At 42.7% G+C, this 131,850-nt stretch overlaps 1 protein-coding gene and 2 pseudogenes across 1 annotated transcript; 1 reads left to right on the forward strand and 2 right to left on the reverse strand.

Moving 5' to 3' along the window:
• Positions 1-63,717: 63,717 nt before the first annotated feature.
• On the reverse strand, positions 63,718-81,844 carry LOC129528189 (glutathione hydrolase 1 proenzyme-like; annotated as a pseudogene).
• Positions 81,845-81,862: 18 nt separating this feature from the next.
• LOC129528469 (immunoglobulin superfamily member 3-like) lies at positions 81,863-121,531 on the reverse strand. The gene is given in 11 exon segments (XM_055368864.2): positions 81,863-82,135; positions 82,352-82,423; positions 84,365-84,434; positions 89,818-90,228; positions 101,023-101,427; positions 104,694-105,095; positions 112,015-112,281; positions 112,284-112,403; positions 117,844-118,254; positions 120,132-120,509; positions 121,459-121,531. Coding segments are annotated over 11 exon segments (2,655 nt in total). The 3' UTR covers positions 81,863-82,089.
• LOC129528188 (N-lysine methyltransferase KMT5A-like) lies at positions 108,218-109,300 on the forward strand (annotated as a pseudogene).
• Positions 121,532-131,850: the final 10,319 nt, after the last annotated feature.

Raw genomic sequence — 131,850 nt, forward strand, 5'->3', positions numbered from 1 at the left:
TAAATAGTTACAATAACACAATTTTCCTGCACCTGTTGAGGATTTCCCCCCAAAAAAACGCAGAATGTGGGATGCACCTAAGGCATATGAAAGAGAGAGGGAAGAAGGAGTAAGAGAGAAATAGGAGGAAGGAAGGAAGGAAGGAAAGAAGTAAGGTAGGAAGGAAGGAAGGAAGGAAGGAAGGAAGGAAGGAAGGAAAGAAGGAAAGAAGGACGGAAGGAAGGAGAAAACACCCGGTGTTACTGAAACCCGAAAAATACTGGTTTCCCCCTGTGGGTAAGCCTACAATGTGGATGAATCTTGAAAATATTGTGCTAAAAGTGTTATGTCAGTCATAAAAGCTCACGTATTGTGCAATTCTGTTTATAGGAAATGTCCACAATATGGAAATCTATGCATATGGGGTTGATCGCTCTATGCAGTTGTTACCTAGGGCTGAGGGTCAGGGAGAGGGTTTGAGACAGAATGAGGAGTGACTAATGTCCACAGGGTTTTTCTCTGGTCGGGGGTGGTAAAACCTTCTAAAATGGATTGCGAATTAAAATTGAATGTGCACAAGCACAAATATACTAAAATCCACTCAATTCATGACTTTTAATGGGGCAATTTTATGTGGCACACTCTTCTGGAGACCACGGCAGACATAGTGAGAGAGAAAAAGGTGAGTAAATCTCTGAAACGGAGGCAGAAACAGAGAGAATGAGAAGCCCTGTGAATGGAAGGTAGAGAGAAAAGGGAAAATGGTCCTATCTACAAATGACAGCTGTGAAACTGGGGTTCACATCAGCAGTGTCACTGCCAGGAAGGAGGGTCATGTGAGCCATGTCACCGGTAGCGTGGCCCGCAGGGACGCCGACATGCTGGAGCGTCGTGCCAGCATGGGCTCTGGCAGCCACGTGGGCCAGCAGGAGGGTCCTGCTGCACAGCTGTGGGGTGAGGATAGACTGGGCGGTGATATCGGCCATTACAGGGGCCTCTTCTGCTGGCAAGAGTGTGACAGTAGCAAGTGGATGGACAGGCCTGTTTGTGAGGACGGAATGCAGGAGGGGCTCTTCTGCGGCTGGGTGTGGGGCCCTCCCCAGAAATGTGGAGACATGGCCAGGTAACTGCATCATGTTGGCTAGTAGATTGGCCAGGGCTTCGAACTGAAGGACAATAACGGGGAGTAGCTGTCAGGCCCTGGGAGTGTCTGAGTGTAAGTGGAGATGGGTTTGGGGTCCCTGAGGAAAGCGTGGGAGCCGTCCCTGTATAGATACAGGTCATTGGGAGGTAGCCTGGTGAGGCCTGTGAGTGTCCAGGGTTCCCCTGGGTGCCTGGGGCTGACTGTGGCAGAAATCTGGGGAAGGCTGGAGAGAAGCTGGGAGACACACGAGAGTCCCTGAAGGCAGGCGGTGAAGAGGTGAAAGAAATGGGGGAGGGTTGCAGTAAGGTCCGTGAGTTTGTAGGTGATACCTGGGTGTGGGAAGCTGACCCCAGGTGTAATGTGGAGATGGTTGGAGAGTAACTGAGAGAGACAGAAGAGTCCCTGAGGGCTGGGGGTGAGAACATGAGAGAGACTGGGGAGTAAGTCAGTGAAATTCGTGAGTTCGGTGGTGTGTCGTGGGTGCCTGGAACTGAGTCCAGCTGGAAAGCTGGAATCTAGAGAAGTTTTGAGAGTAGCTGAAAGAGACACAAGAGTCCCTGTGGGCTGAGGGCAAAGACCTGAGAGAGACCAGGGAGGACCTCCGTGAAGTCTGTGAGTCTGTAGGTGATTCCAGAGTGTGGGAGGCTGACTCCCTCTGAAATCTGGGCGTGGTGGTAGAGTAGCTGGGACAGACATGAGAGTCCCAGGGGGCTGGGGGTGAAGACATGAGAGAGACTGGGGAGTAACACAGTGAAACTGCTGAGTTTGTATGTAATTCCTGGGTGCCTGGAACGGACTCCTGCTGAAATGTGGGCGTGGTTGGAGAGTAGCTGGGACACACAGGAGAGTCCCTGAGGGCTGGAGGTGAAGACATGAGACAGACCGGGGAGTAACTCAGTGAAACTGGTGAGCTTGGTGGTGACTCCGGGGAGCCAGGAACTGACTCCAGCTGAAATGTGGGGGTGGTTGGAGAGTAGCTGGGACAGACAGGAGAGTCCCTGAGGGCTGCTGAAGACATGAGAGAGACTGGAGAGTAATTGAGTGAAATTGGTGAGTTTGGTGGTGACTCCGGGGTGCCTGGAACTGACTCCAGCTGAAATGTGGGCGTGGTTGGAGAGTAGCTGGGACAGACGGGAGAGTCCCTGATGGCTGGTGAAGACATGAGAGAGACTGGAGAGTAATTGAGTGAAATTGGTGTTTGGTGTTGATTCCGGGGTGCAAGGAACTGCTTCCAGCTGAAATGTGGGCGTGGTTGGAGAGTAGCTGGGACAGACCGGAGAGTCCCTGAGGGCTGGTGAAGACATGAGAGAGACTGGGGAGTAACGCAGTGAAATTGGTGAGTTTGGTGGTGATTTCTGGGTGCCTGCAACGGACTCCCGCTGAAATGTGGGCGTGGTTGGAGAGTAGCTGGGACAGATAGGAGAATCCCTGAGGGTTGGAGATAAAGACGTGCTAGAGACTGGGGAGTAACACAGTAAAAGTGGTGAGCTTGGTGGTGATCCCTAGGTTCCTGGATCTGACCCACGCTGAAATGTGGGCGTGGTTGGAGAGTAGCTGGGACAGACTGGAGGGTCCGTAACGGCTGGGGGTGAAGACGTGAGAGAGACTGGCGAGGATCTCACTGAGGTCTGTGAGTTTGTAGGTGTTTCTGGGGTGTGGGATACCGACGCCCGCTGAAATCTGGGCGTAGTTGGAGAGTAGCTGGGACAGACAGGAGAGTCATTGGTGGCTGGGGGTGAGCTGCTGGATGATGGCAGTAAGAACATATGGTATATTATTGATGAATGGGGTGACTGTGAGGAATCTCCCGAGGAGGACACGGGAAAACACAATGACATGAGTGATTGTCCTGCTTGGTCAGGAGAGGGAAATGTAAAGTTGTGGAATTCTCTCGATGACGGATGTGAGAGTGGTGAAGCCCTGCGGGATGATGTAGAGTACTTCCACATCCCTTGTGAGGAGCTGCCCCTTGGGTCTGAGTTCCTGGTAGGGGAGAGGTAGATGCTGGGTGAGGCAGGCATGAATCTTGAGGAGTCAGGGCTGGGGGACCGCTCATATTCTCCCGAGACCTGTGAGTCTCTGTGGGACTCCTGGGTGCATGGGGCTGACTCCCGCAGGAACCTGGGGATGGCTTGAGAGTAACTGGGAGCCACAGGAGAGTCCCTGAGGCCTGGGGGTGAAGAGATGAAAGACACAGGGGAGGAGCACCGTGAGGCTCGTGAGTTTGTAGGTGATTCCTGGGTGTGGGGGGCTGACTCCAGCTGAAATCTGGGGTTGTTTGGAGAGTAGCTGGGAGACCCAGGAGACTCCCCGAGAGCTTGGGGTGAGCTGCTGGGTGATGGCAGTAGGAACATGTGGTATATTACTGATGAACGTGGTGACTCTGAAGAATCCTCAGAGGAGGACATGGGAGAGCCCAATGCCTTCATTGATTGCCCATCACAGAGAGGACAGGGACATGGGAGATTGTGGGATACTGGTGATGACAGAGGTGAGTGTGGTGAAGCCCTAGGGGATGGTGAATGGTAGCTCCGGATCCCTGGTGAGGAGCTTCCTCTTAAGTCTGAGTTTCTGAGAGGGGAGAGGGAGAAGCTGGGTGAGGCTAGCATGGATCTTGGGGAGTCCGGGCTGGGGGACCGTTCATAAGAAGAGCCAGACAAGACCCTAGTGTTCTTAGGTGCAGACATGATTAGGAAACCTGCAGCTCCCAGAGACCCCTACTAATTTCCAAACCCGCAGAATGAAGGAGTGTGTGTGTGTGTGTGTGTGTGTGCGTGTGTGTGTGTGTTTGTGTGTGTGGGGTGTGAGGTATGTGCTCCTTAAGAAAATGGAAATAAACCAACCAATGAGACAGACAGACAGACAGACAGACAGACAGAGATTCACTTGCCCAAGTGTTCTGTCCTGTCCTCTGAATCCGCTTCCAAGTCACCAGACGCTGTGAGCTCCAAGTCCATGCAGAGTCCGCCAAACGCTCCGGCCGCTGCTCCGCTCTGCGAAGATCTGAGTACAGGCCAGCCAGGGTGGGTTTAAATAGCCTCGGGCACAACCTCGCAGCGGAAAGGGCGGAGCTTCACTCCTCCTTTCCATCAGTCACCCCCAACTTTCCCAGGCTACACCTCGTAGGAAACTGTTCTCCTGATTTGATTTCATGCGCCACCTTTGGGACAATCTGAGAGCTTACAAGTTTTCTTGACCAAAGGTATGATGAATTAAATGCACGGAAACACTGAAAACCAACTAGGGGTTCTGTGGTTCCCACGTGGTGGTTTTGACACCAGCAGCATCCTTGTCACCCTCAAACCCCGGAGATCCACAGATCTGTGTGGTAACAAGCCCTCCCCCTGACCCTGATGCATGGCAGTTGAAGAATTACCCGTGTAAGCGAAAAGACTTTGAAGAAGAGGTGGAGATAGGCGTTGTAGAAACATCCTTTTGCTCTGGAACCCCGTAGAGGCTTGGGAGCCAGTTGGGTGGAGCATTCGTTGGATGAGGGTGCTCGGGTTAGGAATATCAAGGTGTGGCTCCAGATAATTCCATCATCTAGTTAAGTTTCCAGTTATGCTAATCTGTTTTAAAATTCCGTTTGTGTAAATTCTTTCACTCAGACTGAGAATGGCAAAGCCTCAACCCCAATTTCCAGGGAGGGTTGAGAGCCTCAGGTGGGGTTGATGACCAATAGCCTATGGTTTAACCCATCATGCCTATAGAATGAGGTCTCCATAAAAACCCAAAAGGACTGGGTTTAGAGAGCTTCTGGATAACACTTCCTGGAAGGCAGTGCGCCCCTCCCCACATGCCGGGCCCAAAAGTTTTTTCTGAAGTTTTTGCAATATCCGCTAAAATACAGAAAATGGGAAATGTCATTGTTTCCCTGCGTGCTGTGAGCTCTTCCAGCAAATGAATGCAACTAAAACTGGGAGTGGTGGAAACCTGATTTACAGCCAGTTGCTGAGAAGCACAGGTAAAACAACGTAGGGCTTCCCATTGTTATTAGTGTGGGAGGCCAGTCTTGCGGGACTCGGCCCTTTGGAATCTAATGCTATGTCCCGGTAGATAGCGTCACCCTTGAACTCGAAGCCACACGTATGTTGAGAACAATTTTTCTGGTCATCCGCTGCATGTCTTCTTTACAATACGTAATCAAATTCTTTATCCTGACCTTATGGCACCTGGGTCGAGAACCATGATTTGAACCAAAAATTGGTCTGTCACTTTCGGAGTTTGAAACTTTGTTTTGCCGTTAGCGTTTTGCTATTGCTTTCTCGTTCTCTTTGCTTTCGTTTTGTTTCTAAGTTCTGGGATACATGGGCAGGGTGTGCAGATTTGTTACTAAGGTAAACGTGTGCCATGGTGGTTTGCTGCACCTGTCAACCCATCACCTAGGTATTAAGCCCAGCATGCAGTAGCTGTTTTTCTTAACGCTCTGCCTCCCGAAAGGCCCCAGTGTGTGTTGTTCCCCTTCCTGTGTCCATGTGATCCCATTTTTCGGCTCCCATTATAAGTGAGAATGTGGCGTTTGGTTTTCTGTTCCTGGATTAGTTTGCTGAGGATAATGACTTCACATCACCAGTGTCTTTGTTTTTTATTATAAAGAGTAGTATTTTATTGAATAAGATTTACTTCCAGAAAAATAAGCTTTAATCTACCGTGAATGCCAGACTCTACAGCAGAAAGCAATTTTCTCAGTTTTCCACACACAAAGGTTCCTACTAAGTGAAAAAAGCCACAGAATTTCATACACAAATGTACTATTCTGTCTCAAAACATCTCACATAAGCATGCACTGTACTAATACCATTAGATCAGCTCTTCAGTCAGGTTAAAGAAGTATCCCTCTAATAACCGATTTTTATAATGTTATCCACATCCACGCCCAATCAGTCTGCCATTGTTAATGGTGTACAGCATTATTGAAGACAATGGAATTGATGGAGCCCATATCCACCGACAAACCGTGACTTATGTTGGTTTGATTTATGATTTTTCAACGTTATGCTGGGTTTATTGGAATATTAGATGCGTTTCTGAGATACACTGTGTTTATGAGTATGCGACCCGATACTCCAGAAACAGGTGTATAAAGAAAAACAGGTGTACCTAATTAAAATATACTTAGTGACCTGGGATAAACCAATAGATGCTTACAACTGATGGAGAACCATGAAAGAGAGATAGCGGTAAATAATCACAATAACACAATTTTCCAGCACCTGTTGAGGATTCCCCAAAAGGACGCAGGACGTAGGATGCACCTAAGGCATATGGAAGAGAGAGGGCAGAAGGAATAAGAGAGAAATAGGAGGAAGGAAGGAAGGAAGGAAGGAAGGAAGGAAGGAAGGAAGGAAGGAAGGAAAGACGGAAGGAAGGAGAAAACACCCGGTGTTACTGAAACCACAAAATGCGGTTTCCCCCTGTGGGTAGGGCTGCAATGTGGATGAATCTTGAAAATATTGTGCTAAAAGTGTTATGTCAGTCATAAAAGCTCACGTATTGTGCAATTCCGTTTATAGGAGATGTCCACAATATGGAAATCTATGCATATGGGGTTGATCGCTCTATGCAGTTGTTACCTAGGGCTGAGGGTCAGGGAGAGGGTTTGAGACAGAATGAGGAGTGACTAATGTCCACAGGGTTTTTCTCTGGTCGGGGGTGGTAAAACCTTCTAAAATGGATTGCGAATTAAAGTTGAATGTGCACAAGCACAAATATACTAAAATCCACTCAATTCATGACTTTTAATGGGGCAATTTTATGTGGCACACTCTTCTGGAGACCACGGCAGACATAGTGAGAGAGAAAAAGGTGAGTAAATCTCTGAAACGGAGGCAGAAACAGAGAGAATGAGAAGCCCTGTGAATGGAAGGTAGAGAGAAAAGGGAAAATGGTCCTATCTACAAATGACAGCTGTGAAACTGGGGTTCACATCAGCAGTGTCACTGCCAGGAAGGAGGGTCATGTGAGCCATGTCACCGGTAGCGTGGCCCGCAGGGACGCCGACATGCTGGAGTGTCGTGCCAGCATGGGCTCTGGCAGCCACGTGGGCCAGCAGGAGGGTCCTGCTGCACAGCTGTGGGGTGAGGATAGACTGGGCGGTGATATCGGCCATTACAGGGGCCTCTTCTGCTGGCAAGAGTGTGACAGTAGCAAGTGGATGGACAGGCCTGTGTGTGAGGACGGAATGCAGGAGGGGCTCTTCTGCGGCTGGGTGTGGGGCCCTCCCCAGAAATGTGGAGACATGGCCAGGTAGCTGCATCATGTTGGCTAGTAGATTGGCCAGGGCTTCGAACTGAAGGACAATAACGGGGAGTAGCTGTCAGGCCCTGGGAGTGTCTGAGTGTAAGTGGAGATGGGTTTGGGGTCCCTGAGGAAAGCGTGGGAGCCGTCCCTGTATAGATACAGGTCATTGGGAGGTAGCCTGGTGAGGCCTGTGAGTGTCCAGGGTTCCCCTGGGTGCCTGGGGCTGACTGTGGCAGAAATCTGGGGAAGGCTGGAGAGAAGCTGGGAGACACACGAGAGTCCCTGAAGGCAGGCGGTGAAGAGGTGAAAGAAATGGGGGAGGGTTGCAGTAAGGTCCGTGAGTTTGTAGGTGATACCTGGGTGTGGGAAGCTGACCCCAGGTGTAATGTGGAGATGGTTGGAGAGTAACTGAGAGAGACAGAAGAGTCCCTGAGGGCTGGGGGTGAGAACATGAGAGAGACTGGGGAGTAAGTCAGTGAAATTCGTGAGTTCAGTGGTGTGTCGTGGGTGCCTGGAACTGAGTCCAGCTGGAAAGCTGGAATCTAGAGAAGTTTTGAGAGTAGCTGAAAGAGACACAAGAGTCCCTGTGGGCTGAGGGCAAAGACCTGAGAGGGACCAGGGAGGACCTCCGTGAAGTCTGTGAGTCTGTAGGTGATTCCAGAGTGTGGGAGGCTGACTCCCTCTGAAATCTGGGCGTGGTGGTAGAGTAGCTGGGACAGACATGAGAGTCCCAGGGGCCTGGGGGTGAAGACATGAGAGAGACTGGGGAGTAACACAGTGAAACTGCTGAGTTTGTATGTAATTCCTGGGTGCCTGGAACGGACTCCTGCTGAAATGTGGGCGTGGTTGGAGAGTAGCTGGGACACACAGGAGAGTCCCTGAGGGCTGGAGGTGAAGACATGAGACAGACCGGGGAGTAACTCAGTGAAACTGGTGAGTTTGGTGGTGACTCCGGGGAGCCAGGAACTGACTCCAGCTGAAATGTGGGGGGTGGTTGGAGAGTAGCTGGGACAGACAGGAGAGTCCCTGAGGGCTGCTGAAGACATGAGAGAGACTGGAGAGTAATTGAGTGAAATTGGTGAGTTTGGTGGTGACTCCGGGGTGGAAGGAACTGCTTCCAGCTGAAATCTGGGCGTAGTTGGAGAGTAGCTGCGACAGACAGTAGAGTCCCTGATGGCTGGTGAAGACATGAGAGAGACTGGAGAGTAATTGAGTGAAATTGGTGAGTTTGGTGGTGACTCCGGGGTGCCTGGAACTGACTCCAGCTGAAATGTGGGCGTGGTTGGAGAGTAGCTGGGACAGACGGGAGAGTCCCTGATGGCTGGTGAAGACATGAGAGAGACTGGAGAGTAATTGAGTGAAATTGGTGAGTTTGGTGTTGATTCCGGGGTGCAAGGAACTGCTTCCAGCTGAAATGTGGGCGTGGTTGGAGAGTAGCTGGGACAGACCGGAGAGTCCCTGAGGGCTGGTGAAGACATGAGAGAGACTGGGGAGTAACTCAGTGAAACTGGTGAGCTTGGTGGTGACTCCGGGGAGCCAGGAACTGACTCCAGCTGAAATGTGGGGGTGGTTGGAGAGTAGCTGGGACAGACAGGAGAGTCCCTGAGGGCTGCTGAAGACATGAGAGAGACTGGAGAGTAATTGAGTGAAATTGGTGAGTTTGGTGGTGACTCCGGGGTGCCTGGAACTGACTCCAGCTGAAATGTGGGCGTGGTTGGAGAGTAGCTGGGACAGACGGGAGAGTCCCTGATGGCTGGTGAAGACATGAGAGAGACTGGAGAGTAATTGAGTGAAATTGGTGAGTTTGGTGTTGATTCCGGGGTGCAAGGAACTGCTTCCAGCTGAAATGTGGGCGTGGTTGGAGAGTAGCTGGGACAGACCGGAGAGTCCCTGAGGGCTGGTGAAGACATGAGAGAGACTGGGGAGTAACGCAGTGAAATTGGTGAGTTTGGTGGTGATTTCTGGGTGCCTGCAACGGACTCCCGCTGAAATGTGGGCGTGGTTGGAGAGTAGCTGGGACAGCCTGGAGGGTCTGTAACGGCTGGGGGTGAAGACGTGAGAGAGACTGGCGAGGATCTCACTGAGGTCTGTGAGTTTGTAGGTGTTTCTGGGGTGTGGGATACCGACGCCCGCTGAAATCTGGGCGTAGTTGGAGAGTAGCTGGGACAGACAGGAGAGTCATTGGTGGCTGGGGGTGAGCTGCTGGATGATGGCAGTAAGAACATATGGTATATTATTGATGAATGGGGTGACTGTGAGGAATCTCCCGAGGAGGACACGGGAGAACACAATGACATGAGTGATTGTCCTGCTTGGTCAGGAAAGGGAAATGTAAAGCTGTGGAATTCTGTCGATGACGGATGTGATAGTGGTGAAGCCCTGCGGGATGATGTAGAGTACTTCCACATCCCTTGTGAGGAGCTGCCCCTTGGGTCTGAGTTCCTGGGAGGGGAGAGGTAGATGCTGGGTGAGGCAGGCATGAATCTTGAGGAGTCAGGGCTGGGGGACCGCTCATATTCTCCCGAGACCTGTGAGTCTCTGTGGGACTCCTGGGTGCATGGGGCTGACTCCCGCAGGAACCTGGGGATGGCTTGAGAGTAACTGGGAGCCACAGGAGAGTCCCTGAGGCCTGGGGGTGAAGAGATGAAAGACACAGGGGAGGAGCACCGTGAGGCTCGTGAGTTTGTAGGTGATTCCTGGGTGTGGGGGGCTGACTCCAGCTGAAATCTGGGGTTGTTTGGAGAGTAGCTGGGAGACCCAGGAGACTCCCCGAGAGCTTGGGGTGAGCTGCTGGGTGATGGCAGTAGGAACATGTGGTATATTACTGATGAACGTGGTGACTCTGAAGAATCCTCAGAGGAGGACACGGGAGAGCCCAATAGCTTCATTGATTGCCCATCACGGAGAGGACAGGGAAATGGGAGTTTGTGGGATACTGGCGATGACAGACGTGAGTGTGGTGGAGCCCTAGGGGATGGTGAATGTTAGCTCCGGATCCCTGGTGAGGAGCTTCCTCTTAAGTCTGAGTTTCTGGGAGGGAAGAGGGAGAAGCTGGGTGAGGCTAGCATGGATCTTGGGGAGTCCGGGCTGGGGGACCGTTCATAAGAAGAGCCAGACAAGACCCTAGTGTTCTTAGGTGCAGACATGATTAGGAAACCTGCAGCTCCCAGAGACCCCTACTAAGTTCCTAACCAGCAGAATGAAGGAGTGTGTGTGTGTGTGTGTGTGTGTGTGTGTGTGTGTGTGTGTGTACACCAAACATATATTATGTAGTGTACAGAAAATATCAAACTACAAAAGAATATATATTTTATACTGCATAGAAGATATCTAAGTACACCAAACATATATTATATACTATCCATAAAATATCAAAGTATACCTAATATATATTATATACTGTACATAAAATATCAAAGTACAACAAACATATATTATATAGTGTACATAAAATATCAAAGTACACCAAATATATATTATGCACTGTACATAAAATATCAAAGTACAGCAAATATATATTATATACTGTACATAAAATATCAAAGTACACCATATATAATATATACTGTACATAAAATATCAAAGTATAGCAAATATATTATATACTGTACATAAAATTTCAAAGTACACCAAATATATATTATACACTGTACGTAAAATGTCAAAGTACACCAAATATATATTATATACTGTACATAAAATATCAAAGTACACCAAACATATGTAATATACTGTACATAAAATATCAAATAACACCAAACGTATATTTTATAGAGAACATAAAATATCAAAGTGCACCAAATATATTTTATATACTGTACATAAAATATCAAAGTACACAAAATTTGTATCATATATTATACATAAAATATCAAACTACACCAAAGATGAATCATATATTGTACATAAAATATCAAAGTACAAAATGTATGTATCATATTCTGTACATAAAATATCAAAGCACACCAAATACTTATTATACACTGAACCTAAAATATGAAAGTACACCACATATGTGTCATACTGTACATAAAATATCAAAGTGCACCAAATATGTATCATATACCGTACATAAAATATCAAATTTCACCAAATATGTATCATGTACTGTACATAAAATATCAAAGTAAAGCAAATATGTATCATATACTGTACAAAAAATGTCAAAGGACACCAAATATGTATCATATAGTGTACATAAAATATAAAGGTACACCAAATATGTATCATATACTGTACATAAAATATCAAAATACACCAAATATGTATCACATACTGTAGATAAAATATCAAAATACACCACATATGTATCATATACTGTACATAAAATATCAAAGTACAGCAAACATGTATCATATACTGTACAAAAATATCAAAGTACACATAACGTGTATGAAATACTGCAGATAAAATATCAAAGTACACCAAATATATATTCTATACAGTACATAATATATCAAACTACATCAAATATATAGTCTATACTGTACATAAAATATCAAAGTACACCACATATATATTACATACTGTACATATAATATCAAATTACACAAAGTATATATTCTATACTGTACATAAAATATCAGTGTACCCAAAATATACATACTATACTGTACATAAAATTTCAAAGTACACAAAATATATATACTATACTGCACATAAAACATCAAAGTACCCATCCTATATATTATGTACTGTACATAAAAAATCAAAGTTCCCAAACTATGTATTTTGCACTGTACATAAATATCAAAGTACCCAAAATATATGTTATGTACTGTACATAAAATTTCGAAGTACACAATGTATATATTGTGTACTGTATATAAAATATCAAAGTACCCAAACTATATGTTATGAACTGTACATAAAACATCAAAGTACCCAAACTATATATTCAATACTGTACATAAAATATCAAACTATACCTAATATATATTCTATACTGTACATAAAGTATCAAAATACACCAAATATATATTTTATACTGTACATAAAATATCAAAGTTCACCAAATTTGTATTCTATACTGTACATAAAATGTCAAAGTACAACAAATATATATTCTATGCTGTACATAAAATATCAAAGTACAAGACATATATATTCTATACTGTACATAAAATATCAATGTACTCCAAATATATGTTCTATACTGTACATAAAATATCAAATTACACCAAATATATATTCTATACTATACATAAAATATAAAAGCACAGAAAGTATATATTCTATCCTGTACACAAAATATCACAGTACCCCAAATATGTATTTTATACTGCACAATAAATATCAAAATACCCCAAATATATATTCTATGCTGTACCTAAAATATCAAAGTACAACAAATATATTCTGTATGATGTAAATAAAATATCAAATTACACCAAATGTATATGCTATACTGTACAGAAAATATCAAAGTCCACCAAATATATATTCTATACTGTACATAAAATACAAATGTACACCAAATATATGTTCTATAATGTACATAAAATATCCAAGTACACGAAATATATATTCTATACCGTACATAAAATATCAATATAGGGTAAATATATATTCTATACTGTACATAATATATCTATTATATATGATGTATGACATATATTACATATGTTATATATTATATATAATTATATAATATTCTATAACATATGATTATACTGTATATTATATATAATATAACTTAATATATAATATATATTTTACCATAATATATTATATATAATATATCTTAATATATTATATATCACATATCATAATTTATTATATATTTTATTATATTACTGTACATAATGTAATATATTATATAATATTTAATGTAATATATATCATGTATATAATGTAATATATAATATATTCCTATATAATATATGATATGTTATATAACACATAATATATAATATACAATATACTGTGTAATTTATAATATCTAATATAGTGTCTATTATGAATAATATATTATATATTACATGTAATATATAATACATTATATATTATATGTAATACATAATACATTATAAATTATATGTAATATATAATACATTATATATTATACTATATATTACATATTACATAATATATCATATGTTATACATATGATATTCTGTATTATATATGTTATATAATTTATATTATATAATATATATTATATATAATATATATAAATATATGATATATAATTATATATAATTATATGCAATATATAATTTCTTATTATGTTATATATAATAATTATATATTTTACATGAATTATATTGTGTATAATAAAAATGTATCATTATATATTATATTATACGTAATATATTGTATATAATACAAGGATGCAGGATGTAAAAGGAAATTATATATATGTTATACATATTATATAAGTTATATATATTACATTATATATATTTATATATATATTCACACACATATATATATATTAGTTTTTTCCCTATTTCCATGATATAATGTATAATATGTTATATAATATATAACATCTAATACGTAATACATTATATGTTATATAATATCTAATATATTACGTATTATATATAATATGTTACATATTATATGTAATATATAATACATTATATATTATATCATATATTAAATATTATATATTATATACTGTGTTACATATGATATGCTATATTATACAACATATGATATATTATATAATATATATACTGTATATTATTATATTCTATATAAATATATACAACTGTATAATTATGTATATAATTATATATTTTGTTATATGTAAAAATTAGATATTATTACATGTATTATATTGTATATAATAATAACATATCATTATATTTTGTATTATACATAAGATATCGTATATAATATAAGGATGCAGGATGTAAAAGAAAATTATATATGTGATATATATTATATAAGTTATATATATTACATTATATAAATTATATATATATACAGACATATATATATATATGTTTTTGGGGTGCCCTATTTCCCATCTCATAACTTATTTTAAGAACTACAGCATAGTAAATTGTGGGCTTGGGATTCAGTTTTTGAAATAAAACACTGAGCCTTCAATGACCTTCCTGTACATGTGAAAGCACTCCTGACTGCCTGGCAGCAGTTGGACCTCACAATGTGGATTGTGCCTTCACCCTGGAATGTTTATGCCCTATCTCCGTGGTGATGGGATTAGGGATCTCCCACCCTTGGTCCTAAGTGCCACTGTCTGTGCTGAGTTTTTCAAAGCTCAGAGCAGATTGAAACTTTGTGGTTTCATTTTCCCTGATTTTGATTTTTCTCATGTGGAACCTGTGGTGCTGCATTCAAGGTATGTTCATACTGGCCTGTCAAATGCGAACTCTTCAAATCATTAGTTAGTGCTTTCCAAATATGTTTTTTAAAACATTATCCTCTGTATTTTCCATATGCAGTTATCAATATGTTTCATGGTTATGTTTTATTCCTCAATTTATATATTTGATTATTGTACCAAGCAGAGTACCTTTGAAATTTTTCTTCATTTAAAAAATATGTATCTTGGCTCAGGCCTCTAATTCCAGCACTTTGGGAGGCCAAGGCAAGAGGATCACAAGGTGAGGAGATCAAGACCATCCTGGCCAATACAGGGAAATCCTGTCTCTACTAACACTAAAAAAATTAGCCAGCCATGGTGGCAGCTGGAGTAGTCTCAGTATGGTGTAGTCCGAGCGACCTGGGAGGCTGAGGCAGGACAATCGCTTGAACCCGTGAGGCAGAGATTGCAGTGAATCCAGACAGTGCCACTGCACAACAGTCTGTGCAACAGAACAAGACTCTGTCTAAAAACAATTATATATATAATATGTATTATATATATGCATTATATATTATATAATATATTATATCTGCAATGTATAACATATAATATATCATATCTCATAATATACATAAAAATATAATGTCATATTATATATAATATGTGTTATATTTATTATATATTACATATAATATACAATATGTAATATATATTATATGTCACTATATATTACATATAATATATATTATTTATACTATAAGTAATATATATAATCTATATATTATATATTTTATCTAATATATAATATGTGTATTACATAATGATCAATAATTTATATTATATTTTATGACATGTATGTAATATATATAATCTCTTATATATTATATATAATGGATTATATATGATATATTAAATATATCATATATAAAATACATAATTTATACATTATACATATTATAAGTTAAACAAAATATAAAATATATTATATAATATTTAAATTATATACTATATGCTATGTAAATAATGTATTACAGGTAATATATAAACTCTGATAAATATAATATATGACATATATTATATAGCACATGATATATATAATATAATGTATGTTGTATATTATATCATATATGGTATATAATATGATATATGATATACATTATATAATATATGCTAATATATTATGTAATATATTATATATATTTTGTAACATATGCTATATATTATGTAATGTATGATATATATTTCATTGAACATTTCATATATATTATTGATAATACATGATATACTACATATAATATATGATATATAACATAATATATTATACGTATTGCATATAATGTATGATAAATGTAATATATGATGCATGTTATATATAATATAAGATATATAATACATGATATATACTATATGTGTTTTATGAAATATAATCTATATGTCATATATTATATATAATATATAAAATTCTGTTATATATGAGTTGCATGGTATATACTATGACATATATATTATATGATATGTGCTATAAATTATGTAATATATTATGTATTTTAATATCATATGCCATATATTATGTAATGTATGATATTTATTACATTGAATATATGATATATAGTATTGATAATATATGATATATAACATTCAGTATATGACATATAACAAATAACATATGATATATATTACATATAATGTGTGATATATATAACATATGACACATATTTTACATAATATATGATATATAACACATGATATATATTATATATGGTATATGATATATATTATATATGTTATATATTATATATTGTATATAATATTCTATTATATATGATTATATTACATATTATATATAAAATATCTTAATATATATTATATATTGCATCATAATATAGTATATGTAATATATCACAATATATTATATATTATGTTACATTATTATATGTAATGTAATATATTATATAACATTTAATCTCATATATGTCATATATAATATTATAATATACATTATAAGGCGATACAATATATAATATGGTAAATAATATATCGCATATAATATATAATACATTTTATGTTATATAATATCTAATATATTACATATTATGTATGATATGTTACATTTTATATGTAATATATAATACATTGTACATTATATCATATAGTAAATATTATATATTATATACTGTGTTATACATATGATATTCTATATTATATAACATATTATATATTATATAATATATTATATAACATATTATATATTATATAATATATTATATATACTATATGTTATTATATTATGTATAATTATGTATATAACTGTATAATTTTGTATATAATTATGTATTATGTTATATATAACAATTATATATTATTACATGTGTCATATTTTATATAATAATAACATATGATTATATTTTATATTATACATAAGATATTGTATATAATATAAGCATGCAGGATGTAAAAGAAAATTATATATATGTCATACATACTATATAAGTTATATATATTACATTATATAAATTATATATATATATACAGACATATATATATATATGTTTGGGGGTGCCCTCTTTCCCATCTCATAACTTATTTTAAGAAGTACATCATAGTAATGTGTGGGATTGGGATTCAGTTTTTGAAAGAAAATACTGAGCCCTCAATGACGATTCTGTACATGTGAAAGCACTCCTGACTGCCTGGCAGCAGTTGGACCTCACAATGTGGATTGTGCCTTCACCCTGGAATGTTTATGCCCTATTGCCGTGGTGATGGGATTAGGGATCTCCCGCCCTTGGTCCTAAGTGCCACTGTCTGTGCTGAGTTTTTCTAAGCTCAGAGCGGATAGAACCTTTGTGGTTTCATTTTCCCTGATTTTGATTTTTCTCATGTGGAACCTGTGTTGCTGCATTCAAGGTATGTTCATACTGGCCTGTCAAATGCAAACTCTTCAAATTATTAGTTAGTGCTTTCCAAATATGTTTTTCAAAACACTATCCTCTGTATTTTCCATATGCAGTTATCAATATGTTTCATGGTTATGTTTTATTCCTCAATTTATATACTTGATTATTGTACCAAGCAGAGTACCTTTGAAATTATTCTTCATTTAAAAAAGATGTATCTTGGTTCAGGCCTCTAATCCCAGCTCTTTGGGAGGCCAAGGCAAGAGGATCACAACATGAGGAGATCAAGACCATCCTGGCCAATACAGTGAAATCCTGTCTCTACTAAAACTAAAAATTCAGCCACGTATGGCGGCAGCTGGAGTAGTCCCAGTATGGTGTAGTCCCAGCTACCTGGGAGGCTGAGGCAGGACAATCGCTTGAACCCGTGAGTCAGAGATTGCAGTGAGCGAAGATGGTGCCAATGCATCCCAGTTTCTGAAACAGAACAAGACTCTGTCTAAAAACTATTATATATATAATATATATTATATATATGCATTACGTATTCTATAATATCTTATATCTGTAATATATAATATATAATATATAATATCTCATAATACACATAAAAATATCATGTCATATTACATATATTATATATTATATATATTATATATTACATATAATATATAATATATATTGTATGACATTATATATTACATATTATATATTATTTATATAATATATAACATATAATATATTATATATTTTATCTAATATATAATATGTGTATTGTATAATGATCTATAAAGTATATTATATTTTATGTCATATATATTTTCATATATATTATATTATATATTATTATATATTTCATATTAATAAGATATATATTATATATATTATACATATATTGTATATAATAGATTATAAGTATTATATATTAAATATATCACATATAAAATATATAAAATATACATTATATATATTATATGTATAACAAAATATATGATATATTATATAATATTTTAATTATAGATTATATGATGAGTAAATAATATATAATAGGTAATATATACTGACTATAAAAAATATAATATGTGACATATACTATATAACATAAGATATATATAATATAATGTATGATGTCTATTATATGATATATGGTATATAGTATGATATATGATATATATTATGTGATATATCATATATATTATGTAATATATGCTATATATCATATAATATATTATATATATTATACCATATGCTATATATTATATGATGTATGATATATTTTACCTTGAATATATGATATATATTATTGATAACATATGACATATAACATAATATATATGACAGATATTACATAAAATGTATGATATATGTAATATATTATACATATTATATATTACATGATATTTATATATCTTACAAAAAATATCAATGTACACAAAACATATATTGTATATTGTACATAACATATCAAATTACAGAAAATATATGTTATATAGTGTACATAAAATATCAAAGTACACAAAATAGGTATTATATAGTACATAAAATATCAAAGAAAAAATATATATTATATGTTGTACATAAAATATGAAAGTACAGAAAATATATGTTATATATTTTACATAAAATATCAAAGTACACAAACTGTATCTTATATATTGTATATAAAATTTCAAAGTACACAAACTATATCTTATATACAGTACATAAAATACCAAAGTACACACAATATTTCTGATACATTGTACACAAAATATGAAAGTACACAAACCATATCTTATATATAGTAAATGAAATATCAAAGTACACAAACTATATCTTATATATTGTACATAAAATATCAAATTAGGCAAACTATATCTTACATGTTGTGCATAAAATATCAAAGTAAACAAACTATATCTTTTATAGTGTACATAAAATATGACAGTACACAAACCATATCTTATATGTTGCACATAAAATTTCAAAGCACACAAGCTATATCTGATATATTGTACATAAAATATCAAAGTACAAAACTATAATTACTGTATTGTACATAAAACATCAAAGTACACAAAGTATATCTTATATACTGTACATAAAATAGCAAAGTACACAAAATATATCTTATATATTGTGCATAAAATAAAAAAGTACACAAAATACATCTTATATATTGTACATAAAATATCAAAGTACACAATATATATCTTATATATTCTACATAAAATACCAAAGTACACAAATTATATCGTATATATTGTACATAAAATATCAAACTACACAAAATGTATCTTATATATTGTACATAAAATATCAAACTACACAATATATATGATACATATCATATATAAGATAGAAAACATATTTATGATATATAAACTATCATATACAATATGTATAAAATAAAATGTGTGATATAGGTAATGTATGATACATATTATATATAATATGTGATATTTGTATATCGTACATAAAATATCAAGGTACACAACATTTTGTGAATTGTACATAAAATATAAAAGTATACAAAACATTTATTATATATTGTATATAAAATATCAAAGTACACAAAACATATGTATTGTACGTAAGATATCAAACTACACAAAACATACATTTTATATTGTACATAAAATATCAAAGTACATGAAAGATATATTATATATTGTACATAAAATATCAAAGTACACAAAAAGTATATTATATATTGTACATAAAATATCAAAGTACACAAAACATATATTATATATTGTACATAAAATATCAGACTACACAATATGTATATTTTATATTGTACATAAAATACGAATGTACAGAAAAAATAAATAATATATTGTTCATAAAATATTAAAGTACATAAAATATATATTATATATTGTACACAAAATATCAAAGTACACACTATACGTTTTATATATTGTACATAAAATATCAGACTACACAATATGTATATTTTATATTGTACATAAAATACGAATGTACAGAAAAAATAAATAATATATTGTTCATAAAATATTAAAGTACATAAAATATATATTATATATTGTACACAAAATATCAAAGTACACACTATACGTTTTATATATTGTACATAAAATATCAAAGTACACTATATATATATTATATATTGTACATAAATTATCAAAGTAGACAAAATAAATATTTTATATTTTATAAAAAATATCAAAGAACATACAATAGATATTATATACTGTATATAAAATATCAAAGTACACCAAATATATATTATGTACTGTACATAAATTATAAAAGCACAACAAATATATATTATATACTGCACATATAATAACAAATTACACTAAATACATATTATATACTGTACATAAAATATAAAATACACCAAATATATATTATACACTGTGCATAAAATGTGAAAATATACAAAATGTAAATAATATACTGTACATAAAATATCAAAGCACACCAAATATATATTTTATACTGTACATAAAATATCACAATACAAAAAGTATATTATATACTGTACATAAAATATCAAAATATCCCAAATATATGTTATATACTGTAGATAAAATATCAAAGGACACCAATTGTATATTATACACTGTACATAAAATGTCAAAATTCACCAAATATGTGTTACATACTGTATACAAAATATGACAGTACACTAAATATATATTATATACTGTAAATAAAATATCGCAGTACACCATATACATATTATATACCGTATATAAAATATAAAAATACCCAAAATATGTATTATATACCGTACATAAAATATCAAAAGACACCAAACATATAATACATACTGTACATAAAATGTCAAAGTTCAACAAATATGTATTATATACTGTACCTAAAATATCAAATTAAGCTAAATACATATTATATACTGTACATACACATTCAAAGCACAATAAATATATATTATATACTGTACATCAAATATGAAATTACACTAAATACATATTACGTACAGTACAAAAAATATAAAAGTACACCAAATATATATTATATACTGTACATAAAATATGAAAGTACACAAAATGTATATTATATACTGTAGATTAAATATCAAAGTACACAAAATATACATTACATACTGTGCATAAAATATCACAGTACACCAAACATATATTATATACTGTACATAAAATATCACAGTACACCAAATATATATTATATACTGAACATAAAATATCACAGTACACCAAAAACATATTATATACTGTACCTAAAATATCAAATTTCACTAAATATATATGATATACTGTATTTAAAATATAAAAGCACACCAAATATATATTATATACTGTACATAAAATATCAAATTACACTAAATACATATTATATACTGAACATAAAATATCAAATTTCACCAATATATACTATATACTGTACATAAAACATCAAAGTACACCAAATATATATTATATACTGTACATACAATATCATAGTACACCAAACTTACATTACATACTGCACATAAAATATCACATTTCACCGAATATATATTATATACTGTACTTAAATATCAAAATAAACCAAATATATACCATATACTGTCCATAAAATATCAAAAGACAACAAATATACATTATATACTTTGCATTAAATGTCAAAATTCACCAAATACATATTATATATCATACATAAAATATCAAATTACACTAAATACATATTATATACTGTACATAAAGTATAAAAGTACACAAAATATATATTATATACTGTACATAAAATATCAAAGTACACCAAATATATATTATATACTGTACATAAAATATAAAAACATACCAAATATATATTATATACTGCACATAAAATAACAAATTACACTAAATACATATTATATACAGTACATAAAATATAAAATAAACCAAATATATATTGTACACTGTACATAAAATGTAAATATACACAAAATATAAATTATATACTGTACATAAAGTATCAAAGCACACAAAATATATATTATATACTGTACATAAAATATCAAAGTAACCAAATATACATTATATACTGTACATAAAATATCACAGTACGCCAAATATATATTATATACTTTAGATAAAATATCACAATACACAAAATATATATTGTATACTGTTCTTAAAATATCAAAGGACAAACAATGTTTATTATACACTGTACATAAAATGTCAAAGTTCACCAAATATGTAGTATATACTGTACATAAAATATGACAGTACACCAAATGTATATTATATACTGTGCATAAAATATCACAGTACACCATATATATATATTATATACTGTACATAAAATTTAAAAATACCCAAAATATGTATTATATACTGTACATAAAATATCAAAGGACACCAAACGTATATTATACACAATATATAAAATGTCAAAGTTTAGCAAATATGTATTATATTCTGTACATAAAATATCAAATTAAGCTAAACATATGTTATATACTGTACATAAAGTATAAAGGTAAACCAAATATATATCATATACTGTACATAAAATGTAAAAATACACAAAACATATATTATATTCTGCACATAAAATATCACAGTACACCAAATATATGTTGTATTCTGCACATAAATAATCAAAGCACACCAAATATATATTATATAATGTACATAAAACATCATATTACACTAAATGTGTATTATATATTGTACATAAAATATAAAAGTACAGCAAATATATATTATATACTGTACTTAAAATATAAAACTATACAAAATATATACTATATACTGTACATAAAATATCAAAGTACACCAAATATATATTATATACTGTAAATAAAATAAGAAAGCACACCAAATATATATTATATACTGTACAAAAAATATCAAATTACACCAAATATACATTACATACTGTACATAAAATATCACAGTACACCAAATATATATTATATGCTCTACATAAAATATCACAGTACACCATATATATTATATACTGTATATAAAATATCAAAACACCCCAAATGTATAGTATATACTGTACATAAAATAACAAAGGACACCAAATGTATATTATACACTGTACCTAAAATGTCAAAGTTCACCAAACATGTATTATATACTGTACATAAAATGTCAAATTACACTAAATATATATTATATACTGTACATAAAATATGAAAGCACACCAAATATATATTATATACTGTACATAAAATGTAAAAATACCCCAAATATTTATTATATACTGTACATAATGTATAAAAGCACACAAAATATATATCATATGCTGGAAATGAAATATCAAATTACACTAAATACATATTATATACTGTACAAAAAATATAAAAGTACCCCAAATGTATATTATATACTGTACATAAAATATGAAAATACACAAAATATATGTTATATACTGTACATAAAATATCAAAGTATACAAAATATATGTTATATAATGTGCATAAAATATCACAGTACACCAAATATATATTATATACTGTAAATAAAATATCACAGTACACCAGATGTATATTATATACTGTATATAAAATATCAAAGCACACCAAATATATATTATATACCATAAAAAAAATCAAAGTACACCAAACATACATTATATAGTGTATAAAAAATATCACAGTACACCAAATACATATTATATACTGTATATAAAATATCACAGTACACCAAATATATGTTATATACTGTACATAAAATGTCATATTTCACCAAATATATATTATATACTGTACATTAAATATTAAATTTCACTAAATATATATTATATACTGTACACAAAATATAAAAGTACACCAAAAATATATTATATACAGTACATAAAATGTAAAAATACACAAAATATATATTACATACTGTACATAAAATATCAAATTACACCAAATATATATTATATACTGTACAAAAAATATAAAAGCACAGCAAATATATATTATATACTGTACATGAAATATCAAATTACATTAAATACGTATTATATACTGTACATAAAATATAAAAGTACCCCATATACATATTATATACTGTACATAAAATATGAAAATACAAAAATATGTATTATATACAGTACATAAAATATCAAATTACACCAAATATATATTATATACCTTACATAAAATATCAAAGCACACGAAACATATATTATATACTGTACATAAATTATCACAGTACACCAAATATATATTATATACTGTCCATAAAATATCAGAATACTCCAAATGTATATTATCTATGGTACATAAAATATCAAAGGCCACCTAATATTTATTATATACTATACTTAAAATATCAAAGGACAACAAATGTATATTATACACTGTGCATAAAATGTTAAAATTCTCCAAATATATATTATACACCGTACATAAAATATCAAATTACACTAAATATATATTATATACTTTACATAAAACATAAAAGAACACCAAATATATATTATATGCTGTACATAAAATGTGAAAATACACAAAATATGTATTATATACCGTACATAAAATGTAGAAGCATACCGAATATATATTATAGACTGTACATAAAATATCAAATTACACTAAATTCATATTATATAGTGTACATGAAATATAAAACTACAGCAAATATATATTATATACTGTACATAAAATATGAAAATACACAAGATATATATTACATACAGTACATAAAATATCAAAGTACACCAAATATATATTATACACTGTACATGAAATATCAAAGTACACCAAACATATTGTACAATGTACATAAAACATCACAGTACACCAAATATACATTATCTAGTGTACATAAAATATCACACTACACAAAATATATATTATATAGTGTATGTAAATATAAAATTACACCAAATATATATTATGTACTGTACATAAAATATCAAATTACAGCACATATATATTATATACCGTACATACTATATCAAAGTACACCAAATATATATGTTATGCTGTACATAAAATATCAAAGATCTCCAAATACGTATTATATTCTGTACGTAAAATATCAAAATAAATCAAATCTGTATTATATACTGCAAATAAAATACCAAATTACACCAATAATATATTATTTACTTCACATAAATTATCAAAGTACACCAAATATATATTATACACGGTACACAAAATATCAAAGTACACCAAATACATATTTTAATATACTGTACATGAAATATCAAATTACACCAAATAAATATTATATACTATACATAAAATATCAAAGTACACCAAATACATATTATATACTGTATATGAAATATCCAGTACACCAAATATATATTATACACTGTAAGTAAAATATCAAACTACACAAAATATACATTATATACTGTACCTAAAATATCAAATTGCACCAAATGTACATTTTATACTGTACATAAAATATCAAAGTACACAAAATATACATTTTGTACTCTACATAAAATATCAAAATAAAGCAAATATATATTATATACTGTACATAAAATATAAAAATACCACAAACATATAATTTATACTGTACATAAAATAATAAAGTACACCGTATATATTATATACTGTATATAAAATATCAAAGTACACCAAATATATTATACACTGTACATAAAATTTAAATTTACACCAAATATATATTATATACTATACAAAAATATCAAAGTAAAACAAATATATAATATACTGTACATAAAATAGTAAAGTACAACAAATATATATTGTAAACTGTGCATAAAATATAAAACTGCAACAATATATATTATATACTGTACATATATTTTCAAAGTACACCAAATAAACATTATATACTGTACATAAAATATCAAAGTACACAAAATATATATTATGTACTGTACATAAAATGTCAAAGTACATTAAATATATATTATATACTGAACATAAAATATCAAAGTACAACAAATAAATAATATAGTGTACATAAAGTATCGAAGGAAACCAATTATATATTATATACTGTACATAAAATAACAAAGTACACAAATTGTATATTATATACTGTAGATAAATTATCAAAGTACTCAAAATATATATTAAATACTGTACATGAAATGCGAAAGTACACCAAATATATATTATATAATGTAGATAAAATATCAAATTATACCAAATATATATAATTTACTGAACATAAAGTATCAAAGTACACGAAATGTATATTATGTACTATTTATAAATATCAAACTATACCTAATATATATTATATACTGTACAAAAATATCAAAGTACACCAAATATATATTATACAGTGTACATAAAGTATAAAATTACACAAAATATATATTATATAGTATACGTAAAATATCAAACTACACCACATGTATATTCAACACTGTACATAAAAAATCAAAGTACACTAAAACTACATTATATACTGTACATAAAATATCAAAGTACACCAAATGTATATTACATACTGTACATAATATATGAAAGTACAGCAAATATATATTATGTACTGTAGATAAAATATCAATGTACACCAAATATATATTATATACTTTACATAAAATATGAAAGTACAACAAATTTATATTATATACTGTACATAAAAAATCAAATTACACCATATATATTATATACTGTATATAAAATATCAAAGTACACCAAATGTATATTATATTCTGTACATAAAGAATCAAGGTACACCGAATATATATTATATACTGCACATAAAATATCAAAGTGCAGCAAATATATAATGTAGTGTACATAAACTATCAAAGTACACCAAATATACATTATATACTGTACATAAAATATCAAAGTACACGAAATATATATTATCTACTGTACATAAAATATCAAAGAGCACCAAATATATAATATAGTGTACATAAAGTATGAAATGACATCAAATATATATTATATACTGTACATAAAATATAAAAGTATAGCAAATATATATTGTATACTGTATATTAGATATGAAAATACACCATACATATTATATACTGCACTTAAAATATCAAAGTACACCAAATATATTTTATATACTGTACATAAAATATCAAAGTACACCAAATATATATTATATACTCTTCATAATATATCAAAGTACCCCAAATATATACTACATAGTGTACATAATATATGAAAGTATACCAAATGTATTTTATATAGGGTACATAAAATTTCAAACTACACCAAATACATATTACTAACTGTAGATGAATTATCAAAGCACACCAAACATATCTTTTATACTGTACATAAAATATCAAAGCACACCAAATGCATACACTGTACAAAAAATATCAATGTAAACAAAATAAATATTATATACTGTACTTAAAATATGAAAGTGCACCAATTACTTATTATATACTGTATATAAAATATCAAGGTACACAAATTTTATGTTTTTTACTGTACATGAAATATCAAACTACACCAGATATATATTATATACTGTACCTAAAATATGAAAGTACACCATATATATATTATATACTGTACATAATAAATGAAAGTAAACAAAATATATCTTATATACAGTACATAAAATAAGAAAGTACTCCAAATATATCTCATATACTGTACATAAAATATAAAATTTCACTAAATATATATTATCTACTGTACATAAATTATCAAAGTGCACCAAATATATATTATAAACTGTACATAAAACAGCAAAGTACACCACATATATATATTATACTGTATAAAAAATGTGAAAGTACACCAAATATACCTTATATACTGTACATAAAATATGGAAGTACACCAAATATATCTTATATACTGTACATAATATATGAAAGTACACAAAATATATCTTATATACTGTGCATGAAATATGAAATTACAACAAATATTTGTTATATACAGCACATATATTATCAAAGTACACCAAATATATATTATACACTGTACATAAGTTATGAAATTACCACAAATATATCATATATACTGTACATAAAATGTGAAAGTACACCAAATATATCTTATATACTGTACAAAAAATAACAAAGAACAACAAATATATATTAGACACTGTACATAAAACATCAATTTTCACCAAATATTGATTTTATACTGTACATAAAATGTCAAAGTATATCAAATATATATTATCTAGTGTATATAATATATCAAAGTACACCGAACACATATTAAATGCTGTACACAAAATATCAATTTACACCAAACTTATTTTATACTGTTCATAAAATATCAAAGTACACAAAATATGTATTGTATACTGTACATAAAATATGAAAGTACAACAGATATATATTATAAACTATACATAAAATATCAAAGAACACCAAATATACATTATATACTGTATATAAAATATCAAAGTACACCCAACAGATATTATATACTGTACGTAATATATCAAAGAACACCAAATATATACTAAATACTGTACATAAAATATCAAAGTACACAAAATATATATTTTATACTGTACATAAAATATCAAAGTACACCAAACTCATATTATACACTGTACATAAAATATCAGAGTACACCATATATATGTTACATAGTATACAAAAAATACAAAGTACACCAAAATTATATTATATACTCTATGTAAACTATAAAACTACTGCAAATATATTCTATACACTTCACCTAAAATATCAAAGTACACCAAATATATATTTTATACTTTAAATAAAATATCAAAGTACACCAAATATTCCATATCAAAGTACACCAAATAGGTATTATATACCGTACATAAAATATGAAATTACACAGAATACATATTATATACTGTACGTAAAATATCAAAGTACAACGAATATGTATTATGCAACGTACGTAAAATATCAAAGTACACCGAATACGTATTAAATACCGGACATAAAATATCAAAGTACACCGAATACGTATTATATACCATACATAAAATATCAAAGTACACTGAATACGTATTATATAGTGTTCATAAATCATCAAAGTATACCGATCACATATTATACACCATACATAAAATATCAAAGTACACAGAATACGTATTATATACCATACATAAAATATCAAAGTGCACCGTATACGTATTATATACTATACATAAAATGTCAAAGTACACTGAATACGTATTTCATACCATACGTAAAATATCAAAGTACCACAAATATGTAGTATATACTGTACATAATATATCAATGTACCACAAATATGTATTATATACTGTACATAATATATCAAAGTCCCACAATTATTTAGTTCATACTGTACATAAAATATCAAAGTACCCCAATATCTGTTATATACTGTCCATAAAATATCAAAGTACACCTAATATGTATTATATACCATACATAAAATATCAAAGTACACCAAATATGTAGTATATACCATATATAAAATATCAAAGTACACCAAATATGTAATATACTGTACATAAAATGTCACAGTACACAGAAAATGTATTATATACTGTTCATAAAATACCAAAGTACACCAAACACGTATTATATACCATACATAAAATATCAAAGTACACCGAATACGTATTATATACTGTACATAAAATATCAAAGTGCACCATATACGTATTATATACAGTACACAAAAGATCAAAGTACACCGAATATGTATTATATACCGTACTTAAAATATCAAAGTACACAGAATATGTATTATATACCGTACATAAAATAACAAACCCCACCGAATATGTAATATACTGTACATTAAACATCAAAGTGCACAGAACATCTATTATATACTGTACATAAAATATCAAAGTACACTGAATACGTATTATATACCATACATAAAATATCAGAGTACACCGATTACGTATTATATAACGTACATTAAATATGAAAGTACACAGAATACGTGTTGAATACAGTACATAAAATATCAAAGTACACCAAATACGTATTACATACCGTATATAAAATATCAAAGTTCACCGTATACGTATTATATACATACATAAAATATCAATCTACAACGAATAAGTATTATCTACCGGTCATAAAATATCAAAGTACACCAAATACGTATTATATACTGTATATAAAATATCAAAGTACACCGAATACGTATTATATACCGTAAATAAAATATCAAAGTACACCAAATACGTATTAAACACCACACATAAAATATCAAAGTACACTGAATATGTATTATATACCATACTTAAAATATAAAATTACACCGAATACGTATTATATACCATACATAAAATATCAAAGTGCACCGTATACGTATTATATACTGTACATAAAATGTCAAAGTACACTGAATACGTATTTCATACCGTACATAAAATATCAAAGTACCACAAATATGTAGTATATACTGTACATAATATATCAATTTACCACAAATATGTATTATATACTGTACATAATATATCAAAGTCCCACAAATATTTAGTACATACTGTACATAAAATATCAAAGTACCCCAATATCTGTTATATACTGTACATAAAATATCAAAGTACACCTAATATGTATTATATACCATACATAAAATATCAAAGTACACCAAATATGTAGTATATACCATATATAAAATATCAAAGTACACCAAATATGTAATATACTGTACATAAAATGTCACAGTACACAGAAAATGTATTATATACTGTTCATAAAATACCAAAGTACACCAAACACGTATTATATACCATACATAAAATATCAAAGTACACCGAATACGTATTATATACTGTACATAAAATATCAAAGTGCACCATATACGTATTATATACAGTACACAAAAGATCAAAGTACACCGAATATGTATTATATACCGTACTTAAAATATCAAAGTACACAGATTACGTATTATATAGCATACATAAAATAAAGCCCACCGAATATGTAATATACTGTACATAAAACATCAAAGTGCACAGAACATCTATTATATACTGTACATAAAATATCAAAGTACACTGAATACGTATTATATACCATACATAAAATATCAAAGTACACCGATTACGTATTATATGACGTACATTAAATATGAAAGTACACAGAATACGTGTTGAATACAGTACATAAAATATCAAAGTACACCAAATACGTATTACATACCGTATATAAAATATCAAAGTTCACCGTATACGTATTATATACATACATAAAATATCAATCTACAACGAATAAGTATTATCTACCGGTCATAAAATATCAAAGTACACCAAATACGTATTATATACTGTATATAAAATATCAAAGTACACCGAATACGTATTATATACCGTAAATAAAATATCAAAGTACACCAAATACGTATTAAACACCACACATAAAATATCAAAGTACACCGAATATGTATTATATACCATACTTAAAATATAAAATTACAACGAATACGTATTATATACCGTACATAAAATATCAAAGTACACCGAACACATATTATATACCATACATAAAATATCAAAATAAACCGACTACGTATTACATACTGTAGATAAAATATCAAATTTCACTGAATACGTATTATATACCATAAATAAAACATCAAAGTAAACCAAATATATATTATATACTGTACATAAAATATCAAAGTACACCAAATATAAATTATATACTGTGCATATAATATTAAAGTACACCAAATATATACTATATACTGTACATAAAATATCAAAGCACTTTGAATATGTATTATATTCTGTACATAAAATATCAAAGTACACCAAATATATATTATATACTGTACATAAAATATCAAAGAACACCAAATACTTACTTTATACTGTACATAAAATATCTAAGTACACCGAATATGTGTTATATTCTGTATATAAAATATCAGAATCACCGAATATGTATTATATACCGTACATAAAATATCAAAGTACACCGAATATGTATTATGTACCATACATAAAATATCAAATTACACCAACTACGTATTATATGCCGTGCATAAAATATCAAATTACACAAAATACTTATTAAATACCGCACATGAATTATCAAAATATACCAAATACATATTATATACCATACATAGCATATTAAAGCACACCGAATACGTATTATGCACCGTATATTATATATCAAACTACACCAAATACATATTATATACCGTATAAAAAATATCAAAGTACACCGAAGACGTATTATATGCCGTACATAAAATATCAAAATCACCGAATAGGAATCATATACCGTACATAAAATATCAAAGTACACCGAACGTGTAATATACTGTACATAAAATATCAAACTACACCAAATATACAATATATACAGTACATAAAATATGAGAATACACGGAATACGTATTATATACTATACGTAAAATATCAAAGTACACCGAATACGTTCTATATACCGTTTGCAAAATATCAAAATACACCCAATACGTATCATATACAGTACATGTAATATCAAAGTACACCCAATATGTACAATATATCGTAAATAAATATCAAAGTACACCGATTACGTATTATATACTGTGCATAAAATATCAAAGTACACTGAATAAGTATTATATAGCGTATATAAAATATCAAAGTACACCGAATACGTATTATATTCCGTACGTAAAATATCAAATTACACCGAACACGTTCTATATACCGTACATAAAATATCAAAGTACACCCAATAAGTATTATATACCGTACATAAAATGTCAAAGTACACTGAACATATATTATATACTGTACCTAAAATATGAAACTACACCAAATGCGTTATATATACCATACAAAAATTATCAAAGTACACCGTAAACGTATTATGTACCGTACATAAAATATCAAAGTACACCGAATACGTATTACATACCGAACATAAAATATCAAAGTACACAAAACACGTATTGTATACCATACATAAAATACAAAAGTACACAAAATATATATTATATACGGTACATAAAATGTCAAAGTAAACGGAATATATATTATATACGGTACATAAAATATCAAAAAGTACACCAAATTTGTGTACTATTCTGTACCTAAAATATTAAAGTACACCAAATATGTAATATATACTGTACATAAAATATCAAAGTACACCATATGTATATTATATACTGTACATAAAATATCAAAGTACACCAAATGTAAATTATATACTGCACATAAAATATCAAAGTACACCAAATATATATTATATACTGTACATAATATATCAAAGTACACCAATTATATATTATATACAGTACATAAAATAGCAAATTACACCATATATATCATATAATGTACATAAAATATTAAAGTACACAAAATATATTATATACTGTACATAAAATTTCAAAGTACAACAAATATATATTATATATTATACATAAAATATCAAATACAGAAAACATTTATTATATATTGCACATAAAATATCAAAGTACACAAAACATATATTATATATTGTACATAACATATCAAATTATAAATAATATATGTTATATATTGTACATAAAATATCAAAGTACCCAAAATAAATATTATATTGTACATAAAATACCAAAGTACAAAAAATATATTTTACTTATTTTACATAAAATATGAAAGTACACAAACTTTATCTTATATAGTTTACATAAAATATGAAAGTACACAAACTATCTTATATATTGTACATAAAATATCAAAGTACACGAACTATATTATATATATAATACATAAAATATCCAAGTACACCAAACATTTCTTATATATTGTACATAAAACATGAAAGTACACCAACCGTATCTAATATATTGTATATAAAATATGAAAGTAAACAAACTATATCTTATATATTGTACATAAAATATGAAAGAAAACAAACTATATCTTATATGTTGTACATAAAATATCAAAGTCCACAAACTATATCTTATATATTGTACATAATATGTGAAAGTACACAAACTATACCTTATATATTGTACATAAAATATCAAAGTACACCAAATATATATTCTATACTGTGTATTAAATATCAAATTACCCCAAATATATATTCTATACTGTGAATAAAATATCAAAGTACCAAAAATATATATTCTATACTGTACATAAAATATCAAAGTACCAAAAATGTATATTCTATATTATACATAAATTATCAAAGTACTAATAAATGTATTCTATAGTGTACATAAAATACCAAAGTACCCAAAATATATGTTATTTACTGTACATAAAGTATAAAGTACCCAAATATATATTGAACACTGTACATTAAACATCAAAGTGCCCAATATATATATACTATACTGTACATAAAATATCAAAGTACTCAAAATATATATTGTATACTGTACATTAAATATCAAAGTACCCTAAATATATATAATATACTGTACATAAAATTTCAAAGTACTCAAAATACATATACTATACTGTACATAATATATCAAAGTTCCCAAAATATATATTGTGTACTGTACATAAAATTTCAAAGTACCCTAATTATATATTATGTACTGTACATAATATACCAAAGTACCCACTCTATATGTTATGTACTACACATAAAATATCAAAGTACCCAAACTATATATTATGTAGTGTACATAAAACATCAAAAGTCTATACTATGTACTGAATATAAAATATCAAAGTACACAAATTATATATTATGTAATGAACATAAAATATCAAAGTACCCAAAATACATATTATGTAATGTACATGAAATATCAAAGCGCACAAACTATATATTCTATACTTTACATAATATATCAAAGTACCCTTACTATATATGCCATAGTCTACATAAAATATCAAAGTACCAACACTATATATTGTATAGTGTACATAAAATATCAAAGTATGCAAACTATATATTATGTACTGTATATTAAATATCAAAGTACACAAAATATATATTCTATGCTGTACATAAAATACCAAAGTACACCAAATATGTATTCTATACTCTACAAAAGATATCAAAGTATACCAAATATGTATTCCACACTGAACATAAAATATCAAACTACACCAAATATATATACTACACTGTAAATAAAATATCAATATACAACAAATATATATCATATACTGTACATAAAATATCAAATTACAGCTAATATATATTCTATAAGGTACATAAAATATCAAAGTACACCAAATATATATTCTATACTGTACATACAATATCAAAGTACAAAAAATATATATTCCATATTTTACATAAAATATCAAAGTACCCAAAATATGTATTCTATACTGTACATAAAATATCGAAGTACCCTAAATATATATTCATTACTGTACATAAAATATCAAAGTACCCAAAATATATATTGAATGCTGTACATAAAATATCAAAGTACTCAAATTATATATAGTATACTGTACATAAAATATCAAAGTATTCAAAATATTTATACTATACTGTACATAATAAATCAAAGTTCCCAAAATATATATTATGTACTGTACATAAAACATCAAATTACCCAATCTATATATTATGTACTGTACATAAAATATCAAAGTACCCACACTATATGTTATGTACTGTACATAAAATATCAAAGTATGCAAACAATATATTATGTACTGTACATAAAATATCAAAGTACACAAACTATATACTATGTAATGGATATAAAATATCAAAGTGCACAATCTATGTATCCTATACTGTACATAAAATATCAAAGTGCACAAACTACATATTCTATACTGTACATAAAACATCAGAGTATCCAAACTATATATTGTATATGGTACATAAAATATCAAAGTACACCAAATATATACTCTATACTGTACATAAAAAATCAAAGTACACCAAATATATATTCCACACTGTACATTAAATATCAAATGACACCAAATATATATTCTATACCGTGCAAAAAATATCAAAGTACAACAAATATATATTCCATACTGTACATAAAATATCAGTTTACTCCAAATGTATATTCTATACTGTACATAAAATATCAAAGTACACCAAATATATATTCTATACTGTACATAAAACTTCAAAGTACACCAAATATATATTCTATATTGTACACAAAATATCAAAGTACACCAAATATATATTCTATACTGTATATAAAATATCAAAGTACAGCAAATATATATTATATACTGTACATAGAATATCAAAATACCCCAAATATGTATTATATACTTTACATAAAATATCAAAGAACCCCAAATATGTATTATATACTGTACATAAAATATCAAAGTACCACTAATATGTATTACATACTGTACATAAAATATCAAAGTACCCCAAATATATATTATATACTGTACATAAAATATCAAAGTACACCAAATATGTATTATATACTTTACTTAAAATATGAAAGTACACCAAATATATCTTATATACTGTACATGTACTATGGAACTTCTCCAAATATTTATTGCATACTACACGTAAAATATCAAAGTACAACAAATATATATTATATACTGTAAATAAAATATCAATTTACAGCTAATATTTATTTAATAATGTACATACAATATCAAAGTACACCAAATATATATTATATACCATAGTTAAATATCAAAGTACACCACCTACATATTATATACTGTAGATAAAATATCAAAGAACACCCAATATGTATAATATACTGTACATAAAATATGAAATTAAACCAAATATATATAGTGTACATAAATTATCATAGTACACCAAACATATTTTTTATACTGTGCATATAATGTCAGAGTACACTAAACATATATTATATACTGCACCTAAAATAACAAAGTACACAAAATTTATATTACATAACGTACATAAAATAGCAAAGTACACCATAAATATATTATATACTGTACATAAAATATCAAAGTACCCCAAATATGTATTATGTACAGTACTTAAAATAACAATGTACCCCAAATATGTATTATATACTGTACATAAAATATCAAAGTTCCCCAAATATGTATTATATACTGTTCATAAAATATCAAAGTACACTGAATATGTATTATATACCGTACATAAAATATCAAAGTACACAAAATACGTATTACATACCATCCATAAAATATCAAAGAACACAGAATACGTATTATATACCGTACATTAAATATCAAAGAACACCGAATATGTATTATATTACGTATATAAAATATGAAAATACACTGAAAACGTATTATATACATACATAAAATATCAAAATACACCGAATGCGTATTATATACCATACATAAAATATCAAAATACACCGAATACATATTATATACCATACATAAAATATCAAACAACACTGCATACATATCATATACCTTACATAAAATATCAAACTACACTGAACACTTATTATATACCGTACATAAAATATCAAAGTACACGTAACACATATTATATATCGTACATTAAATATCTAAGTTCACGGAATACGTATTATATACCTTACATAAAATTTCTAAGTACACCGAATACGTATTATATACTGTACATAAAATATCAAAGTACACCGAACATGTATTATATACTCTACATAAACTATTAAAGTACAACGAATACCTATTATATGCTGTACATAAAATATCAAAGTACACTGAATACTTGTTATATACCGTATATAAAATATCAAACTTCACTGAATATGCATTATATACCGTATATAAAATATCAAAGAACACTGCATACGTATCATATAGCGTATATAAAATATCAAACTACACTGAACACGTATTATATACCGTACATAAAATATCAAACTACACGGAACACATATTATACACGGTACATGAAATATCAAAGTACATGGAATACGTATTATATACCGTACATAAAATTTCAAAGAACACTGAATAGGTATTATATTCTGTAAATAAAATGTCAAAGAACACCAAATACGTATTATATACTGTACATAAACAATTAAAGTACAACGAATACCTATTATATGCTGTACATAAAATATCAAAGTACACTGAATACATATTATATACCGTACATGAAATATCAAACTGCAACACATATATATTATATACTGTGCATAAAATATCAAAGTACACCAAGTATGTATTACATAATGTACATAAAATATCAAAGTACACCAAATGTATATTATATATGGTACATAAAATATCAAAGTTCACCAAATATGTATTATATACTGTAGATAAAATATCAAAGTACACCAAATAAGTATTATATACCGTACGTAAAATATGGAATTACACCAAATACATATTATATACTGTACATAAAATATCAAAATACACCAAATACATATTATATACCATACATAAATTATTAAAGTACACCGAATGTGTATTATATACCATACATTCTATTTCAAAATACACAAAATACACATTATATGGCGTACATAAAATATCAAGGTACATCGAATATGTATTATATACCGTACATAAAATATCAGAATGCACCGAATATGTATTATATAAAGTACATAAAATATGAAAGTACACCGAATATGTAATAGACTGTACATAAAATGTCAAAATACACAGAATATATATTATAAACTGTACATAAAATATGAAAGTACACCAAATACGTTTTATATACTGTACATAAAATATCAAAGTACACCGAGTACGTTTTATATACAGTACATAATATATCAAAGTACACCATATACGTAGTATATACCTTACATAAAATATGAAAGTACACCGAATAAGTATTATATACCGCACATAAAATATCAAATTACACCGAATACGTGTTACATACTGTACGTAAAATATCAAACTAAACCGAATATGTATTATATACCGAACCTAAAATATCAAACTACACCGAATACGTATTATGTACCGTACGTAAAATATGAAAGTACAGCAAATACGTATTACATACCGTACTAAAAATATCAAAGTACAATGAATACGTAGTATATACCATACATCATGTATCATCTACACCGAATACGTATTATATACCATATATAAAATATCAAATTACACCGAAAACTTCTTATATACCATATGTAAAATATCAAAGTAAACCGAATACATATTATATAACATACATAAAATATCAAAGTAAACCAAATACATATTGTATACTGTACATTAAATATCAAAGTACACCAAATACGTATTATATACCGTACATAAAATATCAAAGTACACCGAATGCATATTATATATGGTACATAAAATATCAAATTTCCCCGAATACGTATGACATACTGTACATAAAATATCAAAGTACCTGAAATATGTATTATATACTGTAGAAATAATATCAAAGTATCCCAAATATGTACTATACACTGTATAAAATATAAGGGTACCTAAATGTGTATTATATACTGTACATTAAATATCAAATTACCCCAAATATGTATAATATACTGTACATAAAATATCAAATTACACCGAATACATATTATATACAGTACACAAAATATCAAAATACTCCAAACACGTATTATATACCGTACATAAAAAATCAAAGTACACCATATGTGCATTACCTACTTTACTTAAAAAACCAAAGTACACCAAATATAAATTATATACTGTACATTAAATATCAAAGTACACAGAAGACTTATTATATACGGTACATAAAATATCAAAGTACACCGAATATGTATTACGTACCATACATAAAATATCAAGGTACACCGAATACGTATTATACACCATATATAAAATATCAAAGTACACCATATATATAATATGCTGTATATAAAATGTCAAAATACACAAAATATATATTATATACTGTACATAAAGTATTAAAGTACACAAAATGTGTATCATATACTGTACATAAAATATCAAAGTACACCAGATATGAATCATATACTGTACATAATATAGCAAAGTACACCAGATATGTGTCATATAATGTACATAAAATATCAAAGTACACCATATATGAATCATATACTGTACAAAAAATATCAAAGTACACCAAAGGTATGTTCTACAATGTATATAAAATATCAACCGTATATAAAATATCGAAGTAGACGGATTATATATAATATACTGAACATAAAATACCAAAGTACACCGAATATGTATTTTATACTGTACATTAAATATCAAAGTACACTGAATATGTATTATATACTGTACATAAGATATCAAAGTACACCAAATATGTATTATATACTGTACATAAAATATGAAATTACACCAAATATGTATTACATTCCGTACATAAAATATCAATGTACACCAAATTTGTATCATATACTGTATATAAAATACCAAATTCCACCAAATATGTATCATATACAATACAATAAATATCAAAGTACACCAAAATTTGTATTATATACTATACAAAAAATATCAAACTATCCCAAATATGTATTACCTTTCGTACATAAAATATCAAAGTACCCCAAATATGTATTATATACTGTACATAAAATATCAAAGTACACCAGATATGTATCATATACTGGACATAAAATATCAAAATACACCAAATATATATTTTATACTGTAGATAAAATACCAAAGTACACCAAGTTTGTATCATATACTGTACATAAAATATCAAAGTACACCAAACTTGTATCATATACTTTACATAAAATATAAAATTACACAAAATATGTATCATTTTCTCTGCATACAACCTCAAAGTACACCAAATATGAAACGTACACTGTACATAAAATAGCAAAGTACACCAAATATGTATCATTTACTGTACAAAAAATATCAAAGTACACAAAATATTTATCATGTACTGTGCATAAAATATCAAGGTACAACCAAATGTATCATATACGGTATATAAAATTTCAAAGCACACCTAACGTGTATCATATACTGTATATAAAATATCAAAGCAAACCAAATATGCATCATATACAGTACATAAAATATAAAAACACACCAAATATATCTCATATACTGTACATAAAATATCAAAGCACAGCAAATATATATCATGTATTCTACACAAAATATCAAAGCACACCAAATATATATCATATACTGTTCATAAAACATGAAAGCACACCAAATATATGTTATATACTCTACATAAAATATCAAAGCACACAAAATATATATTATATTCTATACATAAAATATGAAAGTACACGCAATATGTACGATAAGCTGTAGATAAAATATCAAAATGCACAAAAGTTGTATCATATACTGTACATAAAATATCAAAGTACACAAAACATATATTATATACTGCACATAAATTATCAAAGTACTCAAAATATATATCATATACTGAATATGTAATATCAAATTACAGATGATATGTATCATATACTATACCTAAAATATCAAATTACACCAGATATCAATCATGTACTGTATATAAAATATCAAAGCACACCAAATATGTATTATATACTGTTCCTAATATATCAAAGTACAAAAAACTTATATACTCTAAATAAAATATCAAAATACCCCAAATATGTATTATATACTGTACATAAAATATCAAAGTATACCAAACAGACATTATATACTCTACAAAAAATATCAAAGTACAGCAAATATATATTATATACTGAACATAAAATATCAAAGTACACCAATTATATATTATATACTGTACATAAAATATTAAAGTACACCAAATATTTATTATATACTGTACATAAACTATTAAAGTACACAAAATATATATTATATTCTGTACATAAAATGTCAAAGTACACCAAACTTATATTATGTACTGTACATAAAATATCAGTGTTCACCATATATGTATTATATGCCATACCTAAAATACCACAGTACACAAGATATATATTTTATTGTGTACATAAAATATCAAAGTACACCAAATATGTATCGTATACTGTACATAAAATACAAAAGTACAACAAATATGTATCATATACTGTACATAAAGTGTTGAAGTCTTTTGCCCATTTTTAAAAAGTTGTCTGATTTTTAGTTTGTTGTTGTAGATGTTTGAATATATCTTAAATATATTTAAAATATATTCTAAATTTTAGTCTCTTACAAGATAAATGATTTGCAAATATTTCCCCCTTTGTGTAGAACTTTAGATTCACAAACTTCATTAATTTGTAAGAAATCCTCAGCAGTTGACCCCAAACAGATAAGACTGAAGCAGTATTTTAGGAATAGTTGAAAGTATGATCACCACAAAACATAAGCGTAATCAAATCCTGCAAGCTACATGTAAGGCACAATGACAAATAAGGCAGCAAAGGGCCATCTGGTGATTAGTTCACCACACTTGTTGCAACTGTTTGTGCTGAAGAATTAAAACATACCAGCATTCAACCCATGTCTCCTCTCTTGAAGTAAACTGTCGTATGTTGGCTGGCCTGAACAAGTGTAGATATTCTCCATCCTCAATTAATATGCATGCATGACAAAGAAAAGGAGGCCTGGATGAAAAAATATTGTGTGATTAATAATTATGCTTTAATTAATTTTAAAGGATATAATTTCAGTACTTCTAATTCTCCCATCAGCAGTTATAACAAAGGATTAGTGAATAAATACCATAGACTGTTTTGCCTAGAATTGAATCCAATCTGTCTATTAAACTTTGCTTTTATTCAAGTGCAAAATGCTAAAACACATAATAACTACAGTGACAGCCACTGTGGATCCTCAGAGGTAAAATTAGTCTTGGGACATAAATCCTGCAAGCTAATATTGTTTTTACAGGGTTTAGAAAACCATTTAACTGGGTTTCAAACCTCACAGTGTGAGCAGTGGGACTCTCATCAAACTATAGCATGTGCTTCAGTACCATTTGTAGACTGACTCATTCCCATTGCCTTAAGTTGCCATCAGCAAAATGCCAGGGACTCTATTTCTTGCTCCTTAGCTCCTCGTTCCTGCCTGTCTTTCCGCGAGGGAAGATTTTCTGGCAGGAGCTCAAGCTGTGCTTTTAATGAAACACATCCACACACACTGTCCTGTTGTCCACATTAAGCAGAGCTCCCTGAATAACTCATGAACAAAAGCATCTATGACTAACTGTTGCTGTGTGTCCTCCTAGCCTCTGAGGAGTCTCTAGTTCACAAGGACAGAGGAGATGGAGAGAGGCCAGTCAATGCGAGGGTAAGGTTGCCTTGCTTTCTCTGAAATAGAAATGTTCCTTTCTTGGTGTCTTTCTTTTTCAACTGACTTTACATGTGAAAAAATGACAATGTCCATGACAGGTATTAAATGCAGTTTTCTGAGGGGGAGGAAGAAGTGACTCTTAGCAACTGATATGTAATCCAAAATGGCATTTAGCTATGACGGCTTCAGGTTGTAGACTGTATCCTTGGGATCCTTGTCCTTGGAAGCAATGTCTACTCCTTGGATTCAGTATTTTGCACTTGCCAACCTACGTGGACCTGAGAGATACACCATCCAGAAGCTGATGTCTTTTCCAGTGTGTATCCTACCCTTGTCTTGGAGGCCTTGAAGTTGACTACACTTTCTGATCAAGTTTTCAGTATTCATTGAGAGAAACAGAGCCTTGTGCAAATAATGCACAACAAGACATACCCCTCAAAAAGTTTTGTTTCTGTATTCCAGGTGGTGCAGGTGGCCCCTCTGAGGCGTGAATCTAGTAAGTATTCTGGGATCACTTGCCAAGAAAACAATCTGGATGCCAAGAAACCTGTGGCATCCTTGCCTGGTTTCAATGTGAAGAGCCACCCAGATCCTGGGATTGTGATAGGAATAAGTATAGGGGAAGTGTTTTTTTAAAACATGAATTCCCCAGGGAAAAATTATGGCCAAATTTTGAGGAAGCAGCTGTGCTCCCTTTTGGGTGGTGCTGAGTTGGGTGCTTGAGGATTGGTGGTGTCTTGTGTGAGGCTGCATCGTGTGGTGTGAATGTGTGTGTTTCTGTACAGGTGAGGCTGTGTGTTTTCTCAGGAGAGATTTCCCACTTATACAACCCAATCACCAGTGTCCACTTCTAACAATAAAATCCACCCCCGCTCTACTCTCTCTGTACAGTGACTCCTCCACCCTCACCAGAGCCATCCCCGGGTCTGCCTTATTATCCCGACTGCTCAGGTGGAGAACCTGAAGGGCCATGGGAGTGGCCCCAGCTCCTGAGGTCCTGAATGAAAAAGTGAAAACACGAACCCAGGAGTGTGGGCCAGTGCTGACACTGACATGCACTTAGTCATGGGGTGTTCACCACCACACAGGGAGTCCAGCATTCATGTATAAACCCAAAAGCAACGAGCCCAAAAGGCCCCAGACACTGCCCATCATCATAAAGTGGCCTCCGTGGTCACACAACCCAGGGCAGTTATAGGCTCATCTCCCCACGGACAGGCATAGTCATCAGTGTGTCAAAAGCACAAAGATCCCCAGGTGTTTGGCTCAGCTCACAGATCTTTTTTTTTTTTTTTTTTAACTTTTAAGTTCAGGAGTACATGTGCAGGATGTGCAGGTTTGCTACATATAGAAATGTGTGTCATGAGAGTTTGTTGTACAGATTATTGCATCACCCATACATTGGCCTAATATCAGTTATTTTTCCTGATCCTCCCCCTCCTCCCACCTCCCACCCTCCAGTAGGCCCCACGCACACAAATTCTAAGAGGAGTGGGGGACCACAAAGGCCAGTGTGGCCCACTTCAGTTGTGAAGTTAATTTGCTCAGCAACTGGCCAAAGTCTATAAGGATGGGTGATGTATTTTAGTAGATTTAGTAATACTATCTTCCCAAGCCCTAAAATGCTCAAATCCTGCCAGCCAAAAATGGTGAGGAGGGACAGATAGAAACTCTGTGTAGCACTTGGTTATCAGCCTGGCTTCCATCCCTTAGTGGCAACTCTCTTGTATATGTGGGTTAAAGACCCTCAGCATCAAGCCAAGCCTCCTCCATGAGGAGCCATCTCACTATTGACTGGCTAGTGCTGGGTATGGCCACCAGCCCAACTGAAACAAAATGTTGCCTTAAAACAAGTGTAAATCTCATACAACAGGCAAATGCAGAAGCAGTGTGGTCTCACAAGTTGTAAAGAGGACAGTCGCAATTTTGCTGGACTTCAACCTGGGTAGAAGACATGAGGGAACTCTGTCACTGAATCACGGCAGAGTTCAAGGCCACTTGTAGACTATTTCGTGTTACAGAAGGTGGCCTTTAGCTACTAAGCAAAGGCCTCAGTTTCTCATTTCTTTCCTGTTCATCTTCTTGGTCATCCTTCTTCCGCAAGGGAAACGAGCCCAAGCAAAAGGCAGTTTCAATATTAATTTGACCGAGGTTTTGTGCAGTTTATTATCATCCAGGTAATCAGGTGCAACCCAGTCTGCCTAGCAGCCCCCCTATCTCTGCTCTGTGTTTTCATTTAATAAACATTTTGGTCTACTTACTATGTGCTACATTTTCTCGAGACCAAGTAAATGAGAATCTTTATGTTGGCAGCTAAGTTAGATTTAACATAACTGACAAAAATTAAAATTTCTGATTTCTTGTAAAAATATTTTGTATGTGTGAATGCATACTGAATGTAAAGTGGATAAAAAAATCACACTTGCACTCATGGAAGGCTTTTCATGAATTTGTCAATTTCTAGTTTTTATATTTCCCCACTTCACCGGATAATGCATACCTGAACCTGGAAACTGATTCCGACTGCAGAAAGTGTTCTGAGACATATCCCTTAGCTTCACTAGTGCAGGTCCACCTGGGAGTATGTCCCAGCATCAGCTTGGCCCATGCTGTGATAAGCCAACTCCATGCACCACACCAAGCAACCCCCTGGGTGATTCACAGTCTCCACCACCAGGGAACTGACCTTTATTCTGTGTTCTTCAAGCTCCCCATGGGGACACCGTCCACGACATCACGAACGAGGACACCGTCCACGACACCGCCAACGAGGACACCTTCCACGGCACCACCGACGAGGTCGCCATCCACGGCACCGCTGACAAGGACGCCGTCCATGGCACCGCCAACGAGGATGCCGTCCAGGGCACCCCCAACGACGCCATCCACGGCATCACCGACGAGGACGCCGTCCAGGGCATCGCCGACGAGGACGCCATCCACGTCATCACTGACTGGGACGCCATCCAGGGATTCACTGACTGGGACGCCATCCAGGGCCTCGATGACTGGGACACCGTACAGGGCCTCGCTGACTGGGACGCCGTCCACGGCTTCGCTGACGGGGACGCCATCAAGGGCATCGCTGACGGGGATGCCACCCAGGGCATCGCTGAAGGGGACGTCATCCATGGCATCGCTGACGGTGTCACTGTCCAGGGCATCGCTGACGAGGACGCCGTCCAGGGCATCGCTGACGAGGATGCAGTCCAGCTCATCGCTGACGAGGACCCCATCCGTGGCATCACTAAAGAGGATGCCGCCCAGGGCTTTGCAAACAAGGACGCCGCCCAGGGCATTGCTAACGAGGACGCCGCCCAGGGCATCGCTAACGAGGAGGCCGTCCACGGCATCCCTAACGATGCCGCCATTCAGGGCATTGCTAACGAGGACGCCGTCCAGGGCGTCGCTAACGACGATGCCGTCCAGGGCGTCGCTAACGAAGATGGATTCCACAGCATCAATAACGAGGACGCCGTCCAGGGCATCGCCAACTGGGACACCGTCCACGGCTTCGCTGACAAGGTCGTCTTCCATGGCATCGCCGATGGGGACGCCGCCCAGGGCATCGCCAACTGGGATGCTGTCGAGGACATCGCTAATGAAGATGGATTCCACGGCATCAATAACGAGGACGCCGTCCAGGGCATCGACAATGAGGATGCCGTCCAGGGCATTGCCACCTGGGACACCATCCAGGGCATCGCCAACGAGGACGCCGTCCAGGGCATCGCCAACTGGGACGCCATCCAGGGCATTGCCAACTGGGACGCCATCCACGGCTTCGCCAACGGGGTCACCTTCCATGGCATCGCCGACGGGGTCGCCGCCCAGCGCATCGCCGACTGGGAAGACACCCAGGGCATCGCCGACTGGGATGCTGCCCAGGGCATCGCCTACGGGGATGCCACCCCCGGCATCGCCGACGGGGTCGCCGCCCCCGGCATCGCCGACGGGGACGCCGCCCAGGGCATCGCCGACGGGGTCGCCGCCCAGGGCATCGCCGACGGGGATGCCGCCCAGGGCATCGCCGACGGGGACGCCACCAAGGGCATGGGCAACGAGGTTGCCGTCCACGGCATCGCTAACGAGGACGCCGTCCACGGCATCGCTAATGAGGACGCCCTCCACGGCGTCGCTAACGAGAAAATCAAATGTTAACCAGCAGTGACCTGCTTCAACACCATCATCGGAAGTCAGAAGTTGAACTCTTTTTTGATGTTTAAAGCCTGCATAATATTCGCTGTATTATTATTCAGCATATTACTATTTCCTTCATGATGGAAATTTGGTTTATCCCAATTTTCTATTCTATCAAAACACCACTACATAGAAAATCCCCATGCACATATTTCTCCTAATTGTGGAAATATTTTACATAAAAGACTCTAGACATGGGATGAAATTCCCAGGTTACTGGAATTTTAAAATAGATAGGTACTTCCAAATTGACCTCTTAAAAATTATATGAATTTGTAAGCTTCCAACAGTTATGGAGTTACCCCTTTTGAGAAATCTGTGCTAAAAGGACCCAAACAATGCTGATGACAATGATCAGGATAATAAGTATGCTGGGAAGACAACAAAATGATTTAGATCTTAGACAAGTCATTCTAGGTGTCTCCACTGTTTCAGTTCTTGCATTCGTTCATTCTAGTGCTTTTTCATTTTACCAAATAAAATAGCTCCTTGATGTCATATGAATCCACGCTATGCTTAATGAGTATTGGTTAGTAAAATGCCTATAACTAGTAATCTTCATCTGTGCAATTAAATATTAATTCATAAAGCACTTCAAATGTAAACAATAATTAGTAAATGAAAAGTACATAATACCTCGATTAGAAAAAAATCACTCCATTAAAAAGACATTATTTGTGTGATAAAAGAGTTTGCCATTTTTGTATTTTTCTACAAGGTTAAAGAAAACTAAGTCAACTTATACAAGTGAATTTTAAAAGACTTTAGGGTGGGTGTGGTGGCTCACACCTGTAATCCCAACACATTGGGAGGCCGAGGAGGGCAGATCACCTGAGGTCAGGAGTTCGAAACCAGCCTGACCAACATGGTGAAATCTCATTTCTACTAAAAATACAAAAAAATTAGCCCAGTGTGGTGGCACATGCCTATAATCTCAGCTACTTGGGAGGCTGAGACAGGAGAATAGTTTGAACCTTGGAGGCGGAGGTTGCAGTGAACCAGGATTGCACCATTGCACTCCAGCTTGGGCAACAAGAGCGAAACTCCATCTCAAAAATAAATAAATAAATAAATAAATAAATAAATAAAAGCCTTTAACCCAGAATGCAGAGTAAATTGGCCAAAAATGCTAACCTATGCATTTCAATACTATAGGAGTTGCGTAGGTAGAAATAATTAGATGAAATACTTCTGGTATTTCACCTTCCCACCTCACACAAGCCAGTGGTTTTCTGTGAATAACAAAAACATCAGAATTTACTTGCCTATCCATAAGAGGTTACCACTTCTGTGTGTTCCCCTGAAACAAGTGGTGGCTGGGTGAGAAGGTGGACAGCACTAGGGTAGGAGATGGGGGCTCCAGTATCGTGGGCGAGCTTCCTAAACCTCTGCAACTTTCAGCCCGTAAATGGGATGAGCCATCAGAATTTTTAGCACAATGCCCAGAACAAAGTAAGGATTCGACAAATGACGCCTCTCTCCACATTGTTCTGTCATCAGCCACCGCATCCTGTACCTCCAAGCCCACTGGGCTCTGGCTGTTTCCATCACATGGAGAATGACTCAGAGCCTGACCTCCAGCCACCCTCCTGGCCTTTCTGCTTCTCACTCTGCCACTGGCTCCTCATGGACCAGCCTGGGTGTCCTCAGATATACTGCAAACTTCACTGTGGGAGTCACGCATCCCTCACTGCTCCTTCACCAGGGAGCCATGGGGCTTTCCTCCTCAGGAGGACTCTGCAAGCAGCTGGGTGAAGGGCCCTCCCATCTCTCATCCTTCCTTAACTTTTGTCACAGTTCTCCTTCCTTCCACTCAGTGCTGCGCACACTGATTAATCCTCCATCTTCCCCAAAAGACAGGAACAGCATGAGCAGTAGAGAGTAGATTCCAATGATAGAAAAAATAGTCAGTGATTTCTCATTTCCATTGATCATCAATGAAGAAAATGTATCCTGAAGGTCATGTACCTCCTATGGGACTGCTGCATCCTCAGCCTCCTGAATTTCAGCCCAGCACCTTCCTCCCCAGCACAGCAACAGGTCAGCCCTTACCAGCATCCCTCTCTTATTGCCTTTGTGCACAGCCAGCACCAGGGCCGGGGGAGGCCTTGGGATTGTCCCTCCCCAACAATCTGTGAAACAATCCTTTATGTCACCAACAAAGCACAGCCTTATGCATTGGTGATCAGTCCCTCCCAACACCTCTGTCACTGTAAAGCTGGCAGGCAACCCTCCAAGGTTGGCCTTCCCAAGCACTGCACCTCTAGGTGACAGAGCACGTCCTTACCTTGAGGCCTGGGCTCCCAGTCTATCCTGTCCAATGAGCGAGCTGTGGAGAAGGGGGGATTCCGGGTTAAGGGGAGACTAGCAGGGCTCCTGCTTTTATGTTGCCCTGTTGGGAAGGCTATTAAACACAAAGTGCTAAGCAGTGGGGATAGAACATGTTTTCATTATTTAAACCAATACATTCCACAGATGGAATAATAAGAAATGCTACAACCAAGCTAACTGAATCCAACAGCATATCAAAAAGATAATCCACCATGATTCAAGTGGGTTTCATACTAGGGATGCAGGAATGGTTTAACATAGGCAAGTCAATAAATGTGATACGTCACATAAATAAAACTAAAAACAAAAATCACATGATAATCTGAATAGATGCAGAAAAAGCCTTTGACAAAATCCAGCATTTCTTTATGATTAAAACTGTTCATCAATATCAGCATAGAATGGACATAATAAAAGCTATCTATGACAAACCCACAGCCAACATTTTCCTGAATGGGGGAGAGTTGAAAGCATTCCCCCTGAGGACGGGAACAAGACAAAGATGCCCACGTTCACCACTTCTTAACACAGTGCTGTTCACTACAGCATTGGTTATAAGAGCAAGACTGGAAACAGAACGAATGGATACCCATAGCGGGGTGCTTAAGTAATTTTGGGAATAGTCATAGGGTGCAGTAATTTATAGCTCTGAAACAATACAATGGATTTACATTTGAAATGTGGAATGATAACTAAGGTGCATTGCCCAGTGATATATGCAGAGGCGCAGAGGACTTTGTGTAAACACGATCACACATCAGCATGCATTCCAGGTGCATGTTTCTATTTGCACATAGATTGCAGGGATGATAGGCAAACAAAAATGTTGACTTGGTGTTTGGAAGTTCAGAGTGGAAGGGAAACTTCCTTCCTAACCTTTTATGATATTTAGAGTTTCTAAATGTGAATACGTAATACATTTAGAAATCTTAGTTAATAAGAAAAGCCTCTGTTCCTGGCCTCTTGCTGGCACATGTCAGGTGGAAATGGGGCTGTCATGCTAATGTGTGCAAACAGAAAAATCCAAGAATGGGAGTCTGCTTTTTTCATCATACAAATAATTGTTAATAGAAACAGTATGATAATTGCTCATTGATATACCATGCATATTCTATTAGATAATAATAAATTTCTGAAATTTGAACTATACTTACACATGGAAATTGAAATATATGGATGAAACATTGTGGCTTATATAGGCAATTGTTTTATTGGCATTTTACAAACATCATCATTCCTCATGGCACGGGTCTATGTGATATGAAGTAGCTTGTTATGCTTGGGAAAGGCAGTGATGACCACAAGAATGACTTCAAGTACTAAAGTACAACGGAGATTTCAACAATGTTTTGTTTAATATTTAAATATTTCATTGTGCTCCCAGGCTTTTTCTCACCCTAATAGCTCTCATCCATATCATGTGGGTCCCATTAATACAGATACCTCCGAATGTACCACTCTTCCATTATATCCAGTCAATTGCTGGTTACCTTGGGCCTACAACTGGGGGAGGGCAGGGGCTGCTGGCCACCTCCTCATCTACAGTAAGAGTCAATGAGCAGTTAAGTGGATACTGAAAACCATTTATCCTGCTGGCGTGAGAAATAAATGGTTTCTTTCAACAGCGTAGTAAAATGCATCTTTTCCAAACTATTTATATGACTCAAGGCCCATCTCAATTTCAGATGTGGTTAGCCTCAATTCCTGATTCTCACGAAGGTGTGCAATGTCATCCACGGCCCAGTGCAGAGGAACACAGGTGCTGCCGTCAGACTGCCAGGGTCCGATCCCGCCTCCTCACTCACCCCAGGAGATCCCTTTAAGCCGGGAGTCAACAGTGAGGATGGAAACATGAGTGCTTTTTAAAGTCCTGAAAGTTCAGAGGCCGACTGTCAATTTCTCCTCTACCCCTGGGCACACACCAGGAGAACTCTGTCTCCAGGTTGAAGGAAGTGCCTGTGAGAGAGTTGTGTCCCTCAGATTCTGTTCACCACAGGTGACACTCGATGCAACCCCAAACCTTTTGTGCACAATCCCAAGGGGTGCTGACTAATCCAACCCAAAGGCTGTGATGTTTGGCAGAAGCAGAAAAGAAAAGGCCAGGTGTTCTGGGAAAGACCACCTTCAAATAACACATCACCCTCATGGCCCAGAGAGACAGTTCTAACTATTATGCCAATAAACCTGGAAAAGACCAAATACAGTATGACACATATTTCCTGTTTCGTTTTGATTTCATGCCCCCTCCCTTAACCTCCCAAGCAGCATGGATACCCCGAAGGCCCCTGGGAACTCTCTCCCATTGGATCTTACGTGGAAAGTAGTTACCTACCTACAAATCCCCATCATCGGATATGCTCTCCACAATCAAATCTTTAGAAACACAAACACCAGGATAAGTCATTAGAGAGAGCCCCACCCATTCCTCCCACCCCAGCTGAAGCCATGGTGCTTCGAACAGGATCCCCTGGTGTTTCACCATCTTGGCCAGGCTGGTCTCGGGCTCCTGACCTCATGAACCACCTGCCTCAGCCTCCTAAAGTGTTGGGATTACAGGCCTAAGGCACCATGCTCAGCCATATTTATTTATTTAATTATTTAGAGACAAAGTCTTGTTCTGTCACCAAGGCTGGAGTGCAGTGGCGCCATCTCAGCTCACTGCAGCTTCCACCTCCGAGGTTTAAGCGATTCTCATGCCTCAGCCTCCTGAGTAACTAGGACTACAGATACTCACCACCACGCAGGTATTTTTTTTTTCTATTTTTTTGTAGAGACACGGTTTCACCATGTTGGCCAGGCTGGTCTCAAACTCCTGACCTTAGGTGATCGGACAGCCTCGTTCTCTCTAAGTACTGGAATTACAGGCATGAGCCCCTTGCCCGGCCTCTCACTACATTTAAGTGACGCCATGGCTCATGCCTGTAATCCTAGCACTTTGGGAGGCCAAGGCAGGTGGATCACCTGAGGTCAGGAGTTCGACATGAGCCTGGCCAACGTGGGGAAACCCCGTCTCTAGTAAAAATACAAAAATTAGTCAGGCGTGGTGGTACAAGCCTGTAGGCCCAGCTACTTGGAAGACTGAGGCAGGAGAATCACTTTAACCAGGAGGCAGAGGTTGCAGTGAGCCAATATCATGCCACTGCACTCCAGCTTGAGTGACAGAGACACTGTCTCAAAAAAAAAAAGAAAAAAAAAAAGAAAGAAATATGATGCCGGGGCATCTCGGCCTCAATACCTGCGTGAGCACAGTCATGTCCAGGCCAGGGCTGCTGGTCGAGGTCCAGCCCCATCTCTTCCAGCAGAAAGGGAGTAAGCTTGCGGGGTGGCTGGGGGACAAGATCCCAGGATCTCGGCCTCTGCTCATGGATCAGCTCTGAGACCCCGAGTGAGCTGGGGGTGCTCTGTGCGCTTTGGTTTCCCCAGCTGTCAAGTAAAGGGATTGGATGAGGAAGTCTTGTCAAGGTGGAACGATCTCACATTTGGGGCAGCAGTGAATGATCCCAGTCCCTGGGCCATGCCAGTGGCCTGGCCTCAGCTGAACACAGCCCCAACACTCTGGAATGGGGATGAGGGGGCAGTCAGCTCTTGCTCCTAGTAAGAGAGATGCAACAGGGCTCTGTGGCTGAGCTGGGTGCCTTGCCTCACACCTGTAATCCCAACCTTTGAGAGACTGAGGCAGGAGGATTGCTCAAGACTGGGAATTTTGAGAGTAGTCTGGACAACATAGCCCGACCCCATGTCTACAAAATAATAATAAAACACACAGCTATAGTCCAAGCTACTTGGCAGGCTGAGGCAGGAGGGTCCCTTGAGTCCAGGAATTGGAGGCTGCATTGAGCTATAATCACACCACTGCACTCCAGCTTGGGTGACAAAGTGAGACCCTGTCTCTAAAAGAAAAAGAAATTGGCCTGTGAGCATGGGTTTGATTTTGAAACAGGACCCGGAGGGTAGGGTAAACGTGTGGGTAAATCTAAATGAATGTTATTGGTATAAAATGACAGTAGTATAGAAAATGATATCTTGTGGGGTTTAAAATAAGTAAAACATACTGAAATATGTATGGGTACAGTTATATATCTGGGATTTGCACTGAAATAATGTGGGGTAGAGGGAAGCAGGAAAGAGTATACATGAAATTAGCTTGGCCATAAGATTGTTGTTGAAATTGAATGGATACGTGGGGCTTCATTACACAATTCTCTTTACTCTTACATAGCTCTACACTCTCAACATAAATAAGAATAAAAACACAAAAAACACACAGGTACATCTATGCACACACACATATTTAAAATACACAAAAATATTAGCATATAAGTCACTGGGGGTAAATTTAGTTCCTGTTCCAAGGTTCTTGTACTGACTAGGAAGAGGATAGAAGTACTAACTCATAGGCTGGGCGCGGTGGCTCACGCCTGTAATCCCAACACTTTAGGATGCCGAGGTAGGCAGATCTGTTAAGGTCAAGAGTTCAAGACCAGCCTGGCCAACATGGTGAAACCCTGTCTCTACTAAAAAAGAATACAAAAATTGGCCGGGCATAGTGGTGCACACCTGTGGTCCCAGCTACTCAGGTGACTAAGGCAGGAGAATTGCTTGAACCCAAGAAGTGGAGGTTGCAGTGAACCAAGATTGCTTCACTGCACTCCAGCCTGGGCAGCAGAGGAAGACTCTCTCTATCTCAACAACAACAACAAAAAGTACTAGCTCATGTTAGACTTCGATAAGTGAAGGATGCATGTTGTAAGCTCTAAAATAATCCAGTCATCTTTTAAAATAACTCTAAGACTGCACAGTTATGAAACTAATAGAGAAGGAGGAAATTAAATAATAAAAATAATAAATCCAAAACAAGATGTGAGAGGAGATAAGAAGAAATAGAATAGGCATGGAAAACAAATTGGTGGTGGGTTTCAACTCAAATAAATCATTAGTTACATTTAAAAGGACAATAAAAATTAAAATAATTGAAAATAAAGTAAAACCCAACTAATGCCTTTTATATAAGGATACAGAGAGGTGGAAAATAATGAAAAATATGTCATGCATGCACTAACCAAGAAAGCTGTATAACTTTTTTTTTTTTTTTGGAGATAGAGCCTCACTCTGTCTCCCAGGCTGGAGTGCAGTGATGTGATCTTGGCTTACAGCAATCTCTCCCTTCTAGGCTCAAGCGATTCTCCCACCTCAGCATCCCAAGTAGCTGGGACTACAAGTGTGCCAACTTAGAATTATATTAGCCACACCCAGCTAATTTTCATATTTTTTTGTAGAGGCAGGGTCTCGCCATGTTGCCCAGGTTGGTCTTGAACTCCTGGGCTTCAGTGATCCACCCACCTCGAACTCCAACAAAGTGCCAAGATTACAGCCATGAGCCACCATGCCCAGCATAACTATTTTTAATGAAGTAGACTTTAAGAAGAAAAGTATTATTAGAGGTAAGAGACACATCACGGAAAAGAAGAATTTACTGGAAGCCAGGAGCAGTGGCTCATGCCTGTAATTCCAGCACTTTGTGAGGCCAAGGCGGTGGATCACCTGAGGTTGGGAGTTCAAGACCAGCCTGACCAACATGGAGAAGCCCTGTCTCTACTAAAAATACAAAAATTAGCCAAGCATGGTGGCACATGCCTGCAATCCCAGCTACTCAGGAGGCTGAGGGAGGAGAATTGCTTGGACCCAGGAAGTGGAGGTTGCGGTGAGCTGAGATTGTGCCATTGCATTCCAGCCTGGGCAACAAGAGCAAAACTCTGTCTCAAAAAAAAAAAAGTTACTAGCTAGTTTCAGTAATTCTTAACATCCAGGAAACTGGATGTGAAAGCTTTTCAGAGAAACTAAACCAATAGATTATACATAGAGAGAGATTTATTTAGGAATTGGCTCACATGATTGTGGGGACTAGCAAGTTTAAAATCTGTAGGGCAAGCCAGCAGGCTATAAATTCAGGTAAGAGTTGATCTCGAAGTCTGGAACCTCACATCTGTAGAGCAGTCAGGAGGCCAGAAACTCAGGCAGGGTTTGTGTGTTACAGTCTTGAAGCAGAATTCCTGCTTCTCTGGGAAACCTGTTTTTGTTCTTAAGGCCTTCAACTGATTGGAGGTGGCCCACCCATATTATGGTGGGTAATCTGTTTTACTTAAAGCCAATTGACTGTCAGTATTAACCACATCTATGAAATAACCTCCCAGCAAGATATTGACAAGTATTTGACCAAACAACGGGGCACCATAGCTTAGCCAAGTTGACACATAAATTAACCATCAGGAACGAGTAGAATATCCAAAAAACAACATACTAGGGGTATTATATCTTATATAGCTATTATAATTATATAAAACATATAATTATAGAATGAAGATATTAAGATAACCATTAGAACAAAAATATAAACTTTTCTTTCTTTTTTTTTTTTTTTTGAGACCAAGTCTTGCTCTGTCATCCAGGCTGGAGTGCAGTGGTGCAATCTTGGCTTACTGCAAACTTTGTCTCCTGGGTTCAAGTGATTCTCCTGTCTCAGCCTCCCAAGTAGCTGGGATTACAGGCACCCGCTACCATGCCCAGCTAATTTTTGTATTTTTAGTAGAGACTTGTTTTCACCATGTTGCCCATGCTGGTCTCCAACTCCTGACCTCAAGTGAGCCACCCCCTCGGCCTCCCAAAGTGCTGGGATTACAGGTGTGAGGCACCACACCCAGCCAAAAATCACCTTTTTCACAAGGATCAAAGCAGTCATTATGCTGGAGATGACAGACCTCACTGTCACCATGCTCCTTTTGTATGTCTACTAGGCACGGTGCTGGGTCCACACTCACAGAAAGCTTAGGAGCTCGCACCCAGGGGTTCCGGCTATAGCAGAATCCTAAGAATAAAACCTGGTGCTGAAAGAGTAGGAGATGAGGCCGGGCGCCATGACTCACTCCTGTAATGCCAGCACTTTGGGAGGCCAAGGCGGGCTAATCAAGAGATAGAGACCATCTGGCCAACATGGTGAAACCCCGTCTCTACTAAAAATACAAAAGTTAGCTGGGCATGGTGGCTGGCACCTGTAGTCCCAGCTACTCAAGAGGCTGAGGCAGGAGAATCATTTGAACTGAGGAATCAGAGGTTTCAGTGAGCTGAGATCACGCCACTGCACTCCAGCCTGGTGACAGAGTGAGACACCGTCTCAAAAAAAAAAAAAGCAGGACACTGAACTCTGGGAGGGCCTCCTGGTGAGAGGTGAGCACAGAGGGGAGAGATGGAGGCAGGAGCATGGGCTTCTGGTGGCCCCAGCAGACCCTGTGGCAGTGTGGCCAGGGTCCTCTGCAGGGAGGAATCTTGGCCAGGATGACGCTGTAGCAGGCCTCTTCCTGAGGCCTCCAGCCAGCCCGGCCAGTGTCCCAGCATCCAGTGACCCCTGTTTCACAGCAGCAGCTGGGGCCAGCCCCAGGCTCTCTTCCACTCTCAGCTTCTTAAAACTGGAAGTGGAGAGAGTTGTTTGATAAAACACTGGGGCAAACCACATCCTCTCTTCACCAAGGGAGAGTTCGAGGGGATGCCGGCAGAGGGAGCTTTAGAGTAGAGACCCCTACCCAACCAGTGACCGTCAGGCACACAGCAGGGCATGCTATGGAGACCCCCAGACAGTCACTCGGTGAGACCCAGCAGGTCCAGACTCTTCAGAGATCTGTGGCAGCAGGTCCCCACTCCCAAAAGCCACGTGCCCACGGGTGGTCTCTGGTGCCTGAGACCCCAGTCTCATTTGCATCTTTGCAACTTCGAGTTTAAGTGGCTGTCGCATCCCTGTATGTCCTCCTGAGCAGAGGAGGGGCACAGCCCGGGGTGGCAGCTGGCGTCAAACCCTCAAATCCCCTGAGAGCCACTGGGGAGACTAAGCAGTCCCCAGCCCCCACTTGCCCCTGAGCTGCCATTCTCAGCCCTGTGGGAGGAGACAGAAAGCCCTGAAGAGAAACCAAAGGATCAGGTCAGGAGGGGCTAGGGGGGTGGCGTGAGCAATCAGGACAGGGAAGGATGGACAGATGGGGGAATGGAGGGAAGAAGTAATGAATGAAAAGTTGAATAAATGAACAAAGAGAGAGAATGGCCACTCCTCCCTTGCTTTAGTTTACAAAGTACTGGGATCCTCCCAACAGCCTGCAAGACAGAATTTCTGGGAAGCAGACCAGGTGGCTAGCAGGGAGGGGAGGCTTGCCCTGGCTTTTGTGGGCCCAATGGGAGGCAGGGGGCAGGAAGGGGCATCCTGTATGTGTCCTCCCTGCAGTGGCAGCAGCACCTTCCTGGAAGAGGATCAGGAAACACCCACTGTGGCCCCTCTCCATCACGACCTCATCCAGGACACCAAGTATCAGTCACTCAGCTCACGAGACCCAGGCCCTGACTCAGGAAGAGAGGATGTGAGGGGTGGGGCACCGGGCTCCTCAGGACTGAGAGACCTGAGATGTGGCCCCGGGCTGGGTGTTGGGGCAGACTGGCTATGGCAGCATTGTGTGTACCCCAGCAGGCCAGCAGCACGCAGGGAGCCTCCAAACCCCTTCACCCATGACCCTGGGAGAAGACCCCAGCCTTGGAGAATTGGCCTCACTGAAGGGGCCTGCACCAGCCAGCAGGGTCAGGCGGGGCCAGACAGGTTCCCACCTGGGATATGCAAATGGGCCTCCTGAATCCTGGAGCCAGGTATGGACTCACACACCACCATTGTCCCAAAGTCCCCATCTGCCCCACGGGCACACCCTGCCACCTGTTCTGTGCAAGGGCACTGAGGCTGTCTCCTTGCGCTCAAGCCTGCAGGTGCTGAAGCCCACACACGCAGCTCCTGCTTCCTGGGCCAGTGCACGTGCACACACCCACACATACACATACCCACACACAATCACACACATTCACACATACCCACAACCCCCATACTCACACTCACACACACACACCCACAAACACCCACACATACACTCACACACACAATCACACACATTTACACACACCCACACACCCACACACTCACACTCACACACTCACAGTCACACACACCCTCCCACAGCAAAACACAATCACACATATTCACACCCACCCACACCCCCACACACTCACACTCACATATACTCACACCCACACACACCCACACACTCACACATACACAAACACAATCACACACATTCACACCCACCCACACCCCACAAACACACTCACACATATACCCACACACACTCACACTCACACATAATCTCACACACACACACACATGCTCACACACACACGCCTTCTCCAGGAGGGGCTGGCTACCAAGGGCCACGCAGCTTCCTCCCACGTCTCACTCACCGTACAACATTTGAGCAGACCTTGGAGTCAGCAGCAACAGCAGCATGGACAAAGGCCTGGGGGCCACTTGGGGCCAGGTGTCGAGAGAGGAACACAGCCAGCACAATCACAGCCAGCGCCAGCCCCAGCCCCAGCCCCAGCAGGACCAGGTCAACCATGGCTCCGCAGTCCTGGGCCATGGCTCTGCGGCCCAGAAGGAGAGGGGAGGCCGGTGGTCAGACGGAGGGACAGATGGTTGGGCAGATGAATGGACAAGAAGATGCATAGATAGACTCACAGGTAATTGGACAGATGGACAAACAGGTGGGGGCTTAAGACAGACACGAAGATGGATCGACAGACAGGCCAGATAGCTAGAAAAAGAGAACAGTAAGAGAAAGATGGTCAGATAGACAATGGGACAGAGATGGGCTTACAGATGGGCGGACAGACAGACAGGTCTGAACAGCGGGCTGCCAGATGGACAGATGGGTGAATGGACAGATGGCTGGCAGCTGTGGTGAGCTGCTGCCCTCACCAAGTGCACACTACGGAGTGGCCAAACTCACGCCTCAACTTCTAGTTTTCAGCTCCTGCTTGTTCCTGGCAGGAGGCCAGGCAGCAAAGCGTCTGAGGGGAGTTTTCTTTGCCTAGAGAAGTCAGCTGCTGTGTTAATTCCCTCACTGCTGGTAGGTCCAAAGGCCCCACCTACCGCCTGCCAGAGCCCATGGTCACACTGTCGCAATGTGCAGGAGAACTTGGTGCCTGCTGCACTGCTGTTGCCAGGTAGGGGCAGGGCTCCCTGGAACCTCCACACCATTCCCCAGGTTCTCAGCAGCTCTGGGAAAGCAGAGCTGGGGCCGCTTAACTCTGCCCTGGATCCGGCAAGGCTGCCCCCCTCCCAGAGTGGAGCCCTGCTCCCCAGCTCCCATCTCTATCCCCTAACCCTCTCCGCATGGCCCAGCCTAGTCAGCATCAAGGTGGAGCTGAAGAGAGGCAGAAGGAGGAGGACCCAAGGTGGTGTCACTCAGGACCCGGGTTCAAGTCCTTATGCTTCTGCAGCCTGGCCTGGGTCCCCCAACACCCCCAGGGTGACCAAGGGCTTCCCAGTCTGCACAGAGGACAGTGGGACTTGACCGCATCAAATGCTGGTGACTACGAGACACTTACGTGGGAAATGCAGACAGACCATGCCTCTAGCCCTTGGTACCCGGCACCATCCATCCCTGGGACTTGCTGTCCTGGAAATGCAGCATGGACCTCCAGGGAGGGGGGCTGTGCCATGTGGGGGCCCCACCCCACCTGCAGCTCTTTCCCACCCTGGCTGCAGTTCTGCTTCCCTGAATCCAAATCCGCTACTACTGTGCTGGCAGTGCAGCCTCTCTGGGGACACTGGCCTGGCTCTGTTCTCCCCAGGCCTCAGGGTGCCTAAAACTGGGCTGGCTCTGTTCTCCCCAGGCCTCAGGGTGCCTAAATGGGAGGCAGCCAGGGGAGTGAAGACCCACCGAGGGGCTCCGTTGACCAGGCTCAGCAGGGGTGCAGGTGATGTGGGGTGGAATCCTTCCCACATGGCCCCCACAGTCCTCCCCGCTTCCTCCCCAGCTGAACACTGCCTGCTCCAGATGTCTACACCTGGAGTCCGGGCGCCTCCATCTGGGCAGCAGAGAAACTGAGGCACAGAGACAGACTGTGTCCTTACAGGCCACACAGCCTGCCAGGCCCCTATGTCTGGCCAGAGCCCCTGGTCAGCCTGGGCCGCAGTGATTGTTTAGAGGTAGGCTGTTCCCACCGCTGCCTCTCACGGTATGGGGGCCTGTGGACGCCTCCTCCCGCCGCTACCTGACTCCCAAGCCTCAGTGACATTGCTCAACCAGGAGCTGAAGTGCATTCCTGGGCTCAGGCCAGCCCACCCATCGACCCGCTGCAGTCCTGGAAGCCCAGAGGCCTGGGCAGCAGGAACAGTGGAGACAGCAGTGTGGGGGATGTCCCTCCTCCTCTCCCCACCATCCTCGTCAGGCAGAGGCCAGGGTGCAGGGACCACCCGAGCAAAGGCCCAGGGAAATGAATGGGTGTCATTCTAGTCCTGACCCGAGGCACAGCCAGGAAGGTCCCTGTGGGGAAAAGAAAGAGATATCAGACTGTTACTGTGTCTATGTAGAAAGAAGTAGACATAAGAGGCTCCATTTTGTTGTGTAGTAAGAAAAATTCTTTTGCCTTGAGATGCTGTTAATCTGTAACCCTAGCCCCAACCCTGTGCTCACAGAAACATGTACTGTGTCGACTCAAGGTTTAATGGATTTAGGGCTATGCAGGATGTGCTTTGTTAAACAAATGCTTGAAGGCAGCATGCTTGTTAAGAGTCATCACCACTCCCTAATCTCAAGTAAGCAGGGACACAAAACACTGCAGAAGGCTGCAGGGACCTCTGCCTAGGAAAGCCGGGTATTGTCCAAGGTTTCTCCCCATGTGACAGTCTGAAATATGGCCTCCTGGGAAGGGAAAGACCTGATCATCCCACAGCCCGACACCCGTAAAGGGTCTGTGCTGAGGAGGATTAGTAAAAGAGGAAGGCCTCTTTGCAGATGAGATAAGAGGAAGGCATCTCTCTCCTGATTGTCCCTGGGCAAAGGAATGTCTCGGTGTAAAACCCGATTGTATATTCCATCTACTGAGATAGGAGAAAACTGCCTTAGGGCTGGAGGTGGGACATGCTGGTGGCAATACTGCTCTTTAATGTATTGAGATGTTTATATATACGCACATCAAAGCACAGCACCTTTTTCTTAACCTTGTTTATGACACAGACATTTGTTCATGTGTTTTCCTGCTGACCCTCTCCCCACTATTACCCTATTGCCCTGCCACATCCCCCTCTCTGAGATGGTAGAGACAATGATCAATAAATACTAGGGAACTCAGAGACTGGTGCCAGCGTGGGTCCTCCATATGCTGAGTGCAGGTCCCCTGGGCCCACTTTTCTTTCTCTATACTTTGTCTCTGTGTCTCTTTCTTTTCTCAGTCTCTTGTCCCACCTGATGAGAAACACCCACAGGTGTGGAGGGGCAGGCCACCCCTTCAGGTCCCTGAATGTCCTTCCTCAGGAAATGATGGGGGAAGGGTGATGAGAATGAAGGAGAGGATTTAAGTCCCTCACCCCCCGAGGTAGTCCTGGGCTGAGCCCCATGGGACCTGGAGAACCAGGCTGTACCCCACCAGCGTGTCGGGTCCAGGAAGTCTCATGGCCAGCTCCCACTTCTCTTGCTGCTGTGCAACCCAGAGCAAGGCCTGCCCCTTCAGCTTCAGTCTTCTCCCCTGCAAATGGGGTCACAGCCTTTCCTCTCAGGCCAAAATAAGGATTGAGGCCGGGTGCAGTGGCTCACCCCTGTAATCCTAGCACTTTGGGAGACTGAGATGGGGGGACTGCTTGAAGTCAGGAGTTAAGACCAGCCTGGTCAACATAGTGAGACCCCATCTCTATTGGTTTAATTTTTTTAAAAAAAAATTAAATAAATAAAATAAGGATTGAAGAGTGACTTGTACACCAGTTGAGCCTACCTCCACCTCACGCTTGCAGAGCCCCAGAGACACAGCCCTCCAGAGCTCAGACCCAGTGGGACTTGACTCCACAGGCATAAAACCCTGTTTGTCTATGGGCCCTTTGGAATCACCAGGTTTTCGGGGCTCCTGAAGGATAGCCCTGACCTGGCCTCACCTGGCCCCTGGCCCCAGTGCCCCTGGTGATATCCAGGTGCTGGGCTGTGATCACCGCCTCCCACCAGCCCACCTCCACCAGCCCTTCCCAGAACCCTGCTCCAGGTGTTGGAACTGTGCACAGAGGAGGGAGCAGGCCCCGAGGGAGGCCTGGAGGGGCTGCCAATGGTGAAGGCTGCTGTGTCTAGCTGTTTCCTTCTGGACCCACTCCCTCTGGGCTGCGTCCCCGGCTGGACCAAGCCCTGATCCCTGGGATCTGGGGACATCTTCCCGTTTGCTGTTCCCTGAGAACCAGGCCTCCCTCTGGAGAGGATCACAAGCTTGGGTTTCACTCTGGGTTTGCTCTTGGGAACCCCCCCAGGGGCGTGGCTCTGACCGAGATGTTTTCCTCCAGCCTGTTGCCCAGTCCCCATTCCTCGGACCTCAGCTTCACCGCCAGTGTCATCGGCAGGGTGAGCTGGAGGCCTACGGGTCTGAGAAGGCGCCTGGGTTCCCAGCATCAGCTGGCCACCCTCTGCCTAAGAAAGCGCCAGGGTCGTGACACCCCCTGGTGGCTGCTCCTAGGTAGTGTCACTGCCCAGCCCCAGTAAGGGAGGGCCTGGCCCCAAAGTCCGAGGGATCAGGGTGGAAAGGGGCAGGGCTTGGTGTGAACCTTCCCCTGGCCCCCAGCCATGTGCCCCACTCTCCCCATGCTGAAGATGCTGAGGCTAGTTCCAGTGCCCGCATTGTGAAGATCTCCGAATCCCACCCCTCTGTTCCTCCCCAGCCAGATGGCTCCATTTCACACACAATACACTGAGGCCCAGAGAGTGGGGAGACAGGCCAGGGAGGCCACCTGGAGCCTGGCACAGTGGCCTCATTTATTATGCTGCTCTGCTGCTCACAGGGGAAGCCCGTCCCCCAAAGTCCTCTTCCTTATCCTCGTGAGTATCTTGTCCCTGGGTTGCTTGTCAGCCTTGTCTGCCTGGAACAACCAGTAGCCAGCAGGTTCCCCGCCTTTCCTGGAGTCCGAGGCAGCTGCCCAGCCACCAGCCGTGCGGACGATGGCTTGCACCACAGCGATGAAGGTGGACGCGATCTGGGTGTGATGGTGCCGGGTCTCCAGGGCTGCAGTCACTGCCTGGGGGTGGGAGGAGAGGGGAAGCCTGAGCAGGGCTCCAGATGCCACCTGAACCACGCCTGTGTGGTCACAGGCTTCAGCCCAGGTGGTGCCATTTCAGGCCAGGTCATCAGGAAGAGCAGGTTGGGGCCTTCTGGGTCTCATTGGAGCAGGGGATTTGGCCCTCATGGCACAGGGGCTCCAGATGGCCCAGACACTAGAGAGACGACACCAACCATTGTCCACTCTGTGATGATCCAGGCCTCCAGCCCAGGATGCTCTGGGGCCCCACACCGTGATTCAGTTTCTCCAACCCCTGGCCCACCTGGTCAATGTTTCTCTCCACTGTCGTGATGTTGGGCAGAAGCTGGTTGTGCAGCTGGGGCTCCTCCACGGCCCGCTTCACGTCATAGCCGAACCAGAGGTTGTAGATGATGGTCTGGGGCATTGGGAGTGTGATCAGCATGGCTTGGGGGCTGTGCGGAGTGGGAAGGGCCAGGGAGAAAAGGGGTGACGCATACCAGTGCAGTGGCTGTGGTGATCTGCGTGCCCCCAGCAGCTCCCACCACCATCCGGACCTGGCCGTCCTGGCCCACCATGATCGTTGGGAACATGGATGAGAGCGGCTGCTTCCCTGCGGCTGATGGGAGAAGACAGGGATGCCCGTCAGCTGCCTGCCCAGGACACCCGCCCCTCTCCACCCCAGTCCCCCCACCCCCGGACTTCCACCCCATACCTGGCTGGATGAAATTGGCAGGTGAGGGGGGTACCCCAAACTCATTGGTGATGCTGGGAGAGCTGAAGTCGTCCATTCATTATTGAACAGGATCCCGCTGACCAGGGAGCAGACCTTGGAGCCAAAGCTACCACCCAGCCGGGTCAGACAGCGCCCGACCTTGCCTGGCCCAGCCTGGTCCCTATCCACCCACTGAGGCTGAAACATACTCACTGAGAGGCCCAGGATAAGCTACCAAGATTGGGCCTCAGTTTCCCACCAGGAAAAGAGGTGACGGAGCCACCTTACTGGATAAGTGGGCGGTCCCTGGGCCACCCGCCTCTGGCACTTTCCCACCCAGGCGGCCCAGCAGCCCCTACTAGAGGTTGATGGTGCTGGTGGCGGACACAGCACTGCCATCCTCTGTGATGACAGACAGGTGAGCAGTGCCCCTGTCATCCGGCGTGTAGAACTCGGGCTTGTAGTAGGAGATCGGGTGAGTGGTGTTGTCAGAGATCTGGGCCCGGAGCTGGGCAGCGAAGAACTCAGAGGTCATGTTGCGGACCACCTGCCGAGACCCCAGAGCTGGCCTGATGAGGTGGGGAGGGAGGGTAGGGAGGGGGCACAGGTCTCAGAAGGCCCCTGACTGTGACTCTGACCAAAACCTTCTAGCACCCACAACCTTCCGTGGCTCCCCAGGACCCAAGGGCAGGCCCAGGACCTTGCACGACCAGTCTGACTCCCTGTCTTTGTTGCGTTTCAGTAACTCTGAATGTCTGTCTGCCTGGTCCTGAGCCTCCAGACCCTTGCCGCATTCAATCACTCATTCCTTCATGCAAAAAATATTTCTAGAGTTTGCACTGCATGCCTCGCACTGGGGAATCAACAGGGAACAGACACTTACGTCCTGCCCTCATGCCAAGAAAAACAAACACACACAGGGAAAGTGCTGAAACCACAAGCCAGGTAAGAGGAATCAAGAGGCATGAGGTATGGGCAGAGTGGTCAGGGAGGGCTTCTCAGAGGAGGCAACGTGTGAAAAGAGCCTGGAATGCAGCCTAAATGGTCAGTGCAAAGGCCCTGAGGCAGGTGGTGTAGGCTGGTGAGCGATAGGCAGAGAGTGAATGGAGTGGGGTGGGGAGAAGAGGATGAAGATGCAGGCTGGGGCCCAACCCACAGGACCTCCTAGGTCCCATAAAAACTGGCTTTTGCTCTGTGCCATGCAGGCTTAGGGCAGAGGAATGAGCAGGCTGGGGAGTGTTTTCACAGGGTCCCTCTGGCAGCTATGACAGGGATAAGGATAAATCCCAAAGGGGAGGCTGTGGGTATCAACCAGGCAAGAGATGATGGCCTGGGTGGGAGAAAGAGAAGAACCAAGGATGGTGCCGACTAGCGAGATAAACCCTGCAGAAGGGGCAGGTTTGGGGATGGTCAGAAGCTTGATATTGGACACTTCATCAGACCTGAAGAGCATGGGTGCAAGTATAAAAAAATAAATAAATAAGCATGGGTTCACAGGCAAGGGCAGGCTGAGAGATGAACATGGAAGTATTGACATTGAGTGGCTGCTGGATGCCATGAGCCTGGCCAAGGTCCCCAAGGCAGTGGCGAGGAGGAGATGAGGAGGTCAAGGAGGAGACAGAGAGGATGGACCCAAAGGCCGAAGAAAATGCCTCAAGAGAGTTTCAACATCAGGCACGGTGGCTCATGCCTGTAATCCCAGCACTTTGGGAGGCCGAGGCCTGAAATCCCAGCACTTTGGGAGGGCGGATCACGACGTCAGGAGATCGAGACCATCCTGGCTAACACAGTGAAACCCCGTCTCTACTAAAAATACAAAAAGTTAGCTGGGCGCAGTGGTGGGCACCTGTAGTCCCAGCTACTTGGGGGACTGAGGCAGGAGAATGGCGTGAACCTGGGAGGCAGAGCTTGCAGTGAGCCGAGATCCCGCCACTGCACTCCAGCCTGGGGGACAGCCTGGGGGACAGAGCGAGACTCCGTCTCAAAAATAAAATATAAAATAAAATAAAATAAAATAAAATAAAATAAAATAAAATACAATAAAATAAAATAAAGTTTCAGCAACACCCACAGATTAGTTGACCAATCCCAGGGAAAGGTGTTCTGTCTGAAACTGCCCTCAAGGAAACAGAAAGGCAAATCCACGATGTGGGACATTTTCCAAGACTACTGCCCTGGGCTTTAAAAATCAACAAAACAGGCCAGGCACGGTGGCTCATGCCTGTAATCCCAGCACTTTGGGAGGCCGAGGCAGGCGGATCACGAGGTCAGGAGATCGCAATCATGGTGAAACCCCGTCTCTACTAAAAATACAAAAAATTAGCTGGGCGCAGTGGCAGGCGCCTGTAGTCCCAGCTACTCGCGAGGCTGAGGCAGCAGAATGGCGTGAACCCAGGAGGCGGAGCTTGCAGCGAGCTGAGATAGCGCCATTGCACTCCAGCCTCCGTGACAGAGCAAGACTCTGTCTCAAAAACAAACAAAAAAAACACACCTGTAATCCCAGCAATTTGGGAGGCTGAGGTGGGAAGATAGTTTGACCCCAGGAGTTTGAGACCAGTCTGGGCAAGACCCTGTCTCTAAAAAAAATACAAAAATTATCCAGGTTTGGTGGCATGTGCCTCTGGTCCCAGCTGCTCAGGGGGCTGAAGTGGGAGGATTCCTTGAGCCCTGGAGGTTGAGGCTGCAGTGAGCCAAGATCACACCACTGCACTCCAACCTGGATGACAGAGACTCTGTGTCTAAACAAAAACACAACAAAAACCAAACAGCCAAGGGAGCCTACTGTAGGCAAAGAGAAGGGACAGCAGGTTGTGTCACCCCGACATCCTGCTGTGCTATGTTCAAGTCTCACTTTTGAGACACACCCTGAGGTGTGACATCAGTAACCTACTGTGGAATCCTTCAGAAAAACACGAATCCCAATAGATGTGGGTGGAGACGGAGAGAGTTAGGAAATCTGGCAGAAACGTCCACACTGCAGACTCCAGGAAAAGGGAACATTGATGCTTGGGCAGTTTTGGGATTTTTTTACATTTTTGTAGGTGCGAAAAATTTGCAAAATGAAAACTCGAGGAGAGTGTGGTGAGCTGTGTGAGATGCTGCTGAGTGGGGCCTGATGGGGAAACTGAGGCTGGACATGGAGATCTGGTGGCATGGGGATAGAGCAGGGGAGAGGATACCCTGAAGGGAGAGAGGACATAGCCCAGCCATGTTTGCTGTAAGAGGAGCAAAGGACAGAAGGAGGCAGCAGATAGAAATTTCTAGAGCAACAACAGCTGCCTTTCTTTCGGGAATAATCCGTGATAAAGAAGTAAATCGTCAGAGGCAGAAAGGAGCATTGTAGGAACAGCACCCCGAGCCAGCAAGTAGATGAAAGAGCTGGCCTTAGCCAAAAGGGAGGGCAGAGGGACACGCTGCAGTGCCTCTGTCCCCTCAGAGAGACAAGACACCAGGTCACTGGCTGCAGCGGGAGTCAGAGGTGCAGAATGCTCACGGGGAAAGAGAAGACACCACCCGGGCAGCTGACGCCCCTCCTGGGAGGTCACTGGTCAGTGTGGGGGGGTCTGCAGATCCACCCAGGAATGCCAAGGACCCAAGTAGGTAAGGAGGAATGTGAGGATCCTCAGCGGGAAGGGATATGACAGGGTCTTATAGGGACCCAGCGTGGAGCTGGGGCAGCTACTGAGTGAGTGGGTCAGGTGGTGCAGGGCTGAGGGTGGCATCTGGGAAGCATTAGTTTGGAGTGACAGGGAGTGGGTGGCCGAGGTCTCTGTTCACCTGGCCGTCTCCCTTTCACCCATCCATCTCACCATGCCCGAGGGCTGCAATGCCCCCATGTGTTCCTCATCTCAGCACTGAGCACTCGAGAACCACAGCATGTGCAAAGGACCTGAGGTAGGAGGGTGGCCACTAATTCCCCACACTGTCAGTTCTGTGGGGCAGAAGCCAAGACTGGGGGTCACCCACCAGTCCATCTGAGCACACAGTAGGCCCGCAATCAAAGTTTGTGGCAGGAATGGATTCAGAAAGCATATGTGAGGCTGTAGCCACCCTGGGGAGCCCACCCGATGCCTCTACAGCAGGCCCCACACCCACAGTGGGCCAGCCCCTGCCCCTTACTTCAGTCACATCCACAAACTTGGGGTTCCCAAGCAGGGTCCTCTTGGCGTAGGCAAACCGGAAAGCCTCTACGATGCGGTGGTACGTCAGGCCCTTCTGCTCGGGGGTCTCCACGCTCTCCCGGGAGAAGCTGTACCCTGGTTGATCAGAGCCAGGTGCATGTTGCTGAGCCCCAGAGACTCTGAGGGGCTCAGAGGGTTAACAACTGCCTGAGCCACTTTGCCCACCTCAAGGAGCGTTTAATAACCAATAGCAGCAGCTGCTTCAGAAGGCTGTGGTGAGAGTGAAGTAAGGTGAGGGCTCCTGAGCCTGGGCCTCACGTCACGCATCAGCTCTGGCCATTCAGTGACCAAGTGGCAGGGTCACCCACTGGACCAGGGTACCCTCTGGACCAGGCCCTGCAGCCCTGAGCTCCTGCACCTCTCTCCCTCCTGATGACTCCTGTTCCTCCTCCAACCCTTGAGCATTGCCCGCTTCAGCCCTGTCGCTCTGCACTGCCTCCTTCAGGACATGGTGAGCTGTGATGCAGGGACACACCTCGGGAGCTCAGTGATGGAAAGATGTGGCATAGGGGGCGAGCAGAGATGCAGCAGGGGTGGGGCGTGGGGAGAGAGAGGCAGTGTCATGGGTCCTACCACACGGCTGTGGTGCAACCACTCACCTTTGAGGATGTTGAGGATGAGGGCCAGCACGGGCCCACTGAGCGGCGCACTGGGCATGTACAGCACTGCGTCTCCCAGACTGATGTTCAGCGGGTGCTCGATCAGCTCAGCACAGTAGTTATTCAGGCCCTCAGCTGTCACAATGCCCCCTGCAATGGGACAGCAGCTCGAATGGGCACTGGGATGGGGCTGCACCACTGCGTGGAGGATGGAGCTGCACCAGTGGGGTTGGGGGCAGGCATGGCTGCACCATGGTGGTGGGGAAAAGCCTGTACCTACCAGGGAGGACGGAGTGCACTACTGGAGGGGTGGGACTGTGCCCTGGGAGGGGGCCACAGGCAACCTCACCTCCTTGGGAACCTCACCAGCTCTGGCACTCCTGTCTCCCTGACACTGCTCACCACCTGACAGCTGGTCTGGGGCCACCTGCCCTCTGCCTGCTTGGCTTAGTGGCTTCCTGTCTGCCTTCTCTCATCTGTGGCCAGAGAGTGTTTTCTGTTTGTTTTTTTTTTTTTTAGAGATAGGATCTTGCTCTGTCACCCAGGCTGGAGTGCAGTGGCTTAATCACAGCCTTGAACTCCTGGGCTCAAGTGATCCTCCAGCAGACCCTCCCCAGTAGCTGAGACTAAAGGCACAACTACACCCAGCAAATTTTAATTTTTTTTGTTGTGTTTTGCTATATTTCTTTTTTTTTTTTTTTGAGATGGAGTCTCACTCTATCTCCCAGGCTGGAGTGCAGTGGCGTGATATCGGCTCACTGCAAGCTCCGCTTCCCAGGTTCACGCCATTCTCCTGCCTCAGCCTCCCAAGTAGCTGGGAATGCAGGCACCCACCACCACACCTGGCTATTTTTTTTGTATTTTTAGTAGAGACAGGTTTCACTGTGTTAGCCAGGATGGTCTCGATCTCCTGACCCTGTATCCACACGCCTCGGCCTCCCAAAGTTCTGGGATTACAGGCGTGAGCCACCATGCCCGGCCGGGTTTTGCTATATTTCTTTTCACTATGCTTTGAATTTTTTGTTTTCTTGTTCCCCACCCCCACCCCCACTATATTTATGTAGATTCTCAATATTTTTTTTGTAGACTCACTATGTTGCCCAGCCTTGTCTTGGACCTCCTGGCCTCAACTTCTACCTCAGCCTCCCAAAGTGTTGGGATTACAGGCATGAGACACCAAGCTTGGCCTCAGAGGGCCTTTTCTTTCTTTTTTTTTTTTTGAGATGGAGTCTCACTCTGTGGAGTGCAGTGGTGCAATCTCGGCTCACTGCAACCTCAGCCCCCCAGGTTCTAGCGATTCTCCTGCCACAGCCTCCCAAGTAGCTGGGATTACAGGCACAACCCACCATGCCTGACTAATTTTGCATTTTTAGTAGAGACAGGGTTTCACCATGTTGGCCAGGCTGGTCTTGAACTCCTGACCTCAGGTGATCCACCCGCCTGGGCCTCCCAAAGTGCTGGGATTACAGACGTGAGCCACGCACCTGGCTCAGAGGGCCTTTTCTAACTGGAGAATTCCTGCCGGTGTCCCTGCTGCTTGGCCTCTTCTCCTCACGATGAATGGAGAGAGGGAGGGAGGGAGGCTCTTAATTCTCCTGGAGTCAGCTCCAAACAGACAGGGTATTGGCATGCCAATTTCCAGCCTCAGTGGTAAAGGTCGACAAGCTAATCACCCTCCTCCATGAAACAGTGACAAAAATTACCTGAAGAAAGCCACAGCCAAGCTCCAGGCCCCTGCCCCACAAATCCCCTTCCCCATGCCTCTCTCAAGGCGACCCTCATCCCTTGTAACCCTCTTGGTGAATCAAAGCCCCCTCTACTGGGCCTTAGCCCAGCTGTTCCTCTGCTAGGAATCCCTTCCTCTCTCTGCCTAACGAAGTTATCTGCAGCCCAGCCACCACCTCCTCCAAGAAGTCCTCCTGGATCTTCAGGCTGTATTCTAGTGCTTCCCCAGCCCTGGCTCTTGCCTACACCTGCATTTACCCCAACAGGGACTTGCTCTCCTGGACTGTGTGGCCTCTCTTGGTTTTGATATAAGCAGGAGCTGTGGACCCACATGGCCAGTCACTGACCCTCCTCCACCAGGAACTTCCTGCAGGCTCAGGCAAGACAGGAGGACCCCATGGCTCTGGGCTACATCTCAGGGTTTCCACTGCAGAGTTCCTCACCCGGGCCCTTGAGGTTACCCACTCACCGGCCGCCTGGATGTCCTTCACAATCTGGGCCGTGAGGCTGCCGTTGTAGAAGGCCTGGGCACCCTGAATGGCCAGCGTCTCGTAGGTGTCAGCCAGCCGTGGCAGGGTCAGTCTCTCCCCCTCCCGAAGCACCTTTCTATCCCGGCAGAACACCTCACTGGGGCAGAGGGGGCTCATGTGAGGCAGCAGGTGGGGTGGACTTAGCCAGACCACCCCACACACCTGCCCACACAGGAGACCAGCACAAAGCAGGGGCGGCGCCTGTCACAGGTGGGTGGCCCCGTCACTCAGCACTCGTCCTCCTAGTGTCCCTTCCGGGGACCTCCTAGTGTCCCTTGCCACTCAGGACACATGGCCAGCCACAGTGGCCACTGGGACCCCACGCTCAGAATGTGTCCCCACACGTGGTGGGAAGGGTCTGTATCTCCTCATCCCATTATCAGCGCAGGGTCCTGAAGGCAGAGGGCCGCTCCACTGCTGCTACAGCCTGCAAGGTCCTTGGGCTGTGCCTGCCCTGCCTGTGTCAGGGGGCCGCACCCACAAACATACCACAAGACAGGCTGCTGCTCGATGACCGTCCGCTTGTTTTCCAGGGCTGCTGCCAAGCCCTTGCCCACGGGGAAGCCCTGGCGGGCCAGCTGGATGCTGGGCTGGAAGAGGCGAGCCCAGGGCAGCCACCCATGCCGCTGGTGTGCCAGCTCATAGCCTCGGATCTCCCCAGGCACCGCCACCGACAGCCCTCCTGGGGAGAGAGAGCCACAGTTAGTGACCCTGAGTGGGGGACATCGGGATCTCTCGCAGGCAGCATCCCAGGCACAGTCCCTGACTCGTTTTACAGATGGGGCAATGAGGCTTAGGAGGAAAGATTTTCTTTTTCTTTTTTGAGTTGGGGTCTTGCCATCTTGCCCAGCCTGATCTCGAACTCCTGGATTCAAGCAATCCTCCCACCTCAGCCTCCTGAGTAGCTGAGATTACAGGCGTGAACACCACACCCAGCAGAAGGGGATTTTTAATTTTTTTATTTATTTTTTAATTTTAATTTTTTTTTTGGAGGGGATGTTTAATTTTTTTTAAGAGGGGCTCAGCAGGTAGGAGTGTACATGGACCAGGGATGTCTGAGGAGGGCACAGGAGGGGAAGCAGTAGCATGCGGCTGGGTTGTGCTGTCCCAGGATGAGGTGTCTGTCTGTGCAGGTGCCTGCATGTCTAAAATCCTGTGCCAGGCCAGACCCCCTCCCATCTCGCTGACCACAAGGGCTTATCCTGTAAGACTCATGGGCTCCACCAGAATGTGCCAAAACAAGAGCAGATCCCACCCTGACCCAGGTCAAGCACAGGCCACCTTCAAGGCACAGCCAGCCCCAAGAAAGGGCTCCCTTCCTCTTTTCTACTGCCCCAGAGAGGCAAGACTGAGCCTTAACCTCCATCCTGTCCCCTCTCGCAGCCTCAGTTTCTCCATCCAACTATAAGGGTTTTTGTTTGTTTATCTGTTTTGAGACAGGGTCTCACTCTGTTGTCCCAGCTGGAGTGCAGTAGTGCAATCATGGCTCACTGCAGCCTTGGCTTCCCAGGCTCAAGCGATCCTCCCACCTCAGCCTCTGAAGTACCTAAGACTACAGACATACCCCACTACACGTGGCTTTTTTTTTTTTTTTTTTTTTGAGATGGAGTTTCACTCTTGTTGCCCAGGCTGGAGTGCGATGGCACAATCTTGGCTCACTCCAACCTCCACCTCCCGAGTTCAAGTAATTCTCCTGCCTCAGCATCCCAAGTAGCTGGGATTACAGGCATGTACAACCATGCCTTGCTAATTTTTGCATTTTTAGTAGAGACGGGGTTTTACCAGATTGGTCAGGCTGGTCTTGAACTCCTAATATCAGGTGATCCATCCTCCTCAGCCTCTCAGAGTTTTGGGATTACATGCGTGAGCCACCACTCCCAGCCTAGTTTTTTATTTTTATTTGTTGTAGAGACAGGGGTCTTGCTACGTTGCCAAGACTGGTCTCAACTCTGGCCTCAAGCAATCCTCCCACCTCAGCCTCCCAACATGCTGGGATTACAGGTGCACCCAGTCTATAAGGGGTTTTGCCTTCCAGTTCTGACTTTTGAGGAGGTCATTGGAAACAGACCCCTGGGTCTGCTTCCCCCCGAGCCCCACTGCCCATATGGACACTACAGACACTGACCCTTTGCCCAGAAAGGTACAACTATGGCCTCTGCCCCCAGGTACTCTCCTGCTCTTCCGAGAGATGTTGGGGCCATTTGGCTTGGCTTGGCGGCTGCTGCTCTAGAACTGCCTCTCCCACCCTGAAGCCTGGCACAAGTTTCCAAGAGCTGGTGGTTTCAATTCCTAGAAGCTGCACATACATCCCGGAAGGTCTGACACCCAGCACATGATTCCTTCCACCTTGTAGTTAGACAGAAGTTCTTTTCTGTTTTGTTCTGTTTTTTGTTTGTTTGTTTTTGAGATGGAGTCTTGCTCTGTCTCCCAGACTGCAGTGCAGTGGCATGATCTCAGCTCACTACAACCTCCGCCTCCCAGGTTCCAGCGATTCTCCTGCCTCAGCCTCCCGAGTCGCTGGGTTTACAGGCACAGGCCAGCACACCAGGCTAATTTTTGGATTTTTAGTACAGATGGGGTTTTGCCATGTTGGCCAGGCTGGTTTCAAACTCCTGACCTCAGGTCATCCACCCACCTCAGCCTTCCAAGGTGCTGGGATGACAGGCGTGAGCCACCGTGCCCAGCCAAGACAGGAGAAGTTCTAATCTTTGATAGCAGACCAGGGTGATGATGCTTAGCAACAGTATTTTGTATATTTCAAAGTAACGAAGAGAGGACTATGGTGCTAACACCCAGAAATGAAAAATATTCAAGGTGACGGAGACTCCAAATACCCTGCCTTGATCATTATACACTCTATGCATGTAACAAGCACTCACATGTACCCATAAATATAGAAAATATCATGTATCAATATCAGAAAAAAATCTTCTCCTGACCTCAGGCCAATCAGACTCTCATGCCGCCACACTTGCCAAGTTCTCTGGTGACCCCCACACTGCCAGACCCAGTGCCCCTCTCAGCTTTACTGGGCTCATCACTCTCCCTGAGAGCTGCCCCTGCATCCCAGCACCTGGCTCCACCCGAGTCTCCCCCGCCTGCCATCCTAGCTCCTACTCTCCCCTCTGTCTTTGCTCTCTCTCCTCGTGGTCTGCTTGACATCTGATCTTCAGCCTCCATTTATGCACTAACTCCCAAATTTACCTGCTGGCCTGGACTGCTCCTCTGATCACCAGACCTGAGTATCTACCTGCCTGCTCGAAGAAAACATCTCAAACTTCACCGTGCCCAAAACCGAGCTCTGAGTGTCTGCTCAACCTGCGTCCTGAGAACTCTGCCTGTCTCCATTAGGGTCACCCCATCCTTCCAGGTACAGACAAAAGATCAGGGGTCCCCGGGGACTCCCTACACAAGCATCACACCCAACCCATCCTCAGATCCACAGGCTCCACTTCCAAGTGTGTCTGTCCAGCATCAGCCACTTCCCAGCACCCTCTCCACGAATTACTGCAGTGACCTCTGGACAGGTCCCCACATGCTCCCTGCCCCTTACACAGCAATCCGTAGGCCAGATCCATCCCCTTCCACTCACACACTCCACGAGCCCCCACTTCCCTCAGACAGGAAGCAGAGGCTTCACCATAACCTAAGAGATCCCACACAACCTGGGCCATTTCCCTTGGGTCACTTGCTGCAGCCTCCCCAGCTCCCCACAGGGCTCTGTCCCTGCCATCACACCTGGATAGCAGACCAGGAGATAATTCCCCTGACCCCATCTCTGCCTCTGGGTCTTTGCTCAGATGTCTCCTTCCCTGACTGGGTCACCCTCCATAGAGTCCCAGATTTTGAGGCCCTCCAGGTGTGTTTTTCTACAGCCCGTAACACACCCGCACCTGCCTAGTTTCTTTTCCCACCTGGAGTGTCACAGATTTCCTCTGCCATCTTTGTTTTTCACCCCAGCTTCAGGAACAACAGCTGATTCTTTAAGACAATGCTCAATACATTCTAGTTAAATAAATGATTCTAAGCATCCACAAGGTGCCAAGCCTATGATTCCCGCATTCTCTTACCCTGAGCAACTTCATGTCTACAGATGCTGAGTTTCTCAATGAGTATTAAAAACAAATGAAAGATTGGCGGGGCACAGTGGCTCACGCCTGTAATTCCAGCACCTTGGGAGGCCGAGGCAGGGGGATCACGAGGTCAGGAGATCGAGGGACCAGCCTGGGCAACATAGTGAAAACCCGTCTCTACTAAAAAATACAAAAAATTAGCCGGGTGTGGTGGCAGGCACCTGTAGTCCCAGCTACTCGGGAGGCTGAGGCAGGAGAATGGCGTGAACTCAGGAGGCAGAGCTTGCAGTGAGCCGAGATCGCACCACTGCACTCCAACCTGGGCGACAGAGTGAGACTCCGTCTCAAAAAAAAAAAAAAGAAAAAAAAATCAAAGATTGAGTATGTTGCAGAAGACTCCAAAGGGCGCCACCCAGGACCCCCACCTGAAGTCTAAGGCCTGCTATGGTGAGTGTGTCCTGCCCCTCCATCCTCCAATTTGTTTTTTTTTTTTTTTTTTTTGAGACGGAGCTTCGTTCTTGTTGCCCAGGCTGGAGTGCAGTGGCATGATCCCGGCTCACTGCAATCTCCACCTCCTGGGTTCAAGCGAGTCTCCTGCCTTAGCCTCCTGAGTAGCTGGGATATTACAGGCCTGTGCCACTATGCCCGACTTATTGTACTTTTAATAGAGAAAGGGTTTCACTATGTTGGCCAGGCTGGTCTTGAACTCCTGACCTAGGTGATCCATCTGCCTCAGCCTCCCAAAGTGCTGGGATTACAGGCGTGAGCCTGTGAAAAAAAGGCCCAGCCTTTTTTTATTGACAGGGTCTCACTTTGTTGCCCAAGCTAGAGTGTAGTGGTATAATCATGGCTCACTGCAGCCTCAACCTCCTGGGCTCAAGTGATCCTCCCACCTTAGACTCCCGAGTAGCTGGGACCATAAGCACACACCGCCATACCTAGCTAATTTTTTTCCCATTTTTTGTAGAGATGGAGTCTTGCTATGTTGTCCAGGCAGGTCTCCTGGGCTCATGTCCTCCTCCTGACTTGGCCTCCTAAAGTGCTAGGACTAGAGGCGTTGAGTTGTTGAGACCCTCCCATCCTCCAACTTTTATCTCACAATCTATTGTGCCTCCTTTGGGGACAGACAGTGGCTTCCTGGATGGACAGTGGCTTCCCTTCAGGTACCTGGGGAATTTGGGGGCCTCCTCTCCACTTAAGACCAGATTAGAAAAGAGAGACTCCACCTCACATTCTAGAGCGCCATCCCCACAAATGAACAAATGAGTGAATGGGATGCCTGTTGAAAAGGCAGGATATAGACAGCCTGGGTTCAATTTTAGCTTCACCACCTCCCAGCTGTGTGACCTCAGCTGATTTGCATGACCTGTCTGAGACTCAGCATCCTCACCCTGTAAAATGGGAATCCACACAGCATCCCCTAGCCCAAAGGAGCAGGGAGGGTTGTGAGAGGCTCGTGGGTGAAAAGCGCAGAGCAGAGCGTGGGCCCCAGTGAGGCCTGGTCCATGAGGTCTGCTAGCATAATAATTATTCTTTCCATGTGCTGCACAGAGTGGCCCCGGAGGCCTTAGCAGAAATAACAGAAGCTCCTGGCCCTTTACCGTGGTGATGATGGTCCTGACCACTCATTGTGGGACGGTGCTATGGGGCCAGGAAGGGATGGGGGGTGCTAGAACTGCCCCTGAACCCTGACGGGAGCAGGCTCCTGTGGGCAAGGCCCCTTCCCGGTGGCTCAGCCAGCTCTGCACCCATGCCCCAAGTCTGCAGCATGGCTTACCCTTCTGGGACTGCTCCGAGCTGTTGAACATGCTGGCAAAGGCCAGCCTGGGGGCCACCTCGTGGGCATTGATGACCTCAGCTTTTCCTAGAAGGAGAAGCAGGTAGGCAGGCCCACCCACCCAAACCCTTTATGCCACGTGAGCCTGGGGGCCACCGAACTGTGCCTCGGCCCAACCCACAACCCCTGCCCCTCTCCCTCTCCTCTTCCGAGGCACTCATGGGTGGTGCTGTTGTAGATGGTGAGGAAGAGGTCACCCTCGATGCTCATGCTGTGGGCATTCATGAGCCCCACACACAACAGGGCTGCAATGGCTGCATCCACTGCAGAGCCAGCGTCCCGCAGTGCATCCCTGCCTTGTGGCACATAAAGGCATGAGAACCTGCAGGCTTCCACCCTGGCCCTGCATACACACCCTGCTGCCCACCTGCCCAAAGGAGGATGGAAGAGAAGTCCATTCGAGTTTTGGGGTTTTTGTTTTTAGTTTCTTTCTTTTTTGTTTTGAGATGGAGTCTTGCTCTATTGCCAGGCTGGAGTGCAGTGGCACGATCTCAGCTCACTGCAACCTCTGCCTCTCGGGTTCAAGCCATTCTCCTGCCTCAGCCTCCTGAGTAGCTGGGACTGCAGGTGCATGCCACCATGCCCAGCTAATTTTTGTATTTTTAGTAGAGACCGTGTTTCACCATGTTGGCCAGGATGATCTCTATCTCTTGACCTCATGATCCGCCTGCCTTGGCCTCTTTTTTTTTTTTTCGAGACAAAGTCTCTCTTTGTTGCTCAGGCTGGAGTGCAGTGGTGTGATCTCAGATCACTGCAGCCTCAGTCTCCTGGGCTCAATTGACCCTCCCATCTCAGCCTCCCAAGTAGCTGGGACTATGGGCACATGCCACCATGCCCAGCCAATTTTGTTTGTTTGTGTATTTTGTAGAGATGGGGTTTCATCATGTTGCCCAGGCTGGTCAAGAACTCCTGTGCTCAAGTAATCCACCCACCTTGGCTTCCCAAAGTGCTGGTATTACAGGCATGAGCCACTGTGCCCAGCCTTTGTTTTATGAGACAGGGTCTCACTTTGTCACCCAGGATGAAGTGCAGTGGCACAGTCTTGGCTCAATGCAGCTTTGACCTCCTGGGCTCAAGCAATCCTCCCACTTCAGTCTCCTGAGTAGCTGGGACTACAGGTAAGAACCACCACACCGGGCAATTTTTTGTCTTTTTTGTAGAGATAGGGTCTTTCTATGTTGCCCAGGCTGGTCTCGAACTCATGGTCTAAAGCAATCCTATCGCCTCAACCTCCCAAAGTGCTGGGATTACAGTTTCTTCTTTTTCTTTTCTTTTTTTTTTTTTTCTGAGACAGAGTTTCACTCAGTTGCCCAGACTGGAGTGCAGTGGCATGATCTTAGCTCACTGCAACCTCTGCCTCCTGGGTTCAAGCGATTCTCCTGCCTCAGCCTCCTGAGTAGCTGGGATTATAGGCGCACACCACCAAGCCCCGCTAACTTTTTATATTTTTAGTAGGGACAGAGTGCACCATGTTGGCCAGGCTGGTCTCGAACTCCTGACCTCAGGTGGTCTGCCCACCTCAACCCCCCAAAGTGCTGGGATTACAGGTGTAGACCACCTTGCCCAGACAGTTTCCTCTTTATGAAGCAAACAAATGTACATGATTTTTATAATTGGGACAAAAAGGGAAATTGCTATACTTCATTAATAACATTTTTTTTCCCTGCTAGAGATGGTTGCTTACACCTGTAATCTCAGCACTTTGGGAGGCCAAGGTGGAGGATCACTTGAGGCCAGGAGTTCAAGACCAGCCTGGGCAATAGAGTGAGACCATATCTACAAAACAGTCTTTTTAAATTAGTCAGGTGTGATGCATGCCTGTAGTCCTAGCTACTCAGGGGGCTGAGGTGGGAGGATCGCTTAAGCCCAAGAGTTCAAGGCTGCAGTGAGCTATGATCACGCCACTGCACTCCAGCCTGGGTGACAGAACAAGACCCTGTCTCAAAATATGAAAAACATAATATTTTTTCTGTTTAAGTCTTTAGAAGGGAACTGATCTTTATATATAACATGAGATAAGAGTCTAAAATAGAATAAAACAGTAGAAGCCAGGCACCATGGCTCACACCTGTAATCCCAGCACTTTAGGAAGCTGAGGCGGGAGGATCACTTAAACCCAAGAGTTTGAGGCTGCAGTGGGCTATGATCGCTCCCCTATACTCCAGCCTGGGTGACAGAGTAAGACTCCACCTTAAAAAAAGAATAAGCCCTTCATGTCCCTGTTTGGGCAACAGTGTTCCTTGGGGGGAGGGGGGAGGGATGGCATTGGGAGATACACCTAATGCTAAATGACGAGTTGGTGGGTGCAGCACACCAACATGGCATATGTGTACATATGTAACAAACCTGCACATTGTGCACATGTACCCTAAAACTTAAAGTATAATAATAATAAAATAAAATAAAAAAAGAAAGAAAGAAATTGTCTCCTATCCAAAAAAACAAAACCAGAAAAGAATAAGCCGGGCATGGTGGCTCACACCTGTAATCCCAACACTTTGGGAGGCCCAGGTGGGTGGATTACCTGAGGTCAGGAGTTCGAGACCAGCCTGACCAACATGGTGAAACCCCATCTCTACTAAAAACACCATAATTAGGCCAGGCCACAGTGGCTCACACCTGTAATCCCAGCACTTTGAGAGGCAGAGGTGGGAGGATCACAAGGTCAGGAGTTCAAGACCAGCCTGGCCAACACAGCAAAACCCTGTCTCTACTAAAAATACAAAAATTAGCTGGGCATGGTGGCACATGCCTGTAGTCTCAGCTAATGTGGAGGCTGAGGCAGGAGAATCACTTGAACCTGGGAGGGGGAGGCTGCAGTAAGCCAAGATTGCACCACTGCCCTCCAGCCTGGGTAACAGAGTGATACTCTGTCTCGGAAAACACACACACACACACACACACACACACACACACACACACACACACACACACACACACAAATCTGTTGAGCGTGGTGGCACACGCCTGTAATCCCAGCTACTTGGGAGGCTTAGGCATGAGAATCGCTTGAACTTGGGAGGCGGAGGTTGCAGTTAACTGAGATTGCACCACTGCACTCCAGCCTGGCAACAGAGCAAAACTCCATCTCTAAATAGATAGATAGATAGATAGATAGATAGATAGATAGATAGATAGATAGATAGATAGATAGATAGATAGGAAGAAATAAGTAAAAATAGCCACCAAACAACAAAACAGTGGAGTTTATCCAAAGAGACAGAGATTCTTAGAACTGAGAAAAGGGGCCCTGTTTGGCTCTAGGAGACCCACATCCTGCTCTTGGAGTCACCATCCCCTTCCCAAAGGCTACTGAGAGAGTCCAAGCAAAGCTTACATGTGGGGAAACTGAGTCTCAGAGGGGTGAAGGTATTGCTCTGGTCCACTTGCCCAGTTTTCAGGGCCCATGTCCCATGCCCTGCCCCACTCACCTCCCAATCTCCGAGCACTGCTTGGCATCCGCAGCCACGGCAGCCCTGGTATACACATGGTTGTCAGGTTCCTTGGAGGCTGAGGGCAGCCAGAGACAGAGGACGACAATGAACAGCACCAGGACCACGGCCAGCAGGCCCAGCACCACTAACTTCTTCTTCATGGCTCTGCTGCTCCCACGGGGTAAGGAGCAGGGTCAGGCCCAGCCTCAGACATTCCCTGGCCCCTCCCCAACAGGGCACAGTCTAAAGTCGGGGCTCAGAAACACAAGGCCTGTGTCTCCTTCCTGCTTCCCAGAATACGTACAGGCTGTCAGGCCCCCAGACCTTTGCGCAGGCCATGCTCTCTGCCAGAAGTTCTGGGCCTCATCTCTGCCCTCCCAAATCCTCCCTGCTTATCTTCAGAGCCCATCCTGGTAAGAACCCCATCTCCAGCAGCGACCCTTCCTGGGAGCCCCCAGATTTCCTCACCCCTCTTTCTGCAGGGCCTTGCCTACCTCCTCACAGTGGCTGAGCCTCCACTGCTTAGGGAGAAGCTCCAGTAGGGATGGGCCTGGCCTGGTTTCTCCTGTGTCCCCCACCTCAGCTTAGAGCCTGGCACTGTCCAGGAGTCCTCTGAAGACCCTCCACCCCACCTGGAGCATGGGGTTTAGCTTCCATAGTGCCCACAATCAGAACACCCCACAGATTCACTGCCACGGGGACAGGACTTACCGTCCAGCAGCAGACGGGGACCCCAAGACTTGCCTGGGGTGTTGGCCACAAAAGACAGGAGGATTTGGTGGAAACACCTGAGGAAATAACTGGGGTCTCCCTCACACTCTGCTGAAGCCTGCAGCCACAGGATCTTCAGAGACTCTCTGATCAGGCAGCCTTCTCGTTCTCCTGAAGGTCAAGGGAGGTTACCTGAAGCACGCGCAGCCCAGACCTTTCTGGGGGACTCCGTGTTACCTCCCTCTGCCTCTGGCTGGTTTCTCTGTCTCCAGTTGAACTCTGGAGGCAAAGAGGCTGTCAGTAACACATTTGTTTCCATGAATTCTCTCAGCACGTCTCCCAGGCACAGCTCAAAGAGGGTTTTGCATGGAGCAGGGCAGGTAGGGGACAGGGCATTCCTGCAGAAGCCCAGGATGTGCATGTGGTAAGCATGGCAAAGGGGGCTCAGGGGGCACTGCCAGCCTGCCCTGCTCTGACGCTGGACTTGCCACTCACCTGCTGTGGGGCCTCAGGCAAATCACTGAACTGTCCAGCCTGGATGACGGCAGCACCTCACTTGCCTTGCTGCTGGGAGTTTTGTGAATAGAGTAGGTTAGACTGTGGGTAGGACTTGGTGAATGGTAGCTGTGATTATCATCATGGCTGCACTGGGGACACCCCCAGGAGGCCTGAGTGGCACAGGTCTCTTGCTCACTCTATGTCTCCTGTGGACTCCCTTCCAGGCTGTGCAGTGAGTGGCAGCAGTGACCCTTGGGAAGTCTCATGGATATGGCAGCAGGTGACAGGTGTGACAACAGGGAAGAGGGATGTGGTGACAGAGGTTGGAGTTCCCCTCTCCCACAGTGAGTTTCCCACAAAGGGAGGTGTCTGCCAGCAAGCCCCTCCAATGAGCCCCAAGCTGGGTTTCCCTCCACTCCACCCTGTCCCAGTGCAGAGCGTCTGACCTCAGAGGCAGACACACTGTCCAAGAGGTGGTCTATGAATGGAGTCCCTGTGCCCTCCCCACACACAGGGAACATCCAGATGCCATCGTGGAAGTGTGGCCACCTCCCCAGGCTTGGTGGGCCTGGGGCCGATAGTGTGATACATTTGACCCCCTCCCAGCCCTGGATGCAGACACCAAGAGCAGAGAGACCTGGCAGTAGTCATGCAGCAGCACACCACCCCACATCCCCAGCACAATCCAAAGCAGCCCCTCATCCCCACCGTGACCAACCACAGCGTGAATCCAGGTGCCACCTGTTTCTGACCTGAACTCCCTCACAGCTGCTGCCTGCACTCCCTCCCTCCAACATCGCCTGCCCTTCAGTCTTCCAGAAAGCTGCTAGAGGGCTCTGTCTGTCCAACTACAGAACAGGCCCTGCCTCCTCCTTGCCCCGTTGGACAGCTCACACCCTTCACCAGGCCTGACAGCGCTCTTGCCACTCCAACACCCTGGGTCCCAGCCGGGAGTCCGGGTCAGGATTAAGGGTCCCTGATAGAGACACCGATTCCTGGAGGTCCAAAGAGCCTCAGGAGCTGGGCCAGCAATATGCAGCATCTATTATGGACACAGAACATTCCCATCACATGGCCGGGTGCAGTGGCTCACGCCTATAATCCCAGCACTGTGGGAGGTAGAGGCAGGTGGATCACCTGAGGTGAAGAGTTGGAGACCAGCCTGGACAACATGGTGAAACCCCCATCTCCACTAAAAATACAAAAAGTTAGCCAGGCATGGTGGCAGGTGCCTGTAATCCCAGCTACTCAGGAGCTGAGGCAGGAGAATTGCTTGAACCCGGGAGGTGGAGGTTGCAGTGAGGCAAGATTGCACCACTGCACTGCAGCCTGGGCAACAAGAGGAAAACTCCGTCTCAAAAAAACAAAAGCAAAAAACAAAAACAAAAGGACATTTCCACCACAAGTCATGGGGCAGGGGCCTGGCCTGGTGAGTGACCCTGTCCTAGCATGACAGTCCCCTGCACCAAGGAAGCTACCCAGTCCCGTCCACTGGGCCGGGTCATGCTGAGTGCCCTGGAGGGCATGGCCTCATCTCTCCCAGGCTCAGGGTCATGAGCTGAGCCCCCGGTCAGGGTCCTGGGGTGGTCCAACCATGACCTAGCCTCCCCTGTCTGTTAATCTGTCTACCCAAAGGCCCAAGTAGGCACCTGGAGGAGCAGGGGGCACCCAGCCAGGCTTAGACTGCTGGGAAGAACTTGGAGGAGAGTAGGCAGTGCTGGGCCCTGTGCCTTCCTCCCAGGGCAGGTCAGCAAGGGAGGGTGGGCCAAGCCTCCCATAGGCAGATGTCCCCGGCTCGGAGGAAGACACCCTGCTGAGGTCCTGGGCTTCCATTTCCCATCCCTCCACCCTCAAAACTCACTGAAAGAATGTCCAAGCCCAGAGGCCTGGTTCTCACCCAAATAGTGTGAGAGCTGCACACACTAGGGGAAACTGAGGCTAGAAAGTAGGTCAGCTGCTATGGTTGGCCTCAAACCCAGAACCCCTTCCTTGTGACCCTGATGGGCTTACCTGAGGCCTGGGGACAGTGGGGGCCCAGGAGAGCACCTCTTCCTCAGAAGACAGTTCTGGGCTGCACCCGCTGGGGAGGAAGAGACAGACTTGTCTGCCTGGGAAAATCCCAGCCACAGAACTGGCTGGGCCCCCCCACTCTCCAGAGTGGCTCAGAGCCATGCCTGAGGCCCCCTGCAGCACTCCTCAGGGGGCCTCCGAATTGGGAGTGGGATCTGGGGGTGGCCACCTCCGAGGAGGAGCAGAGGCAGGGAAAGAGCAGGAGCGGCCAGAGGACCCATGAGCTTACCTAGTCCAAGAGACCAGCCAGGGGGTGCCCAGCAGCCCTGGTGGACAGTGGGAGGCATCCGCACAGGGTGCAGGACAGGCAGGCCTCTCACAGAGATCCAGCCTGGCTGGGAGGATGGGGAAGCTGACGTCACAGCAGCAAGGAGGCACACAGTGACTTGGCACGGTGACTTGGCCTGTCACCACATGACTAAAGTTCACGCAGCCCTGGCAGGGCCCTGGATGGCAGGTGCTATGAGCCGGGGAAAGGGTTTCCTTCCTTTCAGACTCAGTTCCCTCCAAAGGGCACTGTCTGCCCACAAGCCCCTCCAGTGGGCCCCAGGCTGGGTCCCTCTGGCTCTCCCTGTCCCTGTTCAGAACATCTGAACTCACAGCCAGTGTCCCAGAGATGGCTCTGGAGGTGGTGGAGTAGTGGTGCCCCTGGCACTAGACCAGAACCCAGACTAAGGGGCCTCACCACACGCTGCTGTCAATGCTAAAAGTGTGTTCCGGGAACATGGCCTGGGGCCCTGAGTGCAGACTGGTTCTGCTGCCCATCCAGAAACATTAGCACCCCAGGCCCGAGGAACCACCTGAACAGCCCAGAAAGGCAGGGCCCAGAGAGGGCCTGAGCTGGCCCAAGCTCACAGAGCCCAGCAGTGCAGACTTGGCCACCTGGTAACTGCCCCAAGTTACTGCATGTTTCTGACCAGCCCACCAAGAAGTCTGAGCCAGGAACAGCTGCGGACCCAGCCCAGGGGACTTTGGACAGTGCTGCCCATTCCCCTGTGGCCCTCATCTGCCAGGGATATGGGCCAGAGTCTCCCTGAGTCATGGCTCCCTCCCCTGATCCTGGCCTGCTGTGTCTACAGTGCTGGAGAGCCCCTGCAGCCTCCACCTGAGGTCTATTTCGTGCCCATAACACCTACCCCACAATCATCCTTCCAGGCTGCCCCAAGCTGACAGAAGGGGACATGAAGGCTGACCCAATATTGCTTCCTGCCTGGGTCACATAGGCCTGTCCTGTCATCCACTGCTCTCAAACGGGCTCTGGACAGAACCCACCAGACACACAACTGTGAGATCCTCAATAGCCCTAGGATGGAGGTGCTATGACCAAGCCCTTTCTCAGGCTATTCCTCCCCCTGAAGATCAGGGTGACTGGGAAGATGACAGGGCAGGAACCAAGGCCCCATGACCTGTCCCTGAAGGCTAGACAGCCAACAGGAACATCAGGGGATTTGGCCCTGCTGAGTGGCTGCATTCCATGGCAGTCAGCCGGGAGGGGTCTGAAGTGGAGAGCCACAGGGCTCTGTCCCCTGCCCAGCTCAGCAGTTTCCTCTCTGCCTGAGAGCATATAAGACATGCATGTTCTCACTCATAGGTTGGAATTGAACAATGAGAACACTTGGACACAGGAAGGGGAACATCACACACTGGGGCCTGTCGTGGGGTGAGGGGAAGGGGGAGGGATAGCATTAGGAGATGTACCTAATGTAAATGACAAGTTAATGGGTGCAGCACACCAACATGGCACATGTATACATATGTAACAAACCTGTACGTTGTGCACATGTACCCTAGAACTTAAAGTATAATTTTATATATAATACTATATATATTTATATATTATAATATATTATATAAATTACATAAATATAATAATTATATATATATATATACACACATGTATATGACATACAGGATTCACAGCAGCAGGTGGGCAGGAAGAAAGTCTGAGTGGGTAAAGGATGGCCCAGATCCCTGCAGCTGACCCCAAAAGGAAAACCCTGGGCTGGGGAAAGTAGGGAGACAGAGCTGCCTTCAATAGGGCACAGCTGAAGCCTGGCAGCAGCTGAGGATTCCAGAGAGGGGAGACAGGAGGGGAGTCACTTTATCAAAGGACATGTTAATAGAGGTAGGGCCTACAGAATGAAGGAGGCTTTTCCTCACATGCTGAGTGTGTCACATTCTGTCCCAGTCAGCCCTCTACCCCCTGAATGCAGAGAGGGCACCTAGGGGGAAGTGGGTCCGGGGAAGCCATGTCACCTGAGGAAAGACTGCAGGAGCTGGCCTAGAAGTCTTCTCCAGACCCCACAGCTCTTGTCCTGGGCACATAAGGTAGTGAGTTCCCTGTCCCGAGAAATGTGCAAGCCTCACTCACCCAGAGACACTGACTCTGGTATCAATACCACCCACTTCCAACACACGTGCAAGCACGTGCACACACACACAACTGAGCCTCATCTAGGCTGAGCAGAGCAGCTTCCCAGGATGCAGCAGAGAGAGGAGTACGAGGAAGAGGTAGACACGGCAGCCAGTCTGAGGTTTCCTGGTTAATCCTTCAACCCAGCTTGATGGCTTTGTCACCACAACCCCAGAGCCACAAAGGTGAAACCAGAGCACAGCCCCAACCCCATTCACAGGCAGGAAACTGAAGCTTAGACAAAAGGGATTTACCAAGGTCAGCTGGCTCCAGGAAGTCTGCAGACCTGTGGGTGAGCCCAGGACACACCCACCCCTTACCCTGCCAGCCCCCAGCCTGGAGTCGCTATCCCTGGATATCAGAATGTACAGATCTCTGGCTGCTTCCCCAGGACCGTCTACACCCCTGGACTGGATGCTTACTACCCAGATGTGGAGATGGAATCTGTCTCTCACAGTTTCCACCCTTGCGGCACAGAGTTGAGAATCAGAAAAAACACCCCTTCAGTAAGATTTAATAACCACTACCTGCTGGAAACCTGTAGAAAGAACTATATATATCCCTATATATATAGCTGAGAGGTGGCAGGTGCCCCCTGGAGTTGGGCAATGACCCCTCGCACAACCAGCCCTGCCCCACCCCAATCCACAGGCACAAACAGAACCCAGGAACGAGGCAAGCATGGCCCAAGGACACAGGGTCCCCCCAACCCCATCACAGCTCTGGCTCTACTCCAGAGCTGACCCCCAACCCCCACTCAGGGCTGCCAGATCCTCCAGGGCCTGTTTGTTCATGCTGCACTCTTTCCTCTTAATTCCAAGAAGCCACGGCTCTCTCAAGAGCTTCTTCGCACAAGTCAGGTGACTCCCCCCAGCCCTCCTTCACCCACCCGCATACCTCACTCAAACTCACGTAAACTCTTCAGCCAAGAAACAGAGCCCCCCCCCCCAGCCCAGACCCAGTCGGATAAAGAACCCAGGGCTCTCCCCTTCTGTGGGATCCCTCTGCAGGATGCGCCCACACAAGTCTTGCCCCCTTCACCCCAAAGTGCAACTCACTCCCACAGCACGGGTACACAAACCGAGGCTCGGAGAGGAAGAGGAACTCCTCTAGAGTGCAGCAAGCATATGGCAGAGCTGAGAATGGGACTCAGGACTCCAGATACTCATGGGAGTGCCCTGACCTGAGCTTCCCCACCTATGATGTCCACCAGCTCAGAGAGGGTGAGTGGCGCCTCTGGGTCACACAGCACTGGGGCGCAACCAACTGCTCTCACTTCTGGGCTCACTCGACGCCCGGTCTGGTCGTCCAGCAGCACACTAAAACCAAGCTAAGATTCCCTGCTGTGACCCAGCTCCTCCTTCCCTCCCCCAGTGGACTGGGGGCGGGGCAGGGGGGAGGGGAGGCTTTAAAGGCACAGGAACTGCTGCAGGTGGGATGTGGGCTGGCTCCTGGTCCCATCCCTGGGGCTGTGTGATCTGGGATCGCTGCAGGCTGCAGGTCTCTCTGAGCCCGGTGGGGTCTCAAACCCTGAATGAGAGACCTGAACTCTGAAAGCCTCGGTGGGGCTGAATGAGGCTGGGTTTCAGCGGGAGGCAGATTAGACCAAAGGTTCCCTGGGAGATGGGGCCACAGAGCTGGGCTGCAGCCAGATGCCCATGTCAGGAGGAGCTGGAGATGTAAGCATCTGAGGCCCCACAAGGTCTGAGGAGCCTAGATCACTACTACAACCCCAAGGCAGGGGATGCTTCTCCTAACAGGCCCTCTCCCCAACTTTCAGGGCTATAGGCTGGGCTCTAGGAGCTGTTAATCCAAGGACCCTAGTCACCTGGACTGAACAGAGTCACGTGATCCAGGAGGGTCCTTCCTCAACCCCCAGTTTCAGGGGTCTGAGCAGACAGGCTGACCGAGGACCCCAGGCAACGGAAGCAGGGGGATGAGGCCTATCCGTCCATCATGCCCTCACCTGCTCTGCCCCGTTCAATGAGATGAGATAGGGTGGGTGCCCCCACAGTGCTGGCAGGTCGAAGCCTCTAAGCCCTCAGATCAAGGTCCACACATGGTCTGCAGCCTGCCAGAATTGTCACTCTTAGCAAGGCTAAGAGTGGCAACACAGCACCCTCCATGGCCCATCAGGAAGGACAGGCAGAGACAACAACGAATTGTAGGGATGTGAGAATAAGGGATGGAGAGGCACTTAAGGCTACACTATGTGAGAAGTTGAAAGAACTAGAGATTTTTAACAGAGAAGGGGCATACATTTCATGTATTTGAAAGGAAATGGCGCAGACTTCTCTTTGTTTTTTCCATGGGCAGATCTCAAAAGGGAAATTACAGGAAAGTGAACTTTTCAACAATCAGAGCTGCCCAAAAGTGGAACTGAGGCTTGCAGAGTGAGTAGCTCTCCCTCCCTGGAAGCATTCTGGCAGAGGTTGAGTGCCACCTGTGAGGGAGAGGAATAAGGGCTACACCATGGGGTCGAGGAAGGGCCAGAGGAGGAATGATTCAGTTTGGAGACAGGAAAGGCTTGTCTGGGCTGGGCTGGGAGCTAAGGAAGAAGGGGGATGCAGATGCATAAGACCAGAAAATGCCTTCTAGGTAGGAACTCTGGGTGTGGAGCTGGTGTCAGCCCAAGATTCAGGGTGCAAACTGCAAACCCAGAAGAAGATTCAGGAGCTGCCATGAACCCTGCCTTGCCACATTTTGCTAACCACAGCTGCCCTGCTCCTTGGTGAAGATGCTATCCACAGAAGCAGGGTCAAGGATGCTTCCATGAGTCTGCCGTCAGCATCAGGACCCACTGCAGGTAAAATGGATGGGATTGCAGTGTGCTAGGGTGATGGTCTGTGTACCTGCACCCACACTCAGCATGCACCTTGCAGACAGTCTCTCCACACCAGCCCCACAGAGCCCCACCCACCCCCAGGCAGTCTCTGCACTAAACCCACTGGCCCAGGACAGCCGTGCCCTGCGGCCTTACCTGGCTGTTTCACAGTGACTTCTGTGCGCCCAGAAACCTCCTCTGCCAGCTTGTACCAGGCGTAGTTGGGGCTCAGCAGCCACTCCTCCAAGTGGCAGTAGTAGCTGCCGCTGTCGCTGACCTTGGCTCTCTGGAAGGTGAGGCTGAACAGGCCCCCCAACACATGCCTCTCAAACTGGAGCCTGGCTCTCAGGCCCTCCTCCTCCGCGTAAGTACCGTATTCGAAGGCGGAGTTGTGGGTAGTCTTCAGGATAAGCTTGCCGTTGGCATCTGAGGGCTTGTGGACGTACCAGAGCACCGCAAAGTGGGAGTTCTGGCTGGTCTGAGACTTGACTGAGCAGTTCAGCTGAATGGGCTTGTTTTCCACCAGGGTGAGGGTCCTCTTCGATTTGCTCACCTGCAGCTTTGTCACTGCAAAGGAAAGGGGAACACAAGAATCACCACAGACTCCCAGAAACGTGGCCCATCCACCTTGAGGCTCTGAGTCAGTTTTCCTCCAGCACAGTTCCTGGGGGATTTAACACCGACTGGCTTCAGTGTGAGGAAGGCAGCACGGAGCCCAGGCCACCGCTAAATACCCTTCCCTGTCTCCTCCTTGCCATGTGCCTGGCTTAGGCCTTCACCATCTCTCCCCTATCCACTGCCTGCACAGCCCACCATCACAGGGCCTCTGAGGGTGATCCTGCTGAAGTACAAATCTAGCTATATCAGGTCTCTGCTTGAAAAGTTTAATGGCTCTGAACTACTTACGGGCTAGAGAGAAACAATTCTTTTTCACAGCACAAAGTCCCTTCAGGATCTGGCCTTCACCCAAGTGTCCTGACTCATCTCTCACGACTCACCCTCAGGCACCCTCCACAGGCGCACACCCCTGGTGCAGTTTCCCTGAGTGCTGGCCTTTGCCCTTGCTGTCCTCTCTGCCTGTCTCCTTCTGCCACCTCCCACCCTCACCCTTCTCTCCACTTATCCCTCATTCCCATCCCCCTGGGCTCCATACCCTTCCTCAGCACCCTCTATATATCTTTGGGCTGTGTGTCCTCACATCTCTCTCCCATATCCTAGATGGTGAGCTCCCGCAGGGCAGGGATCAAGCTCTTTCCACTCAATCAACCAGTATTTACGGAGTGCCCACTCAGTTTCCCACAGGATGCTAAGTGCTGGGGATGCCCTGAAGAGTAAGCCAGAGTCCCAGCCCTCATGGGGCGGAAGGCCTAGCGGACATTCTTATCACTGCACCCCCAGAGCCTAGCACAACACCTGGGCCAGGAAAGCATTTGATCAGTGTTTGCTGAAATAGGTGAATGAGTGGGTGAGCGAATGAGAGCACATTGGAGAAACACGGCAACAGGTAATTAGAGGATGCTGCGGGGGCGGGGAGAGGCGGCTTCCTCTAGGGGAGTGAGAGAGAAGGCTGAGAAGACAGTAAACCACGGGACAAGGCAAAGCCAACTGCAATCCTCCCTTCTCCTCACTGTCCCGCTCCAAAAACAGACAAGAGGGCAGCCTGTGGAGCGCCTCCCCAGCAGCTAATTAATGACGATGTTCACCTTGCCAGTGGCAAGAAGCCAAGGTCTAATGAAATCCATCTTAGGAAGGTGATTTGAGATCTCACCCACCCTATCATCATTAACCTTGGCTCTGCATTCCCCCACCCATGCCTCTGATGCTACTAAAAATGAAAAAAAAAAAACAATTCTAAGTTCCTCTTAGGGAACTAATAGCACAAGCATTGTTTCACCTCCACCACTCTCTTCACACTTAGTTTTTCCGCCACAGGGACCAAACCACTTCCCAGCTGAGAAAGAAAGCAGGGGCAAGGTGCAGATTCCACCCAGGGACAGCAACCTAGGCCTCCTCCAACCGAGCTTGTGTGGAGGGCAGGGGCAGGGGCAGGGCAGGGATGCCTGGCCAGGCTCCAGCACTCTGCTGGTCAGACTCTTGTCTCTTTAGTCCAGCTCAACCCCAGGAACTGCATCCAGACCCAGGACCCAGCCCACTGGTCATGACCCTGGCCTGCCAGCTGGCTTAAGCTTGGTTTGGCAGCATCAAGGGTTGATTGAGTCCCATGCATCACAGAACCAAAACTTGTGAAAGCCACAGACTGCCACTTGGTCTCCCTGTAACACACAGACAAATGTTCTGAATGGATGGAAGGATTTAGCAAGCCAAGGTGTGGCAAAGTCCAATTCCCAATGCCATGACTGAGCAACACTGCGGAGCATCTCCCGGCGGTGAATCAGACATTCTCTCCAGGAAGACTTGTTGAATTCACAAACCCACAGACCTTCTCACGCCATCAAGAACACACCAGGCACCACTTAGAGAGAAATCCTGTGTGCCACGGCCCCATCCTCCCGGGTTCATCTTTTTTGTTAGCAAGTCCAATCTTCTGCCTTCTCCCTTCTTCAAATGCAGAAAGTCCTCTAGGGCACACTAGGAATCCAGGACAGGGTTTACCATTAAGCTCCCAAGCTCTGGAAGTTAGATTTGCATTCACTTGCCAGTCGACTTTTCAGATTGGATTCCTATAATACTTGAAACAACCGGCTCCCTTTTCATTCTTTTCCAACCCAATTCACCGCATGCAAATGATATCTATATCAGTGTAAATGACACCACCTGAATTATCTGGTACTTGGCCAAAAAAACTGGGTTGTTCAGCATGGAGTAGAATGAGGTTTAAAATGTATTATTAATTGAGACTGGATTATTTTTGCAACTGTTACTAAGGAAACCTCAATTGCTACAGTAACTGCATATGTTAAACTGGAATCCTGTGAGTAAACTTCTATTCAGTCACATGGTCTGAGAACAAGAATTCAAGGAAGAGAAATGTTCCAAAGCATTTCCATTTTTTTTCCTTCCCGTGTCAAAATATTGTGAAGTGTTGAGAAGCTTGAAAGAGAGGCATTTTTTAAATTTGGTGCATGTCTGACAGGTGGGCAAGGGGTCAGCTCTTATTCTATGCTCTGGATTTCCTCCCACATCTCCAGGGCACGTAGGACCTTTCCTGAGGCACAGGGGAGACTGGAATCTCCACATATAATTAGGGAGCCCTCCCATGTCCTGCCAGAGCCCTGCCCTGGGTGGTGTACAGCTTGCGTGCACCACCTTCCTCCACAGAGCTAGGAGAGCCCTGCCCACTTAGAGACCACAGGTGTTTTCATCTGCAAAATAAGAACAATGTCTCTATCTCCATTAGGAGTTTTGTGCAGACTAAAAGCAATTGTCTATAAAAAGAGTTTAGCACAGAACCTGGTATATAACAAACACCCAGTGAATTTTAGCTATTTTCATTCCTTTTTGGTTTCTGTGCCTTGTCCCAAGTTCAAAGTTCAACACTTAGATTGGGAGTTGTCAAGCATAAGTGGTAATCTTCCTGCTCAAAGTGCTGTTCTCAGACCAGCAGCACTGGGAGCTTGTTAGAAATGCAGACTCTTAGGCCCCACCCCAGACCCAGTAAGTCAGAATCTGCACTTTAACAAGATCCCCAGGTGATTCACAAGTAGCTTCAAGCCTGAGAAACCCTGGACTTGGCGTGTGAGTGAACGGGCTTTGAGAGGCCATAAATGCAGACGTGAAAGAAAAGAGTGAGGCTTGGTTAACCCCCAACAGTGAATTGGCAGGAGGAAGAAAGAATCCAGCAAGAGACAGGAAGAGGGTCTGAGAGCTGCTCCTGCTCACGCCAGCAGCTGCCTTCACAGCAGCCCCCAGGGGCCAGGCCCTGCTTTGAGGGAGTGGCCCTTTCTTTCTGCAGCTGGAGAGTTTCCTTCCCAGGCTTGTGATTAAAACTTGGAAGATCTGTGTTTTGTATGGTAGGAGAGGCTGTTGCGTTTGTTACAAGCCAGGGTAGGGTGGTTTCAAGGTGAGACAACAGGAAGAGGGAAGAACTCCACAGCGGAGACCAGCAGCAGCTTTCTCAGCCAGCCTACCCTCCCTTCAGATTCCACTCTGTGCGTGCTCTTCTCACTCAAAACTCATTTATTTCTTCAATAAAGGATTCCCTTTTGCTCCACTATAGCTGTTACTGCTGCCTTACAACGAAGGTAATTTTTAAAGTCTTCTCTTTCTTACAAAATTCTAAGCATATGCAGGGCAGGGACTCTGATCCAATCATTGTTAAACTAATCAATGAATAGTTGAATAAATGTGGTTACTTTTTAAAAGGAGGGGCAATTCTGATTTTGATAGAAAAGAGAACATTTCAAAAGGTATGTGGCCTCTGAGCTAGGCCCTGAGAAACAAGTGGAGAAGGAGAGTGAAAGGGCACGCCAGAGAAAGGGGACAAGTGAAGAAAGATGACAACTACCCTGTGCACTCTATTCAAGGAGGAGCAAGTGCTCAGGTGTAGTGGATGAGGTTAGAAAGGTAAGCTTCAGCCACACTAGAAGGGGCCTGCAACTTGTACTTGATCCTGACCACCTGTGGCCCTCAGGGTGCATGCCATGGATCTGCAGATCAGCATCACCTGGGAATTTGCCAGCACCTGTTAAGTCAGAAAAACTGCGAGTAAGGCTCAGCAACCTGCAGGCTCATGAGCCCTCCAATTGATTCTGATGCACATTCAAGTTTGAGAAGCAACAGCTGTGCTGCTGAGGTGGTTGCCGGTAAGTCTGGAGAAAGCGGTTTCTGTGCAGTGGTGTGAGCAGCAGCCAGAGTGGCAGGTGCAAAGAGATGGGCACTGAGGGAGGAAGACACTGCTCTTTATTAAAGACAACAGACAGTAATGCTAGAGATAGAGGCGGCCAGTGTCTGCGGCAGGAGAGATGTTTCAAGTGGAGAGAAGCAAGTCAGATGAGAGACAAGGAAAGAATGCAGGGTGAGCTGCATGGGAAGCCAGTGGCACAGGCGCCTACCAGTCAAACTGTTACTACCCCTGAGTCCCTCTGTCCTTAACACCCCTTGGCTCCCTGCTCTCTCCACATGACCATTCCCTATTTGGGCCCTCAATGATCTCCTTCTCAGGCTCTTATAATTGGCCTGCATGTGACACTCCCTCCCTCTCGGCCTAGCCACAGCCAGGGGATTTCCCTAAATGGCAAATGGGGCATGCTACTGCCCACAGCTGCCCACCCCACAGTCCATGACAGCAGTTCTCAATAAGGCAGCTAATTGCAAGCAGGTCTCTGGTTGCCATATTGATTTGGGGAGGGGTATATATTCAATAGAATAAAGCCATTAAAGATGTAAAATCATATATGGGACAACTCCATGCAACAAAACTCTGCCTCGTGTCCTGTGTGACTTTCAAATGACATTCATGTGGGCAAAAATTATGCCTCTGAGCCTAGAACCTACTTTCATTTTACTATAATCACAATACTTTTATTTTGCATGGTTTTAATATATGCCAGGTCAGTCAAGAGAGGATTTTCCTTTGTTTTGTTCAGAATTGTAGCAAGAGTTACTCAGGACTTCAGAAACCCTGTCAGGATGGCAGTCCTGCTCATGGTGCCAAGCCTGATACGGTGACTGTTAGTGTGCATTTAGGGACAGCGTTGACTGTGACTGTGCCTCCTAGCATAGCTGTCCTGAGCATTTACACATTGAAACACATTATTTTACTATGAACTACTTTATAAAAAAAAATGCTTTCTTTATCCCACAACTAGGACAGTATAGCAAATTTTAAAGATATGATTAGGAATGTTATATTGTATATGAATTTCATTTCTGGGTAAAGGGAATATTATAAATTATTACAAAAATGGAGTATATGATCTGGGTATGAGCTAAAGTCCTAATTTCTGAGTTTAGGATGTTCTTATTTATTTAGCAAACTTTCATCTGGTCCTATGTGCTCAGCACTATTCTAAGCACTTTATAGATATTAACTATTTGGTCCTCACCAATCCTATGAAATAAATATTATTCCCAATTTTATAAAGACACTTGCCCAAGGTCACACAGCTGGCTTAGTGGTAGAGCTGGGATTCAAACCGAGGCTGTCTGGTCTGTCCTTGCTTTGAGCTATTACATATGCCCACCCTCACCCCATGCTCCCATGTGCAAAAGGGACTTCTTGATCCCTGCCAGCTTGCCTGGGGGTGAACCCCTCCCAGACCCCATGCTTTAGTCATCTCAAGATAAGCATGCTGCTCCCACCCTCCATGACTATCTTTATTCACACTCTTCTCTGAGCCTGAAATGCTCCACTCCTCCTTCCCAACCTCCCACCCTCACCCCTACCCCATTCCCTCCTCACGCCCCCTGCCCCCTGCCCCGTGTTCATGCCCTGTGCTGGCTCTGCCTCCACACCTGTAATGCTTTTCTGCTCTCCTCTGTCCCTAGGCCTCCTGCCTCCCACAGAGCCTGCAAGGCAGGAATGTGACACACCCATCTCAGCAGCCTCACCAGCATGGCAACCTGGCACTTAGTAGGTGCTCAATGCATGCAGAGAGACAGGGAGGGAGGGGCAAGGGGAAAGCAGCAAGAGTCTGCAGGTGGAAATAGCTAATGAAGGTTACCCAGATGTGCCCTACCCTGCCTTACCTGTCTGCAGGTAGGGCAGTGACCCTGGCTCGTTGATGCCAATAACAAGTGCCCCGGTGTTACCATGACAACAGGCCTGAGGCATCTGGGAGGGGCTGGGCTCTCATCTTAGGGCTCTTGCACTCATGCCCATTCTATCTTGGCACAGACAACAGGCAGAAGCCACCTGGGATGGAAGAAGGAGAACCCCAGACTCCCCTGAAAGAAGGCAGAGGCCAGTCCTCTGAGGGATGGGGCAGTCATCCCTCAGAATGTGAAAGGAGAGCCAGTGTTCACATGCTCTGGACTCATGGAAGTCAAAGAAAAGCCCTCTGCTATCCCAATCTGCCAGGTCAGCAATAAGAAATAGAAGAAAACCGATTTGGCAACATCCAGAGGGTATTAAATATTCATCCTGAGTGCCCATCAGTAAAATCCCAGCAGAATACACCCTCTGACAAGTCAGCTTTCCACCACTGGAGGCTGTCCTCATGGGAGCTTGTTTATGGCTTTGTCAATTTTAATAGCCAAACCAAGATATTGTCATAAACATTTGAAAAATGAGTGCTGACATTTCCCTTACTGCTTCTGTATTTAGGGATGTGTAATTGGAGGGCGTTTTGAGCTAAAGAAAATCAGAAGGAAGCAAGGCAATTATGCTTTACAATTAAAAGAGAAAACTGATTAAGAGCTAACAGTCAAATATGTGAACTGGCTGAAAGTCTTGCCTAAGCACCCCTTGAGGGGTCACACTATGTGATCAATGGGGATCAGACGAAGCTAGATCAATGGCAACATGACAGTGATGGCATTCCTTGAAGATTCTGTTGGGGATGTGCAAATGCAACAGGAAGCACACACAGGGCATGGTCAAATAACAGATCCACAAGTCAACTGTGCCATCCAACCAGAGATTCTGATGAATACTGATATGGGGGCAGGATCAGCAGGGACGAGTCTGGGGCACAGACCACAAAGAAGCTTGCTGTGATAAATGATATCAAAGCAGTGGAAGGCTGATGGTAAATGGACCAGCATGAGTGAGTCAACAGTCCCTGGGTTCCTATTTGATTCTGATGGAATACGAATATTTAACACAATATTCTTTAAAACGGGGGTAGCAGGGGACACTTCTATGGAAGACAACAGAGCAGGGCTAAGAATCTGTGTTTTGAGGGGCAAGGTACGCAGGGAGAGCAAAAGAAGAGAGGATAGCGCTGGTATCCCCAGGTCTTAGAGCCACCTTGTGGCAGAAGCTGGAAGAATCAGGAGTTAAAAGAGGCACAAGATAAAACTTCTACACCATCAGCAAACTGTGTCTTGAGGAACCTCTACCAGTGTCTTATGACCCCAACTTCCAAAAAACAAATTTAAGGATTTGCTAAAGGGGATTAGGAAATCAGGAATGGTTAACCAGAGAGAGGAAACTTTAAATACAAGCATACGGTACCAAAGAAGATTCCTGAGAAGAAAAGCACTTGTCTAGAACATATAATAATAAAATTAGGAACTTGGACTCTGGAGCCAAACTGCCTGTCTGGACTTGAATCCTGGCTCTGCCACTTACTATGGCACACTGGGCAATTTATGTAACTTCTGTGTCAGTGTCCTCATCTGTGAAGTTGGGTAAAACGGTCCCCCTCACAGCACTGCATGGATTAAGAAACAAGGAACTAAGTTATTATGTGTAAAGCATTCCCAGTGGTTTACAAGAAATGCTCAGTGAATATCAGCTGCCACTGTTGTTACTACCAGTAACGCTAGTGCCATAACTCCTCCACATCATCAATCTACAAGGAGAAAATTCTTCTGTAAAGGACAGCATTAACTGAATGCAGAAAGAAGAATCTCTGATTGCATAGCCTTTAAAAAGGTCAAAGTCTCCCTACCGCAATTACTTTTAAACAAGGCACACCTGGATTCAAATCCCAACTTCCCCCACTCACTAGGTGTTTAATTTGAGGAACTGAGAACCTCTCAGAGCCTCTGTTACTTCATTTATAAAATGGGAAAGCAATATGTTCCTCCCAGGGTTGCAGTGAAGATTAAGTGAGATAATATACACCAAGTGTCCAACAGTCTCCAGCACACAGTCAGCTCTCATGTATTTTTCCACTTCTATTTCCCCAAAATCAATGCGCCAGCACCAAAGTATACAGGAAAGAGTAAAAACTCTTATGAAGCTCTCTGGAAAATATTAAGTGCTAAATGCATAAATATTTAATAGAGGAGAGACAGTAACACTTAAGGGGATGCACTCTCCTGGTGTCTCAGCTGTCCTCTGGGAGTCCTGCACGGCTTCAAGCACCCACCTTTGCTCTTCCTAGCCTCCAAAGGGCCATAAAAGTATATTACTGTGCACCTTTAAGTAGAGGCCTCATAACAGCCCAAGTACAGTGATACTCATAAGTCTCCTCTGCCAACCACTGTTCATTCTCATTTTACAGTGAAAACACAACAGAAACCAACTCGAGACACCCAAGACACAAAGACAACCTCAGAGCAGATCTGGGGTCTCCCAACCCTCCAGCTACTTTACCCAGGAGGCAATTATGGTATAAAGGAAAATGTTTGCTCTATGGAAGTCAGAGATACCTGGGCTCCAATCTCAGTTCAAATCTCAGTTTTGCCCCTTAACCAGCTGGCTTGCCTCCATCAAGATTCCTGACCACTTTGAGCCTTGGTTTCCTCATTAGCAAAATAGGGATACAAACACCTACATTATTAGGTTGTTGGATAAATTTAAAAAAGGAAACATGAGGAAAGCACTAAGCACAAACCTGGCATCCAAGAGGTACTTCATACATATTATTCCCTGTCTGCCTTTAGTAACACCATAAATTAATCCAAATAATTAGAACCTTCAATGAACTCATTCTGTATTCTTCCCTTAGGCACTCCAGTCTTAGATTCCAAGTAGTACCAGAAACAGGCAAATACTAGGGATGGATTCAAAAAGGCAATGTCAGACAAGGTCTTCAGGTCAGCATCTCCTCTACCTTCTACAGCTGCAGAACCATGTGATGGGCAATGCTGCTCAGAAAACTGACTTTGAGAGCCAGAGGGGACCAAAAAAGGTGCAATTACAATCCTAATTTCCCACTCAATAACGCAGGCAAGTAGGTACGTCGACATTTTCCACAACAAGGGTTCACATAAAATGGGGTCTCTGCTTAACCTTCCACTAACCTGAAAATCCACTTAAGTAAAACAGCCTCTTCTCTGGGCCTCTTGTCAGTCAAAGTTTAGGCTCTCGTTGGCCAAGGGAACAGTCTCATCATTTATACAACTCACTTGTTCCAAATCTGGTACAGAACAGAACTCTGTTATGGGGTTGGAAGAGGTGAAGGAGAAACCCAAAGGTTACCGTTATTTAACCTCATGTTGATGAAAACAACACTGTGGCCACCTAAAGTAGTCGGGAAGACCAGGTCAGGCCCTAACCATGGCTGTTAGTGGACAGAAAAATCCCTTTGGCAAGACGTTCCAACCATCTTTGCAAAGTCAAACCCTTGCCCTTGCCTGCACAGGTATCTGTCCTAGCCGAGGCATAGGCTGGGTGAGGGAAGGAACACAGGAGCCTACCGCCTGGGCTCCACCCTCCACCAGCTTCTAACCTGGCAGGAGACAAGGACAGATGGAGGAAAACCATAAGAGCTGCATGTACTTAACTCCTCCCGCATGTCAGCGGAAGAGCCTGATGAAGGCGAGAGTGTTTGCAGAAAGCCCTACTGACTAATGCTCCCCAAATTAATCCATCCTGATGATCTGCTTTGAGACAGACTCAGCCTCCATAGAGAAAGGAGCTCAAATTCAGGGCCCATACAACTGGACAGGGCCTGGGTGCAGGCAACATTGTGGGAGAAAGACAACCGGAGTTCAAATCCTGGCTCCACCATTCACTAGGTACATGACCTTAAGCTAGTCACTTAAATCTTTCCTGGGGTTGTTGTGCAATTCTAATAGAATAACTGACCTTCAGTACCTCACGCAAAGAAGATGCTCAATAGGTGCCTATTACCCTCCCTCTTTACTCAGAATTTCCTTGTCTATGAACAGGAGACAATGATATCACTTCCACATAATTGTATGAGGATTACAGGAGATGAGGTTAAGTAAAGAAAAGGGCTTTCTTTAAAACAATTGGCCTGTGCATTTCACAAATGTCCATGTCTACAGACACACACATACACACACACACACACACACACGCAAACACACAGGTTAGGGAATTGTTCTAGATTAAAGGAGTCTAAAGAGACAGGGTAACAAATGTGATGTGTGATCCCTGGTTGGATCCTAATCTGAAAGGGAAAAATAAAGGGCATGATTGGGACAACTGGGGAAATGTAGGTGATAGGACTACACTAACGTAAAACCCCAAGGGTGTGATAATGGTGCAGTGGGTGGGTAGGTTCTTAGGAGTTACATGCTGAAGTACTTAGGGAGAAGTGTCCCAATGTCCACAGCTTTGCCTCCAATGGCTCAAAAACAACAACAAACATACACACAGAGGAAGAAAACAAATGCCGTCAGACAACAACTGGCTATCAAGGAAAGGAAATACAAGTGTCCACTGCATGATTCTTAAAACTTCCTATTGATTTGCAATGTCTCTAAATGAAGAGCTGGGAAAGGGGGAAGTGATGCTAAGGGCTCCATGCACACTTTTCTTTTTCCCTCACGTCTGCTCAGGCAGCATGGGCACATAGCCCACAGGTCCTCAGCACTCACCTGGCTGCAGCAGCCTGATCACCAGCAGGCTGGAGGTCCTCTCTGCCAGTTGTGTCCAGGTGTTGTTGTAGTTCTTCCGCCACAGCTCTGCCACACACTGGTACTTGCCTGCTTCCGTGTCACTGGCTCGGCTGATGCTTAGGCGGACGTTGTTGCTGGACTCAGCCTTCTCGGTGGCAGTTCGGGTTCGGAAGCTGGAGGACCTGTTCCCCCACTGGACCCCTCCATCCCGGGTGAAGGTCACCAAGTCATGGAACTCCACCATGCCCACCGGCTGGAACCGCCATGTCACTGACACGGGGACCTGGGCAGGGTAGTGGGGTTTGATGATACACTGCAAGTCAAAGGAGTCGCTGTAGGTTACCCCCGGTGTCCGGGAGATGGCTGTGACTGCGAAGCCCATTTCTGGAGAGAGAGCAGAGAGATTCAACCAGAGGAGGCATGTGGCTTTCTCAGGGCAGTATGACATCAGCAATGGGGCAGCTGGCAAAGCAAGCAGTGTGGAGCAGAGGCTCTCGGGGCCCCTTTTGGGTTCTCAGGCTAGTGTTGCTTTTACTATCCTGCTGAAGCCCAGTCCAAGAGTTTCCAAGACTCCAAAGAAAGGCCCACCACAATTCCCCCTGAACAGCACTAGCCTAACCCTTCCCAATGAGATCCTCGTGCATTTGCTCCTCCCCTGGAATTAGACATCACAATCCTCTCAGGGACTGATTGCATGTAGGCAGGGTTGCTCCTAGAAATCTTGAGATTCCATGAGAAAACAGGAAAAGAAAACCCCAAAGCCAATTTCCTCCATTGCACAGGAGGAAAACACAACCACACAGCCCCAACACCTCTTTTCCTGGTCCCTTAGTGAACTGGTGCCGAGAAGGGAAGCAGATGGAGTCGGCCTCCAGTCTCTTTCTCACGTCCCTCATGAAATCCAAGAACAGAGCAGGTGGGGACCTCCAGTGGGGTGGGACAATTGTCCTAAATGCAGGGTTCTGCAGTCTCAGTGGCTGTGGGTCTCTCAATATTCCTTATTGAATAGGCAGCACTGCTAAGCTCTAATACTGACTCCTCAATATGAGTACCTCAGAGTTCCTTCAGCCGGGAAATACTGTTTAATATTCATACATTGATCACAATCATAAAGCTAACAGTAGCCAGTATTTATTGAGCACTATCTAGGTGCAAGCATGGTGCCAACTGCTTTGCTCTCATCATGCTCCACTGAATCCCCAAAACAACCTTGTAGAACAGGCAGGCTTGTCATCTCTTCCTGCAGATGTAGAAACTGATGCAGAGAGAGGTTAGAAAAATTGCTCAATATCAAGCATTTGGTAAGTCAATGACAGAGTTAGTCTCCAACCACATGTAACTGATTCCAGGGGCCTTTTTAGGTTACTTTACCCATGGAAAGCATAACACGGTGGTTAAAGGTCCAGACTCTGGAGCCAGCAGCCAAGCCTTTGACACTTCCCAGCTAAGTGACATTAAAGTTACTTAACTTCTCTCTGCCTCTGTTTTCCAATCTGTAAAATGAGTCTCTGTGAAGATTAAATAAATCAGTGTTTATAAATATTACAAATAGTACCTGGCACATGAGATATACTATATTTTGTTAAATATTTTGTTAAAAAATGAAATAGAAATTTTAAAAAAGTACTTTAAACACTGTAATGTGAAAGACTGGACACAGGATGAATCTTTTGGCTTTCTATGGGGAGGTTAAGTTGGCAAATAGGTAGGTACAATTTGCTGAAAACTCTGGACCTTTGATTTGGATTTCATGGGCTATCTCTATATACCCTTTAAAAAAGTTTATGACACGGAGGCCCATCCTTAAACATGAAGCATCTCTGACAGTCACTGTGCATCTGTGTGTAGTAGGTGTTGCATGAGGGTGGTGTAGGACAGAACCTCAGGGACAGGACCCACACCAGGTGCTCCTGGCCTCACACCTGAAGGGGAGAGAGCTTCCCCAAGCAAATGACTTTGTCCAGTCCTGACACAGACACATGCCACAGTCACAGAGCACCCAAGCTGCTCTAACTGAACAGCCATAATGGCCCATTGTACATTTGGGACCCGCATCTAATTATACTGATATGAAAATTCATGTGTGTCATTGTTAACTTTAGACTGAAAAGACAACCTCAATTAATCTAGAGTGCCCTCCCATTCTTCCTTGTTTAATCCTTTGGGCCACCTGATTATGGCTGTAACCAGAGGTATCTCAGTGGTGGAGATCAGGTGAACAGTGCTGGCCTCCAGATCCCAGGGCAGAGCCCCTCAGTGCCTCTGGCTGTGAGAACCACCAGACATATGGTGAGTAAGAAAAAACTCAGGGGATAACCTGATACCATAAATTACTTCTAGAGAAACAATCCTCACTAACTCTAATCACTCATTGGACATTCCTAACCTTCCAGGATGGTTAAAAAAAAAAACAGTACTGGACATCCAAAAGTTGTCCCCCAAGTTCCATCTCACTGGGTCCACATAGTTGCTGAGTATGGACACAGGAACTGAGCTGATCAGGAAACGCAATCACTGGAGGAAGTTTCTAAGACAGAAATCTGAGCCATATAATTACTGCAAAAAGCAGGTCAATCTTTAGGATTAAGCTTTAGAAAACAAATGTAATTCTAATCTCAAAGGGGTAAGAAAATGGAGGACTCTGTCAAGGACAAAAACCACTCGGGGCTGCCGTCTTTACTGGAAGTATCCAAAAGCACCACCATCCCGACCTGCAAGGAAGGTGGTGACACAGTCCCAGGGAGTGGGACATAAAGTTGCTGAGGACAACCGATGTCTCCTGATAAACAGGAAGACCTGACATAACAAATTTCTTTCCCAGCAAAGTCACAGACTGGTCATTTAAAATCTAATATACTGTTTATATCCAGGCAGATAAATGTTGATAGAAGCCTCTTTACCCCAGTGAGAAGCAAATCTAATCTTCCTTGGTTTTAGCAAATCTCAAGGTATCTTTTCATTCCATGCTAATGAGGGAATAGCTTTGTTAGGTATGGGCCCCATCAGGTAGTAGAAACTTCTAGCCTTAGGCAAAGTATTTAATGTGTCTCAGTCTCAGTTTCCTCCATAAAATGAAAGTGTCTGTCACTTGGCTAGGTGGGGATTCAATGGGACAACTTAGCTTAAGTGTTAAGGATTAGCCAGGAACATAGTAAATGCTAAATAAATAACAACAGATAATTTTATACCCTTCTCTGCTCTCTTTCAGGAAGGCTGGCCCCTGAGCAGCAGGGCAGGAAAGACATGCCACACAGTGCTCAGCCACTCTGCTCTCTTTAAGGCCAGGCTGGCAGTGGCCATGCTCCTCCACCTGGGGCCACCACTATGGCTGGGTGGCTTCACTAACCTGGATGGAGTTCTGATAACATCACTCTCTCCCAGCCAGACGAGGAGTAGTCACAGCTTCCAGCTATTGCTATCCCTCAGGAGCCCCATCATCCACTGTGGGTCCCTTAGTCCTTGCTAGCACTAAATTAATTAAACCCTTATAAGAAACAAAATAGATATAAAGGAAAGTACTTCAAACTGTATAGGTAAAAGACTGGCCATAGTTTCCTGCTAGAACTCTGACAGACAAAAGTCAGGATAAGGTGTTTGACACTGAAGCTGTCTCCATGCCAGACCCACTGCCAGTCCCACCGCTCACTCACCAAGAGCTATGATGGAGATGGGAATGCTGGCCCGGCGCTCCCCAACAATCTGCCACTCGCCATCCACCACCCGCACCCATTCAGTCACATGGCATTCATACTGGCCCTCGTCCTCCTTCCTGCTGTTGAAGATGCCCAGACTGAATGAGTTGGGCTGCACCTGCTCCATCTGGACGCTCCCAAAGCTGCTGCGCTCCCAGTAGGACGAGCCTGGCTGCACGGTGCCATCCCGGTCTAGCCACATGATATTGCTGCGGCGGTTCTGCCTGTCCACAAGCTGCCAGATGACAGAGAAGCGACCCTGCAGCCTGCCTGCCATGCGGACGCTGCAGGAGAAGCGCAGGTCCTTGCCCTCAAGGATGACGCTGGCATTGCTGGCCACCTCCACGGAGATGCTGCTCTCTAGGAAGAGGGAGAGAGAAACACCCTGGAGGCTTTATGGTCTCCACAGCGCCCTCCCCACAGAGGAAACAGGAGGAGGGGTGTAAATGGAATCATATTCAGGTACGGTGAGCCTCAGAGGGTCAAAAACACTCTGACCCTAGCTGATGTAAGCCCTGGCTGGTTCTGGGCATTGCTCCCTAGATCTGATAATCTAGGATGTTCTTTGCTGTGTGCAGAGAACTGTGATAACGAGGTTCTAAGACCTGAGCCTGAATAAGAACCTAAGAAATACAACATAGTGGCATGATGATTAGGGCATAAAACAATTTATTGGGTAATCTATTCAGCTGGAGTTCAGGGTTTTTCAAGTTGAATTTTCAGCAAGAAGAGTAACTCCAAAATCCTACTTCACTTCCCTCTTCCTACCATTCGATACTACAGCAGTCAAATAAAAGCTGAACATCCATAATGTGCCATTTGAGTCCTTCAGGACAATTTAGGAAATAAGAAAAAAAAAACTGACAGTAAGTATTTGGATGATAACGTGTGCTTAAGTGTGGGTAATAAGGGAGCACAGATGGTCTAGTTTCGCAGAGTGCATGAGGAGCAGGCTTTCATTCTTTCATTAACACACAGGAAGAAAACAAAGCCAGCAGCTCGTCATCCACCACTCTCCCGCCTGTCCAGTCAGCCCTGGGGCTCCTTTGCTCTCTTTCTAGAAACATTCGGCCAATCAAAAGTTTGGGATAAGGATTCCACTCCCTTCTCTGTCTCATCTAGCCTCTGCTGCTCACTTAACTATCTGAATTCACTCAATCAAATTATTTAAACTCGACATGCCTCAGCCTCTTCTTCTGTAAGACAGGTAGAGAGCCACCTTTAATTGTAGAATTCTTTAAATATTAAAAAGTAAATGAGATGATGCGTATAGATTCACCTAACACATAGTAGGTTTTCAAAAACTGGTCATCATGATCATGATTAATTTTACTATTCCACATAACTCTTTGTTTTTATAAACATCACAGATAGCCTAATATGTTTTAATTATGCCTGTAGTATTTTGTATAATTATCTATATTGAGTTCAGAAGGTCTGTAAGTATTAAAGAACACAAAGTAACTAATTTGGCTCCAATTTTGGGGTACCACCCACATTAAATACATGCAATAATTTAAACCAATTAATTAAATCAAATCCCAGATTTTAAGAGGCACACCCAATTACCAAGAGAAAACACACACGTACACATAACAATGCATTTGAATCAAATCTTTTCTCTCCTTTATTTCCCCAACAAGCAGAAACAAAGACGAGCACTGAGCCTCAAAATGTAGCTCTTATTATAGTGAGGATGCCTGCTAGCCATTCTGGATGTGCTTGTTTTATGTGAAAAATAAAAGGTCTGGATGGGGCAGGGAATAGCAATTTTCCCAGGAGGGCAACCTCCCCCAGGAGTCATACCAGGATGATTCATACAGATAATCAGGCTCCTGAACAGTCACCATCTATAGCACTAATGGTTAAGGGGATGCATTTGGAGACTTCCTAACTCTGTAATCCTGTGGTTCTTCCTTAACCTACCAAAGCTCCAATTTCTCACGTGAAAAATTGAGATACTAATAGTGCCTACTTCTTAGGGCATGACATTGACAGGATTAGATGAGGTAATTATTTTTCATCATCATTAATAACAACAATATTCCTCTTTAGATTAAAGACTCATCCCCACTGTTACCAATTCAAAATAAGGGATTAAAAGGGCAACTGCAGCATCAAGGAAGAAAATCCTTTCACTTGTCTTAAGTAGGAGAATGACTTGCAGGACCTTACTCTCATCCCCTACTGTCATCCCAGTGGACTCTTACGCAAATCCTAGCTCATTTATTGAAAGGGCTACTGTTTGGTGGTGCTCTGTTGCTTGAGCAAGCCTGGAAACCCACATAGTTAGAATGTGGGGCTACAAGAAGAAATGCTATTTTATTACAGCAGCTGAGGCAAAGGCAACTACAGACCTGGTGCCTCACTGCCCACTAACACTATTTACAAGAATCTCCAGGCCTGAGAAAAGGCAGCCGACAATTTTAAACTCTCTGGATTAAGTGAAAACTAGGACAGAACTAATAAAAATCTGAGTACACATTCGCAAATGAAATTTCAAATCAGGAAGTTGATGGTGTAGCACAGGCTAAGCGCAGGGCGGTGGGTGTGGAGTTAGAAGCAAATATTTCCTAATGCAATGCAAGCTCAACCACTAACTGAACAATCAGCTCTGTCACTTCCTGTGTGGTGCTCTGATTTCTTCATTCATTCGATGGATATCATATTGGCCTCTACGAGGATTTGAGAGGTGGGAGCGGAGAAGATGATATATGCAGAAGCACTTTGGTCTCTTAGGAGGAAAAGCGCCATTAAAATCCAAGGCATTATCACCATTACCGATGTGATTGTTGTTGTTCTTCAGCCGACTTACCCAAGTGGCCTTGGGACAGGATCTGGTGGTGCTGGGGGATTTTAACTACCCAGTTATCTGCTGGAAAAGCAATATAGCAGGCCACAGATAATCAAACCAGTTCTCAGAAGGGGTTGGGGGAAATCTTAGTACAAAAAATATAGGAAGTAAACAGCGTGGCTGCCCTTCACTTGATCCTTAGAAAACAATGAGGAATTAGTTGCAGATTTAAAAGTAGAGAGTCCGTGGTTAAGGCAAGCACAGACAGGAAAATAGTAAAGACAGTGGGCATTCAATTCAATAATTTCAGTTGTACGGTATTCAGCGAGCACCTACTCTATGCAAAGCACCATGCTAGGCATTGCAGGGCGGAAAAGGCTAAGAAACAAAAGAATTTCAAGATAATTAGGTGGAGCGGGCGGGCGGGCTGCTGAGGACGCACCGCCTGCGCCTCCCTCCCTGCGTGCCTCACCCCGGGCGGCCCGGGGCTGCCGCGGTGCGCGGGTGCCGGGCCCTGCCTTGCCGGCCACGCGGGAAGGGGCGCCATGGGGCGCTGCCGGCCCTTCCCCGGGGCGCCGCGGCAGCGCTGGTGGCGGCGGCAGCAGCAGCGGCAGCGGTAGCGGCAGCGGTGGTGGCCCGGTAGCGGCGGCGGCTAGGGCGCGGGGCGCGCTGCCATGGGCCTGGCCGGGCTGCAGGCAGGAAGATGTCCAAGCCCCGCGCGGTGGAGGCGGCGGCGGCGGCGGCGGCGGTGGCGGCGGCAGCGACGGCCCCGGGCCCGGAGATGGTGGAGCGGAGGGGCCCGGGGAGGTCCCGCACCGACGGGAGAACGTATTTACCGGGCAGTCAAAGATCTATTCCTACATGAGCCCGAACAAATGCTCTGGAATGCGTTTCCCCCTTCAGGAAGAGAACTCAGTTACACATCACCAAGTCAAATGCCAGGGGAAACCATTAGCCGGAATCTACAGGAAACGAGAAGAGAAAAGAAATGCTGGGAATGCAGTACGGAGCGCCATGAAGTCCAAGGAACAGAAGACCAAAGACGCCAGGAGAGGTCCCCTGGTACCTTTTCCAAACCAAAAATCTGAAGCAGCAGAACCTCCAAAAACTCCACCCTCATCTTGTGATTCCACCAATGCAGCCATCGCCAAGCAAGCCCTGAAAAAGCCCATCAAGGGCAAACAGGCCCCCCGAAAAAAAGCTCAAGGAAAAACGCAACAGAATCGCAAACTTACGGATTTCTACCCTGTCCGAAGGAGCTCCAGGAAGAGCAAAGCCGAGCTGCAGTCTGAAGAAAGGAAAAGAATAGATGAATTGATTGAAAGTGGGAAGGAAGAAGGAATGAAGATTGACCTCATCGATGGCAAAGGCAGGGGTGTGATTGCCACCAAGCAGTTCTCCCGGGGTGACTTTGTGGTGGAATACCACGGGGACCTCATCGAGATCACCGACGCCAAGAAACGGGAGGCTCTGTACGCACAGGACCCTTCCACGTGCTGCTACATGTACTATTTTCAGTATCTGAGCAAAACCTACTGCGTGGATGCAACTAGAGAGACAAATTGCCAAGGAAGACCGATCAATCACAGCAAATGTGGGAACTGCCAAACCAAACTGCACGACATCGACGGCGTACCTCACCTCACCCTCATCGCCTCCCAAGACAGGGCGGCTGGGGAGGAGCTCCTGTATGACTATGGGGACCGCAGCAAGGCTTCCATTGAAGCCCACCCGTGGCTGAAGCATTAACCGGTGGGTCCCGCGCCCTCCCCGCCCCACTTTCCCTTCTTCAAAGGACAAAGTGCCCTCAAAGGGAATTGAATTTTTTTTTACACACTTAATCTTAGCGGATTACTTCAGATGTTTTTAAAAAGTATATTAAGATGCCTTTTCACTGTAGTATTTAAATATCTGTTACAGGTTTCCAAGGTGGACTTGAACAGATGGCCTTATATTACCAAAACTTTTATATTCTAGTTGTTTTTGTACTTTCTTTTGCATACAAGCCGAACGTTTGTGCTTCCCGTGCATGCAGTCAAAGACTCAGCACAGGTTTTAGAGGAAATAGTCAAACATGAACTAGGAAGCTAGGTAAGTCTCCTTTCTCCAGTGGAAGAGCCAGGACCTTCCCCCTGCACCCCCGACATCCAGGGACGGGGTGTGAGGAAGACGCTGCCTCCCAATGGCCTGGACGGGATGTTTCCAAGCTCTTGTTCTCCTAACGTCTCGACAGGCGCTCACTGAAGTGTATGAATATTTTTTAAAAAGGTTTTTGCAGTAAGCTAGTCTTCCCCTCTGTTTTCTCGAAAGCTTACTGAGCCCTTGGCACCAAGCACGGGCCGGGCATAGATTTCCTCTTCCACAAGCTGCCACTTTTCTGGGCACCTTGAAGCATCAGGGCGTGAAATCAAACTAGATGTGGGCAGGGAGAGTGTTGCTTACCTGCCCTGCTGGGGCAGGGTTTCCTGACACTAGGTTAATTCTTTATAGAAATGTGAACACTGAATTTATTTTAAAAATAATAATAAAAATTAAAAATAATTTAAAAAAAAAACCACAGAAAACAACTTACATGTATACAGGTCTTGAAGTGAGTGAAGTGGCTGCTTTTTTTTTTTTTTTTTTTTTTTTTTTTTTTGCTTTTTTTGGCTTTTTGTAGAAGAGATTGAGAATGGTACTCTAATCAAAAATAAAGTTTTGTAGTGGAACCAGAGATTACTTACCTGACATCCACCCCCATTCCCCCTCATCCTGCTGGGGTTGAAAGTTCCAGACCTGCTGTCGAGGCCTTGTGTTTGTCAGATACCCAGTGTCCTCCTGCAAGGATGCAACTGAGCTGAGGTGTGAGCCTAGGAGCCCAGGACCCCTGACCCCAGCCGCTGCTGCCAGCCTCAGAAAGGCACCCAGGTGTGCAGGGGAGCACACAGGGCCCGGCAGCCCCCAGGAATCAAGGATAGGGCTAAGGTTTTCACCTTAACAGTGAAGGCAGGAGGAATAGGTGGCTGCTTCCTCCCGCCCTTCACAGAACTGATTCTCACACACTGTCCCTTCAGTCCAGGGGGCCGGGGCTCAGGAGCCATGACCTGGTGTCTCCTGCCCACCCTGGTCCCAGGTAAATGTGAATGGAGACAGGTATGAGAGCCTGTCCTCATCTTTGATTTTCCCCCCAACCCCACCTCGGGCCTTACGACGGTGTTACCTAAGAAAGTCTTCCCTCCCACCCCCTCCCCCATGCTAGCCTGGTCAGTGGTCAGCAAATTGGAAGAGGATCCGACGGGAGTATAAATGTGAGACACAATGTCTTGATTATACCTGTTTGTGGTTTAGCTTTGTATTTAAACAAGGAAATAAACTTGAAAATTATTTGTCATCATAAAAATGAAACAAATTAAAATATGTATTGCCAGGAAAAAAAAGATAATTAGGTATGTGTGTGCATGGTTTTTAACAAAATAATAATAAGCATAAAAGAAAATAATCCAGTTGATGAGAAAAGAAGAAAAGACTGGCAAGAGGACCCCTATGGCTACTTTTTACTTCACACTTGAAGAGAAATATTTTAAATATTAAAACATATAAATAAAAAGTAAAGGAAATTATTACAAGGCTCAGAGAAAGAATAGTTTTAGCAGCTGAGAAAAGGTTAAAGGTTAGTCTTAAAACTTTACCACTTGTTTAAAATCAGAGCATCATAGGTTTTTATTCTCTTTACTAAAAACAGAACTATGGGAGAATGAGATTAATAAGAATATCTTGATACTATGAATGTTTAAACACAACACAAGCAAACACCGGTAGTTTCTGGAATCCCTAGCAATGGCCACTACCCACCCACACAAGGCCAGTCTACATGAAGGCTGGGAGCCCACTGAGGCAGCCTCAGAAATCAGCTAAGCTTAAAAGGCTATGCTCCAGGAAGATGTGAGAGGTCCCATCCACTGACTTTTAGAAACACAATTTCAACAGGGAAAAGCCATTTAGGGAAATGCCAGCCTTTATACCTGAAAAACCCAGATGGCAAATCCTTAATAATGCACTTTATGATTTAAAATCCTCCCATAAAAGACCAGCTCTCCTTAAGTGAGATTTCAAGGCAGGCATCTATCTACCCACTTCTTCTGGGACTTGATTCCCACACAAGAGCAAACAGCTTTCTGGGATTCCTGGTTTCCCTCCAAGCTGAGCTGGCACTGCTTGTGTATGCACAGGGCTGCTAGCAATCAGATAGGCCTATGCCCAGCCCTATCTGGGCACCCTGATCCTGGACACCCCTGATCCTGATCCTCTGCTATGGGGAGACTGCTAAATGTAGGCAGGTGGGCTACAACAGGGAAGAGAGGCTCAACGGTTTTTCCCCCAGCTCTGCATTAACCTCGAGGGTTCCATCTGTCTCCCCTCACCCTCACCACACTATTCTTTCTCCCGCTACCTCTCCTAAATGATGCTGAGCCAAAGGAGAAGAAAGCAGCACATCTCTCTACTTACCGAGGGGGAGGACTATGATGGGGATGTTCTTGGGACGCTTGCTCTCCTTATCAATGAATTCCCCCGTCACGGTTTTCTCTCGCTCAGTCACCCGGCAGTTGTATTTCCCTCTATCTTCCTGGCGGAGGTGGTAGATCTTCAGCACAAAGACACTGTCGCTCTCTTTGGCCACGTTAAGCTGTCCCCTGGCTTCCCGGTGAACAAATTCGCTGTTGAGGACAGGCACAGCGTTAGGGCCTATGGTGGCGATGAGCGAGCTGTTGAAGCCCAGGAGACAGCAAAGTAACGGTCGGGAACATTCTGAGCCTCCAGGATGCATCTGAACTCCACCGGCTCGCCCACCGTGTGCAGCCGCTTCTCTGTTTCCAGCCGAACAGTGAATTCTTTGTCTGAGAGAACAATTAAGAAAAGAGACACATTCTGGGTGAATGAGGGCCCCAGCCAACTAAACCACATTAGCACATTCCCACTATCCTTCCTCTTCTTTACAATACTAATTGCGGGGAGGACCACAGCACTTGGCTTGAGAGTAAAATCCAACTCAGACCCAGGTTATCTGAGGTCCAGAGAAACGCCTGAATATCACAGACAGAATTCAAAACTACTTCAGCCCAGACGGTCTAAGCAAACTGTTACCCCAGTTAAACCAATGGGGCTCAGTCTGAAGCTTTAGATGTCTTGCATGAGACCCCCAGTTCAGTGAGAAGCTACTAATATCACTCAAATGGTGGATTACAAATATCTAGCCTTGATATATGCACCCAGAACTCTATTTAAGCAACAGCATTATAAACATTTTCAGCAGATATTGTAAGACTTACCCCACTGAGGTCTGTGGGAAAAAATTACAGAGTGGCCTAGGTGCTGGCCCAATCCTAACAAATGCTCAAAGATTAAAATTCCCTCTCTACCCCCCGCCATGTGAATACTAGAAATAAGATGTAGCTATGACAAAACCCTAACAGAATTACATAGAAAAAATAAAAACTAATGTCTGTTCACTAGTTTACCACCTGTCAGATCAAATCTTTAGGCAGATTTCAATGGAAGTAGGTACTTTCCCACTGAAGTACCTACTAAGTACTTACGTTAGTAGGAAAGTACCTACTTTAGTGGGAAAGTACCTACAAAGTACTCACGCCTGGTTAAACCTTAGTAGGTACTTTCCCACTTAGGAAGTACTTAGTTGGTACTTTAGTAGGAAAGTACCTACTTCTGCTGAAAGCCAGACAGCCTCTGAAATGATTACTAAACCCAAGCAGCCTCCAAAGAGCTAGGTGTTTTTTAAATTTTTATTTATTTACTTATTTATTGTGACAGGGTCTCACTCTGTTGCCCAGGCTGGAGTGTAGTGGCATGATCATGGCTCACTGCAGCCTCGACTTCCCAGGCTCCAGCCATCCTCCCACCTCAGCCTCCAGAGTAGCCACCATATCTGGCTAATTTTTGTTGAGTTGGGTGTTTAACCAGGCGTGAGGGGGTGACCAAAGAGGGCCTCATCACCACTAACAGCATCACCACAACCTATGTACCAGTGTACAGTGGCTATTAATCCCATTAGACAGCTATCGTATCTCATAGGCACCCAGGGCAGAAGTCAGGGGGAAGAAAACGGAGTTAAGGGTTAGAGACTGGAGCTGTGACCACTGCCCAGTTCTAGCTCTGTTCCTCTAAAAAGAACACTGAGGTGGAAAAAATCTCATGGCAGAGATGTTTGAATTCCATGTAGATTCATTAGCTCTGACCTTGTCTGCCTTCCCTAGACTGGCATGTCTAGTCTTTCCCACTATCTTCAAGATCTTGCCCATTCATCCCGTCCTAGGCACTCTTCAAGCAGACGAGGTTTCTGTTTCCCCGAGAAAACATAAGAGTCACGCATGAGCAGCATCCACATTCCTCTTTTCCAGCCCCAGCTCAGCTTTACCCCTCCCGCTCCTCAGGCTCTCCAGCCCCTCCCCCCGATATAGGCCAGTGTCCTGCTGCAAACACCCCTTTCCAGTGACCTAACTACTTCCTCTAGCAGCCAAACTTCCTGACAGGGAAAACCACGTCATCAACTCCAGGGCCTCCCCTCCAATGAAGTAGCTGCCGTCACAGCTTCCAGCTCCCAAGAGACCAGTCTTAAGAGGCATGCATTGAAGGAAGCACATTTCACTATGCCACCATCTGCCTGGATGAACACACCCATATGGGACAGTCCCCGTGTTATCTGCTGGATATTATCTCTCAGGTCAACCCAATTAGTCATTTATAACCCGACATCAATGGCAGAAAAGCACTCCTTCCACATAAACACCACTGAAGCTGTGCAAGGGGTACCCTAGACCTCAGACCTTTCCATTGCTCCAGGTTAGCCTGGCTGTAACTCTGGCTTTCTTCTTTCAGCGGCCAAAGACTCTGCTTATCTCAGGGGAATCCCCCCATGCCTTGGTGACACCTTCATGTTCCCAGGTTGAAGACACAAGATTTACCCGCATCACCCCCGTTTCTGCCCTTGGTTATGCCCAGTCAATTACCTCTCTAGAAACTGACCTGTGCTTTTTCCAATACCCCTTCCACTTCATTTCACTGAAATTAGGCTTCACTGACTTAGCAAATGTCACGAATGATCCACCCTACCCCTACCCCTACCCCCATCCTAACCAAAGGCTTTCCTCAAGCAGGTTGAGGCCTCTGAGCCTGCTCTATGATCCCTTCTCTCCTGCTCTTCTTCTTGCTGGCCTGCCCACTCTGTTCCACTCTCTCACCTGTTTCTCTGGTCACCTCTTACTGCTGCTGTTCTCCCAGGCCCTTTCCCATTTTAACCCCATGGGCTCTTCCAGGGCCCTGATCACTCTCAGGCTCGGTCTCTGAGCCCCAGACCCCTATGTCTGAGGACCCACTGGGTGTTTCGCATACTGAGCATCTCTATCAGAGTCTATCTGATGGATGGGCTCTTTCATTGGAATTTACAAAAAGAAAAGGCAGCCAATGCTGCCACAAATGCAAAGATCCAGCATGTCCTCATTATTGTTCCTTCCCTCCCACAGTTCAAGGAACCCCCAGAGCCACAGCCCCAGCCCCTGGGCTTCTAGACAGTTGGACCCCTCCTTCCATTGTGCTCTTTATTCTTTCACCTCTGGCACCCACTGACCTAGCCTTGGCTCTTATTAGCTCTTTTCTACCTGGTCTCTTGGCTTCAGATGCAACGGATTTAATCAACCTCCAGGTGGCCTCCATAGGTTTTTCTTTCTGAAACCCTGATCTGATTGTCTTACTCCCTGCTTAAAAATCTCTACCTCCTCTCCAGCTGTCTGCAGCAGAGGTCTTCAAACTTTATGAAGAAGAGGACAAAGGAAGGGGACTTTTTATTCATATAAAATCTTCTGCTGCCAAACATAGTTGAAGCAAGGGGGGACCACCCAGGCCCTCGCATGCCTTCTCCCTGCACTCCTGGGTATGCACACGTGCACATGAACACCAACACACACCCATGTCTAACCTCCTAGGCACCTTTGAGGGGCTTCCAGGGTTCCAAGAACAGCTTGAAAACTCTTGGCCCACAGAGTCAAGCCCCGGCTCTATATCACTGCATTTGGGGCTTTGGGCTCCCTTTCCTCTCATCACACACATCTGGAACTCAACATCTGGAACTAGTCATACTTGACTCCTTTCTGCTTGCCAAACATATCAAACACTTTTGCACTTTTATGCTTCTTCTACTGCTGACTCCTCAAGCTTCCAGACTCAGTTCAAGTCAAGAAACTTATTGGTGTTCCTGGATTTGTCTTATCAACCATCCCATCCAGAGAAAACTATCGTTGCAAGAACACTTCCTATTTCCGGTATTCCCAGAGCACTCTATACAAATGCTATCAATGCACTTAGCACATTTTACTTGTCCATTGGTTCTCAGGTCTGCCTAAGTGCAGGGACCAGTGCTAGTCATCTTTGAAGCCCTTAATGCCTATCACCATCACACCTTCAATGCTGTGGAGACTGGCTACATGTTTACTGAAATAAACTGAGAAGGGTAGAGTTGGAGATGCAACTGCTGAACCTAAACAGCACAGGAATGCAGAGTGAAGTCATCAACTTTTTTTTCACTTAGTTTTCCTTTTGATGGCTTAGTCTAGATACACTTTCAGGGTAAATTCAAAAAGTTCTAATTCCAAATTGGTAAGATTAAAATAAAGAAGATTAACTGATGCAACCTAATTTAAAAGCATTAAGACTCAAAATTTGGCCCAAATTTTTGAAGTTGATCTTAAAACTATCCAGGAAGGGAAAGGATAAATATAAAATAAAGCCCCTTGGATAGATTTTTTAATACTGAAAAATCCAGAAGCAGCTAAATGTCCTACAGAGCAGATAAATTGCTCCCTATCCCTACCAACCCCTATGGTAAAAGATTTCACATCCATTAGATGACTTATTAAAGTGATGTCCAGAGAATTGCTTCTGCCCTAGAAGCTTTGCTTGAAAAAAATGTAGATAGCAGAAGAATCACCTGGGAAGCATGCCAGAAATCCAGCTTCCCAGGTCCCATCCCAGGAGCCTCCAATTGAAGACTTCTGGGAAGAAGCCCCAAAATGTGTACTGTTAGCTGAGTCTGAAGCATTACTCTAGAATGGCAGAGAAAGTATGCAAAGACCCAGACAACTAACTGCAGCAAATGGGACAGGGAGCCCAAGAGACAGGTCCTGAAGAAGGACCCCACCTGTACTGCAACTCACCAGCTCATTTCCCACAAAGCCACACTCACTCACCAGAACCACCACAGTCCTCACTGGAAGTGAGCATCCGCACAAGGAAAGGCTTTCAGGCCACTCATCACCAACTTAGTGATGGCACAACAACCACGCTCCAATCAAAGCTGGGGGAACTGAAGGCCCATGTGAGAACCTGCCCTCAGCCCAGCAGAGGCAGCCAGAAACAGCTGTCAGCTCTGGCCTGGAGCCTGGTGGGCTCATGAGACTGGGGAGTAGAGTCTGGGGCCACAGGAGATACCAAGAGAAGTCAGGGAGGGTTTCAGCTGGCTGTGCCACCATCATTTTGCCTCAAGACAAATGATGGTGTCTAAAGACATCATGCAACCTCTTAAGGACCGCTTCCAGGCCTTCACTTAAGAAAACATCTACAGTGGAACTTGGTACTCTCAGACTGGCCTCATCCACATGCCCTATGACTCCTCTTGAGCCCCAACATAAAGTAATCTGCATTCAGCATCCTCACCTGCAAAATAGGAGTACTACCACCTACTCACCTCACAGAACGTCTGGGGGATGGTGAAGTAATACGTGATAAAGCATTTTGGAAATTACAAAATATCACCAAAGACTATTATTAGATAAAAAATAATAATTTAAGCCAAAATTTCTCTAGTTCATAATGTTAGACCTTGGATGGAAGTCTCATTATCTCAAATGGCTTCTGCAAATGAAACCAGATGGGTACCCAAGGAAGGCAACATCATTAAACGGGGCAGCAACTGTGGCTAATGGGAATGAAAGCCCAGAGTTTTAAGATACAAATGGTTTCTCAGAAATCTCCCAATTTTTAAAATGAGTTTCTAGTTCAAAAAAGTGTAAACACCACATAGGTGGAAGAAAGCATGTCTCTAAGCAGGATTCAGTCTGTGTGGCACCTGCCTGTGACTCAGGTCTTAGGATACCTATGTCCCGCACATCCCTCAGCTCCCTCCGGCCGCACACAAGATCGGCTTTAACTTCACATGAAAACCTGCCGTCCTGGTAGAGGTGCCCAAAGAAGGAGTCTCCACATTCTCCCAGTATCTGACAGCTTTCACCACCAAGTAAAGGACAGGACAAGAGGCTCAGAGGGACTGACCAGTTGGCTGGACGTTGACCACGGCTCCCTCGGAACGCTTTCGGGTCATAGCATACCATGACCCATCCGGATCCTGGATCCACTCGGCGGCCTCGCAGTAGAACTCGCCCTGGTCAGAAGGCTGCAGGTGGAAGATGGTGAGGCGGAAGGTGGTCCTCCCCAGCTTGTCCAGCAGCACCTCCCCCAGGCTCTGCCTCTGGGCATATTCGCTGCCGGAGTGAAGCATGAAATCTCGGCTCAGGGAGATGACCTCCACGGGCTTCTCGCCAACTTTCTGCCAGAGCCAGGCCACAGACAGGTGGCTGTGCTGAACGGTCTCCAAGGCCACCTCACAAGTGAGCTCCAGTGGGTCCTGCTCCACTCTGTGCAGAGTCTGGGGCATGGCAGTGGTCTGCAGGGAGTCTGGGATCACTGCAACACAGAAATGTCCTGAGACTGCAGTCACAAAGCCACAGAATCTGAGACTCCCGGGGCTAAGCTCCCATTCCACGCAGGTGTCACTGCACTGCGTCCCTAACAGTCATCCTTGAACCATCGATTCAAGGCCACAGACAGCCCCAAATGCACATAAACAGAAAGTTTTCTGTTCAGATTTGGAAATGCATTATTTGGTGCTTACACTTACCTGTCTCGAATTTTAATAACACGTGGATAAAACATGGGGTGTATTTCATATTACATAATAAATGAACTCCCTGAAAATACTGTCTTTAAACAATTGTCTTATAGGTCAAATAACATTTGTTGTTGATTCTGGCACTGCTTTGAGATACTTTAACTTCACTTCTGACTGATCCTGTAATGGAAATACCTCCTGGAACTTTTAGTTTTACATTTCTATACAACATCCTTTCTTTCCTTCCCACATCCCCATCCTGTAACTTACTTCAGCAATGCAGCCCTAGGAAGATGATTTTTTTAAAAAACCATTTTTGGTAGAAACAATAATCATCATACCCTATTTTTAGTGGGTTTAATTTTCACGTAATTCATCGATCAAAGGGGTCCTCACTGGAAGGAAGCCACAGTCTGGAGAGATTCAGGCAAGAGAATAGATTTTCTCCGTGATCCCTTGGTCAGAATCATACCCTGATCCTTGCTTGCACCTTTCTGGAGATTAAATAGCACCACCTCTCTGTATGATGAGAGTACCCTAGTCACAACTAGTATGTGTTTTCTCCCTGTTCTCACCCAAGGATTGGGTCTTACAGGTCTCCTGCTGGGAACGGCCAAGTGCAGTGGCTCACACCTATAATCCTAATACTTTGGGAGGCTGAGGGAGGCGGATCACCTGAGGTCGGGAGTTCGAGACCAGCCTGACCAACATGGAGAAACCCCGTCTCTACTAAAAATACAAAATTAGCCAGGCATGGTAGTGCATGCCTCTAATCCCAGCTACTCAGGAAGCTGAGGCAGGAGAACTGCTTGAACCAGGGAGGTGGAGGTTGCAGTGAGCCCCATTGCACTCCAGCCTGGGCAACAAGAGTGAAACTCTGTCACACACACACACACACATGAAAAATAAAAGCTCTCCTGCTGGGACACAGACTAGTTAGAGAAAGGAAAAATAAACAAATGATAGTATGTGTATTAATAAAAGAACTAGCAACACCCACTGCTTAGTTGTGATAATAAAAACTGGACATTAAGATAGGCAGAAAAACAGAACAGCCTTGATATGGTTAACCCTTTGACACTGGCAAACACTGTGACCAGTGCTGCCCACACTGGAAGCTCCTGCATCCCTCTTCCTCATGTTTCCTTCAGCATTAAGGAGCAACAAGGGAGACAGCCAGTTCATAGTTCCTTACGCATGGAGCCAAAGGACCTTCAATGTACAAGGTCTGAGCAAGGACCCGCAGCCACATGTGCTTCCTGCTTCAGCAGTGCCCCGTGGGTCTCAGAGCTACCCAAAGGCCTATCCTTCCGAGAGGTTTCTCCTCTCTCCCAACTGATGTCATAAGTCTCACCTTCCTTGTCATTCAGATCATCAACCACAAACGTCCTTGCCTTATATTTTCATATCCCTTTTCACCAGTTACAGAGTTAGTTAACTTATGAAATTCTTAACATCTGTATTAGATCTTTTTAAAGTTTCACCCTCAACCACCTATTATTTAGAAGTGAACACAGAAATTTAGTTTCCTTGTGCTATCTGTTGACCCCTAAAATATGTTGGGAGTTTTGGGATTTTTTTTAAAGTCAAATGCATGGCATAAAGCAAAATTACACTACTAAAGAACTGAGTCAGGCCAGACGCTGGCAACGTGAAGACAGCTTCTCCTTACCCACTAGGTTCATCTTTGCACTGTAAATCCCAAAGTATTGCTTATCGGTGCTGGGTGTGTGGCATTCATATTCTCCGGCATCCTGGGCCTGAAGATCTGTGATGTGCAATAGGGTTGGGTTCCCCTGGACTCTTTCTATGAAGATCTTCCCTTCGCAGATGCGCTGGGTGTAGATGGCATAGGGGAAGGAAGAGTCCATGGTGCTGACGATCTGCACCTCTCGCTCTGGCGACGAAGGCAGGTAAATGGACCACTGGAAATTCTGCTCAGAAGGTCCCTGGTAGCCACTCACATTGCACCAGATAGTGATGTGGGAGCCCTCCGTGCGGTACAAGGGTCCTTCCTGAACGGTGACCTGCCGCTGTGCTGACACCACACCTACAAGGGAGAGAAACACACGCAACATGCTGACTTACTTCTCAGACCAAAATGCAAAGTAGGCAGCAATCTCCAAAGGGTTTGTTATTTGTGTGACATGATAATAATATAAACAGCTTACTGGCCCTTTCAAAGGCACTCTGTGACTTATAAATATTAATTAAAACACTCTGTGGTAAAGCACTGTCCCTAATTTGCATATATGGGAATTTGATCATGCCAAGATGTGCTTTTGTTACTTACTCAACAGCTGACCCTTGGGAATTTCATTTAGCCCCTCTGTTTGTCATGTATATGGCAGTTTATATCTATTAATGCTGTGTATAAAGTTTTTAATAAAATAAGCAGGAAAAGTTGAATCCTTGGCACAAATTCAGATGAAAACAAATAAAAGCAACCATCTAGAAATCTGGCTGAAATTAAATGCTTCTTCCTTGGTCCGAGTGCTGTTGGGAGGGAGTCCTGGGAGCACCTTTTTACTGGTGCTGCACCCTTCATTTTCCCATGTAGCTGCTCCCCAACACCACCCCAAGGAGCATTCCTTAGTTTCTCTTCCCTCCATAAATGGAGGCAGAGCTGAGCTCCTGCAGGCTGCTATCGTTTTAAGCTGAGCACACCCAAATACAAATGTGAAGGGCTGAAACAGATCCCTGATGCCCAGATTCCCACAAACTGACAAAGGGGGGAACTAACAGTGCCCAGCTAAACCTGTGACAAGGACAGTCAGGCTACCCTTGAGTTTCCCACTCAAGACTCCCCCGCTGACCTCCTGCCTTCTGGCTCAGATACTGTTCTCCAAGGTCACTTCTGCCTGCCTTCTCCATGTTCTTCTTAAAGTGGCATGGTGAGTTTAAGTTCTCATTTCATGCCAACTCAACACTGATTGTGCCTGAGCCACTCAGAAGGTGGGAGGGGCACACCGCTGCCTCTTCATTTCGGCAGTGCTCACGTACTGCAGGTTGTGAAAAGCGCAGGTGAGTTATAGGCGCAGCTTTGCCACCAATTAGAGCTGGTTGTGTCATCTCAGACAACTTGCTTTTCTTCTCCAGACCTTGATCTTCTCATCTATCACATGATTTCTAAGAAGGCTTTAGAGAGGACTAGCATGGGTTCCGATGCTGGCTTTGTCACTTATTAACTGTGGTCTTGTATAAGCTGCTTAACCTCTCTAAGCCTCAGTTTTCTCATCAGTAAGATTGGGATAATAATGCCTGTCTCATAGGGTTATTGAGAAGATTTAGTAACATCTGTAAAGACCTTAGCACAGAGCCTAGCCCACAATCAGTCCTCAATAAAGAGCTGCTGGCTAAGACATATTTCTGCTGGAACATTCTGTGGCTCTGGATCCATAGAGGACAGGATTTGGCCAATGACTGCTTAAGGACATTTCAATGGCCCCTTGACAATGACACCATCGCTGGGCTGCCCACCTCATCCCACAGCTGCAGCCCATTCTTGTGATAGCTTCCCTTTTCCCCCACAAATGGGAATGGCGGCTGCCCTGGCTATGCCTATCTGAAGTGGATCCAGCTGGTGAACAGCTGGGACAGCTCAAATACTAGTGGAGTGCAGCTCTCTGCCCAGCCCAGCAGGTGACTGTGCCTCAGTGTAAGCTAATCTAATCTGCAAGATGACAGACCTCAAAACGGCCCATACAATGAAATGCCCATGGCTTGCAAAACTTTAATTCATGCAGAACCTTTCCTCACAAACAAAATCTTACACAGAACCCCATCTTGGCTTCAGCAGAATCAGGAAAAATAAAAAATTGGCGGGGGAAGGAAATAAACAGAACAAGTGGTATCTGAATTTATTTGATATATTCTGGTTGATGGCATTAATTATGATACTTAAAGTCACCATGAGGACAACTCATTAGTAATATCAGTATGTTAAAATATGCTGCATAACATTTTTACTATATGTACAGTCATGCACTGAATAACATTTCAGTCAATGAGGAAACACATGTGCAACAGTGATCCTGTAAGATTATAATGGAGCATATATAGAGATCTAATATATGGCACTTAATGTTGGCGTGGCAGATCAAGTAGGGGAAATGACTGCTATTTAGCAACAGTGCTGGGACATTTGATTTTCCATAATAAAATATATAAATGAAAATATATATCCCATCTAGGTTTGTTGAAATACACCCTATGATGTTCACACAAGAATGAAATTGCCTAACGACACATTTTTTAAAACATGTCCCCATCATTAAGTGACCCATGACTGTATACACACACACATATGGTGACATTTGAATCAAATGATTGCAGTATTCCTGAAACACAGAACATTTTGCAAACCTTTTACCTACATTCATAACATTAGGTATCCTTTGAATTGCAGTGTTGTATGACAGAGCAACTACAACCAACCCCCATCCATCTCCTGCAAAGAAGGCTGGAGGCAGGTCAGGGTACACCAGCATCTTCAAGAACTGCTTCTCAGTCCTGGACCTACACTGGAATCACCTGGGGAGCTTTAAAAAAATAACAGTGCCTGGACCCCACCTGACATAACTGGTCTTAGGATTAATTAGGATTTTTTTTGAAGCTCCACAGATGATTCAAATCAGGTGTAGCAAAGCACTGTTACTTTAAAGTGTCTCTACCTACATGGTGCCGGCCAAGTGCTCAAATGAAATATCTTAAGGCTCTCACTAGCTTTAAGTTTCTCTCTTTGGTAGAGACCCAATCACTGGTTCAAGGAAGTTTCATTCTCCTCCAGTCTTCCCCAGTGCAAAAGAAAAGAGCTGAGACCCATCAGATACTGGCTTTTGTGATGCAATAATGAGTTTAACCAGAATGCATCCTATTTACAGACCTTACAAAGGCACTCGGCCAGCGGATCATGCATGTCCTCCCCACCCAAAGGTAAACAGTGTTAATTGGCCTGAATGAGCCAGGACAGAAGGGTCAAATCTACTTGTCTAGGCTGGAAGCAGGTTATAAACAATCCGGACAAATAAATAACTACTGGATTGCACTTCAACCACACACATTCAGCTGCAGCTGTTTATTAAATACCTCCTTAATTTCCCTCTGCCCCACAAAGGGCTTCTGACCCCTGAAAATAATGCTTCTCAACATAAAAATAATTGTTTTCTTCTTGGCAGTTTAATTCCCCTTCCACACATCCCACCCCACCCCCCATTTCCCTGTAATGGTAATACACTGCTGTGCAGACCTCTGCTGCCTCCAAAGAGACACAGGCACCCAACCCTGACCAGGGCATCCTCTGACCCACAGCCCCTCTATCTCCCCTCTCAACCTACAATAGAAAGTTCCTCCCAGGCAAGGATCTTTTTTTTAAATAACTTTTTTAACTTTAGACATTCTGTACTCTTTGGATTACTCTGCAATAAGCGAATATGACTTCTGTAACATAAAAAGAAAGATCAAAATGTTATATATAACTGCATGAAAAGAACTAGAAAGAAAATACTAGGTGACAGGATGGCAAGTGATTTTTATTTTTTCTTAATATTTTACTCCTTCCCCCAGTCCTCTGCAATGAGTGTGTACCAGTTTTATAACTAGAAAAAAATTTTAGCCAAAAAGAAAAATAATGCATATTTGCTATATAAAATTCACTACTGTAGTATTTATATATATATATATACATATTTGGTCTTTGTCCCCAGTTCCTGGCACTGAGCTCCTAAACCCCTTGGAACTTCCTAAGCAATGGGAATACCTTTTGTTATTTATAAGAAGCCCCTTTTGGCCATCCCAGAGTTTATGCTAATGAGGTGACTGAAGGTGAGCACGGAGGCAGTTTCAAGGAAGGAGCTGGCCACGCTTAGAGTTGTGGAGTTTTCAGCCCCACCCTTAGACCTCCAAGGACAAGAGGGGGACCGCAGATTGATCCAATCAGCATTGGTCAGTGATTTGATCAGTCATACCCATGTAATGAAATCCCATATGAAAACCCTAAATAACGGAGTTAGGAGAGCTTCTGGGTGCTGGAAGCGGCATGCACCAGGAAAGGGCATGGGCAGTCAGCACTACTCCCCTCTCAGACCTTGCCCTATGCACTAAATAGGGCTGACCTATGTGACCAATAGGAAATGCACAAATGGTGGAATGTGACTTCCAGGGCTAGGTCATAAAAAGACAAGCACGATGTTATGAGGACATCAAAGCAGCCATATGGGGAGGACTGCATGAGGCCTCCTGCCAACAGCTAGCACTAACTTGCTAGCATGTGACTGGAAGTAGATTCTCCAGCCTCAGTCAACTCAGTCAAGCCTTCAGATAATGTCAACCCCAGGAATCTTTTTGTTGTTGTTGAGACAGGATCTCACTCTGTCACCCAGGCTGGAGTGCAGTGGTGCAATCATAGCTCACTGCAGCCTTGACCTCCGAGGCTCAAGTGATCCTCCCACATCAGCCTCCTGAGTATCTGGGACCACCAGCACACACCACCATGCCTGGCTAACTTTTTTATTTCTTATAGAGACGGGATGATATGGTTGGGGTCTGTGTACCCACCTAAATCTCAGGTTCAATTATAATCCCCAATGTTAGAGGTGGGGCCTGGTGGGAGGTGACTGGATCACAGGAATGGATCTTTCATGAATGATTTAGCATCACTCTTTTGGTGCTGTGCTCATTAGAGTTCTCACCGTATCTAATTGTTTAAAAGTGTGTGGCACCTCCCCCCTCTCTCTCTTGCTCCTGCTTTGGCCATGTAAGGCATGCCTGCTTCCCCTTCACCTTCCACCATGGTTGAAAGTTTCCTGTGGTTGCCCCAGAAGCCGAGCAGATGCCAGCATTATGCTCCCTGAACAGCCTGTGGAACTGTGAGACAATTAAACCTCTTTTCTTTATAAATTCTCCAGTCTCATGTATTTATAGCAATGTGAGAACTGACTAATACATAGGGTCTCACTGTGTTGTCCAGGCTGGTCTCAAACTCCTGGGCTCAAGTAATCCTCCTGGCTTTGCTTCCCAGAGTGCAGAGATTACAGGCATGAGCCACTGAACCTGCCCCTTTCCCCCCAACAACATCTTGATTGCAACCTCCTGGGAGACTCTGAGTCAGAAGTATCCAGTTAAGATGTTACTGACTTTCTGAACCACAGAAACTGTGAGATAATAAACATCTATTGTTCCTTTAAGCCTTAAGTTTGGGGCTTTTTTTTTACACCAATATATAACTAATATCCCTAAGATTGGATGCAAAATTGTGTTACATACACATGAGAGTGTTCTTCTGGGAAAAGAGTCCATAAACTTCAAAAGATTCTCAAAGGCCAAGACCCAAAAAGATTAAGAAACATTGCATCAGACAATAAATTGTCAATGAGCAAGGTCCTGTCCTTTTAGACTGGGTTTTGAAATCACCCATCCCACAAATATATGATACCACTTAACTAGTTTTTCAAGATATTTCTTGTTCAAAGATGCTCCCACTTTTTCTTTGTGCTCAAGTCCTAGATAAACCTGGCTAGGGGCAGGAGGTATGATTCAGGAGTTAGTGAGCCGGGAGGGCTCACTGTGCCTGGGAAAGCCAGCTTCTCATGCAATTTTTGGAATATGCCTTGGCTAAGAAACCTACCTCTCTAGGCACAGGATCCAACTTACATGTTCAAGATGCGTGACTGAGCATGTGAAAGTGTCAGAGGGATCAACCTCACCATTTTACATCTACTTTTCCAGTTGTGGCCCCTACAATCATCAAAGCCCATTCAGCACCATGCTCCTCCAAATTCTGCATGCGACTCAGCCACACTAGTATCTTTCTTCATCTATAAGATGAAAGTAATACAATGCACCATGTAGCAAGCTCACAGGAGACCCTAGAGATCAAATAATACTGTGAAAGCCACCAAATGAATATTTTAAAATTTTATCTCATTTCTGTCAAGGTGAGATATCAATCTAAAAACAGGATAAATCTTTGTAACTACAAGAACATTAAAAAGAACATTAAGTTTGGGTTAAAAATGCAAAACTGCATATGCAGGAAAATTACCTTTAAAAAAAAATCCTACACCTACAAAAACAACCAAACAAAACATTGATGATACTGGGCTGAATCACTGAATGGTGAGAATATGAGTGATTTTCTCCTCTCCTATTTTTCTCAATACCTTTTCTCTATTACCTCCTTTTTTAAATAAGCAAGTATATATTGTTCTAAACTGAAGATAAATGATCATGAGTAGCACTTTCCCAGGCACTGTCCTAGTTGCTCTGCATACATCATCTCATTTAATCCTCACAACAGTGAATGGGGTCGATTTCATTACAGCCGCACTTACCAGACAAGGAAATGGTTTTCAAGGTTAAGTAACCTTCTCATGACACAGAATGTGACTAAGAGTTTTCTTATTCCGTGGCAACAGCCCTCTGAGGTAAATACTCCTAGTGACCTCACTTTACGGATGCAGAACCTGAGGCAAGGAGTTAGGGAGTAAATGAAGCTGGCTAAAGACACTTGCACTGGCCAGGCACAGTGGCTCATGCCTGTAATCCCAGCACTTTGTGCTGGCCAACATGATGAATCCCCAGCTCTACTAAAAATACAAAAATTAGCTGGGTGTGGTGGCACACACCTGTAGTCCCAGCTACTCGGGAGGCTGAGGCAGGAGAATCGCTTGAACCCGGGAGCTGGAGGTTGCAGTGAGCCGAGATTGTGCCACTGCACTCCAGCCTGGTGAAAGAGTGAGACTACGTCTCAAAAAAAAAACAAAAACAGAGAAACAAAAAAAACCTAAGCATCAGTCAATAAATCAGACAGAGAATAAGTTAAATTCAAAGAAAGAAAAAGGAAAAACATAACAAACAAATGAAATACAAAAGAAACACACAATAGAATCAGCCAAGCTAAAACTTGTGGTTTTTTTGGTTTTCAGATAGGGTCTCATTCTGTTGCCCAGGCTGGAGCGCAGTGGCTCAATCACAGCTTAGTACAGCCTCCCCCTTACAGGCTCAAGCGATCCTCCCACCTTTGCCTCTCAAAGTGCTGGGATTACAGGTATGAGCCACCATGCCCTACTAAAACCTGGTTCTTTAAAAATACATTATAAAATTCACAGACCTTTAGCAAGATTTGTCAAGAAAAAACATTCAAAAAACAATCTTGCACAGGAGGACTGTACTACAGATAGAAAGACTCTGAAAGGAAGTCATAACTTGCAGGCCAAGAACGATGGCTCGCACCTGTAATCCCAGCACTTTGGGAGACCAAAGTGGAAGGAATGCTCAAATTCAGGAGTTTGAGACCAGCCTGGGCAATATGGCAAAACCCCGTCTCTACCAAAAATACAAAAATTAGCTGGGCATGGTGGCACGTGCCTGTGGTCCCAGCTGCTTGGGAGGCTGAATCAAGATGGTGGCTTGAGCCTGGGAGGTGGAGGCTGCAGTGAGCCATGATTGCACCACTGTACTCCAGCCTGGGCAACAGAGTGAGACCCTGTCTCAAATAAACAAATTCATAATGTAAAATTATCAATACCTTTATGCCAACAGACTTTAAAGCATAGATGAAAAATCTTTTTTTTTTTTTTTTGAGACAAGGTCTCATTCTGTCACTCAGGCTGGAGTGCAGTGGCACAATCACAGCTCACTGCAGTCTCGACCTTCCAGGCTCAAATGATCCTCCCACCTCAGCATTCCAAATAGCTCACACTACAGGCACCCACCACAACACCAAGCTAATTTTTTTTTTTGTAGAGATGAAGTCTCACTATATTGCCCAGGCTGGTTTTGAACTACTGTAGTCAAGTGGTCCTCCCACCTGAGCCTCCCAAAGTGCTGGGATTACAAGCATAATCCACCATACTTGGTGAGATATGAATTTCTAGGGAAAAAAATCAAAATTGACTCAAAAAGTAGAAAAAAAACTTACATAGATTAACTATATTGAATCAGTAATGAAAAAACTTCCCATAAAGAAATTTCCAGGCCCAAGTGCCTTCACCAAAAAGTTCCATGAAACATACAAGAGAAACAAACCAACCAAACAAACAAACAAAAAAAAAAACTCTGCCACCAACACAAACAGAGAATAAAAAAAGAAGACTCCCCAGTTCATTTTACAAGGTTAAAATAAAAATAACCTTGATATCAAAACCCAACAAGGCAAGTGCAAGAAAAAAATATTTACAGGCCATCATTATTCAACATGGATCAGCAATTATTTTTAAGATGTACTGGCCAGGTGTGGTGGTCATGCCTATAATCCTAGTATTTTGGGAGGTCCTAGTGAGAGGATGGCCGGAGCTCAGGGGTTTGAGACCAGCCTGGGCAACAAGGCAAAATCCCATCTTTATAAAAAATACAAAAATTAGCTGGGCATGGCAGCACACCTATAGACCCATCTATTTGGGAGGCTGAGGTGGGAGGATCACTTGAGCCTAGCAGGTTGAGAATGCAGTGATCCCTGATCATGCCACTGTGCTCCAGCCTGGGCAACAGAGTGAGACCCTGTCTCAAAACAACAACAGAAAGATATGCTGACCTCCTGTGATGCTGGCCAGGATGGCATATGCATGCTACAGCCTGTCATTTCTACTGATCACAATTTGAAACTCTGGACAAAATATAAATAGCAATGACCCAAGTACTCTGAAAAGTAACCAGCAGACAGGTTGGGAAACGTCAAAACCTGAAGAATTATCTGGATGGCGGTGGTGAGAGATCATATTCTGGGTCATAAAAGTCATAAAACAAACCCTAAAGTTAAACAATTAAAATTCAGTGAATTATTTTCTCTGATGACAGAATTAAACTAGGAATCTAGAACATTTCTAGAACATCCCCAAATATGAGAAGTTAAATGGCGTACTTCTAAATGGCCCATAGGTCAAAGAGAATATCTTAAGACAAACTGGAAAACAGTTTGAACTTAATAAATATGACATCATCTTATCAAAATATGTGCTTACAGGGCAATTTATAGCACTAAATTATGAGAAATGAAGCATCAAATCAATAATGTAAGCATTTACTTTAAGTAAAAAAAGAACCAAATAAACTCAAATCAGGCATAAGAAAAACAGAGTAAATCAGTAATATTTAAACAAAGACAGTAAAGGAAAAAAATTCAACGAAATCCAAAGTTGGTTCTTTGCAGGGGTGGTGGGAGGTGGAAATCAATCAAATGAGGAAGCCTCTAGCAGACTGACAAAGGAAGAAGAGAAAACACAAATTGCCAATACCAGAAATGAAAGGAATATTATTCCAAATCCTGTAGACACTAGAAGGCTATAATGGATACTACAAAAACAAAACAAACAACTATATGCTTCTAAATTCTACAAATTAGGTGAAATAGATCAATTCCTTGAAAGACAGACTACCAAAACTCAAGAAGAAACAGACAGCTTGAATACCCCTGTATTTATTAAAGAAACAGAAGTGGCACAGCACTTTGGAAGACAATTTGGCAGGTTCTGATAAAGTCAAACGTACATGGACCATGTGACTCGGCAATCCTACCCTTAGGCATTTGCACAAGTGAAATGAAAACCTATGCTCAGACAAAAAAGCACTTTGTGAATTCCAATCCACTTATAATTTACCAAAAAGTGAAAATAGTCCATATTCCTCCAATGACAAACCAATAAGCAAACCATGTAGTATTTATACAATGGATTACTATTTGGCAATAAAAAGGAATAACTGTTGATACAGTACATGAAAGTAGCCAGACTCAAAAGGCTACATCCTGAACGATTCCATTTGTATAAAATTCTGAAAAAAAAAGCAATGCTAGAGGAACACAGATCAGTGATTGCCAGAAGTTTACAATGGAAGGTTTTACTATAAAAGGCAAGGTAATTTTTGGAGTGATCATATAATTTTGTAATCTACCAAAAACAAACATAATAAATGGGCAGATAAGTAAAGTTCATGGATTGGAAAGTTCAGTATTGCAAAGGTCTCCCAAAAATGACCTATCAATTTAATCCCAGTGGAAATTCCAATCAGTTTTGTGAAGGCTGCTAAGTCAACTCTAAAACGGCCAAGAATAGACAAGATCACCGGAGAGGAAGCAGGGAGGTGGACACAAATATCTTCTGATTGATGAGTGAAATCATTAGAAGGCCAGCAAAAATACAAGTAAGCCAGAATTTCTAAAGCACCACAAAAGAACACTAGTTAGTAGTGCATATAGGTATCTCCCAAATTTGTTGTAAACATAGGCCTTTAAAAAAATATTAGAAACTGATATTTAAAGAGATATAAACTCATATTAAGCTTTTAAAAAATTCTAAGCAAGGGCCTCACCTAATTTCATAAAAGGTTGTGTAGAACCAACCGTTGCTGCAAACGATGTGCTGCCCTGAGATGTGAGGATCCTAGTGGTCCCTCTGGGTCAACAGCAGCTACCATGGCTGAGCCCAAACTCTGATACATTATCTATCTACAATCTTTATTTTTAACAATTTATATCAATGCTACCCATAAGGCACAGAGAAGCAGAAATGTTTATGTGGCCTCCTGCCAAAAACAATCACTTGCACTTATTTCTAGTACTCCAGAAGACAGTAATAGAAGTTTTTCAATTTAGAAAAACATTTACAGCAAAGAAAAAAATCTCTGTAAACTTCCTGCTTAACCAATCTAGTGAATTGTGATGAGCCATATAAATTCATTTAGCCACCTCATGAAAGACTTAATCCAAAGTCACTTCTAACTTCTAGAAGAGCTAATGTATTATAATCACAGTTGTGAAAGACTCAAAGGCCAGAAATGTCAAGGTGTGGTCTATATCCTAAGTCCAGAAAAAAAAACAAAAAGCAACATGTACAGGCCAAATGATTGCCAATTTCTTCTGCCTACATCATCTTTCTTCACTATAGCCTGAAATTACATTTCATGTTTGACAATTCTCAGCAAGGAGACAAAACAAGCTTATGAGTAAAATAATAGAAAGCAGAACCACAGAGAGGATGACAGGCAGGAGTCATCTCCCAAGTCCAAGTTCCACTTCTATATTATTAGACAGGGCCTCAGTGTTTTTGAACTGCAAGGAATTAATATTGATTGTAGCATGAGTAAAACCTATCCTCTACTCATCATGAAAAGTCACAGTCGTTTTGTTTAAAGACTCCAGAATTATTATAGGCAGAAACAAGAAGGTTACACACCTATTTGGTGAAACGAGGAATCAGGAATGAGCATTCCCAAGAGAATACAATTACAAAAGTAAAATCACCTAGAGTTTTTGGGCTGCTTAAAAAACCCAGAAAGAAGTGCCAAATGAGAAAATAATCAAATTCAGTGGAAAAACTCACTTGAAGGTATCATGGTCAGCTGCGTTTCCACCCCTTTGTTGCACTTCAAATCCTGTGTATTCCACAAAGACTTGCTCC

The sequence above is a fragment of the Gorilla gorilla genome, chromosome 17 (assembly GCF_029281585.2).
Source record: "Gorilla gorilla gorilla isolate KB3781 chromosome 17, NHGRI_mGorGor1-v2.1_pri, whole genome shotgun sequence".
NCBI classification, from domain to species: Eukaryota; Metazoa; Chordata; class Mammalia; order Primates; family Hominidae; genus Gorilla; species Gorilla gorilla.